The sequence below is a fragment of the Tinamus guttatus genome, unplaced genomic scaffold (assembly GCF_059628265.1).
Source record: "Tinamus guttatus ecotype Peru unplaced genomic scaffold, ASM5962826v1 Tinamus_guttatus_pri_ptg000332l, whole genome shotgun sequence".
Classification (NCBI taxonomy): Eukaryota; Metazoa; Chordata; class Aves; order Tinamiformes; family Tinamidae; genus Tinamus; species Tinamus guttatus.
In genome coordinates this window covers 1,853,809-1,954,983 of record NW_028288866.1, presented here as the reverse complement: position 1 = coordinate 1,954,983, position 101,175 = coordinate 1,853,809, and the positions used below count along the sequence as shown (strand labels likewise).

The following is a 101,175-nucleotide window of genomic DNA, read 5'->3' as shown; positions in this document are numbered from 1 at the left end:
GGGGAGCCAGGCCGAGGCCAAGAGCGGGTGTTTTCCCCAAGCCAGGGAAGGGGCTCCCCATACTCCAGTCTGGGAGCGACCTGCAGAGCCCCCGGCTCGCGCACGGCAGGACAACGAGCCAGTCCTTCACTGCTGTGGAAGGAGAGCTAGGAGCGAGGTGCTGGGCACCGCGGCGGGAGGAATTTGGGAGCCTTTCCCCAGTGTCACCAGCGCTGCTCCCCCCTGGGCCGGCACAGCCTCCCCGCAATCCGCAGGCCCCGCGGCAGCCTGCGCGGGGAGGGTTCCCTGCACCCGCAGAACCCACGGGGACCAGGACACCGCTGCAGAGCAGGCGCTGGCGGCAGGATCCAAGCACCGACCCCCATCCATGGGCACTCCAGGGGCTCCAGAACCTGCCGCGGCTCCCGCAGCGGCTCCCTCCCCAGCGCCAAGGGGATGAGGAAGGGCTAAAGGACCAAGCGGCCAGATCCTCTTCTGGAGCCGGGAAGCTCCAATGAAACTGAGCCCGGTCGCCTTGACTGTGGGTCTTTATGACCGTTCAAGATACATTTTGGTTTGAGCTTGTCAGTTATTCTGTTAAGAAAGAGATATTCCTTAAGCTCTGTTGACTCCACACTCCACTGGCTTTCGGGATGTGTTGGCTCTTCAGAAGCGTGAAGAGCCTTGCGAGCGCTCCCATTTAGCGGCTCTATTTACACTCCCCCAATCTCCTCCTAAAGCCAAAGACCAACTATTACGGCGCTTCCCTAAGCTTTATTGCTGCCTTTCGCTGCACTCCATTGCCCGGCGACAGGAGCCAGAGGCAGGAGCTTTAGGTCGGCCTGCGCTAGCGGGGGCAGCGCGTTGAGCCGCGGCGCTTGGGAGCCCCGCGGAGCCTGCGGCACGGGGCAGCCGGCCGGGTGCCTCCTGCCCGCACAGGTGCTCCGGAGGGACATGGCTTCAAGGCCATCTGGAAAGAGACTCTCTCCCTGTTCCCTGGGGTACGGAATGCTCGAAAAGTCATTATCGACGGGGGGAAAGGAAAAAAAATCCGCCCCTTTCATTCCCTAGAATTAACACTGGTTTCTTTAAACGCTCATTGTACTATTTCAATTTTTCACACAGCCTGCAGTCCGGCCATGACAAGGGCAGACACAGCGGTGGCTGTGCCCCAACTTCCTACCTAATTCAGACGCTTGTCAAACAGCGGCTCCGCTCCCCGGAGCGGCCGGGACAGGAGCGAGCGACCTGCGGGAGCCGCCGCGCGGGCGAGCGGGGCTGGACCCTCCCGCAGCCCTCGCCGCCGCCCAGCGCCCGCCGCCACGCAGGAAACCCCCGGCACTGCCAGGAGCCCTCGGGAGCCGGGGATGGATCCCTTTCACGGTGTCCTGCAGCACCAGCACGTCGGAGCCGGCTGTGTCCCGGCCACACCAGCACTAACACGCTCGAGCTGGTTCTAGGCCAAGCACCCAGAGCAGGAGCACGGCCGAAGCAAGCGGCACGGTCCCTGGGGAGGAGCAGCCTTGGCCCTGCACTGCCCATGCAGAGGAGGGGCACGTCCATGGACATGGGGCAACACACGGCAGAAAATGCCCGCACGACTCCCCAGACTCCTGGTCATTAGGGCTAGGGCCTGTTTGGACAATGGTTCCCTCCACAAACATGGATTCAGGTCACTAGATGGGGATATTTCCGGCATCCAAATCCCACAAGCAGCCACTACTAATGTCCCTTTTCTTCCCAGATTTGTTGGCCCGCTGGGGACAGCTCACTCTTCCGCCGCCCCGGAGCTCCTCTCCTGAGGCTGGACCCACAGTGATGGTCAGCACCTAGGGAGGCCACTACACTCCAGGCCACACCAAGACAAACCCAAAGCAGAAGGAAAAGCTGAGTCCACCTGGAGAAAGCGAGGTCTCCAGAACACACACAAGCATTTGGAAAGAACAGAGCATGGAGCTCCTTCCATCCCTGTTCTTTCCACCCCCCCCGCACCCAGTTCTAGGCTGTGGGAAGCTCCCATTGCCCAAGTGCAGGAGGTCTCCATGAGCCTCCCGGCAAGCTCAGCCATCCCATGGGCCCAAACGATGCACCAAACCCGCCCCGAACAGGCTATCCCGGGACGGCACCGCTCCAGCACGGCTCGTTGGTGCCGGCTCACGGAGGGAGAAGGCAGCGGCGGTGCCCGCGGGCCCCGGGGCAGGGGGACCCCGCAACTGCCCCCGACCGCGCCCGGCCCCGCGCGCAGGAGGAGGAGGAGGAGGAGGAGGAGGAAGGAGCCGGGCCGGGCCCCGCGCCCCCGGGCTCCCTCGTGGCGGGCGGCTCTGCCCGGCCGGGCCGCGCGGGGGCAGCAGGGCTCTGCTCATGGGGAGCCGGCCCGGAGGCTCCGCGTCCTCCGCGGAGGAGCCGGGAACCGCCTGGAGCGGATGGGAGCCCCGGAGCGCTGGGAGGAGGAAGGGGTGTCCTCGGGGCCGTGCGGCTCCCAGGTGCCGAGGAGTTGGGGCTCGGAGTTCAGTGTGTCGGGTCCATCCAGCCAGAGCCCGTGTTCCCAAGCACCAGCCCGGGAGAAATCCCGGCAAGCGCTTCCCGCACGGACGCTGACACTTCGCTGCTGCAGCCCCGGCGTTGCCGGCAGGAGGGCACCAGGACTCTGCTAACCAGGAGCGCAGGGATGAGCCTCCAAAGCAGCAGCTCCCCAGCCCTCGGCCAAACCCCAGTGGGACTCTCAGGACCGAGGCGCTGCTCAGCACGCGCCCGTCTCGTGCAGGGCTGCGCAAACGCTCCGGCTCTGCCCCGACGTGGCTGCTGACACGTGTTGCTGCCTCCTGCTCTGTGCAGAGCCAAGCAGCACCCAGGTCCCCACGGCAGGACGAGGCACCTCCCTCCACCCCATCGCTTTACCCGCCGTTATGTTTGCTCTCTAGCCGGGTGCCTTATGTCCTGCCTCCGACCTCGACCCAACGTCCAGGCCGTGCAGCGCACACAGCCCGTCACAGCCTGTCACCTCAAGAGTGCACACCCCATCTCAGACAGCGGCACCGCAGCCCGGGCGCAGCAAACGCTCCGCGGCCGTCCCTGCGGCTCCGGCAACGGAGGAGCCTCCTCGCAGCCGCAGAGCGGACCAAGCACAGGGCAGAGCCGTGCGGGCTCCCCAAACCTCCCACGCTGCAGGGGAGCCAGGGCACCAAGGCAGGGCAGGAGGTCCCCCGGCAAGGGGGAATTGCAGAGCCTCTCCACTCTCCACTGGCCTTTTGATCTCCTTTGCCACCCCTGGCAGGGTCAGGCTCCTCATTTATCCAAGCCCTTCCCCACATAGGCTCCGTTGCTCCAAGGACTCCAGCTCTGCTACTCCTGTTCTTCAGGGTGAGGGAGACCTGCTCAGCTGCAGCTCCGTCCTCAGCCGTGAGCCACGAGCAGCTCAAACAGGGCAGCCCCCATCGCAGCAGGCTGCAAGGGCTGATCTCCAGCGCCAAAGGCACCAGGAGGCCCCTAAATCCCCCTCCATCCTTGACCAAGAGGGGCCCTCCCTGCCCAGGGCAGGGCCAGCACCCGGCCTCCCACCTTCCCATCACGAGCTCCAGCTGCCCGGCAGGATTGACCCGGGCGGCTGCAACACGGGGCCAGGCAGGAGACACTGGGTGGTGGAGACGGCAGACGCAGTTCCGGAGAGCCGAGAGCCACCAGCAGAGTCACCCAAGACGGGCCAAGCCCACCCAAGCCGACCCCTATCCGAGCGCATCCCCAGTTTGGGAGGCAGCCTGAGGCACAACCCCAGCCCTGGAGGAACAGACAGGCCCTGGAGACACAATGGGCAGGGAGGAGCCAGCACGTTTGGGCTTTTTAAGGCACCCAAGGCCCAGCACGTTCCCCTCCTCCTGCAGGCCGGGTCGGGACGGGGGTGCCAAGGCCACCGGGCTGCCAATCCTGCCCTCACACACGCGCTCGACGCCGCAACGGCAGCAGAGAGCCTGCTGCTTACCACAATGCTGCGCTTGTTGCACCACAGAGACCTTTAAACATCAAGGCAACATGACATTTGGGAAAGGGAGAGATCTTAATAAGACATCTGAGCTTAATCATCCCCTCCCGCCGCAAGCACGCTGCAATTTATCACCAAAAGCAAGCGAAGGGACAACACGGTGCAAGGCCATTGAAGTCTGTGAAACCGTATGCCAGGCTCTGCTTCCATTCTTATGCACGCGGCATCCCCTAGAGTTTTTATTAGCAAATTATTTTCCGCCCTGCTCCCAATGCGCCGCTTGTAACAACGTCCCTGGGCTTGGCTGGGAACGAGCGCCGGGAGGAGCCGGGAGCATCGGCTCGTGCGAGCGGGTCACCTCGGGGCGCAGGTCTTGTCCCAGGTGGGAGAGCGTCCAGCCCAGGAAGACAGAATAAACTCAGCCCCTGCACGAAGGGGCTTTTCCAAACTTACTTCTCAGGCCCATCTTAAAGAAAAGCGCTTGACTTTTACACGTGACTTGAGCCCAGCTGAATTCCTGGGGATACCAGTTCCCAACAGAGCCCAGGGCTGGTGCAAGGCCCACACCACCTCCCCGAGAGCCACTCGGCAGCTTGCGATGAGCTTTCTCCATCCATCCCTCCATCCACAGCAGGTTTCCAGGGCATGACACACAGACCTTTCGGGGTCCTCCTGGTGTTAGCGCTTCACCTGCCCCAAGGCTTTAGGCTCTGTGGGAGCGGAGCCAGGCGAGGGCGGCAGGACTCCAGCCGAAGCAGCCAGCACTCCTCCTCCTCCGTGGAATTTGCACCCCGTAGAAGTTAGTTTCCTGACAACTTTCTAGTTTTTCCAGAGCAATTCTGGGTCCCTGCTATGCACAGATCCCTAGAGATCCCTTCCAGCCTTAACCAGTCTGTGATTCCGTGGATTGCGGTGGGGGAACAGGGCACCTGGCCGCCTTCCCTGCTGGAGCTGGGTGTTTCCAACACCGCTCCATCTCCTATCAACGGGAGACACGCGAGTGGAGCCAGCAGCCAGGACCACTGCATCACGCAAAGGTGATCGCATCAAGCACCTAAAAATGATGTTTTGGAAATCTAATCCACTGTGGCAAAGTCATCCTGAAGCGAGGAAGATTTTTAGTTTTAAGGGACAAAAGTAGGGGGAAAATGCCATTTGATTTTCACTATTTCAGGAGAATCAACCCTTTTAGAAGAAAGCTTCTTAGCAAGCCTGGCACCGAGGAGGAAGTGGGAACATTCAGGATCTGCTTTGAGAGCCCGGCCCAGCTCCGCGCTCCACCGCGCTGCGGGCAGGGGGTTATCCCAGACCGCGGGGAATAACTCGGACACCAACCTCCCCTCGGACACCAACCTCCTCTCGGACACGTGCTCGGGGCTGATCCCGCAAGGCTCTGCGCAAACCACAGACCCTGGCGCCCACCTCGTTCCCTGCGCAGGGTCCCGGGAAGCACCCCCGGACAGCAGCCCTGCAGCCAGCGGTGCAGATGTTGATCACACAGGGGCTTCTCGTTAGATTGCAGCAACAGCCAACTGCAATTTTAATATCTGCTTAATTATTCCTCTGCCAAGCCAGGCAGCAATGATTACTGTGCGAGATTAAGTACTATGGGGCTGAGATGCATGCAGATGTCTTCTGTGTTTCCAGAGGCTCGGCAGCTTCAGACAAAAATTATATAGAGACGCGTTCCCTGCACCAGGGGTTTTCTTCTTTCAGCCTCCCTGTGAATCGGCATAATCACTATTACAGGATGAGGAGAGGGAAATGGCTAAAAATACATATATTTTAAAGGAGGACAAGCAACTCCTCAACACTTAGCAAGGAGAAGGGGAGGCGGGAAGGGATGACCCGTCATGCGGGGCGGTCTGGGGCCGGTGGGGAGAGCGCGGAGCCCGGGGGCCTCGTGGGCGCCCGGCGCTTCCCGCTGGCCTCAGCGACGCTGCTGCCCCCGTTGCGGCGCCTCCGCCCCCTCCGGACCTTTTCCATTTGGAGTAATTAGGAGCTACCTGCGGGGAGGGAGAGGAGGGGAGAGCAGGAGGTTTGTGGCCCGGCTTTAACCTTCTCCTCCCCGCTCTTTGGAGGGTGAGGCCTGGCCCTGCCGAGCACCCCGGGCCGGGACAGAGCCCCCCGGAACCGCTGCCAACGGCGGCTCCGCGGATTCGCGGGGTGGAGGTGGCCGGGCAGGATCCGCAGCGGTGCTGGCGAGTCCTCCCGAGCCCGCGGGGGCCTGGGCAGCCCCTTCCCGCTGCGGGCCATGCTCCAAGGGAGCTTGAAACCCAGGTGGGAGCCCACACTGCAGAAGACGCCAGGGATTTTCTCAGGCCGGACATCCGCGGAGACCGTCACTGCGCACGGAGCTCGCACACGAGGAAACGAGGCACCGCGGCAGCCTTCCCATGGCCTTTCCCGAAAGGGCCCCAGCAGTTAAACCTGCTGCTCTGGAGACAGGTCTGGTCCTTGAAGCAAAGGGGCAGCTTCCCCTCAAGGCAAGGGCACACGCAAACAGGGGCTCCTTGGAGCTTCCTTGCAGCTCCCCACTGCTCCCGTGGAGCCGGTTTCACACGCAGGGACTCTCTGCTGCAGAAGGGACACAGAGGAAATACCCAGAGCTCAACCCGGTGCTGGATCTCCCAGCCCATGGGCAGGTCAGAAGGCCCCACCAACCTGTCCGGACCGCCGGGCCTGCTCGTGCCTCCAGCTCAGCCCCCAGCCGGGCAGCCCGGCCACCACCGCTCTCTTCCCCCTGCCCAGAAACCCTTGGAAACCGAGGAAATGGCGACAGCAGCCAGGCAAAAATACACCAAAAAAGGAAAGGTCAAAGCTAACAAAACGACACTTCCACGGCAGGTCTTAAAGGAAGACTAATATCTTCTGGCCAAGCCAATAAAGCCAGGTTTTATACATGGAACATCTTAAGGCCAGAGGCGCATGGAGAAAAGGCACAAGGCTGCCAGCAAATAGAGCTCGTAGTCGCTGTGCACCTACCTAGAGCTCCCAGAAAGGAAAATGAAGCTCCTGGGGACTTGTGAAACACAAATAAACACTTCTCCTTCCTAACACAGGCTTACTTAACCTTTAACTGCTCTCAGCCATTTGTTGGGAGCTGCCTCCATCCATCACACTTCTTGCAAGCCCCAGAGCAGCCCCAGGTCTCTCCCTAATAAGACATCTGAGACACCACAAACTCACCTCACCTGAAGCAGCTGCTATCAGAGCACGTTGGGAAGGGGCTCCAGGAGGCATCAGCTGCTCCATCTCCTCTCTTTAGGGCTCAGGCAGCCCCTGAGCTTCAGTCCTTCACATGTACCTTGACTTGTAGCTTTGTACTAAGTGGCACAAATCAGTTTTATTGTGCTGTTTTCTGAAGCAGAATTTCCAAGAGCATTCATCATGGCTGGAACATGCAAATCTGTTGTGGGGATGCTAAGTCTAGATGCAATAGCAACATTCTGGAGGACTTTAAACCCACTTAGCAATGCTATTGCAGCAAAGAAATAAAGCTTTAATGCAATGCTTTTTTTGGTGGTAAAGCAGCTCTATTGCTGTAATATTGTGCCTGGGAAGTCCTACCTGCCTTAAAATGGGAGCATCAAGCTCATGGCTCTGTTGAAAGCCTTGAAAGCAGTTTGTAGAGCTGGATACTAAAGAAGGGCTGCTGGAGAGGGCTCCTAAGCAGTCACTTTGAATCGTGGTATTGAGGCTGCAGCAGCAGCAAACCTGGGGAAAACACGGTGCTGGTCACGGGCTGCTCCGGGCCGCGCTGCGCTCCGTGTTGCTGCCGCCGCTGCGTTATTCCCATCAGTATTTTAACTAACTGAACAGCTCGTCTTGTGTCCTCGGGGCTGCAGTGAGTGCAGAATGGAGCGGTGCTGCCTCTGGCTCCATACGGCTCTGCTGGTCTTAATAGAGTCCAGTCCTGTAGGAGAGTTTCAAAAAAAAAAACAAAAGTCTAGTCCCTTATTCTGTTCCCAGCTTTCCTGAACCTCTGCTCTGGGGCAGAAGATTCAGCTGGCAAGAGAAGCAAGAGAAGCTTTTCCTTGTTGTGTCTCTGTCTCAGGGCTTCCCAACTGTTTTAGGAGCTGGATTTTGATCCATTTTTCCCCATATTGTTATTTGTGCTGCCTCCCAGGCTCATCCCTCAGGGCTAAGCTGGGAAGCGGGCGGGAATGGGGAGCCGAGAGCAGGGAGCTGGTGGTGGAGAGCGGCAGCGCTTCCAGCGCAAGGACACGGGGAGCTGGAGCCGCGAGGAGGGCGGAAGAGGAGGAAGCAACCCCTGCAAATGTCCTTTTTTGATCTACCTTAACAACCACTATAGAGAATTAAATGGAAATCACTTCTGTGATGAAGGAATTAATGGCAATACGGAGAATCAGGTTCAGGTAGGAGACTTGAATCCAAAGGAGGAAATAAAGCCTTGAAATTCAAATGGGGGAAAATATATATATATATATATATATATATATAATATAAGCATAAAGGGAGCCCATTTTACACCTGTAAGACTAAATGTATAAATAGGAGCTGGCTGCTCCCTCTGGGGAGAAGGGATTGTGCTCTTAATTCACCCAGACAAATAGGCCGCTCGGCTCCGTCGGGGCCCCTGCGCTTCGGAAAGGGCCGAGCCCGTGCGCTGCTCCGGCCGCCTCTGCGTGGGATTGATCCCTCTTTTTTTTTTCCCTAGAAAGCCCCGGATGGGTCCTATCCCTGGGGCAGAAGCATCTTGACTTATTTAGGGCACGTCTTTGGTTAGAAAAACGTCTTGTTTGCCCCGTCCAGGGGCAGCCCTTGCATCCCGGCCCCGCTTTCGACACGGCCAGGCTCTGTTTTAACGTGTTTGGGAGCGAGGGAGCTGCTGTGCCCGCCCCGGGGGCTGCGGGGGCCGCGGGCGCGAGCGCAGGAATCCCGCTGTCCGCAGGGGAAACCCAATTAGTCTGTGCACCCTGACAAAAGTGGAGCTGAGCCTTTTAGCAAGGAGCAGCTAATCTGCTTTAGGAAGAAAACTAAGCGGGGGCCAAGCGGTGGCAGCGGAGTTGGTGCGGGGCCCTTGGATATCTCTAAAGCCACTTACAGGTTCAAAGAGTGAACAAGGCCATTGCCAGCCTTGTTATTTTGATTTGTTTTAATGAAAATACTCTGCTCATTCCATAGATGTCATGCTTCGATAAGGTAATTGTGCAAGGGCCCAGCTTACATCCTCTTAATGCCGCACTCTGGGCAAATTAAGCCTGGCCCAGCGGAGAGGCAGAGGCGCGGAGCGCCGGGGAGCCGAGGGGGTGGAACCCCGAATCCCTGATCCTTGGGTTTGCGCCTTGCTCTCCCTTGGGAAAGGCCCTGGGAGGCTGGAGGGGCTGCCCGCTCCGGACCCTGGTGTTGCTGCAGGAGCGCTCCGCGTCCACACGCAACGTGTGCAAGTTCCCTTAGAAATAGTCTGGGCAGGGAAACGCTCCTTTCCCCCTTCCAACTTTGGGGAGCTCCATGCCCTGCGTGCCTGGGAGCGCTTCCAGCCGTGTTTCCCCGTGCCACGGGGCCGGGATCGCGCCCTCCGTGTGAGCAAGGAGGGGAGAGGGCAGCAGGGCCTGCGGCCCCTGCCCCGGCCTCGCCGCCTCCTCCCCACCCGGCCGGGGTGAAATCCGCGTTCTCCTTGGGGATGAGGCCTCCTGGAGAGCCGCTGCTGTGCCCAGGGAGCAACCTGGGACCACGGGGACACCTGAGGCTCTCCTGGAGCTGGGAGGTGCGGCTGCCTTCTGGGACACCTCGGGAGCTCCTTCCCAAGGAGGTCAGGGAAGCCACGAGGAGCCCCAGAGAGAGCTGGATCAGGCACCAAACACCCGCCCTGCAGCCACCTCCTCTCCCCTTGGCCGCTTTGCCAGCGAGCAATTTTAATTGCGTGAAGCATCTGCCTATCTTAACTCTGCCTCTCTGGACATGGCAAGGAGCTGCCCAAGAGGCTCTGGTGGTTTTTTCCAGCTCGGAAACCCGTTTCTCCATAAGCAGCCTGGCTGAGCCCGCCCGCTGGAGCCCGGCCGCAGACACCCCTCTCCCCTTCCTGGATTTGCTCAGAAAACAAACACTTTGGGCTCAATGTGTTACTCTCTCTTTCTCCATTTTTTTCTTCACCGCCCTCCCCCCAATTAAAAAAAAATGCGGAAGTCCCACAGAAATATTTTTTTTTCAATCCTCGGTTTTCAAGGTGGATTTATCACCCTTTAAAGAGAGATTTATTGGATAATCGCTTAAAAAAATAATGCTTATTACTCCGGGATCTCAAATGGAAAACCTTCCCACATTAGTAATCTTCTTGTAATTGCAGAAGGTAGCAACTTTTCATTAAATAATTCATCCCCAGGCGTCTTTTTTTTTTTCCTGTATCATACTTCTGGGGTGGAAAAAGAAAAAATGGTGATCAAATTCTCGAGGTTTCGCTAGTTAAAGAGATGGGAGAGGCGTGGGATTCAGCTGCTGAGGAGAAGCTCTCTCGATCCTGTGCTTCTAGAGCTGCATTACTCCAGAAATTGAATCGCACGCCCGCTAAAAAAAAAAAAAAAAAAAAAGCCCGACTTTCTCTTAAGGAGATTCATAATTAAGAATCCAGGCGTGCGATGCGCGCTGGGAAGCGCCGGGCTTGGGTTTCTTTGCCTTTGGCACCGCGCTGATGCCTCGGTGATTTTGCGGCCAGGCTGAGCTAACCTGCGAGCTCCTTTCCGAAGCGGAGAATTAATAAAAAATCTCTTTTTTGCTCCTTTTTTTTTGTCCCCTCCTCAGCGGCGCGTTCGCCCCGTGCGGCCGCGGGGCCCGATCCCCTCCCGCTCGCGGCTTGTCCGGCGGGGCTGATTCCAAGGAATTTCTCCCCAAAGGGGACTGGAGATCTCCAGCGTTTATCAAGGCGAAACATACCTTAGGAAACCATGGAGATGGGCGGCGGAAAAAAAGGGGGGAAAGCGGGAAATTCTGCCCGGCTCCTTTAAGCGGTTATTTCTTGGCTGATTGATGCTTGGTGTTTTTTTTTTTTTTTTTTTTTCTCCCCTTTTTTAATCTATTGCTCGCTGCTCCCAGGAGAGAGGAGAAGGGTCTCTCTTTTGTGGCTAATGGATCGGAGAGGTTAAAAATAAATAAAATTAATAAAACTGATTGAAAAGGGAGATCCCCGCCCGGGCGCGCAGGTAGCTCCCGCAGCCTGCGGAGCCGCGTGGGAAAGCGCCGCTTCCCGCCGCTCCCCTCCTCGCATCTTCCTTAAGATTTGGGAAAATTTGGGGGAAATCGCCGTGCAGCGGCAGCGAGAGCCGCCTGCTCCCCACGCGGCAGCGGCCGAAACGCGGAGGCTCCGCGGGCTCCCGCGCCGTTATCCGCGCTCCGGGGGAGAATTCCCCAAAGGGAAAATTCCCCAAAGGGGGAATTTTTAAACTTTATTCATTTTTTTTTCTTTCCCTATTTTAGCCCGGTGAAAGGCGGGTAATTAAATTACTGCGGCGCTGGAGGAATGCGGCTAATGAGGGTCTCAGGGTGGCCCCGCTCGGCCCCATTTCTTCCCCGCCGCCCGTGATTTTTTTCCGCCTAAAACTTCGGGATTTGGCGCTTGGAGGAGCTTGGCAGGGGGGAGGCTCCTCTTTATTTTCGTTTGCCGCAGTCCCCCCAACCCAAGGGAAAAAAAAAGAAAAATCTCTGCGCTACCGGGATTAGGAGCGTGCGGGGGCAATTTGACACCTCGGGAAGAATTTGTCGGCGTCGATTTTTTTTCGTCCCTTCCTTGTATTATTATTATTATTATTATTATTATTATTATTATTATTATTATTATTAGGGGAGAGGGACACCAAACGTGCCGGGCACGCTCCGAGCAGCGCGGCCGGGGCTGGGGCGGGAGGAAGAGGAGGCAGCGATGAAGATGCGGTCGAGCCTTCAAGGGGGTGCGGATTCTCTGTGTTAGGGGGTCTCTCGGGCAGCGTTTGCTTTCAGAGAAGGTGAATTTTGGAACGGGGCTTGAGGGGGAAAAAAAAGCCCTTTTCCTCCTTTTCCCCGTGCTTTTTCCCTCGGGAGAGGGTGAGGGAAGGAAAGGAGAAAGAGTCGAAGTTTCCAGCGGTTTGGGAGGAAAAAAACCCCTCCTTTTACAGCTGCGAACAAAAGGGCCCGCGGGCCCTGGCGTCACGTCCCGCTGCGCGGGGATTCCGGCCGCGCTCCCGCTCGGGGCAGCGGAGCGGCCCGGGGGGCGGCGGCGCTCGGGGGGGCTCCCGGGGCCGCCGCAGCCCTCGGCGGAGCTGGAAACCCGCCCCCCCTGCCCTCCCCCCGGGAAAAAACCTCCCCGGGGACAAGAGGCTGCAAAGCAGAGACAGGCGGCCAGGGAGGGAGAGCTGATTTTTAGTTATTTTTTATATTTATTCATTTTATTGCGCCGAATGCCGCGGGCCGGGCGCGCTCCGTATTTTTTTTTTTCCGGGCGAATAAACCGCTTCTCTAAAGTTTCTCCCCTCTCCTGCCACCCCCCGCAATATATTGGAAAAAAAAAAAAAAAAAAAAAGCAGCGGCGTCCAAAAAAAAAGCAGCTTCCATCCAAAACTTTCCCAGCTTTCCATCAAAACGAAGCCAAGCCTAGCAACGAATAATACTATATATATTTATATGTGTGTGTATATATATATATATATTTATATATATATAAGGCGACGCTAGGGACTGGCCTGGGCGGCGGGGAAGCTGCCGTCGCTCATTGGTCGCCTCCGCGGTGCCCCCGTCCCCGGGCTCGGATAAAAGCGGCAGCCGGAGCCCGCTAGGCCCCCCCGCCCGGGTCCCCCCCCCCCCCCCCCCGCGGGCGCGCAAGTTGGGCGCTCCGACAACTTCCCCAGCGCATCCTCCGAGAGGCACCAACCAGCGAGGGAAGGAGGCAAAGGAAAAAAAAAAAAAAAAAGGAAAAAAAAAAAAGCAATAACAAAATAAAGCAAGGGGGAGCACCCCCTCCCTCCTTCCCCCCGTGTCCCTAAGCCCAGCCCAGCGCGAGGCACCTTCGCCTCGCTCCGCCGCTCCTCGCTACATTCCTGCGGAGCGCCCGAGCCCCGAAACTTCCCGGAGCGCTTGGGGTGGGTGCCTCCTTCTCCCCCCCCCCCCCCCCCTTTTTAAAATTCCCTTTCCCTCCCCCACCCCAAAACCCCACCTCCCCCCCACCCCCCCCTTTTTTTTTTTTTAGCAAAGATTTCTCCCCTTGTTTTGCAGCCGGGGGGCTGGAAGAGAGAGGAAGAGAGAGGAAGAGGAGGGCGCTTCTTGGCGGAGCTGGGCGAGGGGCGCTCCGCGCCATGGCCGCGCTGCCCGGCACGGTGCCGCGCATGATGCGCCCGGCGCCGGGGCAGAACTACCCGCGCACCGGCTTCCCCCTGGAAGGTACGTGCGGGCGGCGCGCTCATTAAGCGCCTCTTCATTAAGGAAATCATTAAAACGAGGCGGCTTGGAGGGGGGCGAGCGCAACGCGAAGTCCGCGCGGCTCCGCGCTCGGGCGCTCAACTTCGCGCCGGGTTTTCGCTCCCTTCCCGCGGCAGCTGCCGCTGCTCCCCGTCCGCGCCGCCTCCGCTTTCCTTTATTTTTCCCCCCTTTTTAATTAGTTCTCCGCAGCCGCTGACATTTTTTAGCAGGTTCTCATGTTTATTTTTTCCCCCTCCCCGGCAAACGTCCGAATTTCTCCCCTCCGAAGACGAAAGGAGAGAGGGAAGGGGGGGAATAACCCAGCAAACTTTATTGTTTCCAACTTTCCCCGGCGAGAAGCGGCCGCAGCTGCTGGCGGCGCGGGCAGCTGCGCGGCGCCCGCCCGGGGTGGCCTCTCTCGGGGACACGCGGGGCAGCGAAGCGGGGACACGGGGGCACTCGGGGCTGCGGAGAGCTGCCCGCGTGGCTGTCCCGGCGCTGAGTGTCACCCCAGCTCGGCACCAACGTCCCGAGCCGGCTGTTTGGCCCTTTGTGCGCGCCCGGCGCTGCCGCTCGCAGCATCTCTGCGGAGTGGGAAAAAATGAAAAAGATTTCTATTTTTTTTTAAAAAAGCAAAATTAGAGTAAGACCCTGCTCTCCGCATGTATTAAACACGCGGGATTCATACGGGCCGTGCTCAAGTGGCTAAACTCAAACCCGCGGCCAGCCACGGCGGCTGCAAAACACACAAGCCGCAGGGATTTGCTCAAGTGCTTTTCTGTAGCAAATGAAGTAAAACAGGCGGCAAGGGAAAGGATCAAAGGATTACAACAATATTTGCACAACATGCCTGCGAATAATGAAGCGGGGGAGCGGCCGCCGATTTTAGCACCTCTTGAATGTGAAATGGGCCACTCGAGGGCTCTGCGGCGCGATGACAGCCCCGCGGAGCGGCGGCCGAGCCACTGGCAATTAGTGCTGCGTGATTCTGATTAAATCGCCAGGCGATTTCTGCAAACGACTTGTCTTTGTATAGAGAAAAGTAGCCCCTCGTCTCAGCCATCCCTCGCCCCCTCCAGCCCTTCTGCAAATTATGCAGCTGATCTTCCCCCGCTTCTTGCCGTCTTTTTTTTCTCTCTCTTTTTTCTTTTTTTTTCCCTTTTTTTTTTTAATTTGGGGTCTGTGAAATCGAATTAATCTGCAGGATCTACGTGGCGAGATATTAAACAAATTGGGCGATGCGAGCGGGGCATTAGGGAGCCGGCGGGGACCCGGACGGGCCGCGCGCATCGCGCTCCCCTCTGAGCCCGGGAAAAAAAGAAAAAAAGAAAAAAAATGGGGGAAAAGGGGGAAAATGTGTGGGGGAGAAACCCTCAAGGGTATTTAGAGATGCTATTGCCAAAAGTTTGTTTGAAAATAATTGCCGTCCCCCCGGCCACTTCGCCCAGCTGTGCCCGGAACCTGGAGCTTGCGCTGCAGCGAGCTGGGAAACTTTTCATTTTCGCCTTGACTCTTGCGGGGTTTTTTGGGGCTGCACAGGGCGGCTGGGATTGAAAACGGCGGGTGGAAAAAAAATAATAATAATAAAAAAGGAGAAAGCAGGACGCGGAGGGCAGGAGGGAGGAAAGATGGAGTAAACACAGCGGGGTCTTGGGCGATGGGGATTTTTAGTGTCCACCGAAAATAAGTTTCCTTCTAACGCGGGCCGCGGTCTGGGGCGCTGGATTGATGTTACGGGATGGGGATGAGTCTGTCCAGGTGCGATGCGCGGGGAGAAACGAGCCCCCACCTTATGATTATCATTATTATTATTATTATTCTCGGCATTCGTGGCCGGCCCGCAGTGTCCACGCCGCTGGGCCAGGGCCGCGTGAACCAGCTGGGCGGCGTGTTCATCAACGGGCGCCCGCTGCCCAACCACATCCGCCACAAGATCGTGGAGATGGCGCATCACGGCATCCGGCCCTGCGTGATCTCCCGCCAGCTGCGCGTCTCCCACGGCTGCGTGTCCAAGATCCTCTGCCGCTACCAGGAGACGGGCTCCATCCGGCCCGGCGCCATCGGCGGCTCCAAGCCCAGGGTGAGTCCCGCGCCCGCATCCCTCCCCTCTCCCAACGAGATATCACATTTTCCTTTATTATTTTTTTTTTCTTGGCGGGTCGGGGGTGCAGCTGCGAGTTGCGGGCGGCGAGTTGCAGGTTGCGAATAAATCGGTGTTTTTTTTTTCCTCTCCTCTGCAACAAGTGGCCCCTGCTGCGGCTCCGGGGATGTGGCAGCCTCAGAGAGCAATAAATAGGGGGATAATGTCCCCCATTTATTATAGCCCCCCACAAGGCATCCCTTGTCCCCTCCGTCTCCCTAGGGATGGGGATGAACCCAAGTCAGCTGCTTTCCCCCCTTCCCTCCTCTTCGCGTGGGACTGGGGGAAACGGGAGTGCTTTTGGTTTCCTACTCCTTGCAAATGCCTTTTTCTTCAGACTCCAAACTAAGAATTGGGCAGCGAGAACTAAACTAGTTCTAAAGTGAACGAGGTGTCGGCTTGTAAATTAAAAGTGTTATTTTTTCCCTCTCTCTGTCCCCTCTCCCCGCACCCAACCTTGATCCCAAAAGCAGGTCGCCACTCCCGACGTGGAGAAGAAAATCGAGGAATATAAACGGGAGAACCCCGGGATGTTCAGCTGGGAGATCCGCGACCGGCTGCTAAAGGACGGGCACTGCGACCGCAGCACGGTGCCCTCAGGTGAGAAGGCTGCTTGGCCGCAGGGAAGGCGGAAAATGCAAAAAGAAAAAAAAAGAGAGAGAGAGAGAGAGCAAATCTCTCTATATGTATTGCATATATATACCTATAGCAGCCAGAGCGATCCTGCAACAGCAAGTTACCCCCAGCAGCTGGAGAGTTTTCCCCGCTGGCAAACGCGGTTTTCCCAATCTATCACAAGAGGAGGGATGTCCTGGGATGCTCAGTGCTCCCCCAGGGACGTTTCGTGCATAGGAGGATGCACAGAGGGGACCCCCCGCCCCGGCATAGGGAAAGCGGCTTCGCACCCCCAGAATGGGCATGTAGGGTGGCATGGCAGAGGCTGTTTTGGGGGTGGTGGGGGGGTCCCAAGGACTGCGCACATGGCCCGTGGGGGAGCGGGAGCAGCTCGGGGCCACGGAGGGTCCCGCTTTGGGGTGTCCCAGCCTGGGGGGGTCCCGCGAGGCGCCCCCGCCGCTGTGCAGGCAGCTTATACCCGCCTTCCTGCCTTTGACTGTCTGAGGTTTAGTGAGTTCGATTAGCCGTGTGCTACGCATCAAATTCGGGAAGAAAGAGGAAGAGGAGGATTGCGACAAGAAGGAGGAGGACGGCGAGAAGAAGGCCAAGCACAGCATCGACGGCATCCTGGGCGACAAAGGTAACGGGCCGGGGCGCGGGGCGAGGCGCGAGGGCGGCGCGGGCTGCGCGGCGGATCCGTCGCTTTAACGCGGAGGGAGGGAAGCGGGGGGGCCCGGGGGGGCATCTCGGGTTCCTAAATGAATTTGTTAACCAGATTTCCCGGCCGCTCTCTAAGTGGTCCCCTGAAACTGCGCTGACAGGTGACCGATCTGGCCAATCAATATCAATTAGCGGGGCCGGGATCTGCGGCGCGGAGCGGCTCGGGGGAGGGGAGGGGGGGTCCTCGCATCCCAGCATCAAGAGAGCCCCCCCCCATCCCTCCCCCTTACAGAAAGATCATTAAGGGGCTGCGGGGGGGGGGGGTGCTGGTTTCGCCCGCGTTTTGCGGGAAAACGGGGGGAATTCGGCGCGAGAGGCAGCGCTCGTGGCTGCCGTTTTGCGGGAGGGCAACACTTCAAACGGGAGGGGGCTGGAAAATCAAGTGGGGGGAAAGGGGAGCGAAGTGGGAAGTTTGGGAGGGAAGAGCCGCCTGCGCTCTTGAAGTTTGGCGTTTCTTTCCCGGTGAAATTGAGTTCTTGCAAGTTGTCCCTCCTCTTTCCCTCTCCTTAAAAAAAAATAAGGGGAAGGAATGGAGTGTTTTATGTAAGGGACAATTTAAGGTTTGGTGATGGAGGCGTCTGCGCGCGCGGGGGGCGCAAGGAAGGGACGGGGGAGCCGCTGCCGCGGGTCGGGTGGAGAACGGTCATTACCGCCCCGCGCTGATGGACCGGGCGCTGCTTTTCTGAGGGGACAGGGCGAATGGGCGAATTTAGAAGTGCTGGGGAAGGACCAGGCTTTCCCTGGATGGAAAAAAAAAAAGGCAAAATGGCGATTGTTCAGGATTGTCCTTTTTTGTGCTTTGATTAAAAAATATTATTTCGGGGGTGGATTTTCGGATATTTGCGCCGATGTCGGTGTCGAGCCGAGGAATTGGAGAGGAGTATATATGTATATGTATTTATATATGGAGAGAGAGAGAGAGAGGCGCAAGGGCCGTGTCCGGAGCAGGGCCAGATCCGGACCCAATTTTCGCCCCCCGCCGCGCCCGCAAAGCTTCTCTCGCTCCAGAGCATCGCGAGCGAGTCGCGATAGGAAGCGCCGTGATTTGGGGAGGGTTTTTTGGATGGGCGGGCGAGGGGGCAGCGAGAAGCCGTCCGGTGTCCCCGCAAACCTGAGACTGCGGATGAAGGTGCACAAAGACGGGGGGGGGTTAAGGGTCCGATTCCCCCTCCCCGTTTTTTCCCCCCTTCCAACCTTGAAGATGAACTTCACTCTACAAAGACCTTCGAGGCCATTGAAGCTTTATAAGCAAAAAAGATTCCTGCCTACAAAAGCAAACAGTGGAAGGGGGGAAAAAAAGAGAAAAAAAAAAGTAGAAAAAAAAAGAGGGGGGGGGAACCCAAAGCTGACTTAAAAATGGAGTAAAGGGTTGGGGGAGGGAGGGCTTGTCTATTCTCATTCAAAAATGGGCGAGGAGGAGAAAAAGTTTGCACAAAGGGCCGAGGAAGGGAAGAAAGGGAGATAAATTATTCAAAACTCCCTGCTGTTAGATAGTTTTGTAATATTATCGGACCGTCTGTTGGGAAAAAAGGAGAGCCGTTGGACGTGGCAAAATGGTGCTTGTGATTCGGGAGCGGGCAGCGCTGCTTTGCAAATCGGGGCCATTGTGGCCCCAAAACAGCCGCTCTCCCCCCCCAGCATCAGGTTGGGATTTTGTTTTTTTTTCCCGTGGGGGGGCATTTTGTAATTTTTTTTTCAGCTTTTATTTTATCTAGGGTTCGGCGCTCGGAGAAAAAAAATGTTATTATTTTAAGTGTAAAAATGACTCCTCTTATTTTTGCCCCCCTCCCTTGCGCGTCCTTTCTACGCTGTCCCCCCCCCCCCCCCCAAAAAAAAAAAAAAGAAAATTTAAAACAAAAAAACCGAAAATGGATGGAGTCGCGGGGTTTTTGGTCCTTAATAACCCGCAGAAGCGCGGGGCCATCGGGGAGACACCCCGGATAACACCACGGGCAACGCGAGTGCCCAGGGCGTCCCGAAGCCGCTTTAAAGCGAGCGCTCCCCATCCCCCATCCCGGGCGAGAAATCGCCGTTTTGGGGGTATTTTTATTTCCTTTTCTTCTCCAAAATTCTGTCCCGGCGTGTGGATAAGAAAAAGGAGGTGGGGGGAAAAAAGGCTCCGAAGTCTTTGGAGGGGGTGAAAAGCAGCAGCGGGAGCGGGCGGCAAGGGGAGAAGCGGGTCCTGGTGCCGTTCGGGCGCTCGCCGCAGTCTGGTGCCATTTCCCCCTCAAAAGGCAGCGAAAACCACCCTAAGGATGGGCATTTTGACCCCGGCAGAAGTTTTAACGCCCCCATTAAGGTAGTTAATGACCTCCGTTAAGTTGTAAAGCGCTCAGAGCGCCGGGGCGGGGGGGCGCGAGGGAATGACCCCCCCCCAGCGCCGCTCACACTTGTCCCGTCCGCGCGGCAGCCCCGCGCCACCTCCGACTGCGCCGCCTTTAATTTATTTTTTTTTTCTTTGGATGGGGGGAGAGGAGAGAAAGGGAGAAAAGGGTGTGCGGGGGGCGACACATGCGGGGGGCGACACATGGGGTGTTTTTTTCCTGCCGAATGGGCTCCGTTTCGGGGGCTCCTCGCGGGGAGCCGGGGGAAGCCAGCCCTAAACGCTCGCTCTTTTTAAGCGTCAAAGGAAGCTTCCACCCCGCGCCTGGTTCCTTCTATCGTCTGCTTGGCATTTAATAATGTTAAGACTTATTAGAGCTGGTAATGAAAACTGTGGCTCTTGAATAGGGAGCTGTGTTGGAGAAGGGTGTAATAGCTCCAAGGCATGCTAAGAAATGTATTTATCCCCAATCAGTACTCACTCTCTGAGTTCCAAGCACAAACGTTAAGTTGAAGGGTTTTAAGGCAGATTAAATTGAGCCTTTATTTCTTTGCACTTTCATCTTTAAACGGCTTCACTCCGGCTCGCCCTGGGCGTATATTCATGAGGCTCCACTTTATTTATTTTTTTCCCCTCCTTATCCTTGTTAAGAGCGAGTTATTATTATTATTATTGTTATTATTGGGGTTGTTGTTATTTGTTGTGGCTGCTGGGGTTTATTAGGGAGGGTCACGCGTGGGGGGGTGGGGGGAGGCTGCCTTTTTCCCTCCTCCCGCCCCGCTCCCCCCGGAACGGGCCGGGTGCGCGTGGATTGCGTTGGGGGGGGATTCGGACCCCCCCTTCCTTTCCCAAATCTGAGGGGGCTTGGGGGAAAAAGGTGCCCAAAGGGGTAATTGGGGAGGGGTGGGGGGTTAAGTCCAGCTTAAACCGCAGCCCGGCGGGTTCCCACGCGTGGGACTGCGCGTTTTCCCCGGCCGAGCGCAGGAAGCGGCGGAAAAACACCCGCCCGCGCGGGTGAATATCGCGCGGGGTGGCAAGGTCGGGAAATGTGGGAATGGCAAAGGATAGCTATTATTATCATCATCATCATCATTATCCATTAGGGGTGGTGAGAGGGAAAGGTGCCCAGGTGCGAACAGCAGCGGGAAGGGTGGTGGGGGGAGGAATATCCCGCCGCTTCCAATTTAATTTGCTGGTTGCCACTCGCGCATCTATCTATTTATGTATTTATTGTTGTTATTTATTTCCCGGAGGGGGGGTGTATAGGGAGCCATTGGGGCCGCGTCGGGGAGGGGTGGCACTAAAACAACCTCCCGTCCCCTTTCTCCCCCCCGGCCCGGGTTGTGGTCACACACCTGGAAAGGGGCTTGTGTCCCCATCGCTGGGGACAGCGCAGGGCGCGGGGAGGGGGGTACCAAGGCGGTTTATCAGCAAACAATCTCGAGTTAAAACCAACAAGCGCCTTCTCTGTCAATGTGTGTTTAGGAGGGAGGCGTGGGGGGGCTGGGGGGAGAGACACTTCATCAAATGAAGGGATTACGCGGGGCTGGCAATCTAATCAAACGGAGCCCAGGCGGGATTTGCGAGCGCTCCGCGCGGAGCAGCGCGGAGAACGGGGGGCAGGAGGGAGCCGCGCTCGTGTCAAGCAATTCCCGGGGCGGGGGGGGCGCCCGGCGGCCCCCCGAAAAGCGGCGCGGACCAACAGGGACCACGAGGAGCGCGGAGGGGGCGACAGAGGCGCGCGGGGGACGCGGCGAGGGACCCGTGACAGGGACGAGACAGGGCTGGGGGGGACACGGCCACGGCGCAACCCAACACGAGGCGCCGTGTGGGGAGAAAAACAAGAGAAACGAGCGAAACTGGGGATGCGGGGAAGGAGGTTCCGCGCTAGAGCCCCACACCGCGGGGTAAGGGAGTTCTTTGTGGTTTGTTCGCTTCCCTTTCTTTTTTTTTTTTTTCATCCCTCTTTTTATTTCCTTTTGGAAGTGGATGGGAAGGACAGGTCCAATTCCAGACAGGAAAAAAAAATACATGAGCATCTCAGTGTGTCTCGCCCAGGTGCCTCTTCCTGCCGTGAAGGCCGGGACAGGCAGGGCCGAGCGCCGGGAGCGCGGGGACGGGGAGGCCGGGAGGAGACGGGGGGGCGTCTGGGCCCGTAATTGGGTGCGGGAGGCGGACGCGGCCAGGGATGGAGCGGGAGGGGGGAACGGGAGGGACTGGGGGAGCGAGAGGGAGGCGGCGGGTGCAGGTGTGTCCCGAAAACGAGGGATCTCCCCCCAAAAACGCTCTTAACACCCCCCCCCATCACCCTCGTTTTGAACAAGTTTAGGGCAAGGTTGGGCTTTATTCTCTAGCGCTTGCTCTTTCTCTCAATACAGATCTCTCTAAATGGGAATTGTGCGTAAGAGAGGGGAGAGCCGCGTGTGCAGCGCGGTTAAAGGAATTAGATATTTACCGGGTTGAAATAAGCCTGGTTATAAGGGGAAAAAAAGGCGGAGGGGGGGGAGAGACACTGAAGAGATGAGACGGGAGAACACTTCAAACGAATTCATCATCTGGAGTGGCGAAGGGGAGATTTAGAGGAAGTTATTTAGATATTAATAACATATTTTCCTGAGGCGTCAGGAGTGCCTCCATACGCACTTTTTTCTCGCAGCTATTTGGCTGGGTGAAATATGGGAGACCCAAATGTTGGGGAGAGATAACACAATCAGCCTAGCCCTGGTCCTGTGACTGCATCATAGCATTAAACCCGGATTAACCTCCCCTTTCTCCTCCTCCCCCTTCTTCCCCCCCCCCTCTTTTCAGCCTCCCCCCCCCCCCCAAGAAGCTTTCCAAATTTTTCACTGGAATTTACATGGCAGGATTTTAAAGCACATATAACACTAGCCTTAAAGCTGTAAGGTACTTACTCGAGCATTAGGGTAAGGCGGGGAGGGGGGGATCTTTCTGAAAATTACGTTTGCTACAAAAGAAATAAGCAAATAAGGGACCTTTTAAAGCCCCGAGCCTTGCAGACGATATATATTTATAGGGAGGCTGTTTTTCTTTACTACTACTACGAAAAAAGCGCGTATCGCTGCCCCCCGCCCTGCGCCTTTCCAGCCCTACGCAGCTTCGGGCTCGGTTTTCTCGGGGCCGCGAAGCCGCCGCCGGGGATGCGAAGATGAGGATGGGATGAAGATGGGGATGAGGATGGTGATGAGGGAACAGCCTGGCCCGCTCGCGAGCGGCTCCCCGCCGCCTGATCCCGCTTCTCCCCGCCCCGCTCCCGGGGCGCTGCCAAGGCAGCCAGGTGGAGCCACCAGCGGGCCCAAGCGGGGGTTATTGTCCCCTCTGTCACCACCAGCCCGGGATAATACCTAATAACGAACCCCGCGCCCCTAAAAGGCCGGGCAGGGCAAGGGGGGTCGCAGGTGCCGCGGCATCACCCACCCCCCCGAGCGGCTCGGGGGCTCCGCTTCTCCGCTGCGCTTCGCCTGCTCCGGCCACAAAAGCAATTAGGTGGCAGCTAATGCCGCTTTATAGAGACATTTGTCACCCGGAGTTGGGGAGAAGCGGGGAAGGCGGGGGGAGCCCGGAATTGGCGCTGCTGGAAGGGGCGCTTCGCGGCTCTGTTAAGTTAGGGGCAGATGGGGGGCCCGGAGAGGGTCGCACCTTAGTGCAGGGGCCGAACCGGGGCGGGGGGCAGAAGAAAAAGTAGGTGAGGAAAAGTAGAGGCAGCTTGAGGAAATTGAGCAGCTTAGAGCCTTTGATCCCCGGCTGCTTTTCCTTATCAGAACCATTCGCGGTGACACCGGCACAAAGGAAGTTCATCACATTACAGGCGGCTCGGGCTGCTCGCACGAATCGCTGCCTGTTAATTGCGCGCGGCCGCTGCCCCCTGCGCCGCGACGCGCCCGGCCACGGGCTCCGCGCGACGCGGGGACCGCGCGGCCACTCATGGTGTCTACGTGTTGACCTCCCCCGCCATCACTTTCCACGCAGAGGGTCCCCCCGGGGGTCCCGTTTGGGGGCAGCGCGGAGGCGGCCTCGCCCCGGGCTCTCCCCCCGTTCCGGTTCCACTCGCCGCTGTTTTGGGTTGGTGATGCTAAAATTGGAAGGGAGCCCCGGGCCTGACCCTGCGCGCGGGGCCCGGGCGCGCAGGCTGCGCCGGCCGCTGCGGGGCCGCGGCCCGGGGGGAGGAGGAGGAGGAGGAGGCTCGGCAGCCTTCAGCCCTCAGTGCCGCCTTTGTGCCGAGCCCTCAGAGTCCGCGGATCAAAGTGACCCGGGGGCTTCTCCTGAAGAGAGAGGGAGGGGAGCGGAGGGGGTTAGGAAGCTGCTTCGCCTCGGGAAGAGGGCAGCGGCCGCGACTTCAGCTCCCGGTTTTTTGAGGGAGAAACGGATTGATTCATCCAGTTGTTGGGAATGAAGGAGAGGGGGGAAAAGTTGGCGAGGTTTCCCCAGCAGAAGCTGCTTCCGAACAACTTCCCTGCGAGCGGAGTGAAAATACTCGCGTGTTTTTCTTTCTTCTTCTTTTTTTTTTTTTTTCTCTCCACCTTTCCTCTAAGGGGGAAGGAAGGTGCTGAAAGGGGCGGCGGTTCCGCCGCTTCGCGGGGAGATTCGGTTGGAAGCGGCCCCGGCTCAGCCAAAGCCGCGGTTACCCCCGAGGATGCAGCGCTCGCTTTAATGCAGGAGCATCTTGGAAGGGGAAGCGGAAAAGGGGACGTTTGGTGTCACGGGAGACACAGGGAGCCTCGCGTTTCAATTCGGGCCGTGGTTTCCAACACATCGCGGTGCTGCAGGGAGAAAAAGAAGCGCTGACGTGAATGGGAATGGGGAGGAAAGGATTAATAGCACCCGACCTTCGTCTAGCGTAAATTACCCAAGAGAGAGCAGAGAGTGGGAGCTGCTGCTCATTTCAAAGAAGAATATATATATATATATATACACATATTTATATATACATATATAAACGTAAACATGCAGCCAGTTAGTGAAACTCTGGCATTTTCTAGAGGACTTCATTATTTCTGTGCAGCAAGTTAATTCTTTTAAATTCTCTCCAGCGCGCTCCCCACTTCTCAAAAAAAAAAAAAAAAAAAAAAAAAGGATATTTGATGCTAAATAGCAGCAAATTGAGCTATTTGAAGCTTTTTTTTTTTCTCCGAGAATGTGAATATTTGGTTTGTACCTTGTTGCTCTGCCTCTTTATCCCGGAGTTTTCTCCTTAATCTCATTCCAACCACAAACTCTCCCTTATGTGGGCGGCTGAATGTGCTCGCAGCGGGAAAGCGGCAATTTCCATTCCTGAAACTGCAGGAAAAAAAAAAAAAAGGAGCAGGAAAGTTTGGGGTTTAAACAAATGTTTTGCTTAAGAAAACAAACCAAACAGCTCCGCTCTTGCTACCTCCCGCTCACGAGCCGGGCAGGGCGGGGGGGACACGCCAAGGGGAGCGGACGGGGCAGCCCCAGATTAAGACGCGTCTGAAGAACGAGGGGCTGCAAAAATGGTTAAATCTGAACGATTTCTGGGTGGGAAATTATATATGTGTATATACATATACTATATATATATATATAGTCAAAATATCACTCCCAAGGGAAAACGCGGAGATGAACCATCTCCCCCCGTTTAGGCTCTCGCTCCTCTCGCTGCTCTGCGACTTGGTGACTTTTCTCTCCCATTTTAAACTTTACCCCGGCCGAATTTGATCTATTTTTTCCCTCCTCCTCCTCTCTCTCCCCCTTCCTTTTACGAGGGTATTTTTTTTCTCCCTCTGTTTTCTCCCCTTAACCTCCTCTTCTTTTTGTCCGCCTTTCACTCGCGGCGAGGCTTTACAGCTTGCTACACTTTCTACGTGCCTCAATAGCCACTTTAGAAATACAAACAACTTTTAGAGATAAAATAACCAAACCAGAATGGGACTTTGAATGGGGGAATAGTTGTTGTCCTTTACCATGGAGTGTGCAGCCGCCTCTGCCTAATCCAGCTTTCATTTTCACCGACAAATGCCAAGAATCTCTATCTGTCTCCCAGCCCCTCGGGAGCTTGATTACCCCACAAAAGGCTGCCATTATCCGCGGGGGGAAACAGGGAGGGGGCACGGGGGCTCGGGCCTCTGAGGATGAGGGCATCTCCAAACTATTGACTTAGGGGATGAAGTCAAGAGCAAACACGCTGAGATCTGAGAGCGGGGGGAGCTGGTGGGTTGGATCCTCCCGTGCAAAGTTTTCTCTCCGCTCCGGGCTTCCTCCCGCTGGAGAAGTGGGGAGCCCGGGGTTTGCGGAAGCCCCCGAGGACGAGGCTGGCAGGAGAGGGGGCTGCGGGGGCTCCGGGAGCTGCCTCGGGGCTCCGCGCTCGGTGGATGCTCGTAGGGCTTCGCCCTTAACTGAACTTCGTGCGTTCTCCTCCTCCTCGCAAGAAGGCCATATATTATCATTATTATTACTATAATTATTGTTGTCATTATTACTATTATTATTGTTGTTATTGTTACTTTCCTCCTGCGTAGTAGCTAGGAGCAGACGAGCAGCTGCTGTCCCCGGCGGGACCCGAGCTAGGAAACCTGTAGGGACCTGAGGGGGCTTTCTCCCCCAAAACCTCTGGTTCTCCCACATCCACAGCTCGGGATCCGGCAGGGAAAGAGCAGCTGTGCTGGAGGAAAGAAGCGTTAAAAGAAAGGGAAAAAAATCCTCGTAATCTTGGGACGTATATAATCTACATTTCCCCGAATCCCAACAGGCAGCGGGTTCGCTTCTCTGATTTATTTTTATGCTAGCCTAGTTTGCATCCCAAAGAAGTAAACTGCTATTTTTAACCGCCGGTTTAAAGCTTAATTAAAAGCCCCTAAACTGATTGTTTTGAAAATTGATTTAGAGGAACTGCCCCGGGGCTGAGCCGCTCTCGGAGCCAAGCTGCGGTCCCCGGGCTCGCAGCGGTGTCCGCGGCGCTAACCCCGCAGCGCCGGGGGCTGCAGGGGGACACGGGGACCCTCCCTTTGTCAGCGGGTCCCGGCCGCGTCCCGGCGCTTCGGAGCCGCGGCCGGATCGAGCGAAGCTCGGCGGCGCTCGCGGCGCGGGGACGGGGCAGCCCTGACTGTCGCCGGCCACGGGGCGGCCCGATCCCGCCGGGGCGGCTCGGGGCCCTCGCTAGATGCGGGCCGGGGGTCGAGGCCCTCTGCTCCTGCCTCCTCCTCGTCCTCCTGCCCCGCTCTCGGCGCTACCTGCGCGGCTGCGGGCAGCGGGCGGTACCTGCGCGCTCGGTCAGCCCGGGGTCACCGCTCGCTCCGGGCTGTCCCCCTCCGCAGCCCCCGCGCCCGCGGCGCTCGCATTAGAGGCCTCCAGGGTGCGGGTATTTCTTCCTCCCGCTTGCAAATAACCGCAAGATTAGCACCAGCAGCTGCTCGCGACGGGGACAATGGCGAGACCTAGGAAGTGGCGAGGTTGAAAAAGGAGAACCCCCCTCCTAATCACCCGGCTCAAAGTTCACCGAGTCAGACTGCCTGACTCAACGTGACCTCCGCCCCGGCTGCGCGGCGCTGCTTGCGCGTGGGGAGCTGCAAAAGGGGGGACAGAAAGCGGGGTGGGAGAAGAAACGGGGCGCGGGGATAGTGGGCGTTTAACGCGGTCCCCGCGCGGGCTGCGCCGGTCGCGGCGCTCGTCCCCGCGGAGCGTTTGGGGGTCCCCCTGCCCGGGCCCGATCCTGCCCGCGGGCTGTCGCGCACGGAGCCCCGGCCGCCGCTGGCTGCTGCAGTGGGAGAGCGGCCGAGCTGTCAGCCGGGGTTTCAATGGCATCTCCTAATGGATTTGACTCGGAAATCTCGACTTGACCAGTTTTTTCCTCTTTAAAACAAACTCATTAAACTTGTCAACACTCATTAGGGCCTTAAAACGCTGAACGGGAGCCGCTGGGGAGAGCGGCCGGCGGGGGGGCTGCCCCGGCGAGCGGCGCTGCGGAGGGGGCGGCGGCGGCGGCGGCGGCGGGGGGAGGCGAGCGGTACCGGCGCGGCCGGGGGGGCCCTTCGCGCCGGGCTTGGCTGCGCTTTGGGGAGGGGGCAGCCCCGCGCCCCGCACATCTGCAGGGGCAGCCGGGGAAGGGGGAGGCAGCGCCAACGAATCTCGGGTGTTTTCTCCTTTTTTTTTTTTTTTTTTTTCCTCGGGAAAAAAAAATACCCGCGCGCTGTGATTTCGCCGGGGTTATTTCTGCCTATTATTTCTGCCTTCGCGATAGGGGGAGCGGAGGGGGGAAAGGTTAGAGGCAGCTTTCAGCCCTAAATCCCCTGGAAATGAGCCTGCTCCGCGGAATTCCTTCCCAATCCCGCCACCCCAAAGACGTTGAGAGCTGGAAAATTAGTTGGCGATCGTCTTAATTCTGTCCGCGGGACGAAAATTGCTTTCGGGGAGGGAAGGAGAGAGGAGGGGAAGGAGGGGGCAATTAAATGTTGCATAATTCTCCGTCGCGTTTTGAAGAGCGGTTTTGTTGGGGGTTGATTCCGATTTTTTTTTTCCGGGCGCTTTTCAAGGCTCGGTGTTTTCCCCGCTCTGAGAAGGAGAACATCAGCTATTCAAGCGTATTGATGAACTCCCCCAAAAAGTTTATTAAGAGAAGGGAAAACAAAAGCACTAAAGGCCGCAGGCAACTGGACAGACAGTTTATAAACTAAGGTCCCTTTGTGCGCGCCGGGCAGATGCATGAATACCTCTCAATGGGCTCCTTTGGAGTGACAAGATCAAGCCAGACAACAGCATGTTAAAAGGAAGGAGCGCTGTTTCTCTTTTTTGCGACCCAAAGATCTGCTCCCCCCCTCACCCCTTCTGCATTAATGTACATCTGCAGGGGGAGGAATAAATAGCTCCTTAGCATGGGCGCCGGGCGCGGGGTTATTCTTCCAGCGGGGCTCTTTGCACCATATGCTGCGGAGCGGCCCTTTCTCCCAGGGCTCTGGCGAGGCAGGCGCCTAAAACGATCCTCAGCAAGCGCAAACTTTCTTCTTTCTTGCCTTTTTCCCCCGCTTTGCTTTTTTTTTTTCCCCTCCCTCACCGGTGTTGTAAAAATCGCGATTTACGGCCCGCTCGTCTTTGGAGATCCCTTGTGGTCAATTAGGTTTGCACGGAGCAATTTCGCTAATAGGTTTTGATGGATTGCTTTTATTTTATTTTATTTGGTTTCCTGGGATGTCGGTGGTGCTGGAGCACCCGTCCCGTGGCGCAGAGCCGTGGGCAGGCGGCCGGAGGGGCTTTTCCCCCGCTGGGTGCCCAGAGAGGCTCCCCTCCGCGCAGCGGGAGCGTGCCAAGGCGAGCAGGGCTGGGCATGTCGTACCTGGCGGTTTAGTTTTACTGTCTTGGGGGATTGCTTTGCCTGAAAGAGGGAAAATAGGAAAAGAGGGAGTTTGCGGAGGCCCTGAATTCCCGTGATGGATCAATTCGCCTGCTTGCTAGCCATGGCAAAGCCACAGGCCCCTAACAAGAGCCAGCTCTGAGAGCTGGGTTGCGAGGTCAAACTGATGATAATAGTAATAAAATTAAGGCTCCCCCTTGCCCCTCTGTCCAGCCTCACCTTCCCCTCTGCAGCGGAAGAGTTGCTATTTCATGGCTGGCTAAAATCAAACTTCCCTCAAGGGGGTCCGCTGGCTTCTGACCTTCCTAACCTGTACTTAGAGCTTTCCAAAGGACGTGTTATCCTGGAGAGATGGCCTGAATGGAGGCTGAGCCGCGAGGGCAAAGCCAAGCTATTGGCAAAGAAAAAGAGAAAGAAAAAAAATACCAGCAACAGGGACAAAAAACACTTGGCAAAAACACCCAGAATTGTTTCCCACTTAGGGAAATACCTGCTTATTCAGCGAGCTGAATAGTGTCCAGCTTAACCCTCCCCAGTAAAGCCAATCCAAAGTATTCCCACATCTGTCCAAGGTCTGTGACTCCTTCGCCACGAAGCCTATTCCTAGAGCACCCCAGCTCCTCTGCTCGTTCGGTTCCAGATCCGAGGGTCACTGGCAGAGAGGTGAAATCAGTGCGGGATTTTGCCCGGTATCCTGTGGCTTTCTCTTTCCTCTGAAGCTTGCAAAGGAGCATAGCAAGCTGAGGGGATCCTTGAAGGGCTCGGTGCGGAGAAGTGGCACAATTTAGCCCCGGAGCGAGCGAGGCCGCAGGCCCCTCAGGCGAACACACACTGCGTTACTCTATGAGCAACGCCGGCGGCTGCAGTGGCGCTACCCTCTGGCCTGAGTTTTTGTAGGACAGGAGGCCCTTTCCTGCCCCTCAGGTAGGGGCTGCATTCGGATTTCTCCCCCTTGGGGTTTCCACAGGGTGTGCTTGCCTTAAAGCATCACAAATGGGGCTGGGGATGAAGAACCCCCCTCCACACACCCTGCAGATGAGGAACTGAAGTGATGAAAGAGCAGTAGATTTGGTGTCCCCATAGTGGCTCCCTGAGGCATTTGAAAGAAAAAAAGAGAAATGGGAAAACACAAGCACCTAATCAAAGCAAGGACCCCGTTAGCCAGGCCAGTGCTCGGAATCCCCGGGTCCCATTTAGCTGCTCGCAGGATTAGCACTTGTTGCCAATTGGAAACCAGCAGGTGTTGTCAGCTCTTTCTGCGGCTGTTATTTATACAGTGCCACTGGGGTGTGCCCGGCGCTCCGCACACACGCGGGCAACAGCCAGCCTCTCCCCTGAGAAGACACCAAACCCAATTAGACTTAACGCAGTGGCAGACGTTAATGCACAGCATATGGGGACAGGGGACAAGAAAGGTGGCGAGCCACAAAGACGGCGCAGTCTCTGGGTCTTACAGTCTATGTCGGCCAGCTTGCTGCTCCTCATTTCACATGGCAAGCAAATACAGAGATCTATGTTCACCCTGCAGCACTCGGGCAGGGGCAGTTAGCACATCCTGCCTCGTTTTCGGACGGGGTGGATGGACATCATTTGCTTTAGGGGCCTGGCCTGCCGTTTGCAGCGTGCTGTTACACAGTAACACTGCACAGCGGGCAGCACGGCAAAACGCTGGGGGAGACGTGGAGCAGCTCACCCAAGTTCACACAGCAAAGCCGAGACCTGTGCAAGTCACTACGCAGAGCCCCATCGCAGCCTTTGTCCTCCAAACCTTATTTATGTAGGCAAATTCCCATGGTATCTGTGCGAGTTTAAAGCAAAGATTGTGTCCGGACCTGGAGATTTGGTGTTTTTTTAATTTATTTTCTCCTTCTTCTCTTTAGAGGCAAATCAGCTCACAGAGCAAACTAGATGCTGTTTGGAAATAAAACCCGTTTCCAGCTTAGGCCTGCACAGGCTTGCTCCAGTGGGTACTTTTATCCAGACGAGCCCCCCAGCCCGTGTCTGCGAGAGGACCCCTCGTGTAGGCAAACCGAGCAGCACGACACTTAGCGGGATTGGGCCAGGCACTGCTAAGAAGCCTTCCCGACCAAAGGAAGGTGCAGGGGAAAAATCAGCTCTGCAAAAATTTAGCAGATTGCCCCCTCGCTGCCTGTTAGGTGTTTCAAAATCTAATTACCCTCCTCTCGTCCCAGTCCTACAAAAGTCACGGACCAAGTAACTGGTTGCTCTCAGCCTGACAGCGGTGTAAAATGCAAAGCAACCCCCCGCTGTTACTTGAAGGAGGTTCAGCCCTGCTGTAAAGCTCTATAAACTGCCCCCTCTCCCTTCTCTTTTCCCCATCCACCTCCTCCCCAGGATGTTTTAAATGATTTTGGATTTTAATGCAGGGCCTGGAGCTCATTCCAGTGTATTCATGGCATCAAACAAGAGGCTGCTGCCCCCAGCTGGGTTCCTTGAACTTAGAAGCAAAGCTCTACTCAATATTACCTTAATTAATTAACTAAAGAGACAATGGCTTTTGAGGGCTCACCTCTGTTTCCAAGGAGGGGGGTCTTTTGACAGAGCCCTGCCATAAACTAATTCAGAGTTGCAGCAAGGAGTCATAGGGGGAAGAGTTAAATGACACTATTTACTTGTTTACTGAGACAATTTATGTCATATTTGTTTTTCCCCACCTTCTGTCTGCAGCAGGGAAAACTCTGTTGGGGGTGCATTGGGGAGGAGGAGGAGGAGAGAGTATTATTTGCATTAGCCACCGGAATCAAAGCATATTCCTGTCTGAAAATATACCACTTCATAGCTTTTGGTATCTCTCGCTCTCTCTTTTTTTTTTTTTAAATTTTAATTTACAAAAAGTTTTTGAAGCTTTCCAGGTTCAATATAACAAACTGAGCTTTGATGCTTTAAAAGTGCCATAAAGAGCTACAGGCAACATCATAGTTAACCAAAAATATATATATTTCAAGGCTCCTGTGAGCACTTGTATCTCCTCTGAATGTTGTTTTTTTTTTTTTTTTTTCTTTGCAAACAGACATCGAATAGGTGTGTGTTGGTGCATTCCATCCAAAGAGACACACACATATTCTGTAGTGGCAAGAGAAACTTTTTAAAGGGTCACTGTGTGCTGTGATTGTTTGGAAAATCTACCCAGGAACTCCCTTGCCCCTGTTCAGCAGAGGATCATTATTTGGTTTTGGGTCCCCCAGAAGACAGGCAATATAATTGGTACTTTATGGGATGAAAATAAAGCGCAGGCTAGAGTAGGTATGTCCCTTAATGTCCCAGCAGGAGCTCACAGCAAAACAAGGAATTGAATGCACATCTCTTGGGTTTCACTCCTGCTGCGGCCCCCTCCATCGCCACGCATCATCTCAGCACCCAGGCTACACGCACCCACTGCACCAAGTTCCCAATGATGTAAAATGTCTCGACTTAAGGGAATTTTACAGATTTACCTCTGCTGAGCAGGCACTGGCTGTGGATTTGAGAAGGGTCTTTTGGTATTTCAGGTCTGTGACCTGCAAGCTTTTTTTTTTTTTTTTTTTCCCTTTTGGGTGCATTTCCAAGAGTAGCATTTCAGTTATTTGGCAGATGATTTCACTGTCCGCCTATTTTTTTGCTAAGACTCGTCCACACTGACACCTATGGGAAATCTCATAAAGGCTGGTCTAGAATTATGCTCCTTACATGCAAGGAAAAGAGGATATTTCATAGGAGATTCTCCACTTGGATCAAAGAAGGGATCAGCTACCTTCCCCCCCCCCACTTCCATCTATAAATTTTTGGCTAGGGTTTTGTTGCTCAGAACTCGTTTGGTGCATGCAAAATATGTTTGTGTGTATTTCAGGGCTATGGGGCATAGGAAAACGTGATCATCCATAACTGCATCTCCCAACTTCAGGCATGCAGTTTTGGAAGCCAAGGCTTAGCCACTGAAAATGTGGTCCTTGTCTCATGTCACAAATCTGCAATTACTTATGTCCATGTTTAACTTCATACACGCGACTAGTCTGATGGCTTGAAACACAGACACGATATGGGAAGATGTTGCCACTGCAATCTGCTATAAAAATGAACAGCTGAAACAACAACCAATAGCTCAGCTAGTGACAAATACTTCCCAGAGTGTGAAGGATTCTCTTTCTGCAGTCCTTGCAGCAGAGCTGTGCTCATGCACTGCAAGGGTTAAGGGGCAGGTTTTGGCATGAACCAGTCTAGCTTCATCGAGTCTGCTGGACCAACGTTAGCTTGCCAAATTAGCTTACAAGAATGGGAACTTCACCTGCTAAACTGACCGGGCATGTCTAAGAAACATCTAAGCGCTATGAGAGCTGCTGTTAATAACACAGTTGGTGACCCCTTTCCACGTGAACCAAGTAAGGATGACATTTTTGATCATGTCTCAACTGTAGCTAAGATGCTAAAGCTGTTGTGCTGGTCAAGGCTCCAAGCAGGCAGCTCTTAGTAATCTTTGGACCCTTAATTTTTTATTAGCCTTAGGGCTATGTGCTCTGGTGTCTTTCCAATGTGCCGTTTTCCGTCATTAAGTCACCACAGAAAACTACCTTGTTGCAGTCGTACTCCTTTCCTCACTTCTCCGCAAAGGAGTGTTGGCATCCACGTGGCCACGGGGTTCCACCGCAGCATCGGCTGCGTGTCAGGCGGGTCTCAAAATGAGCATCTGCTCTAGCTTGCATCGCCTCCGCGTTCCCACCGGGACGCGCAAGGAACATTATCGATATTAACTGGAAAGTGGCGTTGCTGCCACTTCACGATCAAAGTTAAATATCGTTCTCAGAAGTACTGTACTTTGGAGAAAAAATGACAAACCGTTATGTCAAGGGAAAACTCTGTCAGAGATTTGTACGGGCTTCGTTGGCTTTGATTCCAGCATTCCCTCCAGTTGCCCACATATTCTTGCCATTCAAGTCTCTGATCTTTGCGGGGGGTTTGGAGGGTTGGGTAGGATTGTCTACTTGAAACGCGTTAGAACAAAAAGTGACATAGGCAGCACTGGTGTCACTTTGTCCCTCCTCTCTCCGGGAACCATAAGCCTCGATTAGAGTTGTGTGACTTTACAATTTCCACTTCCTCACTTCCCAGTCACAAATATGACAACAGAGCAAGTGATTGATGTTCTTTTCAATAGAGGCAGAAAATACCTCTGGGCCTGTTCGCCAAGCGGGTCTGAACTAACGTTCCCTCCGAAAGCGCAGCAGGGCTGGGCTGGCGCTAGCGGAGGGGACAGCAGGGAAACTCCCTGGCCATATTCCTGTCCTCTTTCTTTGGAACCTTCTCTTTGGTTCTGATCGGGGCGATCCACCCATGAAAACGGGCGATTTACAGCTTGTGCTCCTTGTTACTGGGACCACTGAATTGTAACTGCTCAGGCCTATCGGTTTTGGACACAGTCGGGTTTTCCTCAGGGCTCACCTGAGACTGACCCGCTCAATGCATGGAAGATTTCTGTCTGGACTCAAGCCAGGAACCCGAGGGAGAGAGCAGCCACTTTCAGGAAGAGGGCAGAAAGGATGTCTTGTTTATGGCATGAGCCACCTGGCTCCCTTTCCCCGCGCGGCCCTGCTTACGGTGATGTGCCTTTAAGTGTGGCGAGGGACCTGGAAACACTTCAGAAATGTAAATGCCGGCCATTTGTTTATAATTTTATACCCCAACATGTAACCTGAACCTGATGGAGCCAATAAAGAATTAAACCTCTGCATGTTTCCTACCTCAAAAATACTGGAGCAAATCCAGGGCTCTTGAAGGCAAATTATTCCAAAGAGCTGAAAGGAAAAGGAGAGAGAATTAAAAAAAGGAGCCTGACTTTTTGTATTCTTCTTTTTTTTTTTTTTTTTCCTTTTCCCTGAGTTTTGAAAGAGTGCCCTTACTTGTTCTCCAACATCAATGGCGACCAATGCATTTTCGGGAGCATGGCCAGCTAGCAACGAAGCAAGGCCCACAACTTAGAAATAATTACATTTGTTCAGAGGAGTTTTGAGGACAGAAACTAATTCCAAAGGAATGAAATTTCTCAGTTTGAGAAAAAGTGCCCGGCAAAGACTTTTATTTTTTCCATTCTTTTTTTTTTTTTCAGGGAAGAGAATTTTCTGCTCACAAAATGCAAGTTAAACACCTCAGGATGAGCTTACCTTTTGTAATTATGCAGTTTGCATTATTAAATAAACTGTGAATATATTTTGCCATTAGCATTCCTGCACAGCGAGGTGTTTTTTTTTTTTTTTTTTTTTTTAATACAGGGTATAATCAGCTTACATAGGGTAAAACTGACCTAACTGTAAAACTAGTATTTGGATTTTGCATGCCACAAATTGGAGGGTCATATGATACTAGAGGTGTTGATTTGGCAGATTAAATCAAATTAAGGACACCGTAATGCTGCTCTCTCCATTGCTCTTAGCCAAATATTCTCCAGAGCTCATTTGTACCCAGCTTGAGTCTGTGGTGAAGTGGACAGAGAGTTATTTCAAGGCAAATGTGTAATTTTTATTTCTTCTTCTGGAGCGCATTGGTTTAGACGAGAAAGAAAGGGGAAGAGGGAAGCACGAGGACTTCAAGATAAAAACCATTTTGGTAGGTTTCTTACTGCTCATGCTTTTCTTTAGGATTTGTATGCTTCCCGGTGCAGTGGGCAGAAGGGAGGGAGAGGGCAGTATCCTGGGTGCTCTACACGTAAATGTTTATTTTGTGAAGCAACAGAAGCCAGAGAATTTCAGCCTGTGTCACTGAAAGCCTTGGGGACATGTGAGGGATTGTGAACTAGAGCTATTTGCAAGCAAGATTTTTATGTATGGGCTATATCTAGTGAAAGTATCTGTATAATATAAATGGTAAATAGATAGACAGACAGACAGACATATAATCAAAGGACAGGGTGTGGAAAATCAGCAGCTCGACTGCATGTGCCCTGCATGTTACACATCATGTTATATCAGCGCAAAGTGGTCAAAAGAGAAGCAGTTGCCCATGACTGCTCACAGGGCAGGGAGGGAAACTGGATGCAAATACAGTGACCTGTAGAAAAAGGAGAAGGCTGGTGTCCTGGCAGGACTTGGGTTCTGGAGAGCTTTGTGCTAAGCTTTGGCAGCTCCGTGACCGCTGGAAATCGGAGTAGCTCCACCGAGACAGGGTTGAGGCGCCGCTTTGCTCCGCGATCTGTTCCGTGCGTGTCCTTGGAGGGGCCGTGTTACGCGCCCGGCTCCTGCGCTTGGGCTGGCTCCGTGTGGCCACCAGGAAAATCTGTGGTGCCTTTTTTGGACCGGCGGCAGGGTAGGCCCGCTCCCCTCCGGGTCCCAGTGCTGCTGCTCCTCCTGGCTCTTTGCACGCCCTTCTAGCTGCCCTGCCTTGCTCACTCGCTGCAGGGCCGGGCTCCGCTTTGGGCTGGCAGCGCAGGGACACGGCAGCAGTGAATAAGCCAGCTGAAAGGCTGCCAGCTCCCCAGAGGTTTATCCAGCCTCGTTGTATCCCGTGGATGTAGAGGTGAGCAGCGACGTTCACTCTCTGCCATCACACAGCCAGCTCAACAGCCTCTAAGAGAAGCACGGGGTTGGCTGATGAGGCCACATTTCCCCAGGGAAGGGATTGAGGGGACCAGTCTCTGCGGCTGCATTCCTGGCTGCTCAGCAAAAGCACAACCCAGGCACTGTTCCTAACCCGCCTGGATGAGAATTCCATGTACACAGAGCTCCCTGCTCCGAGACGGCTGCTGGCCGGGGGCAGCGCGCGCCCAGCACACACTGCTGTGTCCTCCCAGGGCCAGCCGCGAGCCCCAGGTCACACACTTGAAAAACAGCCTCGCAGAATGGGAAAGTGGGAAAGTGTGCTTGTTTTTTTCTTCCTTTTTTTTTTTTTTTTGGCTAACTTTATCATTGCCTGAGCATGCCTCGAAGTGTCAGCATGACATAATATGTAACAGTAATTAAGAAATAAGCCTCTTGCCCGGTTTCACAGCAATCATTTAGCTAAGTAACTACCATGGTCCAGTGCCTCAAAAATCACCATTAGCCCACGCCACTTATGGCCATAAAATTTCTTGTTTTCTGCTTTTCATCGGACTCACCCTGGAATCTTCGTTTTGCTTTATTTATACATTTGCACTCAAACAATGGCAATAAACCCATTCCCAGAGTGTTGCAAATCAGAAATTTGTCCACATTTTTTCCACCACCTTCCTGGGTGAAGCTGCCTTTTGCTTGGGAACGGCGGTGGCTGCAGGCAGCTGGGAGGGGGGCAGGGTGTCGCTTGGAGATTGATCGGTGCTGTTGGAAGTCGCTGGGATGGGGCAGAGAGGGGGAGCTGGAGGAATCTGGCATGAAAAGGCAGTTTGTGGTGACAGGAGTTTCTTTTGAAAGACCTGATTGAATCAGACCTGAGGCGGGAAGAAACGGCTGTTGCCTTCATTGAGTTTTAACTAACTTTTCCCCCACCTCCTACCATCGAGGTTTTTGAGGCAGGCTTTTTGCTTTGTTCTGTTTTAATGTGTCCTACGCTGTTCAAGCTGCACGAAATAAACAGAGGTCCTGCCTGCAGAGTGAGGAAGAAAGATTAAGTACATCTCACTCGCTTCACGGGAGCTGGGGAGACATGTTTTTAAGTGCCTAGCTCAGCAGCCCGCTGCCATTTCAACGGAGCGTGTGGTTTCAGAGCAGCACAGCCGCCAGGCTGCTATTAGGAGTTTAGCCCCCGTAAATCATGATTAAAGCCCTTTGCAGACAGCTCGATGGAGCAGATCATGATGCTGTAACACATACTGTGTTGTCTTCATTGGTACAATTTATGGAGAAAGCTGCTCGCCTGGCCTTACTACCAGAATATCTGCACACTACCCTCACACGTAGAGTGGACTGTGTGTTGTTATCCCCACTTCACAGCTTGCAAACACAGAAGCTACTTTCTTTCTTTTGGTTGTACAAAGCCCAGAAGGCAGCAGGGAGCTGAACCCGGTTCTCCTCAACACGAGGCTCGCATCTAGCCCTTGGCCCGGCCGGGACCAGCCTCCTGCGGGCCTGGCTTAGATTTCCCCGCGCGGCTGACTCGAGAGCGCAGTGACTGCTCACTCAAGCAAGCGCCAGCTGGCATTACGGAGACTTACCCCCAGTGACATCTGAATTGAGCGCTGAGCAAACGCCCTCCTATTTGGTCCACTCAACTTCAGAGAGTTTTGTTTGAATCAAAAGCAATAGGCACAGGGAGAAAAAAGATTTCAGGACTTAGTGGTTAGTGAAATCGGAATGCCCAGATTTGCCTCTCTTGCATGTGAAGGCTAGAGAAAGCACTAGGACTTAAACTTAACTATCAACTTTTGAAGGAGAAATTCCTATTGGCAGAGACAGCCTTGAGCTGACTGACGTATGCAGGAGATGACCTACTAAATATTTGTGTTTTTTTTTTTCCTTTTTCTCCATAAGTTCCTTCCTGCCCAGTTTCTTAGCGTTCTGCTTTCTCCTTAAATCCTTATGCCAGCACCTCGTCTCTTCACACTCTTTCTGTATGGGGACCTGTGTAATCCATCCTCACTATACTGTTCATCTTTCTTGCTTCCAGCACTGTGCCCAGTCTCTTCTTTCCGATTTCTTTTACCTTTCTGAACCATTTCCCACAGCTCTCTCTTCTTAGACATGATTCCCTTAAACCACCTTTCCCCAGAAACTCTTCTTGCCCTGCTCTTCTTCCAACTGTCATCGTTTAAACGGCGTTTAAACATCGTTTAAACCCTCAGACCCGTTGCTGCAGAGAGACGAAGCCCAGCTGAAGCCAGCGTGGCTTTATCCACGCTCCGGGTCCGTTTTCCCGCATGGCTCTCACCCCACGAGTGAGAGCCAAACACTGCCGGTTAATAATGCTGTTCCCAGGCTGGCTGCAATGACGGGAAGCAAAGAGGGCAGCTGATTCGCAAAGTAGCTTTGCAGGAATTTCACTTTGTAGCTGGGTGTAGTAATCGGTGCACTTAATCTGATTTTCTAACGGCCAAATCCACACTTAGAAAGATGTTGCATTTCAACCTGGATAAGCTCATGATATCAAGTTATTCCTAAAAACACTCCCCAAGGAAAGGCTGAGACAGGAAGGGCTGGATGATGCCTAGTCGGCCGTTGTGAGAGTGAAAAGGAATTACTAGCTCTGTGGCTAAGCCCAGAGGTGCCCCCCAGCCCCAGTGCGGGGCTTCACCGCCAGCTTCCGACCGCCCGTGTGCGAGTTGTCCGCTTGCCATGGGGTGCTCACCTCACACGTCCCCGCCGCTGTGGAGCCCCACACCACACGTGTCCTGCTGCCAGCAAGGGGGATGTGGCAGCTCCTTCCCCGGGCAGAAACATCCTCCTGGATGCCCCGGCCCAGCAGGCACCCAGGCCGACGGCAGCCTCATGCTCCTGTCCTCACTGCAGCAGTGGCTGCTGCTCACACGCACAGGGGTCGCGCCTTACTGCTGGCCAACCAGGGGCTGGGTGCTGGCCACTTCCACGCTTCGCTGTTGGCCAGCCAAGGGCTGGGTGCTGGCCACTTCCACGCCTCGATGTTGGCCAAGCCGAGGGCTGCGTGCTGGCCACTTCCACGCCTTGCTGGCGAGGAAATCCAGGGCCGCCTTTGCACCTTGACGCCAGCCACGATGAGGGGCCGGGTCCCGGCCACCATCTCAGCGCAGTGCTGCCCATCCAGGGCCGGCTCCCGCCAGGCCCGGCCCGGCCCCGCTCGCACCTCAGCCCCGACCGACCCGCCCCTCCCCGGCACCAACGGCCGTAACCGTCGCCCCGAGGGGCGGGGCCCGCCGCACGCGGCAGGCGAGGCCGCGAGGCACGCGGGCCGCCGCCCAGCTCCGATTGGCCGCGCGGGCGGCAGGGGGGAGGGCCATCGGGGCCGGTAGCCAATGGGGGCCCGCTACGCGCGGCGGCGGCGGTTAAAAGGCGGCCAGGGCGCGGCGGTTGATCCTAGTGCTCCCCGTGGGCGCGTGCGGCGGTTGCTCTGGTCCACGCTCGCCCCGAGTTCCCGGTGCAGGCGGCTGCGCAGGGGCCGTGGCCCCTCGGTTGAGGCGCTCGGTCGTACCCCGGCTGCAGCAGATGGACGGGACCTGAGGGAGGTGGTCGGCAGAGCCCTGCTGTGGGCCGTGCCCCTGCGCGGGACCTCGAGCACCTCGCAGGCGCAGGGCTGCATCTCAGTGGTCTCCAAGGGTGGCACTGGTGCTCGCGTGCCCCTCTGTCCATCTGTGCCTGCTGTTGCCTCCCCTGCGCTCTTCTCCATTGCGGCCTTGCTGGCTGTGCAGGACAGGGCAGTTACCGCAGCGTTTCCCAGTATTGGGGCGCTGTGGTGCTCCCCTGCCTTGGGCCTGCCCTTGCACCTATCTATTTCAGGGAAAAAAAGCTGGCTCCTGGTCCCATCGCTAGGACCTGGCAGGTGTACAATAAACTCACCCGAGTCCTGTTAGCAGCAGAGCCACGGGAGGAGGGCTGGGAGGGAGGCTCTCCAACAGAAATAGAGGCAGGCAGGCTGGGTTGTTGTTGGGTTGGCTTCAGAGGAGGCTGAGGGGGTTAGGAGAAACCTTCTGGTTTCTTATTGTAATGTAATTCATGATCTTGCCCTCCGGTGCCTTCGCAAGGGGAGAGCAGTGACGGGCAGCAGGACGGGTGGGAGGCAGCGCTGGCCGAGCGAGCGGCTTGCGCAGAGGAGCCCGTTTTCAGGCCTGATGATTCTTTATATTTCCATGTTGTTACTTAGTCCACTCCCATTTCTGTTCTCTGTATCTCCCATTGCCATTTGGAGCAGAGCAAAATACCCTCCCTCCGTTGTGCCTATCTTGCGGTTCGTGGCCGATGAGGAACGGCGTCTCCGGGGACAGATCCGTGATGGAAGGGCGAGGTGCGGTCCTTGGAGGACTGGCAGCTCAGACCTAGATTGCATCCCCTTTAGGGATCGTGCAAAGAATGGGCAAACACATGAGGAGCTCAGGCTGTTGTTGGCAAACGGTTTGTGTTGGCCTTGACCGTGCTTTCTGCTCCGTTGCGCTGTGTTTCCTTTCACTAGCAGAGTCATCTCTGTTCCTGGGCAGAGGACCAGGAGGTACCAGGTGAAAACATTCAGATGTAATTTCTGTCCCAAGTGAAACCTGAGGGAACAGGATGTGGAAAAAAGTAAGAACCAGGAGCCAAATTAGTGCTTTTTGGTGTCAGAAAACAAGCTCTTAAGACAAGCTGTGGGACAAGACAGCAGCAAGCAAAGCAGGGTGTGGAAGGAAAGGACTCTAGCCTGCCCTTGGCTGTCTCATGACTATAAAAGCTTTTTTCCCAGAGTATTGTTCACAACCTTCTCTAGATGGGCCCCTGTTCCTCTTACAGTTCTTATAGCAACGTTTCACTGGGCTCTGATGAAACTTTTGCTTTGGTTTTAACCTGTTTATGTAGGAGTTTTTGAAATGCTCCTTCGTGTACAGTTCTCCGGGGTATTTTATTTCCAGCTCAGTTTTTCAAGTCTCAGATGTCCTAGGTGACATCCAAACTTCTAAGTATTTACCAGATTGAGCCTGAAAACTTGGTAACTTTTTAATAAGAGATACAAACCTCTTTTAATTGGCGTTGGGAAGATGACCCTTCACTGGAGAGAAGTTTGTCTTGCAGTAGGTAATTACGCAGGAACCTATGGCTGGCTTTGAAGTATCCAGTGTGGGGACCTGTCAGAGGCGGGATACTGGATTAAATTGACTATTTATTTCTTTTGTTATAACAAACTTCTATTTGAACGTGTCAGCAGAGGGTGACATTGTGCAGGCTTGGGAAGTATCTTGAGGACCATCAACAAAAAACTTTGAAGTCCAAGTGTTTAGAAATCATTCAAATTCAAAGAAATTAAGTTAGGTCTTGTGAGAATTGTTAACAGCTTATACTTTATTTTTAATTCATACATCACCATTCCCTGCTTTTCATAGTATGTTTAATACCATTGCTATGGAATAAAAACCCTAAGCGTCATTATTTCTGAGCCTAAGTACTCTTACTTTTGTAAATACTGTTGGATTATTCTTTATTTTAGAAAAATATGCACCAGGTTAGGCTAGTCTGTATGTGTTTGATGCAAAATTCAGTTTCTGAGAGAGAAACTCTTCTACTTTTCAGCCATGAAACTGATCCCAGGGAAGTTCTGCAGCAAACAAAGTGGTGTTGCCTTAAAAGTTAGTAACAGATAAGCGCTGGCTTGCGCTTTTTCAGGGAAGCCTGGGGTGTTCTTATGGACTTTGAGCTTGGCTGCGGGTGCCGATTATCGGCTTTGCCGGCTCCGGAGCCGAGCGGGAGCTCCTTGGCTCCCGGTGCGTGCGCTGCGTCCGGGGCGTTCGCTGCGGAGCAGGTACCGACCCCGTCACGGCTCCACGCAGCGTCTACCGCAACGAGGCTCCCCTGGACCCGCGCGTTGCGAAAGCTCCTAATAATCACTCGGAGGGGAAGGTTTCTCCCGGCTACAAAGGGTCTGCTCAATCTCCCCGGCTTCAGATGGGTGCTTCCACCCAAGACGAAGTAGGTGCTGGGCGAGCGCCGCGCGCTGAAAGCCGTTCCCAGAAATGTCGGCATCCCGTGCGGATCGCGGAGACGCAGTGTGCAAAGCGGCCTTGACAAGGGGCCGCGCTGGCCCGCGCGCCGCCGAGCCAGGCGTGGTGGGACCTCTCGCGTTGTATCTCCGTGTCAGCTGTCCCTGAGCCCAATACCAAGCAGGAGACAATACAGACAGATAAGATAATGGATGAGAAGGGAGTGGAAAATCTATCCTGCATTCTGGTGGCATTTCTAATAGCGATAGTGCTGGCAGCATTGGACCGAAAAGCGTATCCATCACAAAGGGCTGGTAAGTCCTCTGCAGCTCCCACTGTGACACTAAAGCCGGTTGCAAATATCCAGGGCTGGGGCCCCTCGCCGTGGGGAGCGGAGCGGTGGCTACGTGACCTTGAGCAGCCCCGCCATTCCCAGGGCAGGACGCAGCTCGCGCCGCTGCCCATTGGAGCCCAGCGCCTCAATGTCCCGGCGGGGATTCTCCTGGAAGCCGCGGCTAAAACGACCGCCCGGCCTTGGGGCTGGCAAAGTCGCTGGCCGGCAGCCCGCTCACCTTCCCGCCTGGGTCGGTGGCTCCACTTCTTGCTGTCCTATCACTTCGCTTGTCTTGTGTGGTAGAGAAAGTTGCCTGGTGCTTGTCCTTTTATCTGAGCCGAAAGAATTAGAAAACGTGCACCGAAATGGGCTCAAAACACGCGTTCCAGTGTTCCCCTTCAAATGCCAACCCTTGACCTGTTGACTTTACTGGTTGGTGTCTGGCTGCTCTGCTTGGGTCCTTAGCCTTGTCCAGCAAACTTGGGCAGCCCGAAAGCGTCTTCCCTCAGGGATTTTTGAAGCATGAAATGGGAATCCTAGGGCACGGAGTAAAGTGCTGAAGTAAGAAGGGCAGACTAATCAATTACTGGAATAATGTGTTGGTGATGAGGTGATTTTCTGGTGAGCCGGTGCCTTTCAAACAGGCAGGTTTTTGCCTAACCAGGAGTTTTGGACTTGCTGTGGGCGTCAGGCAGCACATTCAGCAAGGTGCAAACTCGGGCAAAGCCATCCCCCTTTTCACGATTAAAAAAGGTGGTGGTCCCAGCCTGGAAGCCAGGAGGTCCAAATTCAATTTCCAGTATTGACTAGGATGTGTTAAATGAATTTCCCTAATCTCTTTCTCTTTCCTGGCTCCCTTGCCATCGTTGGTCCACATTTGCTCTGGTACAGTGCAAAGCTTCTGCCTAACCCTGGGCTATGGGGCTGCAGAAAGTACAGAGGTACAAATACCAGCTAATAATGTTTCACACTTTTGAAACACAGAGAATCCGGACAATGCAGGCAACTGCATTTTAAAGTGTTTCAAGTTTCAGGGGAGGTAATTTCTTAATTTAGCTAAGCCAACTTGCCGTATCCCAAGAGAAAATCTCCACATTTGCACCCTGAATGTCCTTAGCGTGCAGAATGAAATTATTTACCAGCTGAAGAAGTATGAATATCAGAAGGTTCATTAAACATTCCAGCTAATTTTCTCTGGTCTGTAAAATTTGGTTGGGGAGAAGGGCTGGATGAAAGGGGTTAGGCTTTTCCATGGTCCGCGCTCAGCTTTCAAAACCCGACATGCCGTGGAACTAAATCCCGTCCTGCCGAGCCGCGCGGAGGCTGGCCGGTTCTCATGCAGGCTCATCAGGAGCTGGAAAAATGTGCAGTGACATTTCTGTGCACTTACTCTGTCCGTGCAGCCTGCAGGTGTGAGGTTTCCTTCTCGTCGTGGCTCAGTACTTTGTTTCTGCTTCCAGCTTGAAGTAGGTTTTTCAGCATTTCTGACAAAATCTTTAGCGAGAGACGTTAGCTTTTCTTCTGCCTTTACCCCCAGGCTGTTTGTTGGCTGGTAGCGCCAGGCTCGCATGTAACCTGCTATCGTGCTGCTGCTAACGTGCCCGTGCCCTTGCTGGCCTGGCTCCCCGAACAGCTCGTGCGGGTCCTCATGGGCCGCCCGGAGCCAGGCCCGCGCACGTGCCCCTGCGCGCAGTCGCGGTGAGGAACGGCCCTTTGGTGTCGGGACCTTCCCAAGTGCCACCCAAGGCCCGTCCGGCGCAAACGCCCCTCAGCGTCGCTCCCTGGTGACTCCGGAGCCGAGCGCGGAGCGTTTCGCCGCGGGGCTCCCGTCCCTGCCGAGCGGGACCGGCGCAGAACCAGCTCCGCTCTCCTGCTCTGCCTGGCAAGCGACGCCGCGTCCAACGGATCTAACACCCGACTGCGGCTCTTCCGGTTCGCGCATGCACACGTGCACATATATAAAAATATGTGCCTGTTTGTATGCGTGTGTGTATAAAGGGTATGTGTGTATATTTAAATGTGTATATTTAAATGTGTATATTTAAATGCTGTATTTGCTAGAAGAAGTGGAGGGAGATCAAAAGTGCTTTCCCTGTCTTCCCAAATGGCAGCTTCAGTCTTAAAGGAAGCTACTTCTAGGTGCAAGCATTGTATAACCTGAGAACATGGCAAGGTGCCATTTCAGATCAACTGAGCTGGTTCTATGCCCTGAGAAAATCTTTTGACTCTTTGTTTTAAAAGAACAGTCCAGTCGAACAAGAAATTGTTTAATGTTATCCTGAAACGATACCTGTTGTTCTGTCAGTCCCCACCCTTGGGGAATCTGCCTGGAAAATCCGTGATCTGCGCCGAGCAAAGCAGCGGCTCCCGCGTGCCCTGCACGTACGCAGAGCTCTGCTGAGCGCGTCCTGCTTAGTGATGGGGACACATCGTCAGCTCTGCTCCTTGCTCTGGATGCTTAAGCAAAAAAAGAGTAGTTGGGAGGTTTCAGGGTTCTTGTGCTCTGTCGGGGCAGAGTTGCCTCATAGGATCGCAATGCAAGAGGGAAAGATCATCCCCGGTCCCTGCGAAATTCCTTGCTACATCTTGAAATAGTTGAAGGATGAAGTCATGTGTCCCGAGGCGCTTGGCAGCCGTAAGCCACAGAACACCCTTCCTGCCAGGGCTGCGCCTCCCGAAGCTCCTCGAGCTGCAGAGCTCCCTGTGGGTCTGCTCGTGCTCGTGTCCGTGTCCATGTGCTGCTTTTGCCAGGTCTGGAGGGGACGCTGGAGCGTTCGGCTCTGCTCCTGGCACCGTGCCCCCTCCTGGCCTCGGCGCTGTCGCCAGCGGGCAGGAAGGGGCAGCGCGTTTGTCAACACCGGGACCCAGAGTACCCTCATCCCGGGCCTGGAAAGCTCCATCTCGGCCGAAATGTGGCCCCGGATGAGCTCTTGGCTCCCCTCCGAGCAGCGCTGGGGCCGGCGCCGTGGGCTGCCCGTAGCCCCCGTCGCTTCTCCCCGCCCGCGGGTGCCGCTCCATGGCAATTCCCACAGCCCCCGGCCTCGCCGGCGGCTCTGCAGCCCCGGGTCGGAACCGCGCCGCGTTCGGGCCGCCCTGCGCGGCGGCCTCGCTCGCCGCCCTCCTCCCGCTGCAGCCGGGCCCGCTCCCGGCCCCGGCGCTGTTAATATTCAGGCCGCACCTTCCACATGAGCTGTGCTGAAGAGCCGACGTGTCGGGGTTTATTGATATCACATCGGGCCGCGCGGGGCTGTCAGCTGCACATTCAGCCCGCGGCGACCCCCTAAGGTGCGGGCTCTGGCAGCTCTAAAGGCATCTGCACAAAACGGCCTTTCTGTTTTGTCCAAGGTGAGACAAAGCGGACAGGGCCCTGCTCCAGATGACAGCGCTGATAAAGGAGCAAGCGGCGCAGGGATATCTTTCTTTCTTTGCGCTCCTTCATTCAATCCTTCTTTCTGTCACTTTCATTCTCTCCTCCCTGCACTTTTCTTTCTTCTCTTTTCTTCTGCCGCCCGGGGACGCGCAGAGGCCTGGAGCTGCAGCCCGGCCCCTCGCGGCTCCGGTCCCTTCTCCTGCAGCTCCTCATGCCCAGGCCCTGCAGCGCTCTCCCTGCTCCCGGGTGCTTGGAAAACTCCTGGCAGTTGTTACATGCTGGGAGAGGGCAGCGGGCGCGGGGCAGGAACACCAGCGGGAAGAGAGGAGCCCGGAGAGCAGCAGGGAGCAGGAACGCGAGTGGGAGCAGCAGGGAACGGGAGTGGGATGGACACGCGCAGGAAGGCAGGGAAGGGGCAGAGGGCAGCAGCGGTCACACGAATGTTCTCCAGCGACCGCTGCCGACCCGCCGCGTTTCCACAGCGTGACGGAGGACAAAGTGCTTCTCGTGGCCGCTCTCAAACACCCTTTGCTTCGGGCAGCCCGTGTGACATGCGGATAAATGAAGCGGGGCCTGCAAACAGCAGGAGAAGAGCGTTTCTCCTGTGTGGTTAAGTGGTCTCTGGTGCCTCATTTTCACCGGCTGGTTTTTCAGGCTGGGGAAAGGTTTGTGAGGTTAAATTCGTTTATCTTTCTTGAAAGAGCCTTATATTGAAAGGGCTCTTAGCGTGGTGGACGCAGCCGGGGGGCGCAGGGCTGGAAGGGAGGAATTCCCGGACGAGCCTCGGGCCCGCGCACGCAGCCGAGTTGGAATGAGCGGGTTTGCAGCAAGGAGGGCCATGCAGGGTTGGGGACAGCAAGGCGGCTGCAGGCCACGAGCGACGCGGTGGCCGCGTGTGCGGGCTGCAGACCTGGTGCAGGAGGTGTCCGCGCTCCAAGGACGCGAGCGGAGCAGGGACAGTGCCAGCAGGAGCAGGGCTGTGAGTGCAGGTGGCCCCGAAGGGCGCTCGTGTCCTGCTCCACGTCCCCTCTTGGCGCTCAGCGGGTGCCGCAGGTCCCTGCGCGTTCACCCTGCGCCCTGGTGGCTCTGAGGCTGCTCCTGCAACCGGGGCCAACGGGCCTGGCTGGAGGCCCCGGAGCGCGACCGTCGGAGGCCGAGCGGCCCCACGGGCCCTGCGGGGGGGTAGCCACAACCTCCGCGCTGCGGGAAGGACCCGTCCGCGCTGAGCGTGGGGAAGGAGCCGTGCGCCGCGTGGGGCCGTCTCGGTCTGCTGTCCTCGGTGAGCGCCGAGCGGCTCCGCCAGCAGCGCGGTGCCAGTGGCGTGTGGCACAGGAGCCAGCGGGATGCGCTGTGCTGGAGCCAGCGGGCCCTGTGCTGCTGGGGGCAGCGGGTTGCAGGGTGCAGGAGCCAGCGGGTTGCAGGGTGCAGGAGCCAGCGGACTGCAGGGTGCAGGAGCCCGTGGGCTGCAAGGTGCAGGAGCCAGCGGGTTGCAGGGTGCAGGAGCCCGTGGGCTGCAAGGTGCAGGAGCCAGCGGGTTGCAGGGTGCAGGAGCCTGTGGGCTGCAGGGTGCAGGAGCCAGCGGGTTGCAAGGTGCAGGAGCCCGTGGGCTGCAAGGTGCAGGAGCCCGCGGGCCGCACGGCGGCGCAGGAGCGGTTCGGCCGCGCGCCTGTTCTACCCCAGGTTCTCACCCGTGGAAACGCGCCCGTGCTGGCGCTGCTGCCGCGCACGTGCCCGGCCTCCCCGCGGAGCCGGCCTGGCCATCGGCCTTGCGCTCGCCCCTGCTGTCCGCGTCGAGGAGGTCCCAGAGCATCGGCTCTGCCGTCCTGAATTCCAGCTTCCCGCTTACCCGTGGCCATTCCCTCTGCAGCGCCAGCGTTCAGGTGGGAGGTGTTTGTACCAGTCTGTCAACCTCTGTATGTGTTTGCCTTTGAAAAAGTTACTTTTAAGGCAGCTAAAGAGGTGAAAAGGAAAGAGTAAAGGAGGCAAAATAGGGAGAGAAAGTGATCCAGGCTTTTCCCGTTCCCAGCCTCCTCTCTCCCCCCTGCATCCCAGCTGGTCTCCCTTTGCCTCCCGGTGTCGCGAGCGCCACCGGTGCCTCGGACCGCGTCGCCCGCGCGCGCCGCGGAGGCAGCGGCGCCTCTGGGCAGCCTCCGCCGCATCCCGTGCCGGCCGCGAGCGCGCGGCTATGAATATTGAAGTGAAACGGGGGCTTTTATGGACTTCACAGATGTGCGGGGAGCTGGGGCAGGCCTCATTACCTCGGGGTTCTTTAAAAGGCCAAACAAAAGCCAGAAGAAAGAGGGTTGGGGTGGAGGGGGCAGGGAGGCGAGAACTAGAAAAAAAGTTGAAAGAAAAGAAAGGACGCCTGGAGTTGATGGATATTCCATCTGTTTATGTTCAGGCCAGTGCTGGGAATTAACAAAGGCTGTTGGAGCCACAGACTTTCTTTTTCTCTCCCTCCCTCCCTATCTTTCTCCAAATGCCCTGGATGATTTGGTTTTGTTCGCTGCTCGCAAGGAGCAGAACGTGCCGTTTCGGGGTGTTTTTGTTTTTCGGGAGCGTGTGTCTCTGCGTGGGGCGCTGTGGCTGGTACCCGGACCGGTGGCACGGGGCTCCGCGCAGCTGGGAGCAGGCGGGACACACGGGAGAGCCCTTGGTGCCGTCTCTGCTCCCCGCAACTCCGCATTTTGGGAAAACTTGGGCGTGGGACTCCCCGGGGGCGAATCCCTGGGATTCAGGCATCGAGACACAGCCAGGGCGGGGCGTGTGGTTGTCACCACGGTGTGGTTGTCACCATGGTGTGGTTGTCACCGTGGTCGCCCTGCTGGCCGTGTCCCTGTCACCCAAACACTGGGGTGCCTCTGCCTTCTTTTGCTTTGGTACGTGCTCCCTTTTCCCGTGTTCTCGCTCCCTCTGCACCTTCCCGTCGGTGCCCGAGCCCTCAGGATGTGCTGGGGGAATGATCCGCCCGGGAAGCCCCTCTCTCTCGCTGCCTTTTGCAGAATCCCCCTAGACGCCCGCACACGCGCTCGCTCTCTGCCTCTCCCAGCACATCAGCTTCATTACTAGTATTATTTTCAAGTTGTAAAGTCCATAATGGACATTACCTCAATCTCTGCTTTGGTTACAGCTGGCCAGTTCAGTGCCGGTATATATATAAAAAAAAGAAAGAATTACCCAAACCTTTATCTCCCAGGGCCCCACGCTAATGCTTTGCTGAACACTGCAGTCCCCAGCTGAGCTGTAAATGACTTTTTCATTTTCCTAGGCCTGCTACCTGGTCTGCTTGGTATTCAGGGGCACCCCACCAACAGGCGCTATCATTCTGCTCGGGCCGAATTACTTGATTAAAACGCATATCAACCGCTACGTGATTCGTTTTCTGCCGCGGAGCAGCGGCAGGGCTCTAAACTGAGCTCTAGACACCGCTGCAGAGAGGAGGCCGTGGGCAGCGCTGCAGCTTCACACCGGTCCCTGCGGGCTCCGGATGCATCGGTCTGCAAGAAACGGGCAACGTGGGCACTTCTGGCTTGCCCGTTTCCCTCTATCAGTGCTGTCCGCAGGCGACTAGTCGCCTGGCACGGCTGCGTCTCCGCAACCAAGCTGGATTTCCCTCCGTTTAGTCCTGGGAGTTTGAGGTTTGCGACTTCTTTTGTTGGCAGTAGCATAGAAAATGTGCTTATTGCCACAATATTTTGGGTGCCAACAACAGGGAGCTACATGGGCAAATGGAGAGGAAAAAGAAGAGTGGGAAAATAACAGGCACACAGGTCCGGGCTCTGTTGAAAGCCCCTATGAGCAGACTGCAGTAAGAGGGCTCAGAAATAGAGCAGGAACGGGGAGAGTGCGGCTGTGTTGGGTGTATTGATACACCCAGCTCGACCTCCTGTTCTGTTACTGCAGGTCCCCTGCCGCAGCCCTGGCGATCAGGAGTCGCTGCCCTCCGTCGAGGCCGACCCCAGGGCTCTGGTTATTAAGGCAAAGTCAGGGCAGCCAAAGCACCGAGCGGCAGGTGACACGCGGCCTCCCCGGGTCACCGCGGAGCCTCCGCTCCCTCTGGGGCAGAGCAACCCGGGTGACTCTGTGCTCCCCTATGGAGCAAGCCGGGCTGCAGGGAGCGACGTGGCCGGGGCGGCCTCAGCCCTCCGCAGCGCTGCCCCCTTCCCCGCTCCCTCTTCCCTCCAACTCCTTTAATTTTTAGGATGGTGCAGCTGGAAGCAAGAAAGGAAGAGAGAGGAAATGAGCTGTGGCCGAGCGGGTGACAAAGAGCCGAGCGGCTCCGCAGCAGGGAGCGCGCAGCTCCCCTTTCCCCTCCGACCAAATCCGCTCCCCGTTTAATGAATGCGTTCCCATGTCTGGTCCTGGCTGCCAATCCGTGCAGACAGCACCGAGGTGCTTCAAGACAAGGCGGCAGGTCCTTGTGGAGCATCAAGGGCTCAGTTGGAGCCTGGAGGGTCTTGTTGTGGCCGATTCCACCTAATCCTGTTGATTAATTTAACTCCAGGGCTAAGAGGCTCCCGGCAGCAGTGAATGGAGATGGGGAGGAGAAAGGCAGAGGGAGAGGAAGGGAGGTAGAAGAGAAGGGGCTGCGGAGAGGGACGACAAATCCAGGCCATAATTACTAAGGGGTTTTCTCCTCCTTTCCTCATCTCTCCTCAATTTCTATCGCTCTCGAGCCCCTCCAGAGAGCTCTGCCCAGCTCGTGCCGCTTGCGCATGCGGTTCCTGCTGCGCTGGAGGCTGCGCAAACTGCGCGTTTCCCCCTCGTGCTCTCATGAGGAGAGACTCAGACTGTGCCGTTTGGGGATATTCACCCCTAAACCCTGGGTTTTGGAAGCTGGGTTTGCGTTGCTGAGCCCTGAGCCCTGCGTGGGCAGAGCTGCAGCGGGGAGCAGCACAGGCAGCTCAGCCAAACCGCGGCCCCGCACCGGCGTCCCGAGGCCCCCGGACGGGTTCGGGGCTTGTGAGCCCCCTAACAGCATCCCTGCGCTGTGGGAAGCAGCTTTCCCTGCGGCCTTCCTGCTCCTTAGGTGGTGTCCGCAGGGATGAGGCCCAAAAGCAAGCCCTGGCCTTGCCTCACAAGGGATTTTCCGTAGGTTATTCCTCACAAACCTCCTCATGGCAGCAGTGCCTCACCGGCGGGTTCCAGCTGCTCAGGCATGGAGAAGACCTGTTAGATGGAGGGCAGCTGTAGGCAGAGAGTCCCCCGGTACCAGAGGACACGTTAAATAATAAGCTCAACTGCCCTCGCTCTGGGCCAAGAGCCCGTCTGTATCATTTAATAAATCTGGGGCTGACAGCAGCAGCTGCACGGTGCTCCGACCAGCTGCTTCCAGACGTGCCCGGGGATTTTCCTCGCTCTCTTGGCTTCATCTTTGTAGTCGCGGGGTCTGGGCCTCCGCTTGGCACGCGGGTTTGTGGTTTCTTTTCCCAGCTTGGCTCTTGACTCCCAGGTCGAGCGTAGGTGGATCCTTGTGCCGCCACGGCCTCGCTTGTGCCGCTCGGGAATGGAGGGAATGCCAGCGGGAGCGCTGGGAAAGGCGCCGCCAACGTGTCCGGTGAGCGCTGCCCCTCCGAGCCCTGCGCCGCGCTGGTGGCCGCACGTTGGCCAGCGCTGCTGGGAACAGGACGTGCTGGGGGCTTGTGACGTCCGCGTCCTCCCCCAGGCCCTGCGGCCGAGCCGCGATTCTCCATGAAGCTTTCGGAGGCAGCTTGGCGGTTTTGCTTCCAGATCGACACGGCAGGGACAACAGCAGCTGGCGCGGAGCGGACGTGGGAGCCGAAACCGCCCCGCGTGCTGCGTGGCTCCTGCCCGCACGTGTGGCCTTGCCGGCGGCTCCATGGTGGAGCAGGGCCCGGTGCTGGCTGCCCCGCGATGTGTGCGGCACGGACCGGGCACGAAGGGACCGGGCAGGGCACGGACCGGGCACGCGGGACCACGCGGGCAGGGGACGGGCACATAGGGACCGTGTGGCACACAGCAGCCCTGGCTCCACAGGACCAGGCTGCTCCGTGTGCGCTGGCTGTCGGAACACGGGTTCTGCTGCCCAGGGAAATCACACGACAACCTGGCGCGTTCTCCTCTCCTGGCCCCTCTCCTTCTAGCCCTCAGCTCACCCCCGTCCCCATGGATATTTCTACCAAAGGTCCTAGTTAAAGCAATAGTAGCCAATGGCTTCGTGACCCGGGTGCCGTGGTCTTCCAGATGTGCTTTGGCACAATGTGGTGTCTCAGAGTCCAGATGTGCTCCTACCTGGCCCACATCATCTGGAACCCAGATGTGCGAGGCTGCTATTCTAGAGTACAGATGTTCTTTTTATATCAGACCTACCCCTGACCAACCCAAGTATCCAGAAGGCTTGTTCAGCCCCAGGTTTTCCCTATGGACACGGGGCAGGTGCTGGTGCAGGGAAAGGCAGAAGCCTGGGGCAAGGGAAGGCCGAGGCTGTCAGTGCCCGGCTGGGCCTTGGCAAAGGACATCCTGGCATCTTGGTGCCGTTGGGGTCCGGCCTTCTGCAAATCCGGGCAGGATGAGCCGGGCAGAAGAGGAACCGCATCCCGTGGCGGCCCGGCCCAGGGGGGAGCCGAGTGGGAAACGTTTTCCCCAGCTGCAGAAGTTGCTCATTTTTTTCCTTTTTTTTCTTTTTAAGGTGGTTAAAAATCAGTAATTCAAGCAGTGATGCTTCAGAAACCCAGGGGGATGTTAGCACGAGTCAAACCACCTCGTCTTGAACTTTTTGTACACTTATTTAAATTTGTACATCTAATTTTCAGTTGTTTCACATTGCCAAGCACAGAGTCGTTTGAAGCAAAGATGGCAGTGTCTTGAAATAGGAAAAGTCAGCAGTTGTGGTGTTTTTTCCCACTCAAACGTGTTGAACAGTGGGCCCTGTTCAACCATCCCTTTCCACAAACGGTTCTGATTTTGCTGGACTGTCTTTTCACCCACGAGGGCAGATGTGGCGTAGCTGGCGCGCTCGTTTTGGTGGATACCGTCCATGTGGAATCGTGATTATTTCCCTGGCTCCGCGGCCCCGCCGGGAGCTTCTCCCTGTAAGGCTTTTCCACCAAACGAGCCTCCCTTCCCTTCCTGTGCCGCCAGGTAGCCGGCTGGACGAGGGCTCCGACGTGGAATCCGAGCCCGACCTGCCCCTGAAGCGCAAGCAGCGCCGCAGCCGGACCACGTTCACGGCGGAGCAGCTGGAGGAGCTGGAGAAGGCCTTCGAGCGCACCCACTACCCCGACATCTACACGCGCGAGGAGCTGGCGCAGCGCACCAAGCTCACCGAGGCGCGCGTGCAGGTGAGCGCGGCGGCGCGCGGGCCGCGTCCCCGGGAGCCGGTGGCCGTCGCTGCCTCGCGGCTCCCCGGGTTTGGGCACGCGCCGGGTTGGCTCGGCCCGTGGCAGAGGTGCCACCGGGAGCGTTTCCGTGCGGCCGGGCCTGGCAGCCAAAGTGTCGCTGGCTCCGCGGGGCGTCAGCCCTGCCGCCCCGGAGGAAATTCCCCCCTCGGCCGGGGAGGAAGCAGCGTGTGTGCACGCTTGTGTTTGGCGTTTTAGAGAAATCGTACCGTTCACCAGCTTTCCCCAGGGGAGCAGATCAGATTTTGCAAAGTTTGCAAGTTGCATGTGCGAATTTTCATGAAACGTTTTTTCTTCCCAATGTGCAGCCTATGGAGAGGGCACGGGGCGGGGGAGGGCCGAGCTGGGGAGGAGCAGGAAGGGAGGGTTTGGAGCAGGGGGACTCTGACATGGACACGATTAATGGCCCTTGTGGGAACTCCACACAGAGACCCTTATGTCTTCCAGATAAAGGCTGGGTCAGCAGTGTGTGCAAACACGCAGAGGGATCAGGAGTGTGAACAGATCGGGGGGTATAATAGAGTCCCTCGGGGACAGGCCAGGGAAGGGGGAGGGCTTGGGCACGGCGCCGGGGTAGAGCAGGGGAATGGAGCCCCCGGCGGCTCCGCGTGCCGGGGCCGCCGCGGGAGCAGCCGAGGCCGCCGGGGAGACGGCCCCGCGCCCGGCGCCGCGGGGGCACGAGGGGCCTTTCCCCGTGCGGGAGGACGGGCCGGTCCCGCCGTGCGCACCGGGGCGCCCGCCTGGGTGTCCCCGCTCCCCGCGGCGCCGTCCAGCCGCTCACGCCGCGGCTGCCGCCACCTCCGCTTCTCCCGCCCGCCTGGTCGAACCCGGCGATCTGGGGGATGAGACCAGGAAAAACGGGGCTGTGGGAGCACTCTGGGAATCCTCTGTTCTGCGCCTTCCGGCTGCTCCTGCTTGCAGAGATGGGCATGAGGTGCTAATGGGGGAAACAGAGCTGTTTTTGTTAAAAAAGACTTGAACAAGGCAGGGTAAGGAGAGGTGGTGTCAGCAGCACCTCTTTGTGGTGCCACCTGCACGGGATCAGCCCTGGCGAGGACATGGCCAGGAGAAGCCCTCAAGCACCCGGGGCGCAAACCCAGAGCCGCGTCTCTCTGTTCCCATTCGAGCTCTCCAGGACAGGGCTGGGAGAAGGGAGGGAGGTGAAAGCAAAGAAGGGACAAGCTAAATAAATAAATAAGCAGCCCCTTTCCCTCATCCCAAGCTGTGATCCCCGAATCCCTCTCTCTGCTCCCAGGCAGCTTGCAGGGAGGTTGCTGCCAGGGCTCCAGGAGCAGCTGTTCTCCGAGGCGCATTCCTGATGGATTTCTCATTCCAACATCCTGGCAGGCTCAGCTTCTTCCCACCACTTTTAAGCCTGCCGCCCCTTGTAAAATTTTCTGGATATCAGAGCAGATCTTTTACTGGCTCTCGGGACCTACAAACATTAGTCAATCAAGCCCTAGAGAGGGGGGAAAAAAGCCCCACGCGCCCACGTGAGCACGAGCACACACAGAGCCTGGCGGGGAGGCTGCTGCCACCTCCGAGTCTTGTTCCCGTCTCAAGGAGCTCACGGCCAAAAGAGACGTTTTTGGTTAAAGATGCTCTTGTAGCAGCAGGGCCAGCTGAGACCGGGGCTGATGGCTGCTAAGGACCATGCGAAAATCTACTTGGGGACCCGCTTTGTCCCCTAAAGCTTCTGCTAATAGATGAAAGGAGGAGGTGTATGGGGAAAATAAAGCATGGGAGATGTTTTTGATGCAAGAAAGACCCAGATCCCCAGTGTTCGCTCCCTGCTTCCCCCGTCACCTGGGCCTGGGTGGCTCCTGGCTGCCGTGCCATGGGGCTGGGCATTCCCAGAGCAGGTGCCAAGTCTGGTAACCAAAGCCCTGATGCTGCTCCTGGCCCTTATTGATGTATCTTACATTAAAACCCATCCCTGCGCTGGAGTCCTGTTGAGCTGAGCACCGTGCAGTGCCGAACAACAGACTAGAGCATCTCTCTGCTTCTTGCTGCCCCTCATCTCTCTGCTTTAGCCGAGGAAAGGGGAGCGAACCCGGCTCTCCTGCCCTCTGTCTGCACGAGGAAGGCTGGGAGCTCCGTGAAACCTCATCGCGGGCCCCGGCGTCCGGCCGCTCTCGCAGCTGCCCGGATAAGTGGAAGTTTGACACGTTGACAGCTAATAAAGTTCACAAGCTGAACAACAAGGGGCCCCATTTCGAGCTCCAGTTCCTCCTCTGCCAGGGAGATCCCTGCAGGGCGCCTGGGGTGTCAGTGAGGGCAGGAGACGCAGCATCCCTGCCCGTGGGCTGCGGGGTGCCCGGTGTGCCCGGTGTGCAGGGATGGGGCTGGTGGGGACCCCCCGGCATCCCGGAGTGGGGTGCTGAGCACCGTGTAAACTCCTACAGTCTGCAACGAAGCCATTGGATCGGCCTCCCTGCCCCGCATCCGCAGCTAAGGAGCCCCGGTGTCACGCTCCAGCTCAGAACAAAGTCAGACTGCAGGGATTTGGGGAGTCGCAAATAGCCACCAGCCTTCCCTCGTTCCCGTCACCGCCGTGGGTGTCACAGCTACAGGCGCAGAGTGGCGAGAGGCGACGGCTGCTTGTCCCCGTGCTGAAGGGACCGTCCTCCTTCGCTTGCGTCTGTGTCACCCGTGCTACATGTAATGCACATGCTGGGATGCCGTGCTGCAGAAGAGCTGAGACAGAGGGGAGAGCGGTCAAAGCGCTAAGAAACAGGATTCTTGTTCTGCAAGAGCTTCCAAGGTTTTAGGAAAAAATCCATTTCCAATTTGGACTCAAACAGTCCAATTTGGCCTTCTTACAAAGAGTAAATCAACAGCTGAGAAATTCACTTAGAAATTTTAACCGAAATCCTGCTTTGGTCTTCAGTTTATTTTGTTTTTTACCTCACTTTTGGCAACTGTTTGGCACTGACAACATCAAACTTTATTACCAAAATCAAAACAAAACACAAGACAATGGGGAGCTATGATAACTTGGGAACCTTCTCCTGACGTTTCCAGAGCCAGGAGCTTTGATGGTTTGAGTTGAACGAAATCAATGTGTGAGATAAAGGAGAACAAGTGCTCGCGTTGCCCCCGGGGCAGCCTCGCAAGCCCAAGTCGCACAGTGTGCACTGAAGAAAATATCTTTCCCACGTCGCGGCCGGTGCGCGTGCCCGCGCGGGCAGCCCGTCCCTGCTCGCCCTGCTGCTCCCATGAGTCACATTTGATGCCTTCCCAAGTATGAGCTCAGGAGCTTTCCCAGGAAGGCGCCGGGAGCGCTCGGCGTGCCCGGCGGGTGACTCAGCGCCGCAGCTGGGCGCCAGCGCCGCGTCCCGCTCCCGCACGGAGCCGTGAGCCGGAGGCGCCGGTGCCCGCGGGGCTGCTGCCCGCCGACGATCCGCAGGAAATTCCATGCACCGAGAAACTCTGATTGCAATAACAAGATTAAACCAGAGAGAAGGAGTCGCAAGCCAATGCTTTATTGATCAAGTTTATGATTGATACCGTGGTGATCTCTGCCGGGGAGAAAATGGCCATTTCATTTAATAAAGCGGCTCGGAGCAGCCCTGCTGTCGCGGGGCGCTGAGGGCGCTCCGGTGATCCATGCCGCGGCTCCAGGCTCTTTGAGATTCCCAGATTCCCAGCTCTTTGGGGCCTTTCCAAACTGGCTCTTCCAAGGCAATGCCTGGCTCCGGTGACAGCTCTTTCCCTATCCGACTTCTGCAACAGCCAAAGATCAAATTTAAAAGTTGCAGCGCGTCCCAGCCAACATATTCGACAGGAACGGAGACGAGCTCCAGGCTTTGCTGCCTAATTGGACCGGACCTGCTTGTTTTGTGTCCGTGCGGCAGGGAATCCCTATGAAATAACGGCCGTAGCCGATGTGACAGGAATGCCCTCGTGGCCTTGCTAGCTACTGCAGCAGCAGGGATGGAGCAATCCATTCGGGTCGGTAAAACGTGACATACCTTGAATTTTGCATAGAATTGTGGATTTTGCTGAGCTCCAGAGAAGCCAGTGTGTTTTTCCGGGGTTTTGCTTGCTTGTTTGCCTGCCTGGGGTTTCTCGTCCCGTTCCCCCTAAGTGTTGTGCTCTCCGTGGTCTGCTTAGCGCCGAGGCGCGGACTGGCCGGCCTGGTGGTCACCGGGTGAAAGAGGGAGCCCTGGGCAACCTGCTGATGCTTTGATTCCGCATGGAGGAGAGGGGACCCCAAGGCCGAAGCCGCGGCCCCACTGGTGGGTGACGTGGGTGACACGGGTGACACGGGTGGCGCGGCACCGTCCCCAGGGCCAGGCGGGCGGCCGCGCTCATTTAGAGCAGCGCAGCACCAGGCCCTTGTGCTGAAACCAACAGGGCACCCGTGGTTAGGGCAGGGCTCCCACCCCAAACGAGCCGCTCTCCGCGCCACGAGGCCCTCTCCTCACCGCGCTACCAATTAAACAGATTGCCTGACAATGCGAAAACCTTTAGACGAATTAAGCGCAGGGTTTGCCAGGACATTTTAATCTTTTCTCCGTTTCCCACTGTGTTTAAGCTGGTTTTAAAGGGTCGCAGCTTTTTTTCTCGCACGAAAGAAGATCTCCATAGTGCGAATGGGTGTGGGGCTCAGCGCGGTCGGTCGTAGCCAGGCAATAGCAGCAGGAAAGTGGCTCCCCGGCATCTCCTGCTCCTCGCCAAGGTGCCAACATCAAAGCCCGTCCTGGGCTGCTTCCGTGCGGCACCAGCGCCACCGGGATGGGGCATCCGAGGAGAGGCAGCAGCAGGAACCCATCGCGATGAAGCTCCAGCTTTCCCAAGTGCCGTTCATCCCCAGCACATGGTTTAGAGGGAGATAAATAGAAAAATGAAACCGAGGGTGGTTTTCTTCTTTTCGTTTTATTTATTTAACAGAATTTCCTCTGACAGCTGAAATAATCACTGAGAAGCAAGCACGGTAGATCAAATGCTGGAGCTGGAGAGTGCAGCAGTAGCTGCATTTGCAAACAATCATCTGTGTCCAGGAGCTGCTTCACGCGGTGCTAATTTTTCTTCTTTGCGGAACACAGAAACATTGCGGGAAGCGCCAGAGCTGCCTCTCCAGGCAGGGCCGGCTTGGGAGCTGCGGAGCCACGAGTTCGAATCCCAGCGTGGGCAGGATGTCTCTCCGCAGGAGCTGACCAAGCTCCTTCTTCTCTCTCCTGTTGCCTTGTCTGGAAGATTAGATCCATCCGTAGTTATGAGGTGTTGACATTGTAACGAACATATAAATGTCATGACAGACAGTTGGCAGAGAAAGTGGTTGTGACATGGTTAATTTTCAGGCTGTTGACTTACAGGTGTGTGAGCAAGGGATTTCTGCAGGAAAAGGTGTTTTCTCTTATTCTGCCATCTTACTTTCTTCTTTGAAATGTTCTTTTCCAGCCTGGCAAGCACAGGTTAAAAGGAGTTAGGTCACCAATGCAGTATTTCCCTGCCAGCAATAGTTTGTTAAAATAGTTGGCAGGAAAAGCCACATACCAGCAACTGTGTTTGAACTCTTTGGCAGATAGTTGTAAATGGATCACACCTTCAGGACCGGGATATGCCAAGAGAAACGCAGGCTCAGTTCACTGGACAGCCTCAGTTTTGGAGAATCATATAATCATAGAATCATAGAATGCTGAAGGTTGGAAGGGACCTCTAGAGATCACCCAGTCCAACCCCCTGCACACGCAGGGTCACCTAGAGCACGTGGCACAGGACTGCATCCAAGTGGGTTTGAAGATCTCCAGAGAAGGAGACTCCACAACCTCTCTGGGCAGCCTGTTCCAGGGCTCTGGCACCCTCACTGTTAAGACATTTTTCCTTAAGTTCCTGTGGAACTTTTAGTGCTTCAGTTTGTGGCCATTACCTCTAGTTCTGTCGGTGGCCACTAGTGAAAAGAGGCCGGCCCCATCCTCCTCACTGCCTCCCTTGAGATACTTGTAGACACTGCTCAGGTCCCCTCTCAGCCTTCTCTTCTCCAGGCTGAACAGGCCCAGCTCCCTCAGCCTCTCCTCATAGAACCGCTCGTTCTGCCCTGCTAGCCCTGCTGAACGTTCGTGTTAGCCGCCCGGCTCGCGTGGCAGCGTCCCCGTGTTCTGAGCCTCGAGCCAGCACGTCGGTCGATGCGGCCGTGTCCCCGCGCGCGGCCGCGCTCCGCAGGAAATGGCCTCGGCGGCGCTTGGCCTCGCGCTGCCGTTGCTGCGGAGCCGCTGCCGCACGCGGTCCTGCCGGGAAGCCCGTGGCGGGAGCAGCCGGAGCGGCCCGAGCGGCGCTGCCCTGCGCCTGCCGCGCGGAGCGGGCCATCCTGCTCCTGGTTCCTGCGGCTCCTGGCCCTGTGAGAGCAAACACGTGTTGCGTCTCTCCCATGCTGCTGAGAGCGGGGCAGGACTTGGCTCTTCTGTCCCTGTTTTCATTTATGAGCTCGTTTATCCCATCCATCTTCCTCCAACATCGAGTCCTGATTAGGCCGAGCAGGAACACACCAGGCTTTCTTTCCCACAGGAGGCTCTTTTTGACCTCCCTTTCCTCTCCTTGTCTGACAAATTGTGGGAGCTGACCCATCTCTGGGCGGCCGCGGGATAATTCGCTCCAGGCCGTCCCAGCGGCCGCTCTGCGCGGCGGCAGCACGTGGCCGAGCCGGCCGGGCCGTTGCGTCGGAGGGAGCCGGCCCTCATCCCGAGCCCCAGCCCAGGGGCTTCCTGGGCCCCCTGGAGCCGGCTGGTCCCCTAGGATGGTCGCCTAGACCGGGAGGGTTGGGAGCCGCCTCCGGAGCCGGTGCTGGAGGTGGCTGCGTTGTGCGTTCGTGCTGCTCGTCCTTGGAGGCAGCGCTCCAGCGCGGGATCCCTCTGCCGGGCCCGGAGCCGCAGCCGGCTCCTTGGAGCAGCCCTTTTCCCAAGCGGGAGCCGCCGCGGCCGCGCGGCCAGAGCCCCCTGAGCAGCGGCCCCGCGGGGAGCGCTCCAGAACCGGCCTCTTCCTCGCTCCGTCCCGCAGCCGTGGCCTTCACCCCGCGCTTAACGCGGTGGAACAGGATCCTCTGGCAGGGGAATCTTTAGTGGCTGATAAACCCTTAACTGTTGTGAAATGAAAGCAGGTTCCCTTTGAAGTGCGCCTCGCATTACAGTTGGATGCTCTAGCCTCTCTATTTCAACTACCAATAAAATGATTTATAAGCATAAAGGCCTGAGCCACCTTTAAGGCAGGGGAAGGGAAGGAATTGCTAACGTCATTAGCTGGAATGTGTCTTTTTTTTTTTTTTTTCCCTGTGAGTTATAAATAAGGGGCAGAATCGACCTGTTTGGGCCATGAGGTGCCCCTTCCTCTGCCAGGGAAGACAAATCCTGCCTGATTCTTTGGAAGGTCTCGGTGCTCCCGGCACGGTGGGGATCCCACCGCGCTGCCTGGCGTTGCCTCCGTACCGGCAGCATCCCCAGCTGGGCCTGGAGGAGGGCAAAAGGGGATAAAACCTGGAGGAAAAGGAGATTGTGCACAGGCCAGGGTGGAAGATCGGGGACTTGCAGCCGCGTTTGCACGATAGGACGAAAACGCCAGGACGAAACCGCCCAGCAGCGCGGGCAGAGCCCGAGTCCGCACGGGTCCTTCTTGGAGGAACCTGTCCCGTTCTCGGCCATCGCTCTCCACATGTTTCTTCTAAACTTCTAATCCCGAGTGGATTTGCCAGCATCTGGCGCTGGGTTGTAAGGGGGCCCTTTCCCACCCTCTCTAACGTCAGAGCAGTGTCAGAATTCACTGGAGTGGCTCTCACTTTCTCAGAGGCCAAATTCTCCTTGCTTCCCGCGTCCTGCACTCGTACATTTTTCTCTCCAGTTATTTTAATTCTACATGCTCTCCTCAGCACCGAGGCCTTATTTTGGCAGCAGAGGCTATTCCAGCCAGGGACTAGGTCTTTTTTTTTTTCCCTGGAGATTTGTACCTCTCCTTACGTTCCCATCTGGTGAACAGAAATGGTCTGAAGGTTTTCATGTCCTCCTTAACTTGGGAAGTGGAAGCAAATGGTGTGAAAGGAGCCTGTTTCCCTGAAGAGCAGGAATTATCCGTATGTGTGTGTAGAAGTGAAACGGGGGACAGCACCATCCGAGTGGTGTGATCGGGCAAACGAGAGGCTAAGACCGCTGTTATTTACTCATCTCTGTCGCTTGGTGCTCCTATAAACTGTCACGGCCTGGACGCCGTGCTGGACGGTATAAAGAAATTTCCAAACGTTTCAGCCCTCGCTGTCCGTTCGTTTCTCTGTCCTTAACTCTGCCCCAGGTTCCCGTCGCGTTCCCCGGGTTTGGCGCGGGCTCTGACCTGCTGGTCGGTGCCTGTCGGATGCGGGCTGGCCCCTTCCCCAGGCGTTGGAAGGTGCTCGGGGGCTGCTCTGCGCAGGCAGGAGCTCCGAGAACAGGGGCAGCTCTCGGAGGAGCCGCGCTCGGCGCCCGGGACGTGACGCCTGCGCTCCAGCCGTCTCAGAGGGGTTTCGGGACCCACATGGCTGCACTGCGTGCGGGCCTGGGGTGCCTCTCGCAGGGGCATCTAACCTATTTTGCCAGCATTTTATTGCATTTTATTTTGTTTTTGCTGTGCGAGGATGTGGATTCCAGCATGCCGTGCAGGATAGCCCAGGGCTGAGCCTTCCCCGCCTGCACAGACGTCGCCAGCGGGTCGCACATGGAACCGGGCTGCTCCCAGCGCCCGTGTGGATGGTGCCCACGCGCTTCCCGTCGCAGCCGCCCTGCTCCCGTCCCTGGTGCACGCATTGGTCCGTGCAGCCAGAGCCACGCTTCCCGCTGCCGGAGCGCGGAGCACGGAGCGCCGCCGGACACGGATCCCAACGCAGGCGGCACCGCGTCCCGGCGGGTGGATGAGGCCAACGGGGCAGGAGCAGGCGCAGAGCGAACACAGGGGCGCAAAGGAGAGAGGAACGAAGGGACCGTTCACAGGGGAACTCGATTTAGAGGCTAGAGCCGCTCGTTCCGGGATCTGGAGCACGCTGAGGATCAGCCCCATCCCCAGCATGTTTAGGGAAGGCAGTTTTGTTTTGATTCACAAGACCTGGAGACTCGCAGGGCTGCAGTGCCTCAAACCCTTGTAACCCCAGCTTCTGATCTGATGCTGAGCAGCTTGGAAGGCCGATGCAGGATTTTTTTTCCCTGAATGCTTTACACTCTTGATTTTTGCTCCATTTTTTTTCTTGTTGCTGTGAAATTTAATCATGTTTTCTAGCCCTTTAGGCCTCACAAAGTCCAGCAGCTGCATTCTCATCTGGCTTGAAAGCTTATCCGCATACTTCTCAACCCCAAACAGGAATCGGTCCTGAGAGCCTCTCCGATTAAATAAAGTAAACCAAGCCCAAGAGACAGCTTGAGAACCCCTTCCCGCTATCCAGAAGGGAGATTGCCCAGGATAAAACACATCAGGGCAGACAAATGCATTTAGAAAAATCTCTCCTCAAGTCTCCCAGGTAAACCAGTAGTGTAGGAAACATGAGCCCAGCTTTGCACATGCATTAATACTAGGTTTATTTTAATGCCCGGAGATTGAAATTGGCTGCAGCGCAGCGCCAGCACATGCCGCAGTGCCTCTTGCGAGGAGGACATGGCTCAGCATACAGACAGCAGTGATTTGCTGCGACACAGAGGGGCTGAGAAAACCCCGTATTCCCTCCGGTCTGCTTCTATCTATTTAGCTTGTCTAACACAGAAACCATGATGCTAATCTATCTATTTATCCCTCCTAACAGTGCAGCCGTGTCGCTATGATGATGCTTAATCCTTCAGCATAATTCACATAGTTGTCAGATAACAGGGCGGAATGGCCAGGTGGTAGCAATACATCTCCTCGCAATGGACTCTCTCGGAATACACAAGCCACATTATTCCTCCTCCTCTCGCCCTGCTGCCCATAGGCACCTTCCCGAGTCCTTAATAATATCCGAATTTTTCATAATATTAAATGCATGGATTTTGTCATATGCCTAGCTGATAAGGGAGTAGTTGTGGTGAAAGGAAACCCAGGAGCAGATCAACGCTCCCAAGGGCGCGCGGTGACTTGAGCCTGCCCTTGGCCAGCGCTCCGGTCACTCGGACGTTCTCTGCTCCCCTCCTCCCTCTGTGTTCCCCATCTCTTCCTCTGGCTTCTGGACGCGTTTCCACCTGATGCCTCCGCCACCTGAGCTGGGCTGGGAATTCGCAGGGACCACACGAGCTCCCCTGGGCTCGCAGTGAGCACACGAGCTCCAGGATGCTCGCGGTGACCACACGAGCTTGTGGTGAGCACACGCAGTCTGGGATGCTCATGGTGACCACACGAGCTCGCGATGACCACCAATGTTCTGGGATGCTCGCGATGGCCACATGACCTCGCGATGAGCACATGAGCTCCGGGATGCTCATGGTGACCACACGAGCTCGCGGTGACCACCCATGTTCTGGGATGCTCGCAGTGACCACACAAGCTCGCGATGAGCACACGAAGTCTGGGTTGCTCGTGGTGACCGCATGAGCTCGCAGTGACCACACGAGCTCCAGGATGCTCGCGGTGACCACACGAGCTCGTGGTGACCACCCATGTTCCAGGATGCTCGCGGTGACCACACGAGCTCTGGGATGCTCGCGGTGACCATATGAGCTCGCGAGGAGCGCACGAAGTCTGGGATGCTCGTGGTGACCACACGAGCTGGCAGTGACCACACAAGGTCTGGGATGCTCATGGTGACCACACGAGCTCGCGGTGACCACCCCTGCTCTTTCCTTTCCCCGTGCCAGGTGTGGTTCAGCAATCGAAGAGCGAGGTGGCGCAAACAGGCGGGCGCCAACCAGCTTGCGGCGTTCAACCACCTGCTGCCGGGGGGCTTCCCGCCCGCTGGAATGCCGGCTCTGCCCCCGTACCAGCTGCCGGACTCCACCTACCCCACAACCACCATTTCCCAAGGTGAGCTCCCGCGCCCGTGCCCTGCTCCTCTCCGCCTGCTCCGTGTCACCCTTCGGTGGCAGCTGCTCTAGATGGGAGGCCGAATTTGGTCTTGGGTCAGTGCAAACTCCAGGCACCTCTGCTAGGAGCGAGGGAACGCGGTTTGCTCTGTGCCCTGGGGTCCTCGCTGCTGCATCCATGTCTCAGAGCTCCTGATACTCCACTCGCCTTTGGAATGGAGAGCGCAGCAGCCTGCAATCCAAAGCAAGTGTGATACAGGCTGTCCTGTGCCATGCACTAAATTCCGTATGGGGCTCTACTGAGGACCAGTTTGCACCAGTCCTTGCATTTCCTTTAGGAACAGTTTTCCTGGAGCGAAGTACGTTGGGGCTGCCCTCTGGGAGCCGGCTCTGAGCCTAGTGGAAGGGCTCTTGCTGATTCCAGTTGTCTTTGGCTTCAGCCTCTACCAAAGAATTTACAGCTTCTGTCCGGAGGAAATTGAGCGAAAATCTGCATGTTTCATCTTTGGGTGTTTGCGTGTTTTGTACTGCACATACGCTGCCCCATGGGCCGTTTGTGTTCACCCGGCTTACAAGGGTGACAAGGCACCGAGGCCGGCCCGTCTCACCGCGATCGCTCTCTCTGCAGACGGGGGAAGCACCGTGCACCGGCCCCAGCCGCTGCCGCCCTCCACCATGCACCAGGGCGGCCTCGCCGCCGCGGCCGCCGCCGACAGCGGCTCTGCCTACGGCGCCCGGCACGGCTTCTCCAGCTACTCGGAGAGCTTCATGAACGCCGCGGCGCCCGCCAACCACATGAACCCCGTGAGCAACGGCCTCTCCCCACAGGTACGTGAGCTGCTTCCATCCTCCCGCTGCGGCTGGGAGCGCGCGGCTGCTCCAGACCCTCCGGGAGCAGCGCGAGCCTCGTCGCAGGGCGTTAGGACTCATGGAGTTATTGCCGTGAGCCTGGCGGCTGCCTCATTAAGGCAATTAGTCGATGCGTTCACCCATGGTATCTCCTGACTCACTGCAGAGCGCGTGGACCCCGTTAGCTCCTGTGTTCAGCACAGCACACTGTGACTGCAGACACTGGCACCTGGGGCATTGCTGTTCATCCTCCTTAAAAAAAAAAAACCATTGCAGGAGTGCCCTTTGACTGTCAATTTTTAGTTTAATGACATCAAGTTTGATTTTCTTAGTTACTTTTTGTGGGGTTTTTAGGAGTCGTCCATAATTTGTGAGTCACTAATCTAGAGATTAGCTTGGACCATCTTGGTGAAGTCAGTCTGGACCTGTGAAAACCCCATGGATCTGAACTCCCACAAAGTGCTGGGATGTGTCGATGTGGGGTTTGGATACAAGGAACTAAGAGTTATGTAATCAGTTCTGCTCATGATGGCCTTCCACGGGGTAGAGACGTGCCAGTGAGGTTTAATGTGAGCAGATCCGTTTGCCGAGGGGCTGGCGCATGCCGAGTTCCCGGGCGGCAGCCCCAGCCTCCCGGTGTCGCTCATCCCGGATCCCAAACCCCTCCAGCGAGCGGAGCTGCCGCCAGGCTCCGCGCCGAGCGTCGCGGGCGGGATGTGCCAGCCTGCAATGGCTCCACTCCCTGTCACCTGCAGTAGAAATTCTCATTTTGTGCCTCCTCCTTAGGGAGAGCCCTTAGTCTTCCCTTTGCTTTACTTAACATAACCTGTCTTTGAAACACGCGTTTGCTTTTAAGTGGAACAAAACACATATTGTGCGCTACAAATCAGCAAGGACCGTATTCCCGCGGCATGTGCCGGCCCGCAGCGGGTCCCGGGTGGATTTTGCTTTTGCTCACTGTCACTTGTGGAGGAGCAGAGCGAATGAAGGCGCCGCGGCCGGGGTTTCAGAGTGGCCATCGGCACCATTTAAGACAGGAAGGGCAAAATAAATGTGAAACTGTGGGGAGAAATTGGGCAGGCAGCTGAAATGAAAAGGCTACAACAGTTTAGAGAGGAGCCCAGTAAACGAGGACATGGATGAGGTTTGTATGGATTTCTAAGGTCCAATAGCTTGTGGTCTCTCAAGTGTGAAGGCAAACATGGAGTGTCAATGGAAAGGGAGAAATTTTGCAGCTTCTCTGCAATGGGATAAAAATCCCCTCCTAGCTTAGAGTGGGCTGAAGGTAGGAAATGTGGAGCCGTGGCTGGCATGGGGCTCAGCATCCTCTCGCGAGCGGATCCATTGGGAACGGGGAGGCTGCCGGCAGCACCAGCTTGCGGGGCGGAATTCGGAGCGGACCCAGGTCCCGTAGTCTGGGCGCATGGTTAATCCGGATTATCGCCAGTGCAATTTAGCGCCGTGGAATCGATCATGGTGAGATCCCCGCGATAAGCGGCACGAGCTTTAGGCGCATGAAAGTCCGTCAGGCAATTTCCATTTCTGGAGCTTCATCATCTTCTTACCAGTGCCGCTCTCTGAATGAGCAGCTCATTGAAATGACCAGACCAATGCTCCTTCCCGGCCTTATCCCTATCCCAAATTACCCTGCCCCAGGCTCAGGCTGCAGGGAGATAGTCCTGAGCCAATAAGCCCTTTGTACGGGAAGGAGAGGATGCATTATCTCGTAGTGCTGAAGAAAAGAGAGCTTTGCGCCCCCAAGAAAGGGAGATTCCCATTTTCCTAATGCTTCTCATCGTGCGAGGGCCAAGATACCGGCATATAAATTCTTCCATTTCTTTTGTGCCTAGAAAGACCAACTCGGGTTATTTGCCGAGTGCTTTACATTCACCTACGTGGCTGCCTTCCTGGATTTCTAAGGCCTCTGCTGTTCCTAGTGGAAGGATGTGAGAAATACTCCGAATAGTGGGAATAAGAACCCCTAGAAGTGTTCTCTGACCCAGTGCAGAGGGTGGAAGTTGGGTTGTTCGGTGCAGTTTATTTGTGCATAAGGCAGCTATTCTGCAGTGCTGCAGATAAAATCAACGCCCCTCCTGCCTCCCTACCTGGTTTTCTGCAGGGATAAACTCCAACCGCGGGGAAGGAGGTAGGAAAGCAGAAGCTGGGAACGTGAAACGCTGGCGACCGGGGGCAGCCGCGTCTCCGGTTTCATCCCGCGCCGCAGCCGGAGGAGGCTCCGTGGCGGGAGCGCGGGGGAGCCCCGGCCTCGCTATCCGGTTACGGGGATTGGGTGTCCCCGCCGCCCGGCCGCGGCGCTGCCACCTGACACCCCCGAGGAGGCAGCGCGGGGTCTCCGTCCCGCGGAGGAGAGACGGGGATTACGGTCCCCCCGCGCGCGCACGCGCTCGTCCCCCCTTCCCCCGGTCGCCAAAGGAGCCGCCGCCGCTGGAGACGTCACCCGAGCTCCATGGGGACGCGGGCTCCGTCCCGGCCGCTTTACGGGGCGCTTTTTGCTCCCGGCGCCTTCGAGCGTTTCCCACAAGCAGCCTCTGCTCCCCCCGGCTCCTCAGCCTTTCCCTGGCACTGCCAAGCAGCGCGGTCTGTCGGGAATTGGCGTTTCCAGCTGTTCCGTCCCGTCATCGCCCGCCCTTCATCGCGGCTCCGCGCGGGCTCCCTTCCTCCTCCTCCGAGGGGTCGGAGCAAACGCTCCTGCTGGCTCCTGTCTCAGCTTTTCTCACAGCGATGGGACAGAGTGGGTTGAAAATCCAATGTGTTCGTGGGAGAATCCTCACTGAGGGACACCAGGTTTCTCATTAAACAGCTCCGTGTAATGGTCAGCTCAGGGTAATTCCAGCCAGGTGGAGAGCACCCTATTGCAAACACTCCGCAGCAGACGGTTCTGTAGCTCATGAAGCGCTGTGGCTGACCAGGCCCGGAGCAGTTCCTTGCTCTCCTCATCCCAAAGGATTCGATGGACAGCAGCTCGCCTGGGAGGTGACGAGCAGGAGAGCCCTTTGGAAGGGACCCTTAGCATTTGGCACAATTTTGTGTCCTGCTTGCGTCACAGGTTGAAAGAAGCAGCAAAATGCTGTTCTTTATGGGCAGCCAGACTCGCCTTCCCCAGCTTCACCTCCTGATTTAACCCACTCGTGACCCAGGACTCGCTGTTGTCACCGGTGCGGGGCCAGCGCGGTGCTGGGGACACACTGGGGTGGCTGCGTTGGAGGCTGCGCTCAGGCAGCTCCTGCACTTCCACAACGTGTTATTGCTGAGACCTTTGAGTCTTTGAGCAAACCCACAGGATCACCCAGAGATTAAGATAATTCCAGAAATATCGAGAGCCAAGAGAAACTCGTTCACCAGCTCATATTTGTTGCTTTAATTTTCTCAGAGCTTTCACAGGCTTTTTCTTTTTCCACAATTCTGTTCCATCGCTCGCTCCCAGCGCCATGGCCGTACGCTCAGCCCTGTGTTCGCGCGGCCGCGACCGGAGACCGAAGGTTGGATTCGGGTTTTCCTGCTCCTGGATTTATCACCGTTTCTTGACAGTCGGAGAGAGGCTGGAAACACAAGGCAGGCTCCGAGCTAGGGTCTATTTGGTGTTAACATGCACCAAAGTGCCAGCCCAGCCCTGGAGCAGGGGAAGTGACACCCGCGTCACTGCAGGACAAGTGACACCCCCCTTATTTTGGGGCAGAGCTGGCACGGGGGAAGGACATGGCGCAGCCATTCCACGGACGCAGCCACACGGATCCTGCCCGTCTGCTTCTCTTCATTTTTTCTTTACTTTTTCCCCTTTTTTCCTTTTTTTTTTTGTGTCGGAGACACTGTGCCTATAATAAGCATTCAAAATGAGCCTTGCCGGGCCAGAGAAGGGGAGGGGAAAAGAGAGGGGGAGGAGAGGGTGAGATTTGGTGGGGAGGGGGTGAAAGGGAGGAAGGGGTTTAAATAGCAAAGAATTAGAAAAAAAAAATCTGATGCAAATCACTAGTAGACAGAAAATTATGTGCAATTACCCAAGCGATACTGGGCAGCCGTGCCCACCCCAACCAACAAGATCTCATTAACAAGCAGAAAATAAGATTGAAATGGTGTGTAAAAGAGCTGAAAAATGAATTTGAATGCTGCATTTGTCCACAATTACCCCCTCGTTCACACATATTTTATTGCAATTTTTTTATTATTCTTAATCTTTCCATCCCTCAAAGCAGATTGGGAACATCCTGGCATTACAGTTGCTGAGGGAGGAAGCATTAAGGATTCCCCGTTTCCCTGAAAGCAGACCCTTCTCTCGCTCGGTTTTTAAAGGGTTGGTTTTGGACGGATAAGGATTCATTTCTCCGGCTTATCTTAGTGTAGGGACATGTTCTTCTAATAGTCTTTAACCTCCGACGCTCTTGGGTGCCGCCCCACACGAGGGCTTTATTTTTTTTTCCCACCTCGCCTCCTGCTTGTCTCTCCCACCCTTTTCCATCCCTCTGCTCCCGCCGCTTCCCTACGCGTTCCTCCTGCAGCGTGTTTGCTGTGGGCGCCGGGATGCGCCGGGACGCTGCTCCGAGCCCCCTGCATCCCGGTGCTGCATCCCAAGGCTGCATCCCAGCGCTGCATCCTGGGGATGCATCCTGGCACTGCGTCCTGGCATTGTATCCTGGCACTGCATCCCAGGGCTGCATTCCCAGGGCTGCATCCCAGTGCTGCATCCCGAGGCTGCATCCCAGCGCTGCATCCCGGGGCTGCATCCTGACACTGCATCCTAGCATTGTATCCTGGCACTGCATATTGGTGCTGCATCCCGGCACTGCATCCTGGCACTGCATTCCGGCGCTGCATCCCAGCGCTGCATTCCCAGGGCCGCATCCCAGTGCTACATCCCGGGGCTGCATCCCGGCGCTGCATTCCCAGGACCGCATCCAGGTGCTGCCCGGAGCAGCCCTTGTGTTTTGGCTGGAGAGGCGGCTCTGGGGACACAAACTGCGGGTTTCTCCGGGCGCAGCTGGCGCCGCCGGGGCCGCGTTGGCGTTTTCCCTCCCTCGGTGGCAGATCCAGCTCCGTCACTGTAAACCTCTAACCCGCGTGTCCCAGCAAAGCTGGTAGTTTTTTCCCCTAAACTTCTTTTTTTTTTTCTTTAATCTAACCAAACAAAGCCCATCTGCTCTTGTCAGTTAGACGCCCCTGCGAGGAGCAAGGCGAAAAGGGAACATTTTTCTCGTGTGAAAGCAGAGCCCTATTTATTTGCCTGATTCCTGCAGACTCCGTTCCTGCGAGCGAAGGAGCGGGGTGGGAAGGGGCAGCTTCACATCTGAGGGGCCAAGACGTTTTCTGTCAATCTCTGCCCTGCCGTGAAACTGTATCTTGTGCCAGACCATTTGCACCTCCCTGGCTCGTAACTGGAGCTGGACAAGCCGTGGCCACCGGCCCTGCTCGCAGGAGCGTTTGCAGAAAGGGCTCTTAGCCCTTGGTGCAACGGGGGGATGTAGGAGATGAGGTTGAAGGAGTTGTGTTAATTGCTTTGGATACCCAGCATTAAAAAAAAAAAAAAGGTGAGGGATCTTTAAAGGTTAAAATATCAGAGATCTGAAGGGTGGCAGAGCAACCGGTTGGGTGCTGAGCCTCTGAATCCAGCAGAAATCTGATCCAGTGGATCCCGGATGAGCCCTGCTGGGACTTGGGGTTTCCAAACCCAAGTGTGAAAACCGGGGGGAAGGGGAGTAAGGAGAAAGCTCCGGAAATAGAGCAGGAGGATGGGGAGGACAGCGGGAGTGATGGCAGCGGGAGGAAGGTGTCTGGGGAGAGGAGAGGAGGTTCCGAGGGCGTCCCGGGGCCGTCGCGGCTGGGAGCGTGTCCTGGAGCTGGCGCGGAGACCCCGGATCCCGCCGCTCTCCCTGGCTCTGCTCCACGGCCGCTGCCCGCGCGGGGTCCCGGCCCGGCGCCAAGGCCGCCCCGGCGCTCGGCCCCTTCCAGCGCCTCTGCAGGGAGGCTCCGGGCTTTCCAGCCGGGTTTGCCCTGCATTCCCGGTAACGAGGGAGCGGGAGACGGGGCCGGCAGCGCAGACCCAGCAAAGCAGAGAGCAGCAGTTGGTGCCGCAGCGCGGCCGGCGCTCCGAGGGGAGCGTTGGGCCACGCGCGGCCGAGCGCGTCGGGGACCGGCAGGGAGCGAACGGGGACGGAAGGAGCAGGATGGGGACACGAGGCAGAGGGGGCTGAAAAGAGCCGACTGCCACAAGAGGATCCATCCGGATGGCGTCCCCGCGTGCCAGCGTGCACGAGGGCCCCGGTGCACGACGGCCCCGGTGCACGAGGGGCCTGGTGCATGAGAGACCCAGTGCACGAGAGGATTGCGGGGGCAGAGAGCAGAAATGCAGGGGCGAGACGCGCTCGGTGATGCGGGGATGTTTGGTGGTCGGAGCCCCCGAAGGGATCAGGAGCGAGAGGGGGAAAGGGGGGAGCTGCTCGCTCAGCACAAATGGGCAAATCATGGGGATGAGCTTGCGAGGATAAGGAGCAGAGCCGGTGCCAACGGGGTGGGAATGGACCCGGAGAACCGGCACAGGGCTCAGCCTGAGCCCATCCTGGGCGGTATCCCGCCCATCCCGGGCAGTATCCTACCCATCCCTGGTGGTATCCCACCCATCCCAGGCAGCATTCCGCCCATCCCAGGCAGTGTCCTGCCCATCCCGGGTGGTATCCCACCCATCCCAGCCAGTATTCTGCCCATCCTAGGCAATGTCCTACCCATCCCAGGCAGCATTCCGCCCATCCCGGGCAGTATTCCGCTCCCCAGCTCCCCCCAGGCGGCCGGAGCGAGGACGGGGCGCGAAGGCAGCGCCTCTTCTCCCTCGCCGCCGCCGCCGCCGCCTCTCGCAGCTCCTCTTCCCCCTCGCGCTTCCCGCCTGCTCCCGCTCCTCTCCGCTCCCATTTGATGTGGAGCGGAGCTGTCTCCGCTCGCGCGGCGGCTCCGCGAAGGGATCAGAAGTTTCAGCGCGCGCTCGGCGCCTCTCCTTTGATCCATGTCCTGAGGCCTGCTTGACAGCGAGAAAAAGCATGGAGACAAAACGACTCAGTCAAAGTGATTCCTGACAACTGTCTCCATGAGATAAGGAAGCTCTCTGTGTCTTGGGTTTTTTTTTTCCTCCTTCTTCTTCTTTTTTTTTTTTTAATACCGCCTCTCTGTTTCCATAAGAAGCGGAGTCACTTTATGCGCGAGGAGCAGCGCGAGCAGCGCGCAGAGCGCCTGGCTGAGCTCGAGCGCCTTTCCCGGCCCCCTCACCATGCCTGTGCCCCCTTCTTTTATTTATTTATTTTCAAAACGCCTCCTTTTCCCATTTTCCTCACCCACCACAGGCCCTCATGGGCGGCCTGGCTCTGTCCAAGGCCAGGGAGCCGGCACGGCGCTCCTGGCCCCGGCGCTTCCCAATCCCAATTCCGGGAAGCTGGAGGGTGCTTGGGTGATCCGGAGCCCTGGAGTGGGGCCGGTTGCTCCGTGCCAGGGCCGCCGATGCTCCTCACGGGATCCGCTTTCCCGCGGCAGCGGCGGCTCCAGCTCCGCGGCCCGGCCATTAGCATGCAGGGGGGCGGCGGGAGCGCGGGACGCGCCGAGACGCGGATTCCCTTCCCCCCGGAACTGCGCCGCGCTGATAAACAGTAAATATCGGGGAACAGGATTTCCGCATTATCTGAGCGCGGCAGAAAATCAAAATTTCAGTCTAAATCCGAGGAGACGAGGCTCATAAGCTCCTCCAGCTGATACAGACGCCGAGCCCAGGCGGCAAGGCTCAGGAGGCACCAAATAACATTTTTTCGTTCAGAAAGAAGAAAAGAAAAGGAAGGGGGGAAAAAAAAAAGAAAAGAATGAACAAGAGGGGAGGGGGAACAAGTAATGAAATATTTGGGGGCCTAACTGCAAGAAGGGGAGTGGGAGAGGTGGTGAGGAGCGGAGCGGCACCCCGCGCTGCAGCCCCTTCCCGAGGAGGGAATAAGCGCCCGGGAGGATTGGGATGGGGAGGGCTGGATGGTGCCACGCGATGACCGTCCCGCATGGCAGCGGGGCCGGGAGCGCCCCGTGGCCGCTCGCAGCTGCTGGCGGGTGATGGCAAAGCTTTAATGAGCGATTAGAGCGCGCAGCTGAGCGCAAAGCCGGCCCGAATTAGGAGCCGCGTGGGGGCCGCCCCCCGGGCCCCGAAAGCCGGCGCCGGATTCGGCAGCTCCCACCGCGCCGGCTCCGTGTCCTGCTCCAGCCGGCGTGCGGGGCCGGAGCGGGCGCCAGGCTCCGCGGGAGCCGGCCGAGGCAGCAGGGAGGAGGATGAGGAGGAGGAGGAGGAGGAGGAGGAAGAGGAGGAGGCATCCGGGGCGCATGGGCCACTTTAGCAAACCCGAATCCTTCCAAGGATCGTGGACGCTTGGACATCCTGTGGACCTGGAACCCCAAGGTCGGGCCCTCTCTCTCAAGACACTTCAGCCCCTCAGTAATGTAGATGCTTGGCTGCCTTTCTCTGCGAGGAGGATGAGGAGGGTCGTTTCAGGCGAGGAAGAAGCAGGTGGAGCTGGTTGGAAACACAGAGCCTTGGGCGCCAGCCGCCTTGCCCGTCCTCACGTGTGCGGGACCTCGTGGGACGTCCCCACCTTGCGCTGCCGGCCGCGCTCCGCTCGGCGCCGCTCTTCCCTTTCCACTGTTTGGGGGCCTCTCATGGTGCGGATGCCCCGGGAGGAGACCTGGGAGCCGCAGCACAGGGACAGGGACACGTCGCTGCTCGCGCCGTCCGGCTCCGAGCCAGGGCTGTCCCAGGGCCAGAGCCCCTTCATGAGTTTAGAATCTAGTCCTGCATTTTAAAGAGCACGTGCCCCCCATCTCTTTAAGAACTAAGATCTTAATCCTACACCTTAATCTGAGGATTGGTATTTTTAAGACCCACGGCTTCCTGGTTCTGTGATGTTTTCTCTGGGCTCTGTGATGTTTTTTGGCAGCCGTGGCTCTCCCTGCTGGAGCCCTGGGCAGTGCTGGGCTGTGGCCTGCAGGAGCTGCGAGCAGGATGGGAATGCTGGGCTGTTAATGAGCGCTCACCGCTGCATCCGTGTGTCCGCTCCGAGCCACGTCCCAGCCGGGCGGTATGGAGAGTCCTGGCGGGGTTGGACTCCAAAGGGCTCCAGTGTCTTTTGCTGTCCAGCTCCTCACGCGCAGCACCATGGCCAGCCCGTTGGGTGCTCTGCTCTTACCGCCGTGTCCCAGGCGGTCACCGGCCCCACCTGCCTCCTCGCTCCTCCCCGCGTCTCTCCGCGCCGTCCCCGTGCGGCCGTCCCCGTGGAGCCGGGCTCCGCAGGAGGCTGCTCCGGCGCCCGGAGCCGCGGGCTGCTCCGGAGGGCAGGAGGTCGCGCGGCAGCGGGTGGTTCCGTTTAGTTCCAGATACCGGCCTGGCAGGTGGGCGCCTCCTGATGAATTCCCGTCCCCGGAGCGCTCCCGTCGCCGCGGCCCCGGTCCAGCCTGGCCAAAGCCGGGAGGGCAGTGGGAGCGTTTCGCTCTCTGCTCTCTTGTGGTGGCTCCGGGCCCCCGGTGGCTGCAGATCTTCATCTCCAGCTCTTCTCTTGCTGCGGAAAGACCTGGGACACGCAGGAATGGCCGGGAGCGTCACGGTCCTCGCTGCCCACCACGAGGGCTACAAGGGGGCCCGGGGCCTGTTGGACCCGGCCTGGAGCTCGAAGGCAGTGCGATCCCACAGGGCCCATCCTGCCTTTTGGACCGTCTTTGCTGGAAGTTAGCAAAGAGGGAGGGTATCGTCCACATCCGTTCCACTTGGCTACGGCAGCTCCATTGGGGTGGAATCCGTGCAAGGTCTTCAGGGAATGAGTCAGACTTAAGTCCGGAGTCGCTCCTTGGTGACTCCACAAACCATGGAGACAGGAACCCTGTCTCTATTGGAGCCAGTCTATCTTCTAAGTTCCCCAAAACTCCTGTTAAAATCCCTCACATCTCTGAGCCTCCAAAAGCATGGGGTGATGTACACTAGACTCCCCAGCATGTCCTAGACGTGGAAATAGGCTCTGAAACCCAATGGATTCCAGTCCCAAATTGGACTCCGTAGGTTTTAGGGCAGCTGTTTAGGATCCCCCTTGCAGCAGCCCCTCTGCAAGGTCTCTCTCAAGGTTACAGCAAAAGGACTGGGGGTTGGAGCTGGGTTAGTGGTTGTGGAAGAGGCCGGGGAGTCACGAGACTCCCCACTCCCGTCATCCCCACTCCCGAGTTTCCCCATCCCTGTGGTGGGGACAGTAGCTGGATCTGTCACGCAGGAGGGACAAAAACCACGAGGGGCTTCAACCCCCCCAGAACCTTCAAGACCAGAGAGGGAGCAATGCAGCATCCTACAGGCATTAGCACCTCGTGACCGGGAAAACAGCCAGCAATCCCGAAGCCCTAGAAAAGCAGCCAATACCTGAGCATTGTTTTTTTTATATATATTTTTAGAAAAAAAAATGCATTAAAATTTTGCCTGGTTCCAGCTCTTGCTCATTCAAATGCTGTCAATTACAGCGTGGATTTGCTATCAGCTGCCAGCATCTCCCAGCCTCAGTGCTTGGGTTATACGGGAAGCGCGAGAGCAAGGGGGAAAAAAAAAGAAACTGCGAGCAAAATAAAAGCTGCTATCTGACAGAATCTCTCCTGGGGATCTCAGTTATTAAAAAAAAAGAGGAATCATTTTTCTCTTAGCTGGTGTTTGTTAAATGTGCAGGAGCCATAGGCAAATTTTTGCTAATTTTGTGCATGCTTTTATCATCCTGGTGATTCACTGGCAGCTTTATCCTCCGATAAGTGGATTAGTTGTTGAGCTAAACAAAAAGGTGTTTGACAACCAGGAAGCTCTAAAGAACATATTTGTTTTCCAAATAATGGAGCTGTGTTTGTTGCTCGGTGCAGCGCGGGGTGTTGTTGTGCATTTCATTAGCCGAAAGGAAAAGGCTCCGAGCTCCTCGGCAGCGCTCGGTGCGAGCGGCTCCCTCCTCTCCGCGGCAGGTTGCTGCGTTTTCCGCATTCGTTTGGGTCTGGCCGTTTGGCCCCGTGGTGACGCTGCCGGCGATGCCCAGGGGGACGGTCGTCACCAGGCACAGGACACCGCTGTCCTGTTGAACTGGGCGCCTCGGGTAGGAGCCTCGTCCCCGCTGGCCTTGGGTGCAAAGGCCTCCGTGGGCCCCAAAGCTCTTCCCCGGCGAAGGTTTTCCGAGTTCAGTAGCCCCGTGTTTGAGTGGAGCGATGACGTTTGGCTTCAGCCCTTGCATCCTCCTCGTGCACGGCACACAGAGCCCGTTGGCCACAAGCAGGTGCCTGGCGAGGATCGTGCCACTACCTGCAACTCGGAGGATTTCCATAATGGGAGGGAGTTTTTCTATCAGTCCTCAGTGAACCTCTATCCCAAGTGCTTAACCAGTTCTAAATCCATGCGACTTTGGCATCCCAGGCTGGTTGCCTCTCCGCTGAGCAAAGCCTTGGATTTCACCCCGTTGCATCCTGCATTTGAGGTGTGCTGGAAATGCCCGTGAGCACTCGATCCATCCTCACCCTCTGCACGTCATTCCCGATTTTCTGGCTGCCTCGCCGGAGCCCAGGGAGGGATCATCTCCAAGAGCCTCCAGCGCCATCCTCCAGGGATGCGCGTGCCGCAAGGACCTTTTTCCCTTGCTCGGAGCAGGACACTTTCCCAGCGGCAGGAAGCCGTGCGGGTTGATGCTTTGCAGAAGTGGACATGGGTGGGAGGCACCAGCTCAAGCAAAATCAGGCTCATAAATCTCCGCGCTGCTACCGATACCGATGGGGGATGAGTCTCCTGTGGAACGGAAGCATCTTTTGCAGCCCGGTGCCAATCCGTGTGTTCTCCTGTGTCCTTTTGAAATCTAGACAACCTTGGCGATAAGGAGAACATAATCCCGGTGCTGGAAACAGATAGCGACAACCCCCTGACACTGTGAGGAGCCCCGGGGATGGCAGCACGGGCAGCCCGGCCTCGCTCGCACCATGGCCGGGCCTCCCTCCAGCAACGTTCGTTTTCCCCCTGCAAGGGGCTGTAAATGATGCGTTTTCCCCAGCAGCGGTGCCAGGCAGGACAGGGCACCGGGAAGAGCCCACGAGCACATTCCCAGCTCCGGCAAAGGCAACGGGGAGAGCGAGGGAGGAGGGAAGGGGGCAGCCGGCAGCGGAGGAGCGAAAGGTCCCCAGCTGGCTGTTAGCGGCATCTGCACTCGCGGTGCAGACTCCAGCTGAGAGCTATTTCACTATTTATTTACATGTAATTATTGCTATGAGGTGCAGATATTAACACTGTCAAGAGCAATTTGCCCTGACATTTCTCACTTGCTCTCTTCCCTGACGTTTGGGGTTCGCTGGGATTTTTTTCTCTCTTTCTCTCCCTTGTTTTTTTATCCTCTCCATCGCGCTGCTCGGCTCGGCAGTGCAGGGACCAGCCTTTCTAATCCAGTGCCCTTCGCAACTCATTAAACTTTGCGATTTAATTTTGTCTGAAGAGGAGCCGAGGCGCGGGGAGCATCTCGAGCTCCTTGTGCACCCCGGCTCCGCACCCGCTGCCGACAGCTCAAGCATTTCCACTCCAAACAAACCACATTGATCACTTGCCGCGTTTGCAGTGGGAAGGCAACCTCCAGCATTAACCTTGGCTTTCCACGGCCCCTTTGAAACGCAGCAAAGGTGCTCAGATGCCTGTGGGGGTGGAAGAGCCTAAACGTGCCCCCAAATCACACAGGGTTTGCAAAGGTGCATGAGGACCAGATGCTTTTCCCCCTTTGGCACCACTTCCCTCTCCTTGGCTCAGCCGCTGCTCAATCCGTGACCCGTCAGTGGCCGGTGACACTTTGGATTAAGAGCTGCGGCCGTGGCGCGGGGCCTGATTCAACGCGACGGTTGCAGCGTGTCACCTAATGAGCGCCCGGCTCGCGGGGGAGCGCGACGTGACAGGGACACGGCGCCGCCGCCGCCTCCGTGCGCGGCCAACGCGGCCTCGCGGGCGCTGGGTGTTCGCCCAAGCGCCCCGGGTCCGCCCGGGTGATCTGCGCCTTGGAAATCAGGAGGAGAAGCTGGGTTTGTACAAAGGAGTGCGGGACCGTGTGTGCGAGGAGAGGATAGACTTCTTCTAAGGACAAAATGCTGAATATTGGTTAAATTTCCAGGCAAGACACGTTCTCCAAAGGGAGCCGTGATTCCAATTTCTTCCCTTTACCTGCAGGATCTGAGGGTTTTTCCATTCTTTTCCGGAGACTGGAGCTGGAGGAAAGGAAATGTCTCCGGGGTGGCCGGGTCGGCTGCTGGAGCTGGTTTTTGAGTACACGGGTTGTCCTAGTGCTTGGCCCCGCTGCTTACGGGCTCTCTGCTTTGCTCAGATGTCACTGACTTGCACAATGGGGGGGACCTAGAAGCCTGCTCTCTACTTCTGGACTTTACAGGGGATTCGATACAGGAATCTGGGGTCTTATCCCATCCTTTTATTTCTGGATTTGTTTGAGGGGTGTTTGGAGGGTTTCCTCCTCTGTAAAACCTCCTTCCCCGCTGGCGCACCCAGTGGTCAGCACCGTGTGACACCCGTGGCCGGACGCCGGCCTCGTCCCCGCGCGTCACTCGCTGCAAGGGGGAGGCCATCTGGAAACGGGACATCGGCCTTGAATTAGCGGGGCTGGAATGCTTGTTCCCTCGTAAACTCCCGTGCGGTCGGGAGTCATTAACCCTCCCTGGGCTCGGGTTTTGCAGCTGCAAGGCGAGAAGCGGCCGCGTCCCCGGCGATGGTGCTAAACGCATTAAATCAGGCACGCCGCGTGCTGCGGAGGTCACAGCAGCCCTTGGAAAGAGGGGGGCAATGAGGAAAGCAGCCGCATTCCTGCTTGCACCGCGGGCCCCGTCCCGGGGAAGCGGGTAGGGGGGACTCCCCTTTTCCAGCCGCGGATTCCAGCTGCGCGGGGCTGGGGACGCTCCGTCTCGCTGCACCTCGGGCAGAGGCCGCACGATTTGGCCTCCCGGGCCAATTTGGACCCCACACCAATGCGCAGCTTGGTGGCACGGGCGTCACTCCGGCCCCTCCTGTCCCCGCCACGGCCACGCTGCTCCTCGTCCCCCGCGCTGCCCCGGACACCTCCGGCAGCCGGGAGAAGGGGAAGATCCCCCGGCCTCCACCCTCTCCCCCTTCCTCCGCACTAACTCAGCGCAACCAATTAGGCATCTGACACCCGTACGGGCTGACAAATTGTTTCTGTCATCTGCTTTCTGTCTTTCATTAAACGGGAGGCGGCGGGGGGGACGCGGGGACGGGGGGTGGGGAGATGTGATCTCCCATGCTTAGCGAGGCCAGATACATTAATTACAAAACGGCCATTTGCAGCATGAAAATGCATTAATTAAATTTATGCAATCATTATCTTTAAATAGTCATATCTTTAAAATAATCAGCCCTTCCTGAGTCTTCCCTCTCCTCTGCTAAGTATCTCTAATCCCTTTTCCACCAGTTATCTCGGGATCGGCAGTGCCTTGTGCGCTCCTAAACCCGGGGTGCGGAGCGGCCTGGCCGAGCCGGCGCGGGGCAGCGGGACCGGCCGCGGCGCCTCCGTCGCTGCCACCATCGAGACGTCTCCGTCGAGGAGCAGCTGCAGCCGAACCAGGGCTGCGTGGCTGGTTCTGGTGGGTTTGGGCTCGTGTCCGTGCAGGGACTCGGGCTACGCGGCGCGCTCGGCGCCTCGAAGGAGGTTCCGTTTCCGATGGTGTGACCGGCCTTCCCTTGGGCACGACGTGGCAGCATCGTGTCTTCCCGAAATCCCCTTCTTAAGGTGCTGAGTGTCACCGGTAAGAAAAGATTTAGAAATAGGAGTTTTGTTCCTCTGGTGTTGGAGGGGGCTCCCTGGTGACTTGAGCCCATCCTGATGCATCAGATGAGCAGGTCTTGTAAGAACCCACACTATTCTGAGCTCAAGACTGGAACAAAGTGTTCTGCACAGCGTGGAGTATGAGGCGTATTTGTTAAAAAGCGTTTTTATTTCAGAGTACCGTCGGGCATAACCAGAAGGGAGTTTTGAGCAGCAAACTAGAAGGCAGCCCCGCTACCGGCGGGTGAGCCCAGGTGCTTCTCGTGCTTTTACTCTATCACGTTTTTATTCAGCAGCTTCTCCTGCCAGGGAGGGCTTCAGAAAAGCCCTGCAAGCTCAGGCACGAGGGTGCCCAAACACCCAAGGAGGAGGAAATCTCGTCCTCTGCTCAGCAAGCACCTACCTAGGGGAGATCTCCAGGCCAGCAGTTTTCAGAGAGCTGGAAGAAGCAGCATCCAGGGATACTTATCTAAACTAAAATGCTTTAGGGCTTTCTTATCGCTTGTGGTTAAAGATTCTGTTCGTCTCTTTGTGTGTCTGCATGGTTTTTAATAAATGCCACGTGGGTTTTTTTTTTTTCCCCTATCTGTAATGCCCAGTGGGCCAATGTCTAATTAGAAATGAGCCAACACAGCCATATCTGTATCCAAACATCAATGTTGCGCTCACCTGGAGTCATGAGCTTGGGATTAGGACCGAGGAGAATTGGGGGGCCAATGTGCTCGGGCCCGAATCGTGCCAAACTGCTCATGGCTGAGGGCAAAGCGAGTGCCGGGGTTTCCGCGTCTCTGCAAACGGTGCATTTATGGAGAGGAAAGAAAAGCTTCCCCTTGGAGCACAGCAGGAAAAGGGGCTGCTCAGCATCTCAGCTTTAAGAGCAACCCTCTGTTTGAGCCATCGGTAGCTCTGAAAATTCCCCTGCTCCCTAGCAGCAGAAAGCAGAGAGGAGCACGCTATATAGGGCAGCAAGGCCTTTCCACGGAGCCGGGAGCTGCTGCTCTCCGAGCGATGCTGGAAAGAAGAGGTCCTGCCTTGGAGAGCTGCTCCCTGGGAAGCTCTGAAATGGATGAGGCTGCTCCCAGGCGGCAGCCGGGCTCGGGCTCGTTCATTCATCGGGGTGAGCTGCAAAGAGCCGCCCTCGCTTCCGAACCGCGCGGAGACCCCTCTGGGAAAGCCGGGATGGGGAGCGCAAGCGAGCGGGAGCTGGCGCTCGGAAGCTCTCCCGATTGTCCCTTTCTTCCGTTCTCCTGCCAGCTCGAGTTATTAAGCGCTCGGCGCGAGTCGAGCCAGCCTTGCACTTGCTGAACTTATCAGGGCTATTTCATCTCCCCATGACCTCTCCGTATTTACCATGGGAACCCTGGAGGCATTGGCTTTGCTTAACTGGTGTATCTTACACTGCAGTTAAGCTGGACCTTAACTGATTACAGCCCTCGATTGATCCGAGGAGGAGGAAGGGGGAGGAGAGGGGGAAGGCAGAGCGGCGCGAGGGCCGGGAGCCGGCGCGGGGCTATCAGCGCGGCGAGCAGGCTCGCCCGGGGCGGGATGTGCCGCTCAGGGGCGCTTTGTAGTGCGGCTCCCTCCGCGTTTAGAGAGCGGAGCGGGGAGGGAGGCAGCGGGAGGACTCAAAGGATCCCGGGCAATCGCGCTCGGCGGCACCCGCGCTCCGTTCCCCGCGTCCGCAGGGGGTGGCGATGGGGGCCAGTGCAGCTTAGCGAGGCTCCGAAATGAATAAATAGGAGGGAAGGAGATGGAGAGGGAGGGGAGGCCGGGCCGTGAGCGCGGGGGTGTCTTTGTTGGTGTCCGAGGAGCAGCTGATGGGAGAGGGGAACGACCCCCGGCCGCAGAGCGGCTCAATTTGGTGCTGGGGGATCTGCCCGCCCTGCCCGATCCCCCTCAGGCTGATGTGCAGCCATCGATTCCGGGCTGGTTCAGCAGGAAATCTCCACGCTTGTGTTTTTTGGGCTGTTTCGAATCTCTCCTGCAGCTCCCAAACCTCGTCCTTCCTCACGTGCCGTCGGTGTGGGTGACCTTGCCCAGGAATGGTCGAGAGGGTGCAGAGCAGGTGATGGCCGAGCCGGTCCGTAACGCAGGGCGAGCAGAGCCACGCGGGTGCTCCGGGAAAGCTCCCGACATCCTTGCCAAGAGCCAGTGGCTTGAGAGTCCTCCAGGGATGCGGGCGCAGGCGGCCAGGGCCTCCGCTGGGATAGAGCCCGGCTCCAGGGAGGGCAGCAGGGCAGATGCTGGGCTCACAGCTAGGGACAGCGCCGAGGGACGTGGCTCTCAGAGGGGACGTGCTCAGCCGTGCCCAAAAACCACCCCCCTTGGGCCGTTACAGCCCAGCAAGAGCCTGGTGAGCCCCGTGGCTCGAGCCGGCCTCGCTGCTGGGAGGGAGCCTGTGTTTGGAGACCTGGAGACCCCTTTGCTTTAGGCAGCCCACAGCAGCCTTTTTGTGTCCTCGCTGGTTATCCCAGCTAGTGATTTTTTCTCTATCTGCTTTTATCTAAATGACAGCAGGGTTTGGTGCCCTAATGCCAGCGGTGCTTTCCAGATCAAGCAGTTTTCAATGTGATTCTCCAGCAGTACCTACCCCGTCCCCTCCAAATTATGCTTCTGCCTCAAGGGTCGTCGGAGCCCTCCCCAGTAGACAGCCCTGTGGTGCTCCTGGTTGTCCTAACATATTTCCATTGCACAGAGCCCCCTTTTTCTTCCCCAGACCATCCAAGCTCAAGCATTTTCTCCTACCATTGTCAGCTAAGACCTCCCCCTTCTTTTGTACCGCTTAGAAACTTTTCTTTAGACCTTCTCCATAATTTGTACGTCTCTACAGAAGCAGGGTGCCCAAAACGAGATGCAGTGCTCCAGGTGGAACCTCACCATAGCCTTGAACAACCAGGTAATAACTCCCCACCGTCTCTCTTCCGATTGCTCCCCGTGCCTCGGCCCGCCTCGCTGCAGCTCCCATCGCACCCCGACTCCATCTCCTCCCCAGCACCACTCCATGAGCCCTCTCCATCGTTAGTGTGGGCAGCTCTTCATCCGTCAAGCGACCAGGGTCATCCTAGGGTGCGATAGTCATCTCCATTTCACTCGCTGTGTCCTGGGCCGCTCCCTTACGGCGCTGGAACGTCCCTTCAGACGTGTAAAGGCATCGCTGATATATTTGGCTTTGCTGTTGGCTGGAAACGGTCCCGCTCTTCAGACACATCCCCAGAGCTGCCATCGCGGATCCCTCGGAGGGGGGTGGTCTCACCTGTCCGTGGGCAGCAGGAAGGATCCGGGAACGGTGCGTTCCGGTCGTGGCTCTGCGTCTGGCTCACCTCCTATGGCCCCAGGAGAGTCGCTTCACTTGGCTCCTTGTGCTTCCCCATCTGAAGTGCAGAAGGTTACAAAAATGAAGTATTTCTGCTGTACAACAGCAGTCAGGGCAGCCCTGGAGCCCTTCCATGACAACCCTTTGCCATCTGTGGTGAGCTTTGCTTTCCAGTTTTGTCCATCCCTGCTCACTTTGAGTACAGGAGTTCAGTAACGTGTGGATTGCAGTGGGAAGGAAACATTTAGCCCGAGTGTTCCTGAGGTTATCCAGAAGCACAGCCCAAGCAGCCCAGGAGCATCCCCCAGCCAAGAGCCCAACTGCTGCCTTCACGGAGGAGCTGGGGTAGAATGGGAGCGGGATTGGGCTGCTCCTGTTGGCATCGCCCTTCCCGTGGGCACTCAAAGTCCTTGTGGTGGTTGGCTGGGTCCGTGTGGGGCCGCCCACCGCTGGCCTCACGTCCCCGTCACTGTGTGAGGACGGTGGGGTGAGGCGGTGCAAGGAACGCGCCGGCTCCTTCGTTGTGCCCCACAACCATGGGGAAACGCAGACTTAGGCCAGCTCCTCTTTTAAGGGGGCAAAATCAAGGCCGTACTCAGTGGTTTTCCATATGGGAATCCAGTGGCTCCGTGGTGCCGTTGGACGGAGGAGGCTCACCTGGATCACAGGTTTTCTAGGGACAAGAAACACGAAGCCCTGGGTAGTGCGCTGCTCCTCGGCCTGATTGCAAAGTCACATTTAGTGGGTGCCACTTACTGCCTCGATTTGGCATATGGGGAGCCAACTCAGCCAGGCCTGGTGATTTAGAAAATATTCAAAATTAATTGCTTGGTTTTGTGAGTGCAGTGTTAGTGATTGCTACATAAGTCATTTTAGTCCTACCTAGGGGCATATTTGCATATATTTATCCTCCTTTCAAGTGAAGATCTTTGGGGAAACTGTATTTATCTCCTCCCAACCCTTTCTTCAGCTTTCAGTAGTCCTACAGTCACCTCTTCATTTTGTTTCCGTTTAATGTATGTGTCAAATAATCTACTCTTCCTCTTCCCACCATGTGAAAATGAATCCACGGAGATCAAAAAGCATTAGTGTGAGGAAGGGCCGGATTCCGCGCGAGAGAAGCAGCAGATTAACCAACGGGTTGCAAAGCAAAGATGGAAAAGATCGAGCTGGGTCCCCATGAGGTAGCTGGGAACAGCCTGGGAGAGCGGCGTGCTCCTTCCCACGGGAAGAGCGGGATTCCCTGCGGATGGCCACAACATCCCGGGTGTCTCCCAGCAGCGCTATCTAGGTGTCCGCCACGCTTCCCATTCCCTATTACCTGGTGCAAAGGGAAACACAGAGAGGCCGAAAAGCAGGAGGTGGGGAGATAGACTGCGGCCTGCAAACACAATTCGCGCGGCAGGAAAATTCCTACTGCTTTTTGCCTGCCCTAGGGTTAATATTCCGGCCGATGACACCCGCAGGATTCCCGCCCCATCCCTAGGAAACGCTCCCGCAGCGCCACAACTGCTTCCCGCTGCCAGGGGATCCTGGCACGGGTTTTCCCTTCTCAGGTGCTTCTGGTGTCCCATTAATGTCCCCTTGGGCCGGGCTGCTCATGGGACACGGCAGCGTCACGCGCCAGCCGGGGCTGGCGGCATCCTGGGGCCGCCCGGGTTCCGATGTCCCGGCTGGGCCTCTTTGGACCTGGTACCGCGGTGCCGGGCGCCAAGGGCCTCGGCAGGTCTGCGAAGGGCTCGTGTGGCCCCGGGGCGGCGCTGAGGGCGCCGGGGCCCGTCGGTGACTTTGCCGCGTTGTCGTCGCCCGCGTCCTTCGGCCCTTCGCTACCTCCCCACGTCGCCCGCATCCCTGCAGCCCCCATCACACCCCGTCACCTCCTCCCCAAAAAACCTCCGGACCTCAAATCTGGAGGCCTGATTGCCCAGATTGAAGGCCCTAATTGCACTTCCCTTCCCAAAGCCGCCTTCGTTTATCATAAAGGGTGCACATTTCCCCCGCTGCAGTTTCCACGGCCAGAGGCCCTGAGGGCCAGCTCAGAAACGGAGGGAATTAATTACATTTTTTTAACTCCCCTTCTTTTAAAGTATGGGCGAGAGCGATGAAACGTCCCGGGGGGAGGACAGGGGAGGCGGCGGGGGGGCCGCCGCTTTCATGCGCGGGGGTCTTTGTGCATCAGCCTCGGTGTCCCCAGCACACGCAGACCCCCCGCTCGCCCCATGGCAAGCGGACCCCAAAAAGGGGTAGGAGCAGGGCCCAGGCCCCCTGCGCCGGGGCCGTTACGGACATAGCCCCATCCTGGGAGCTGTGGGACAGCGGCACGGGAAGAGGGGACAGGGAGAGCGACCCCTCGGCTGCGAGGGAGGGGAAGGGGACGGCTGTCAGTCCCGGTGATGGGCAGGGAGCAGATTTCCCTCCAGATAAAGCCTTACAGATGTGAAGTGGGTATTGATTTTTAGTTAGTGATGATAATGCACCAAGAAGTAATAAATTATCAGGAAGCAAGGTCACCGAGGAAAGGTAAAAGGACTTGGCATTCTTGAGGAAGGGATTTCTCCAGATGCCTCCAGACTTTCCAAAGTTCAAAAGTTGCCTGGAAAAATGAGTTTATCCAGCTGAAGCAAGAAGGCTGGAGGGCTTGGGGAGGGTTATCCGTGTGGGTGGCTGTGAAGAAAAGCGCGAGGGGAAATCTCTGGTTCGCCCTTGTTATTTCGAGTACCTTATGGCCCTGGGAGATGGGACACCCTTCTCCAGCGCCATCAGGACCCTGGTGTCCTGATGAGATCCTGTCATCCTTCTGTCCTGCCGCGGGTTTCCAGAGGGAAATTCAACCCCTGCTTTTCAAAGTGGGTCTCGGGAGGGCACGAGTTGTCCTTTGGAAGGGCCAGGCTCTGCAGAGGCGTTGTAGGAACTTGCCTGGGCCCCCTCCTCACGGCTGCTGTTTCTGGAGGGGAGTCCGGGCTTCAAGGGACTCGCACAAGCTCCTGCGGATCGTTAGCTTCAACCAGGCTCGATTCTGACTGATTGAAGCCAATTAATTTCTTCAGCGGGATTTGAATGAGCATCATCTCTAGTCTTGCCCCCCGCCCGTATTCAGAGAGCGGCAACCTGGGTTTCATTTAGAAAAGTTGCTTTACACGGCTCTTTCTTTCCAAAAGGCAGCTCAGCGGAAGTGTTAATACGGCTGCTGCTTGCTTTAAGACCCCTTTTATTTTCCCTGCATAATATAAAGCAGCTGAGCGTTTGGGGGAGATGGCCACGAGCGCTGGAAAAGCCCTGGCTCTCGGAGTGCTTCCACTTTAGTTTCTCTCCCGGCCGCGTCGCGGGGAAGCAGCACTGTGGAACTGGACAGCGCAGGGATGGAGCCGCGGGAGAGGCGGGAACGGCCCGGCCCGGCTGGCCCGGGGCTGTCCAAGCGCAGCAGCATCCGCGCGCACACGGAGCATCCAGAGCGCCCGAGCCCCTGCGGCTCAAGGGGCCGCAGGCGACGGCTGCGCCCGGCGGCATCGAGGGACCTGCACGGAGCACCCACGCCTGGGCCGGACCCAAGGGCCCGAGGCAGCTTTGGAGGAAGGTTGGGAGCAATTCTGCAGCTGGCACCCACCGCCGGCTGCGCCCGCGTGGCGCCCCGGCCTCAAGGTCTCCTTGCAACCCCCCGGACAAGGCGCACGGGGCTGCTGCTCGCGCTAATCCGCTCCAGCTCCCGCATGTTGAAACGCCAATTTCCTTCCTCTCTGTGCCCTCGGTCCTGCGGCTTCACGCGTCCCGGGGCAGGGTGTCCCGCGGCGCCCGCGCGGCTTCATCCGGACACCCGCGCACCCAGCGACGATTTGGCCTCTGCCTGCACCACACGGGGCCCTGCCAGGTTTATGTCTGGGGAGCAAACTGCAAATCTGAGCAGGGTGCAAAGCTGCAGAACCCGAGGGAGAAAAAGGAAAAGGAGCCCAGGGCGAAGAGGCGCCCGGGAAGGTTCTTGGGCCGCCGGAGCCGGGAGGCGGCGGCGCCTCAAGGGCCCCGCGTCTTTGCGGGACGCTCCGCTCGGCCTGGGGCGGAGGAGACGCTTGGGAAGGCAGAGGGCAGCCAGGGCCGCCCCGGGGGAAGCGGGGGACGCGGAGGTGCCCGGGGCAGCACGGGGCGCCGCGGCTCTGTACAGCCCCGCTTGTGTCCTCCGCAGAATGGCCCGGCGCACAATAGCTCACCAGGCCGCTGCCGCCGCATAAAGGGCTCATTTTACCACTTGCCAGGCTCCAAATATTTCCAATTTGCCACTTTAATTGATGTCAAGAAGGTTAGGCTAAATTCGGGGCTTTCCGGACGTTCGGCATCCGAGCGCTGCCGCGCTCCCCGCCGAGGTGCCCGGCCGGCCCCTCTCCCTGCACACAGCCGCGGCAGGCCGGGGTCTCCCGGTGCTCCCGGCGTTCCCGGCGCTCCCAAGCCCGCGCTCCTTGTGCTGGTTGCAGAAAGCAGTTACCAAGGTGTTAGACAGCCGCTCGCAGCAGCGGGGGCTCCCCCCAGCTCGCCCTCGAGAACCAACGGCGCGTTTTTGTTTGCTGCAAAGCAACCCAAAACCCTGTGTTCATCCGTCTCAGGAAGAGCACAGGTTTAATTGCATTTTAAAAACGGAGGGTTGTGTTGAAATGAGCCGAAGCAGAGCTGCAGCCCTTTTGCTTAGAGACTTTTGGGGCACTTGAGTCCCGACGTGGGTCTCCCTTGCACGTCACAGCCTGGTTCTTGGAAAAATTCTTCCAACTTTTGGGGATAAGAAAGGACAGTGTTGGTTATTAGGTCTCATTTGTCACGTGGATACTGGCCCTTCCTGGGCTTGTCCCTGGTGTAGCCCTTTCCCCAGTGTCCCCAGCTAGTGATCTTGGGGTCTGACGGGTGGGAAATCAGCACTAGCCAACGCTGTATTTGGCAGATCAGCAAAGAAAGACCAAAGGCTGAGTGTGCCATTAAAAAATAAACTTCCCCACCATCCCTTTAAGGTCACCTAATAAGCGTTGGGCCCAGGGACTCTCCGTGGGTCTGTCCGTCTTCTCTAAGTGGCCGCGCCTCTCCATGCAGCCGGGTTCTCCTTGCTGTGCGAGGGCAGCTCCGGACACGCGCTCCCTTCCTCCCTGACGGAGCATCCCTTGTGTTCCCGCAGGTGATGAGCATCCTGAGCAACCCCAGCGGGGTTCCTCCGCAGCCCCAGGCCGACTTCTCCATCTCGCCCCTTCACGGCGGCTTGGACACCACCAACTCCATCTCCGCCAGCTGCAGCCAGCGCAGCGACTCCATCAAGTCTGTGGACAGCCTCCCGACTTCCCAGTCCTACTGTCCTCCCACCTACAGCACCACCAGTTACAGCGTGGACCCGGTGGCTGGCTACCAGTACGGGCAGTACGGACAGAGTGAGTAGCTGCTGAACGGGAGAGGGGCCTCAATGCATCCCCCTGCCCCTTGGGCAGGGGAAGAGAGGGAGGGATTGAACAAGGTCTTGGAATGGGTGCCCAAGAAAAATCTCGAGAGGGAAAGGGTTACTAGACGTAGCTGCAGCTTGCTCCATCCGTACAGCCTTCCCAACACCCTTGCGGTCCATGCGAAAAGTCCTAATAGAAGTTTTTAGGTGAAGCGTTTCTATTAGAGAAAGAAGGACAAGCATTTGCAGACCTCTCTCCTTTTCCCTCTCCAATTCCTGCTTCTCCAGAAGCCCTATGTGAAGTTCGCCCTGCCCATCCCAAGGAAAGCTGGGGCTGTAGAGCATCGCGGGGTGATGTGGAGCAGTAGCTGCCACATCCCCTGCGCCCTCCAAGAGCTCCTTGCTCCAAAGCTTGGCCATGAAGGCCATTAAGCCAATCCCTGTTGGCTAAACTTGGGAGAAAGCTGAAGGAATCGTAGCCCTGAACCCAACGCCGGACACGAAAGGCAGTGCCCGGGAGGCTCCGTTCCTCCTGCGAATGGCTGGGTCACACAAACACCAGCGAGCCTGGCAAAGGGCTCACCTGCCGGTGTTAAACTAATAATGAGAGTGGTGTTGTGAGAGAGTGATCCGCGGAGGGTTAAAGGTGCATCCTCTTCCTCCGGGAGTGCTCCCGCTTGCCCATAGCTTGTCCTCAGTGACCTTTCCTTCCATTTGGCTGTGGCTTTTTATTCCTCTCTCCGTCACAGCCCTTTAATGTCTTTAACTTCTACAGCTAAATGAGAACCGGCTGTGGCGGCAGACGGGATCAATAGCAGCTTCCCCCCGCCCCTCCTTTTTTTGTTTTTCGGGAGTTTGATCTGTGACCCCTTGACCTTCCCCTCGCTTCTGGATGTGAGGCTGGACACACGTGCTATTGATAAAAATCTTAAACAAATTCCAATACCATGTATTTTCAATAAAGATTCCCTTGGGCAAGACGTTAGTCACACCCATGTGTGTAAAAAATAAAATAAGGAGGACAAACTAAATTTTCCGAGAGAGAGAGAAAGCAGCAAAGGAGAGGGAAAGAGAAAGAAGGGTTTGTCTCAGTTTGCTGCAGGAATTTTTGCTTGGGCCTCTCCTTGTGCGCAGGAAGAACTGCTCCCCCAGGCCTGCGTACGTTGCTGCCCCCCTTTCCCGACGTGGGTCACACAGCTCCCTTTTTTCTGCTGAACCCACATTCAATTTAGAAGTCCAGGTCTGAGATGGAGGTTCGGTCCGTTGGGCTTAGAGTCAGGAGAATCCTGGCTTGGTTAATAGTGCAGAGGCTGCCGGGCGGTCTGTGCATGGTCAGTAGGGTGAGCCCGGATGTGTCTCAGTGCCCAGAGACATCCAGGTCACGGAGGCGTTTTTCCTGCTGGAGCAAAGAAGGTAGGTGAGAACCTAGGCCATGATTCCCAGCATGGGGAATGGGGGTCACGCCAGCACGTTGGAAAATCCCACCAAGAGAGACGGTGTTGCACAGCAGAGGCAACACGAGCCACCTCGGGCTGCTCTAAGGTAGGTTCATAAGGAACAGCACGTTCTGCTTGGGCACATGTCTGTGTGGATACGTGTAGGTACAGGCAGCTAAAGGCAAGGCACAAGCTCATTTCACTATCAGTCTTCCTTAGAACGAGCCTATTTATAATAACCGCTACACAAGGAACCATTTTTCACTGGTAATTAGTCCTGTCAGAGCAAACACATGAATTTGACCTCAAATCATGTTTTTCCTCATCTTTCCCAGTGTGTGTTGTATTTAGCCAATATTTTTAATTCCCTTTCTCCTTAAATTCCTTACTGCTTCTCTTCGAATGTAGTTTAAAAGCTGATTGGTGTGAGGCAGCCTCCACAGAAGTTATTTATAGATGTTCAGTTCAAATCATTTGTTTCTTCATTGGACCGATGTGGCAAAAAAAAGAAATCAAGACTTTTTTTAGTGAGCACTGTGATCTAGTAGAAATGGGTTTTTGTTATGGTGAAGATAGGCCCCGTATAACAGAGGACACAGTCAGGACTGGTCCAGGACATGATGGAGAGCTCTCTAGTTTCAGTAGACTTTGGCTCCAGCCTACAGAGCATCTCCTCCTGTTCTCATGTCTCTCCTTCTGCTTCAGAAACACTCACACGTAAACACTTTTGCTGTCACAGAAGCAAATAAACACCCAGGCCATTTGGTATGTGTTTCCTTTTGCTTTGGCTTTCAGTACGTATTAAGGCAGCAAAACATGCCTCTGGCATGAGATGCACTGATGCTTTTGTATTCTTCCCACAGACAGAAAAAAAACGAAGTTGGGAGGCTTTTTTTTTTTTAAAGGGATGACTTTGTCACCAAATGTCCTTTGCTGGATGTGCCCAGAACAGAATGGACATCTCTGACCATTCGGGAAACTACCTCCATCCCTGGAAAGGTGGTGAAGCAGCTCATCCTAGAGACCATCTCTAGGCATGTGAAGGAAAAGAAGGTGATCAGGAGTAGTCAGCATGGAATCACCAAGGGGAAGTCGTGTTTGACCAAGCCGATAGCCTTCTACGATGGGGCGACTGGCTGGATGGACGATGGGAGAGCCGTGGATGTGGTCTGCCTTGACTTCAGCAAGGCTTTCAACACTGTCTCCCATAAAATTCTCATGGGGAAGCTCAGGAAGTGTGGGCTGGATGAGTGGACAGTGAGGTGTGCTGAGAACTGGCTGGATGGCAGAGCTCATGATAAATGGGGCCAAGTCTAGTTGGAGGCCTGTGGCCAGTGGGGCCCCGAGGGGTCAGTACTGGGCCTGGTGCTCTTCAACTTGTTCATCAGTGACTTGGACAAGGGCCCAGAGGGCACCCTGAGCAAGTCTGAGGATGACACTCCCGAGGGCTGTGCTGCCATTCAGAGGGACCTGGACAGGATGGAGAGTTGGGCACAGAGGAACCTCATGAGGTTCAACAAGGACAAGTGCAGGGTCCTGCATCTGTGGAGGAATAACACCAGGCCCCAGTACAGATTAGGGGTTGACCTGCTGGAAAGCAGCTCCAAGGAGAGGGATTTGGGAGTCCTGGTTGACAACAACTTAACTGTGAGGCAGCAATGTGCCCTTGTGACCAAGAAGGCCAGTGGGATCCTGGCCTGCATCAGGAGGAGTGTTGCCAGCAGGTTGAGGGAGGGGATCCTGCCCCTCTGCTCAGCTCTGGGGAGGCACCTGGGGTATTGGGGGCAGTTCTGGGCTCCCCAGGACAAGAGTGATGTGGAGCTGCTAGAGAGGGTCTGGTGTAGAGCCACAAAGATGGTGAAGGGACTGAAGCATCTATCAAATGGGGAAAGACTAAGCGAGCTGGGCCTTGTTCAGCCTGGAGAAGAGCAGACTGAGAGGGGATCCGATCAGTGTGTACAAATACCTGAGGGGAGAATGTAGGGAGGACAGGGCCAGGCTCTTCTTGTGGTGGCCAGTGACAGGGCAAGGAGTGATGGGCACAAGTTGAAACCCAGGCAGTTCTACCTCCATGTGAGGAAGAACTTATTCCCTGTGAGGGTGCCAGAGCCCTGGCATGGGCTGCCCAGAAAGACAGTGGTGGCTCCTTCTCTGGAGATCTTCAAACCTGCCTGGATGCTGCTCTGTGCCCCGTGCTCTGGGTGTCCCTGCTGGAGCAGGGGCTTGGACCTAGATGACCTCTGGAGGTCCCTTCCAGCCTCAGCTGCTCTGTAATTCTGTGACCATTGGCCTTTTCTCCCTCCTTCCCAAGTGCACATCTGACCTCACCCAGAGTGTAGACACCAACATGCTCATGAGGCAGCCACAAAGCAGATACACAAAAATTACATACACAGATACACAGCAGAGAAACAAAAAAAATACACATGGCCGGGGCTGACGTATCTGCCAAGGGCTTTGCTCTCCTAGCCTCCCTGTACCTCCTGCCTCTCAAAGACAGTGTGCAACGTGGCTACCTGAAATCTGAGGGGACTGAGCCGATGAAGTCTGTCCAAGAGCCAGAGCCTGGGGTCTTCTCCAGCCTCTGCTCCTGCATGCACATCCCGCGGAGCCGGAGGCCCTGCAGCACAGCGTGGCGGAGCCAGACGCTCGGGATGAGCTACCCCAGCATCCCGGGATGGGAGAGGCTTTCCCAGTCCGAGGCCCTGCAGCCTCGGGCGCCTGCGCTCCCTGGCAGAGCCTGGGCACGGGTGTCCCTCGCCCCGTGCCCGCTCCCCCGCTGCGAGTGCTCGCACAGCCCGTGCTGGCCCAGCCGGTGCCGAGCGGAGATGCCAGATTAATGCGGTCCTCGCGGTTCCCAAAGGCCGGAGCTGTGTTAATGATGCCGGTGATGGAACGCAGAAGCGTGAAAGGAATTCTAATAGATATGACAAGTCTAATAAGAATTTGTGTCTGGAAGGGACCTCCTTTGGGGCAGGCGTCTGACAAGACGTTGATGGCTGAAATTTGTTTACTCATTGGCACCGATTGTACGTCTCCTGCCAGCTCCTTATTAATCTAATTTGAGACATTAAAGCTGGCGAAAGGGAGAGACTTTGACTGAAGCTCAGCTAATGAGCAATGTCATCATCCTGCCCCGGTCCTCTTCCCCCTCAGACCACAGGCGATCGGCCGAGGTGGGACCCAGCTCCTGCAAGGCCTCCGTAGCTGTGGGAAGACAGAGGTGAGCGCGGCCCTGTCCCTTGGGAAGGGAGGATGAGGGCAGCAGCAGAAGGGTTGGAGATGAGTCGGCACACGGTGGAGGAGTCGGATGTGGACTCCACGCAGACCGGTGGGCTCCCACTGAAATCCTTGGCATCCGGAGGAGCAACAGTTGGCGTCGCAGCCAGGAGGTGACGCGGGGCAGTGAGGACTCATGCCACGGGCTTTCCACTCGGTCTCATCGTTGGGCAGCTCCCTGGCAGCTCCATTTTCCCTCATAGAGACCTCTCCCTTTTCAGCAGGTCCACAGAGGGCCCTGGGGTCTGTGACAAGCCACTGCGTTGGGCCTGTCTTTCTCCACATCAGTCCGCAGGTTCTGTTGGTTACACACTTTGATGCCCAATGCCTCATTTCCACCAAATTCTAATCCTCATTTTGTTCTCTTCCTCTCCTCTCCCCCACCTTTTCTTCAGCTGCTGTTGATTATTTGGCCAAGAACGTGAGCCTGTCGACACAGCGTCGGATGAAGCTGGGGGAACATTCAGCCGTTCTGGGCCTCCTACCAGTAGAGACAGGCCAAGCTTACTGAAGAGTCCGACTGTGCCAACAACCCACTCCAGCAATGTGGTACCACTGGAGAAAACACCACCAGCCTTCCAGGGAATCTACCTGTCCCCGGACCCTCCTCCTTCCCAATTCCCTTCCAGCTAGCACCAGCTTGAGCTGCGAAGGAGACAGGAAAGAGAGGGAGGGCTCTCCACGTATCCGGCTCCTCGAAGAGCCCTTCTCAGAGGCTTGCCTGGCCTCTGCCACCTCCTCCCATGGCCAGGGACAACGGGTTGGGTACATTTATTAACCCTGAGCTTGTGCCCTCCCTCTAAACTACCTGGCCACCATGGCATTTTGCCCACACTTGAGGACTTTCCATTGATCTAGGTAGTTGGCATAGTCAAAGCCGAATTGATCTTTTTTTTTTCTTTGTAAAACAAAAAAAAAAGAAAGAAAGAAGCATTTCATTTCATTTTCTTTTCTTTCCATTGCTGTAAATTTGATGAATGTTGTATAGGAAGGAGGAACCAAGCTGATCATTAAGGGTGATGCAAATCAGGACCACAGAAGACCTATGGACCAAGTAGAAGAACTTGTTTAAAACAAAACAAAACACAAAGAACAAAAAGAAAACAAACAAACAAAAACCCATAAACATAAATTAAAGTGACAATAAATTCCCCCACCCTGCTTTACCCTTCCCTTCTCCCTGATGGCTTCCCAAAGCAAGGCCCAAGCAGGCCAGATTGATGCTAAGCAGGGGCAAGATCCATAAGTCTATCCAGCCTGGGACCTTTGGAAAGCGTAGATGTAACTTGCTGCATGAGGACTGGAGATCCTGGACGCAGGCGGGAGCAACGTTCACTTCTCCTCGTAGGGACCAAGCTCGACCTGATGTTCACTGCAAGGACGTTGGCATCAGAGAGCAGCTGCAGGAAGGGCATGAGACACCCCATGTGCTGGAGCTTTTGCCAACCGGCCAAGAAGGGCGAGGACCATCAGAGGCTCTTACAGCACCGCCACGGCTGGCCGGGATCGCGAGGGCGGGAGCGGGAAGGCCGAGGACGTTGGATGCCTGTTGGAGGGGCCGGTTCGCAACGGCCTGGAAGCAACGGCGCTTGTTCTGCCGGTGCTTCCTCAAAGCCGCTTCCCCACGAGGGATGGGATGTGGATCTGAGTCACGGGGGAGACAGCTTGAAAAAAAGGTGCCTTCAGCCCCAAGGTTGCACCTCCATGTGCCACATTCCTTCCCGAAGGTGGTTTTCATCCTCTAGCTACCAGGATAAATACTTGTCCCTGCCCGCCCAGCTCGCTGGCACATTTTGTGGGCCGTTCTGCACAGTTGATCTCTCAGTTCCTCCTCTCTGCTTTCTCTGTCGGTGCTGGAGCCTCTCTCTAAGCCAGATCTTGTTCTCCGGGTTTATCACTCCCCTTTTCTGTAGCAGCCAGTGCTCTCGCTTTTGTATCAGCCGGCAATTCCGCTCATCGCACTGCTCAGATAAAAGCAGGCAACAAGACGGGGTTATTGCTAAGTCGTGAAGCACACGGGGTTTGTAAAGAGTTTCCCTTTAGGATGTGGTAATGATCCCTGATGATTCCTAAGCAGATCTCTAACATTACAGACTTCCTTCCCCTCTTCCTTTGTGCCGAGAGGCCTCGTCTCGAGAGCGTGCGGAGGTTTTTCCTGCTGAGGATGAGGAGTGCTGCTGCCGACATCCCCACGCGGATGTGCGGAATCTGGGCCAGCCAGGAGCTCGTTTGTGCAGTCCGGTGGTGACGGTGCTGGCAGTGGGCAGTGCATGGGGTGCTGCATAGAGCGTTAGTGCTCCGAACGCGCTTGCGTTGAGCGGCGTTGGGACTTGGGGACAGGCAGCTCCCGTTGAGTTCAGGTGACCTGCAGCCGCTACGAGCCCGTCGCTCTCGGCTCTTTTCACAGTTCAGGGCTGGCATCTGCAGAATATTTTTTACGTCTGCTTTAGCAAGACGAATGTCTGCTTCTGACAACACACAGCCAGACGAGTTCTGCCCAAGTTTGTGCCTCCTAGGGCCAGGTTGTTACCCGAAATACTGCCGTGCTCTGTCCCAGTGCTGCTGCCTCCTCACTTCTTTGCAAACAATGTTTTTGCAGCTGAAACAACATTTTTTTTTTCCTGAGGAACTCTCCCTGCCTCGCCCCCAAATCATTTATCAGGAGCCACCAAGCTTCTTTCTTGGGAGCCACATGGGCAGGTACCTGTTCGGACCAAAGTGGACTTTGGCTTCTTAGGTTGCTCAGCATCCTACCAGATCCCACACATGGCTTTCATCAGCTGGGCTTTACGGCTGCAACAGAGCCCGCTTTACATTCCTAAGAACATATTGTTCCCCAGGCTTGACCATTCTGCCTCTTGCCTGCACGCGTGCCCATGTCTGTGCAGGAACTGGAGGGGTGACGACTCCATTGCCTGGGCCACAGAACCCCGATTCGGTGTCCGGCAGCCACGTTGCTCCGAAAGGCTCTCCCTGACTGCAGGAGACCTCCCTTGGATCACAGAACTCGACGCTTGCATTCCTCGATTCCTTTCTCAGGGCAAAACAGAGCAGCTACAGCCTGATGAGCAGGTGAGGCCAAAGGGACTGATTTGCTTGGGGTGACCGAAGAGCCCAGACGTGTCGCGCCGGGAGCGTTGTCTGATGCACTCCCTGCTTGTGCCCCTTGGAGCTCTGGGGAAGAAGCAAAAGATGCGTTTTGATGTTGCTTTTCTTTAGAATCTCAGAAACGTAGAATCATTCTGCTTGGGGAAGACCTTCAAGATCACCAAATCCAACCGTGAACCCATCAGCACCATGCCTGCTATTTTGGTCTGATACGAGGAAGAATTCCCTTCCGAATCCCAGTCCTGGCTTAAATATCATTCCCGCACACAACACCCTTCAGCCAAACCTGTACCGGGGGACCAAGGGTGAGCGTCAGGGTGTCCCTGTGCTCTGGAGACAAGTGCCTGGAACCCTCTGGGATTTGCTCCTGTGTCCCAGCAGCGTTCCGGACTGCCCCCCAGCTCCGCGCCCGGGGCATCCGGATTTGCAGGCAGCGCCGCTTGCTCCGACCCGAGCATCACAAACCCGTGTCGGACCCCCAGGGCGGCCGCTCGCCCCATTCCTCATCAAACACATTCCCGGCTGCCTACTGAACCGGAGGGAAAGTCTCAGCTCGCCAGCAGATCCGTCGTCCGCTGCTCCCGCTAGCCAAGACCTCTCCGCTCCCTCGTTTATCCCCCCTCGCCGTTATTTCCCCATGTTCTCCAGTGCCTCCAGGCGCGCGGAGACGCCGGCAGCCCCGGAGCGCGGCCGCTTGCTCCCGGGAGCCGGCGAGGACGTTAGCCGAGCGCACGGCCGGAGCGCGGGACACAGGAAAGGAAAAGAAAAATTTAAAAAAAAAAAAAGTCTTAACAAACTTGGCCAATTCACCAGAAAGTCCCCGACCCCCCGGGCCCTGCTGTAAATAGAGTTCGTAGAGGAACATGGAGACCGCCCCGCGCTAGCGCCGATAGCTCCTCTCCGACCTTCCCCTCGTGGTCGCACTTTGTACATTAGTTGGAAATTTGGTCACGTGCTGTATGTTTATAGAGAGTCGACGCCTTTTTTTTTGTTTGTTTTCTTGTTTTTTTATATATAACTAAAAACACAGTGAGTGCCGTGCTAGTTAAAAAAAATAAAAAATAAAAAAATAAAAAGGGGGAAAGGGGAGGGCCGCGAAGTGTAGAAAATTGCCTATTGTGTGCTTTCAAAATACATTCCAGGCTCTTTGGGGTGGGCTGGGTTGAGTAGGGGGATTTCGCTTTTGCTTTTGCTTTCTTCGGTTTGGTTTTAAGGGACGTTCATGTATGAAAGTCAAAGTATGGGGGGGTTCGGGTTTTGGTTTTTTTTTTTTCCTTTCAAAATGTTTCGTTTTCTGGCTCACCGAAAAGAGACAAACTCAGGGGGTGGGACAGGGCCCGGGACGAGGGGGGCCCGGCCGGCGGGAGGTGCCTGGAGGCAGCGCCGATGGAGCCGGTGCCGACCCGGCCGGGCCGGGTCCCGCTCCCGAGCGCTGCGCGTCCCTCCCGGGCCGAGGGCGCCCCGGAGACCCCCTGTCCCCCAGCCCGCGACGGAGCCTCGGCGTCAACGTGAAGCCAAAAAAGACGTTTCCTCGCCCGATCCAGCTCCCGCCGCCCAGAGACGTCGTGTATTTAATGCTTCTAACCCTAACACCTCCATATACCCCCCCTTGCGTCCCCGGGGACTATCTACATAGCACTATAGGCCATTCCTTATCGCTAGTAACCGCGGATATGTCGCTTCTGTGTTTGCCCATAGGCAGCCTGCCCGTGTGTGTGAGTCTGCGTGCGTGCGCGGGCGTGCGGCCGGGCGCCTCTCTGTACATATATATAACCGCACCATAATTTATTCAGCTATATGGAGTAGTATAGTAGGAAAAGAAACTGGTATTTGCTTTAACTACCTGCTGCCTGTAGGTGTCTCTCTGTAACTCAGGCATAACTGTTACACATTAAAAAATGGGGAAAAAAAAATGTTTTCTGAGCTTTTTCGAGGGGTTGCGCGTTTTCATTTTGCTCACTGGGCAAAAATTTGACTGGACACAAAGGTTTGCTGCCCTGATCGGCTCGAAAACCCTCTTGAATATCCCCCCACGTACTTCAGGATGAGGAGGTGCCGGTGGGAAGGGGTCCAGGGCATTGAGAACACGGGGTCGCATCCTTCCCAATGGCCGCGACGTCGGACCCTGAGTAAAACAGGGACTTTTCCACCAGATGAGTTGGCGTCGCTGTGGCTGGAAGTGATTGTTGGGGGGTACATGAGGAATGTCCATGCATGCACATAGAAATAGCAGACATTTTCGCTAAAAAGCAAAAATTGTGTTTTACCATTTAATGAAAACGGAGTGGGGCGGGACAATATAAATAAATAAAGATGCTTAATTCCCCTCTAACTTTCATAAAGAGGAGAGCAACTATCCTGAATCCAGCTCTCAGCGCTCGGCGCTTGCCGACGCTTCAACACTGCCCTCAACTGTCCTCCCCTCCGCGCGGCTCCAGCTTCACACAAACACCGTGGACATCAGGTGCAGGTACCTATAGGTGCTTGGGGCTCATCGCCCCGCGCAGGATGCTGCTCGATGCATCCCTGTCTGCTTGGAGGGCGTCCAGGCTCTCCTGCTGAGGTACGCTGAGAAAACACAAAATATCCACCAGAAATCTAAGGAAAAACATTGTTTTCCCATTCTCACGCATTTCTGGAAATACAAGAAAAAATCTTAAGACAGGTTTATATTAAGGTTGTTTTCCTCTTTCCAGTTTCTTCTTTTTCATCATAGAAGATGTGGAAAGAAGAATAAAAGCAAAGAACAACCTGTAAGGGAAACAAAACATTTTTGCCTTTTTCAACATGAAATTTGAAATCTTTCCTTGTCAAAACTAAAGATCTTGTCACCTTAAGGGTCAGAATTCCCACTCAGATTGGAAACCGAGAGTCCTGCAGCCTGTGGGGATCTCCCAAACGCAGTCCCTGCTTTAGAGCCATGGAATGCGATGCTTAAAACTTGCTCCTGATTTTCGCTTGATTTCACATGCCCTGAGCAAGACGTTTAAAACTCACTCCAAATTTTTGCTTGATTCCCCGTGCCCCATTTGCCGTGTTTCCTGGGGAAATGCCCAGCACCCATCTGCTTCAAGCAGCTCCCATCGAGCATCCCAAGCCTCCTGGGAGCGAATCCGGGTGTCTCGTGTGCCCATATCCCCCCGATAGCGAAGCAGAAGCATCAACACATCGTTTTGGCAGCGAATCTTCACGTCAGACCCGTTTCCCACGGGTGGTCCCGGGTGCCCCCTGCTCCTCCCTTTGTGCCAGGGCTCAGCCCCGTCTCCCGGCCGGTGCCCGGTTCTATTGCTGCTCATGGACCATCCGTGTTCCCCTAGTGGCCTCCTCACCCTTAGTATTCCGGCACATCCATGAGCCATTTCTTTCTGGAATAGGTGTAGAGAAGTTTATTATATGAGGCTGTGGGCCTGCATAAAATAAGGGTATTCAGAGCACCGAGAAGGTGCATGGAAGGGAATTAAATGACCGAAAAGGGATTTCCTCGGCAGCTTGGGCTTTTTTTTTTTTAATTTATTTCCTTTTTTAAGGATTAATATAATTAATATCCTATATTGGGTGGGCCTGGTGCAAACCGGCCCGGAATTTTAACCACTTGGGCTGACTTGCAGCAGCCGGCAAGCTCAGCCCACGTGTTTAATACGAGGAACCTCCTCGGGCCGAGATTTCTGCTCCAACACAGACTTTTTTTAATGCATTTTGCCCAGAACTGCTGGTGCACCAAGATGCCCCAGGCTCGGAAGATGAGGAGCCCTTTGGCATCTTCTCCTTCCTTTGGAGCCCTGGAATGAGCCCAGCATGGTCCCGAACACCCTCTTAGTTCCCAGCGAGCCGCATCCTGCAAATCTCCAAAAGAAAGAAATTAGCAGGAGTCACAGACCCCAGATCAGCTTTCGTAGCCATCCGGGTGCATTATTATTAATAGATATTAGGGCTTGCTTCAACCTGGGGAGGGGTAAAAGAGAAAAAGCCAAGGAGGAAGAGGAGGGAGGACGAGGAAGGGAAGGAACAAAAACGGGGGGAAAGAAGAGAGGCGAAACCCCCAAGAAGCTGCTCACATTTCCCGAGCCATCGACAAAGCTTTTATGACGATAACTGGATTTGTAACAAGCATTGCAGCCGAATATAAGGCATTCAGACATGGAGACAATTTTACTAGATAATAGACTATCACGCAGGATACAATTTAAATTAAAAAATGCAATTTTCACCTTGAAATGAACAAATGATTACAATTTCTATACAAATTAAGGCATTCAGGCTCTCTTTCAGTAGTGGCATCAGCCCATGAAATATGACATAATTACCATGAAATACATTTTCAAATATTTTGATTTTTTTGTCCACCGCTTTAAAAAAAAAAAACACACAGAGGCGCCGGCTCGCGGGGGCCCGCGCGGGTGCGTGGGGATGCGCGGGGGGGACCAGCGGCCGCTTTATGCCACCTTCTGGGGAAAAACACATTAAAAAAAAAAAAAAAAGAAAGCGAAAGAAAAGAAAAACTACCCAAAGATTAAGCTCCCCCCCGCTCCCTCCCAGCTCCCAACTCGCGAGATAAAAATTGAAAAAAAAAAAAACAGACAGAAAGAAAAGGACGCAAGCGAAAGGCTCTAAAGCCTCCAGATTTATCTAAATTACTACGCTTATCTGCAAAAATCACATCTGCCGGTTATCGACTCGCGCCGCAGATCTCCTGCCCCTGCCTCTTTCTCCCTTAAAATGTTCTTTTTTTTTTGTATTTTTTAAATGCCTCCCTTTTATTTTGTAATTATTTTTCCATTGCTCTCCCTCTTTATAGCTGGAGCTACAAGGAGGACCAGAAGAATTAGTGGTGGAGAAGGGGAGGAATAAAAAAATAGGGAAGTTGGACGGAGAAGCCGAGCGCGGGATGAGATCTGGTCCCGGGAAAGGAGCCAGGGAAGCGCCCGGGGCTGCTCCTGCTCCGGCTGGAGCCCCCTCTGTATCGACGGCTCCA

The 101,175-nt window shown here is 56.3% G+C and overlaps 1 protein-coding gene across 5 annotated transcripts; it reads left to right on the top strand.

The window, feature by feature from the left end:
- The first annotated feature begins 13,121 nt into the window (after positions 1-13,121).
- PAX7 (paired box 7) lies at positions 13,122-93,639 on the top strand. Of its 5 annotated transcripts, none has more exons than XM_088529606.1 (10): positions 13,122-13,321; positions 15,184-15,419; positions 15,950-16,079; positions 16,606-16,734; positions 52,787-52,986; positions 63,816-63,981; positions 64,609-64,808; positions 82,497-82,562; positions 88,126-88,372; positions 93,491-93,639. In XM_088529606.1, exons 1-10 carry the CDS (start codon positions 13,237-13,239, stop codon positions 93,604-93,606), a joined length of 1,575 nt encoding a protein of 524 aa, XP_088385732.1. In that variant the 5' UTR covers positions 13,122-13,236; the 3' UTR covers positions 93,607-93,639. The 5 variants fall into 5 exon arrangements, with proteins under 5 accessions (XP_088385732.1, XP_088385734.1, XP_088385737.1 ...); XM_088529608.1 differs by having other exon boundaries at positions 16,600-16,734; XM_088529611.1 differs by lacking the exon at positions 82,497-82,562 and having other exon boundaries at positions 15,953-16,079; positions 16,600-16,734.
- The last annotated feature ends 7,536 nt before the right edge of the window (positions 93,640-101,175 follow it).

Coding starts and splice junctions, on each gene's coding strand:
- PAX7 (XM_088529608.1), top strand. CDS start 13,237: ATGGCCGCGCTGCCCGGCACGGTGCCGCGCATGATGCGCCCGGCGCCG. Junction 15,420..15,949: donor TCGGCGGCTCCAAGCCCAGG/GTGAGTCCCGCG, acceptor TGATCCCAAAAG/CAGGTCGCCACTCCCGACGT. Junction 52,987..63,815: donor TCACCGAGGCGCGCGTGCAG/GTGAGCGCGGCG, acceptor TCCCCGTGCCAG/GTGTGGTTCAGCAATCGAAG.